This window comes from Crocuta crocuta, unplaced genomic scaffold (genome assembly GCF_008692635.1).
Source record: "Crocuta crocuta isolate KB4526 unplaced genomic scaffold, BGI_CrCroc_1.0 scaffold93, whole genome shotgun sequence".
NCBI lineage: Eukaryota > Metazoa > Chordata > Mammalia > Carnivora > Hyaenidae > Crocuta > Crocuta crocuta.
Genome location: NW_027529641.1, coordinates 8,810,188 through 8,954,366, shown reverse-complemented (window position 1 = coordinate 8,954,366; position 144,179 = coordinate 8,810,188). Strand labels below are relative to the sequence as shown.

The 144,179-nt window shown below is 41.6% G+C and overlaps 1 protein-coding gene across 1 annotated transcript; it reads left to right on the top strand.

Annotated features, from left to right (window-relative positions):
- The first annotated feature begins 32,961 nt into the window (after positions 1-32,961).
- Positions 32,962-134,639, top strand: TRPM1 (transient receptor potential cation channel subfamily M member 1). The gene is given in 29 exon segments (XM_077762354.1): positions 32,962-33,104; positions 36,675-36,745; positions 36,748-36,812; positions 60,697-60,776; positions 67,091-67,286; positions 68,560-68,773; positions 69,434-69,558; positions 70,434-70,605; positions 72,471-72,645; positions 73,087-73,210; positions 74,492-74,564; positions 75,465-75,565; positions 84,251-84,424; positions 86,186-86,320; positions 87,304-87,354; positions 90,432-90,572; positions 91,481-91,510; positions 93,531-93,823; positions 96,710-96,938; positions 101,834-101,956; positions 102,158-102,289; positions 104,302-104,430; positions 106,118-106,369; positions 107,557-107,749; positions 109,248-109,268; positions 110,021-110,165; positions 111,486-111,688; positions 112,313-112,445; positions 133,373-134,639. Coding segments are annotated over 29 exon segments (5,190 nt in total).
- Positions 134,640-144,179: the final 9,540 nt, after the last annotated feature.

The window sequence follows — 144,179 nt, the reverse complement described above, 5'->3', positions numbered from 1 at the left end:
TTCTGATCCATGAGCATGGAATGTTTTTCCATTTCTTTGTGTCTTCTTCAATTTCCTTCATAAGTTTTCTATAGTTTTCATCATACAGATCTCTTGTATCCTTGGTTAGGTTTATTCCTAGGTATTTGATGGTTTTTTGTGCAACTGTGAATGGGATCAGTTTCTTGATTTCTCTTTCTGTTGCTTCATTATTGGTGTATAAAAATACAACCGATTTCTGTACGTTGATTTTGTACCCTGCTTCTTTGCTGAGTTCTTGGATCAGTTCTAGTAGGCTTCTGGTGGAGTCTGTTGGGTTTTCTATGTAGACTATCATGTCATCTGTGAAAAGTGAAAGTTTGACTACTTCTTTGCCAATTCTGATGCCTTTTATTTCCTTTTGTTGTCTGATGGCTGATGCTAGGACTTCCAGCATTATGTTAAACAACAATGGTGAGAGTGAACATCCCTGTCATGATCCTGATCTCAGGAGGAAAGCTCTCAGTTTTTCTCCATTGAGGATGATGTTAGTCGAGGGCATCTCATAAATGGCTTTTATGATGTTTATGTAAGTTCCTTTTATTCTGACTTTCTTGAGGGTCTTTATTAAGGGATGCTGTATGTTGTCAGATGCTTTTTCTGCATCTATTGACAGGATCATATGGTTTTTAATCTTTTCTTTTGTTAATGTGATGTATCACATTGATTGATTTGTGAATATTGAACCAGTCCTATAACCCAGGAATGAATCTCACTTGATAATGGTGGATAAATCTCTTTATGTGCTGTTGCATTTGATTTGCAAGTATCTTGTTGAGGATTTTTGCATATGTATTCATCAAGGATATTGGCCTGTAGCTCTCTTTTTTTGCTGGGTCTCTGTCTGGATTGGGAATCAAGGTGATTCTGGCTTTGTAGAATGAGTCCAGAAGTTTTCCTTCCATTTCTATTTTTTGGAATAGCTTGAGAAGAATGGGTATGAACTCTGATTTAAATGTCTGGTAGAATTCCCCAGAGAAGCCATCTGGCCCAGGGCTCTTATCTTGTTGGGAGATTTTTGATAACTGATTCAATTTCTTCACTAGTTATGGGTCTGTTCAGATTTTCTATCTCTTTTTGTGTGAATTTTGGTAGTGCATGTGTTTAGGAATTTGTCAATTTCTTCTAAGTTGTCCAATTTTTTGGCATATAATTTTTCATAGTATTCTCTGATAATTGCTTGTATTTCTAAGGGATTGGTTGGAATAAATCCATTTTCATTCATGATATTGTCTATTTGGGTGCTCTCTCTTTTCTTTTGAGAAGCCTGGCTAGAGGTTTATAAATTTTGTTTATTTAAAAAAAAAAAAAAACTCTTGGTTTCATTGATCTGTTCAACTGTTTGGGTTTTTTTTTTTTTAATTCTATATTGTTTATTTCTGCACTGATGTTTATTATTTCTCTTCTTCTGCTGGGTTTGGAGTGCTCTTGTTGTTCTCCTTCTAGTTCCTTTAGGTGTACTGTTAGATAATGTTTTGTGCTTTTTCTAATTTCTTGAAGTAGGCCTGAAGTGCAATGTACTCTCCTCTTAGGACTGCCTTTGCCACATCCCATAAACTTTGGATTCTTATATTTTCATTTTCATTTGTTTCCATATATTTTTTAATTTCTTCTCTAACTGCCTGATTGGCTCATTTGTTCTTTAGTAGGGTGTTCTTTAATCTCCATGTTTTTGGAGGTTTTCCAGACTTTTTCCTGTGGTTGATTTCAAGTTTCATAGCATTGTGTTCTGAAAGTGTGCATGGTATGATCTCAATTATTTTATATTTATTGAGGGCTGCTTTATGACCCAGTATGTGATCTGTCTTGGAGAATGTGCCATGAGCACTTGAGAAGAGGGTGAATTCCATAGCCTCAAGATATAGAGTTCTAAATATATCTGTCAAATCCATCTGGTCTAATGTGTCATTCAAGTCCATTGTTTCTTTAGTGGTTTTCTGTCTAGTTGATCTATCCATTGCTGTAAGTGGAGTATTAAAGTCTCCTGCTAGTAGCACATTCTTATCCATAAGACTGTTTCTGTTTGTGATTAATTGTCTTATGTATTTGGGTGGTTCTGTATTTGGTGCATAGACATTTATAATTGTTAGCTCTTCCTGAAGGATAGACCCTGTAATTATTATATAATGCCATTCTTCATCCCTTGTTACTGCCTTTACTTTAAAGTCCAGTTTGTCTGATATAAGTATGGCTACTCCAGCTTTCTTTTGACTTCCAGTAGCATGATAGTTATTTCTACATCCCCTTACTTTCAATATGAAGGTGTCCTCAGGTCTAAAATGAGTATCTTGTCGACAGCAAATAGATGGATTTTTTTTAAATCAATTCTGCTACCCTATGTCTTTTGATTGGAGCATTTAGTCCATTTACATTCAGTGTTATTATTGAAAAATATGGGTTTAGTGATCGTGTTCTTTGTAGGATTCATGCTTGCAGTGGTGTCTCTGGTACCTTGTATTCCTTGCAACATTTCCCTCACAGAGTCCCCTTTAGGATTTCTTGTAGGGCTGGTTTCGTGGTGATGAATTCTTTCAATTTTTGTTTATTTGGGAAGACTTTTATCTCTCTTTCTATTCTGCATGACAGGTTTGCAGGATAGAGGATTCTTGGCTGCATATTTTTTCTTCTCATCACATTGAAGATTTCTTGCCATCCCTTTCCTGCCATTCCTTACTGCCAAGTTTCAGTAGATAGATCTGTAACCACTCTGATAGGTCTCCATTTGTATGTTAGAGCCCCTTTATCCCTAGCTGCTTTCAGAATTCTCTCTTTGTCCTTATATATTGCCAGTTTCACTATGATATGTTGTGCAGAAGACTGATTCAAGTTACGTCTGAGGGGTGCCTCTTGGATTTCAACGTCTGTTTCCTTCCCCAGATTGGGGAAGTTCTCTGCTATAATTTGTTCAAGGACTCCTTCAGCACTTTTCCCTCTTTCTTCCTCTTCTGGAATTCCTATGATATGGATATTGTTCCATTTTATGATGCACCTCATTTATAGCATTTTTTAATTCATCACAACTATTTTTAAGCTCCATAGTCTTTGTAGCAATGGCTTCTCTGATGTCTTCCATTCCTTTTTCAAGCCCAGCAATTAATTTTATGACTACTGTTCTAAATTCTTGTTCAGTTATGTTGTTTATATCTGTTTTGAGCAGTTCTTTAGCTGTCATTTCTTCCTGGAGTTTCTTTAGAGGAGAGTTCTTCCATTTCATCATTTTGGCTAGCTTTCTGTCTCTTGTTAGTTTTAAAAGCTTGTTATGTACTCTGTACCTGTGAGTACTGCTATATTAAGGAAGACTCGTTGACTGTCCAGAGTCTATCCATTCAGGAAGTGTTCTTTGAATGGTGTCTCTTGGTCTCTCTTGTTCAGACTTTGGTTATTTTATTTTCCTACTCATAGTGGTGTTTGGGACTCTCTACCATGTGTACTTTAGCTTGTTTCTTGAGGTAGCTCTGGAAAGGAAAGCAGACAGACAAATACACAGGGAACAAAGGCATGCAAATACACAGACAAATCCAACAAACAAGCAAACCAAAAGGGAAAAAGAAAAAGGAAAAAAAAGAAAAGAAAAAACAAAAACAAAAGACAAAGGACAGTCTAAAAGCATAAAACCAGAATTCCCAGCTACAAAAATGACGAGGGTGTATGCAGTGCTGATGGAAGAACATATACAAAGTGAGAAGTGACAGGGTGGGGAGAAAGCGAAATTGGACAATGACTAGGCGGAGAGACTAAGAGGCTTTATTCAGAGAGAGAAAGAGGAGAATATGGTAGGAGGTGAGGAGATAGAAACGAAGATAATGTTACTCAGAGAAACTATATAGTCTGATTAATCCAGAGAAAGAGATAGAAAGGCAGTGGTGGAGGTGAAGAATATACATCTAGAGAATGGATTAAATGTTACTGTTTAAGCAAACCAATGACCAGAGTGTCCAGTCCAGCAGAGGGGAGGGATATAAATGAGACAAGGGAAAATATATCTGAAAGAATTGATCTAGAATTAATCACGACAATGTATCCATGTTGGTCTTGCCCCAGGTTCCAGTTAAAAAAAAAAAAAAAAAAGAGCAACTCTCTAGAAGGGATGGGCATGGTTTGGTGTAGGCAGGTCTTAGCCTCCACTGTGGTCCCGCAGTCCGCTCCCTGAGGTCCTGCTTTGGTGGTCATGGGGAGGAAAATGATAGCACCCCATCCCCTTCTTGAACCAAGCGTTGCAAACCACTCTCTTGGGTCTGACCTCCCTGTGCCGTGGGCATAGCCAAGGTGGGCCGTGTTCTATGTCCCAAGCCACACCTCGTTTCCAGGTCTTAGTCCCTGCGCTTTATTGATACCACCCGAGATATAATCCCACAGGCTGGGCCGCTTCCTAGCCAGGGATCAAGCCGGGAGAGAAGTGGGGCAGTTTCTCCTGGCACTGCCTGGGACTGAGGCACCCAGCCCAAAGTCAACACCACAGCTAGAAATAGGATCACTCTCTGTCCTGAGCCGGGGGTGGGGGTGGGGGAGGTTCCTCTTCTCCAGGGACAGTTCTATGAGCAGATTCAGCCACTCTTTCTCTTCCCCTCGACTCTCCGACTCTCCGTGGCTCCCTGCAAAGGGGGTTCCCTCCCCTCCCTCTGTGTCTCCAGGTCTCGGCCTATTTTTATCTTCCTCAGTTCTCACTCATGCACCTATGAGGTTGTCTTCTTAGTGGACTCTGTCTCTTTTCTCCCAAACTCCTGTGGATCAGTGTCCTATGGCTTCAGGCCTTCTCTCTTTGAGATGGCGGTGAGTGAAATGTAGGGAGTTCCCTACTTCTCTGCCATCTTGCTATCAAGCACATTTAGTGCTGCTGTGTACTGGGCAGGGTTCTTGGAGCTGGGGATCTGGTGATAACAAATCAGAAAACAACACTGTCCACACCAGCAGACCTCCCAGCGGGGTCAACCAGACAGGGAGCCACTGCAAGGATAGTAACAGCAGCAGAGGGGCCAGTACATCAAGGCACGGTTGTGATTGGACTTTGGTCCCAGGCAAGGAAACATTGAGCAAAGACCTGAAGAAGGAGAGGGAGGGAGCCACTCAGGTGCTTGTGGGATGAGCTTTGTGGCAGAGGGAACAGCCAACAGAGAGGCCCTCCAGCAGGAGTGTGTCCTGTGAGTAGGAGGTGAATCGAGAGGGACAGAAGCAGGGCGGAGGGAGGGGAGAATAGAAATGAGTGGGCAGAGGGGCGCCTGGGTGGCTTAGTCAGTTAAGCGTCCGACTTTCGCTCAGGTCATGATCTCGCGGTTCGTGGGTTCGAGCCCTGCATCAGGCTCTGTGCTGACTGCCAGCTCAGAGCCTGGAGCCTGTTTCAGTCTGTGACTCCCTCTCTCTCTGACCCTCCCCTGCTCGCGCTCTCTCTCTCTCTCTCTCTCTCCTAGAAATAAATAAAACATAAAAAAAATTAAAAAAGAAAAAAGAAATGAGTGGGCAAAACCAGTTGGAAAGGGAGAAAGTGCTGCAGGCCCTCAGCTCTGTAGGCCACTGTACAAACCTTTACTGCAATTGACTTTGACCTATTATGAAGTTTATTGACTCAAATGTAAAAGGGACATTGTCCAGGAAGGCTGAGATTTGAGATTTGGAAGAGGAGGTTGAGCTAATCGTTACTGGGTTCAACTGGACTTAGCATTTCACAGGTTTGTTTGAACAATACAGTACTTCAAATGCCTTGTTATTTTATTTTATATGTTATTTATTCTTAAGTTTATTTATTTATTTTGACAGACAGAGAGAGAGCATGGGCAGGGGAGGGGCACAGAAAGAGGGAGAGAGAGGATCCCAAGCAGGATCCCACTGCAAGCATGAAGCCCCAGCATGGGGCTCGAACTCACAAAGGTGAGATCATGACCTGAGCAGAGATCAAGAGTCGGATGCTTGACTGACTGAGCCACCCAGGTGCTCAGCCTTGTCATTCTGAATGCTGCTGTAACATGTATTCCATGGTGGAAGACAGTCCCTGTGTTCAGACGGCAGGCATGACAGGGGCTGGAAGAAAAGGAAATGCACATGGAAACACAGCCAATGCTGCAGATGCAGGGCACCTCCTGCAGCGTTAGACACCCCACGGCGTCTACGTCAGCGCCTCTCTTCCAGCTCCCTGCTGCCCACTCCCTCTCAGCCCGCATCCAGAGGAAGTGCCACAAGCCCTTGGTCTCCTCCTGCCCTCCCTGAGCTAATTTATACTTCCTGCACACACAGACTGAAAAGTATGTACGTGGAGGGGGGTGGGGAAGGGTGTGGTGGCAGATTTGTCTTTACCAAAGTAGAATTACATAATTCTCATCAGTCTGCACCTTTAATGTCCCACTTACTCTTTCAGGGGTATCCCTAAAAGTCAGAAGATTTAGAGCTAACCCTAACTTGCCTTTCTGAGTATGTCATCCATAAGTATGTATGTATAATGGGCTTTTTCCTTTTCCTCCCCTCCCCTCCCCTCCCCTGCCCATTAGCTATGTGCTGTGTAATCTGCCACCATTCTCTCTGTGCTAAGTGAAGATATAGGATATGTACGCACATTTAGGGTATTTGTCAGTGTTTTCTTCTAAAGATGGGAGCATAAGTAATGTGCTCCTCTGTATTCTTGGCCATGAATGATTTTAAGATTCTTGGAACCAGCTCAATCTCTTCATTTGAGGAAACCGTGTTCCGAAAGGGTTGACCTGCTGAACTTGGCTGGGCTCACCCTGTCCAGCAAGGCCCTGCCTCATCCTCCACCCCCCATCCCTTGCACTCCAGCCACATAACAGGCCTGCTCCTATCCTCTGCTACCTGAGGGCCTTTGCACTGACCTCTCTTTCTCTCCTGGGCATGCCCTGACCAGATAGCCACAGGGCTCACTGGCGCCCTTACTGGGGACCACCCCTATTTGAGTCTGCCTCACCCACCAGTCCCCCTTCCCCCTTTACTTTTGCTCACAGCCCTTCCCAGCACTTATTATGATGGATGTGTGTGTTTGTTTATTCTCAGTCTAGAGCAACAACTCCAGGGGGCAGGATTTTGCCCACCTTGTGTCCTAGCTCAGCAAACACTACAGAATGAAGGAGTGGGTTTCCTTGGTCATCCAGGGCCCTTGTAACTGAAATGAAGCCCTCTGCGGGGTCGGCCTTTGCGTGGTACTCATTGGTGTTCTTTTCCTTCAGTTTCCCAATTGCAGCCCAATCATCAGCTTTCCAAATCCCTCCTGGTTAAGGAGACTAAGTAGCACTGAAAACCAAAATGAGCAAAATGCATCTGCACTTGAACTCACGGGCGAACTGCGAGAATCTGGGAGCCGGTCAAAGTAAAGACGACAGTGGTCTCTACCTGGAAAGGGATTCTGTAGACAGCAGCCGCCCCACACTCCTGGGCCCTCTGAGGCAAAGTGCTTTATAATATTGGTAGTGGTGGTTCATAGCAAAATGGAGCATTGGCTGGAGGTGTAGGGGTATGTATGTGGCTGGGTAGACAGTGGCCACTCCTGTACAGTATTAGTTGGGACTTACTGGATAGTAAGTCAAAGAAATCATGCCTGGCTATTTACCAGCTGCGACTTGGCTGGATTCAGCCTCTACAGACGCGCTGAATCGGCTAGCCCAGCGCACAAGGTGCCATCGGGAGTCGCCAGAGGCAGGGTTGAGAAACCCTTGCCAAGGCTGCTTGAAGCCCAGGTCCGCCCTCCAGAGGAGGCTACCCGCGGCCCTGCCTGTCTGCCCACGGAGCAGCCACCTGCTGTGGCCCTGCCTCTTCTGGGCTCATGAAGTGCGAAGTGCGCCTTCCCGCCTGTTTGGCCCTGCCCGCAGAGCCCCTGGCACGCTGCCCCTGTGGTTACCAGACTGGTTCCAGTAACTCACTGGAGTGAGCCGGGAGGTCAGGGGGGCCTGGAGAGAGCAGGGGAGGAAGAGTGTGCGTGTAGCCAGGGGACTCAGGCCAACTTGGAGCGGCCTGTACCCCTCCCCCAACCCCCGGGTCTCCATCTCCACTCAGGGGTTGTGCGATGTCCTGCAACCCAGGCACGGGGCGGGGCAGGCGCTGTCCAAGGGTAATCCCTGTAATGGCCCAGGACGTGGTGCGGCAGCTGGCCTGGCTAATGCTCCTTTAATATCTGCTTTCATGTGATTAATGGCTGTGGATAAAACCTTGAACCCTGGAAAGCAGGCCTGGCTGCTAAGCCCGGCCAAGAGCATCACTTTGGGTTCTGTTGATAGCAGGGAGTCATTTCAGCGATTAACATTTTAACACAACTGTTTGAGGCCAGCTGTCAAGCCACCATTTTAGAATGTAAGGAAAATAATAAAAGAAATAGGGAACTAAACTCATGGAAAGCCCAGACAGGAGGGCAAGAGAGAGACGGGCTGAACCTGTAGTCAGGGTGTGAAAGCGTCTGGGGGACCCAAATGTCTTCTCACTGCCCCAACCACCCGCCCATTCTTACCTCCCCTGAGCTCACGTTATCTCCCTGGCCCCCTCCTCGACCTGCCCCAGGCTACAGTAGTAATGATACTATGAGTATTCTGCTGAACTGTATAGTCTACACATCTTTTCTCTGCATTTGGTCTCATTTGCTTCTCAGCAGAGCTCTGTAAATAGTGTCAGTGCAGAGAGGTTAGATACCAGGCAGGGCACTGGGAGGTTCTAGAGGCCCCAGAAGTGCCTGGCATTAACTCTCAGTTGCCAGGTCATGGTGATGTGCCCAGGGTCCCGGGGAAGGGGCTGAGCACCCAGTGGGTACTTCCCGACCTACATGGAAGACTCCTGATATCTGGAAAGGCATCCCTGCTACCTGTGATGTGGAAGAGAAAGATGTTTTGGTGCTCAAATCACAGGTGGGAAAACCAAAGCTCAGAAAGCTATAGGACCTGTAAATGTCCAGGGCCACTGGTTTAATTATACATGTTTTCTCTCTTGCCAGGTTGGCCTGCCAGAATCTAAGGTATTGCCCCATGGTGGGGTCTGTCCCACTCCTTCTCCAGTATTCTGTGACCTCTGGGCTCCCTACACAAGTGTCATATGCCCCTACTCAGCTATCTTCACAGGAGGAGACTGCATCTCTCTTACAAGAACAGTAGGCTGCATAGGGATGACAGAGGTCTCCCCTCCCTTCGCTGGACCACCTAGCCTGTCTCTGCCCAGGGCCTGGCCCTCCTGCTTGCCCTCCCTGAGTGAACTCTGTGCACATATATAATCAATTGTACTAGATTGAACCATTTAAAAACTTCCATTTGTGTAGGTGAAAAACAGTCAAATAGCAACAGTTTCATATATATATATATNAGGAAGTTAGCAAACTAAAGCAAACTCTTCAGAGGACAGGCTGGTTCTGGAGGTGACCAGGTGGGGGCAGCAGAGAGCTGCCAGGCTCATAGGTGGGGCTGTGGACAGAGCCAGGTCCAGAAAATGGCAGGATCTTGCCGGATAACCCAAAGTGGCGAGAACCACCCGACCCGGGATCCCTTAGCTGGACAGAGCTGAAGGGGGAGCAGAAACGTAGGCACTGTGACAGTTGGCACCAGTAGCTCTTGGGATAGGCTTTCCTGCAGAGTCCAGTCTGACTACCTTCAAGGCCAAGCCTCTGGTCAGGGGACCTGCCAAGCTCCTGGGACTCTCCCTGATGGAAGTCCACAGTAGAGCGATGACCTGGCTAAAAACAACAGCACACGAAGCTGGGAAGGCTGATCTACACACCTTTCTCTGTGACTGAGGCCCATGTCAGCTTGGTTTTGGCCCATGTATCTCTTGCAGCATTGCTTTCCACTCCTGCAAGCTGCTGAGGAGGCCACACACAAGCAGCATGGGGGCCATTGGCTGGCATTGGATGCAGACTCTCTTGATTTGAAGCTGGGGGGTGGGGGTCTTTTGTCAGGTTTGCTTATGAGATTTCCTGGGTCCCATTGCAAAATTAAAATGCTGGCTGGCCCTTTGCTCAAACTTATTAAGAATTTTAAATCAGCAGGGTGCCTGCATGCCTCAGTCAATTGAGTATCTGACTCTTGATTTCTACTCAGGTCATGATCTCACAGTTCGTGGGATCCAGCCTCATGTTGGGCTCTGTACGGACAGCCCTGAACCTGCTTGGGATTCTCTCTCTCCCTCTCTCTCTGCCCCTCCTCTGCTTTCTCATGTGCACATACTCTCTCAAAATAAATAAGTAAACTTAAAAAAAAAAGTTTAACTCAGCAAAGCAGATCATAATACCAAGCACAGAGCCCCTTTGAGGGCAGGCCCCATTTTGTCAGCATGGATTTCATGCCTGTGAAGTGCCCTGGCTTTCTCCTTGAGGCTAGATCCTGTCTGGAGTGTGGTGTGAGAAGAGGGAGGTTGCCTTCTGCACATCTACCTGTGCGTATGACACTCAGGCTCCATGGCTCAGAAAGCAGAGAAACCCTGGCACAGGCCAGTCATCGTCGTCTAGCACTGCCCTGCCCCAGTTGTGAGCAGGAAGGGAGCTGAGGCATCTGGAATAAGAATGACACCAAACTTCTGAGGCTCCAAGGTGGTATAGTACACCTTCCTGGTGAAATGGGGATGTGCCACAGGTATCCATCTGTGCAGTCCAGCCAGGTGAGAATGGCCAGCATCCTTTACCATTCATCCCCAAGTAGCAAGGCTCAGACAAGAGAATTCAAAACAAAGAGAAGCAGTGCAGTTCTGCAAGAGAAAGAGGAGAGGGGTAGAAGAGGAGAGAGGCCAGATTGTAAGGTAGCTGACTGGGGAAGCCTAGGACCATGAGATGGTGGTGCACTGTTGAGTATTGATTAATTTTGATGTGGATTGTTGAATACTATAAACATCACCCCTGGATTGTGGCAGGCTTAGTCCCTCCAATGATGGATTCCATTCCCAATGGACACATTCTGGAGTTCACTGGGAAAAAGGAAGCCCTCCATCCTGTCAGCCTTGGTTGAAACAATGATCAACAGAATGGGGAGGGAAGGCACAGGTCAGGGAGTCTACAGATCAAAGACCTGGCTGATCAAGATCCTGTTTGTTTCAGTACTGGCTCTGTCATGCACCAGCTGTGTGACATGAGCCAAGTCACCACCTCCCTGGCCTGAGCTCCTCATTTGCAAGACAGAGGAAAGAATGCCACTTTTCCTTCCTCACAGGATAGAGACAGATGCCAGGCATAGACTACGCTAGCCAAGGGGCCCCAACCTCCAGCCCTCCAGACATCACTTTAACACAGACCACATTGCTTCATTTCCCATATCCAGGGAGAGCAGTGCCTGCTCCCAGATGTCTGAGAATCCCTGGCAATGTTCAGATCCCATTCCACAGTCACTGCTGACTCCTGTAAATTCCCAATGCCTACCTTTTCCGCCAGAAGCTCCTGCATTTCTTCTTGTCACCATCCTATCCCAAGCATGGATATGAACCCTTTGTAAGACATTCCCCTTTTCCAAACAATCACTTAGCCGAGGCAGTTATTTAAGGTCAAGTTGTAGTAAGGGTTGGGAACAACTGTGAGACCAAAATGGAATGTTAATATTGTCATCTCCCTGTCCTGGGCTGCCCCCCNATAGAGGTCTGTCCTCTCTCCCACCTCCCCTTGCTCATCTCCATTCACCTCCTTTCTCTTGTGGAACTGTATTGTTTGACTTTGTTCCATATTTTCCTACGTGAGCCCTCCTCTTCAGAATTCTACTTTCTACAGAAAATCAGCCAGTATGATGATTTTCTACTAAACTAAGGACCATCTGACCCCCAGGACTCATAGGCCTTTGGCAACCCTGAATTGCATCCAGATGCCAGTTGCTCACAGGAGGCCCAGGGTAGCAGAGACTCAGAAACATACCGTAATTGACTGGTCATCTAAGGAGATTCTGTGAGATATGCTTGGAAATGGCCCCTTTTCCACTATTTAAGTCAGGAATTAGCTAGAAACCCCAGGATGGGTTCCCAAGAATGGGAAAACCCAGGGATTTAGCCTTACAGCTTCACACATCTGTTAAGTGGGCAAATCATTTAACAACCTTAATTCAAGATTAATGCATTTGTAAAGTGCTTTGAAAATCAAGCCATTTCTCCTCTGGTCACCACCTGATAAAAAACGTTCCAGCAATTCATCCTGCCCACACTGCCAGCATCAATTCCCTCCTCCCAACTCCTAGCCTTACCACCTGGAACCTGGACCCACAGTAAGGAACCATAGGTATCTGTAACCGTTCCGAGGGTAGGAGAGTTCTAAAGGGAAAATGGGTAAGGAAGGGAAGAAGGGAACATCTACTGAAACCTGGGGTCCTAAGTGCACATGTGCTAATCACAGGAAGTATCTCTAAGAGAGAGTCACCCACTCCTACATGCATTTTGCAATAGGCTCCTATTATTGTTAAATGAAATCTATGAATGTCTCTTCAATCATTTTTAAAAATCACGTTGTTCAAATTTGTATCATTTTTTATTTTTGTTTGTTTTATTATCAATCCTAAGAAAGATGCGTTTAAATCTCTTACTATGATTTCTTCTTGTGATTCTGCCAATTTTTGTTTTGTGATTTTTGAAGCTATGTTATCAGGTGTATATATATTTAGAATTCTTATAACTCCCTAGTGAACTGAACCTTTTCTCATTATCTTTCTGTACCTTGGTCATTCTTTTTGACTTAACATCTGCTTTGCCTGAGATTAATTATGTTGTTTTCTATCCTTCAAGCTTGCTATATCCTTATATTTTAGGTGAGTCTCCTGCAAATGGAATATGATACATAAAACAAAGGGTCTTTGTTTTATAAAGTTCTGGTCAGCCCTCCCTTCCCTACCCCCTTGTTCCGTCTCAGGTCCTATCCTTATTGACTTGATAACTCTAGGTGCTGGGTTGTCCATTCCTGTTTGGCTTATTTCCATTGCCATATCATTCCTTGTGGGTCATCCATTTTATGGTCCACTATTTATTTTTAGTTAGGCCTTTTGTCAAATTCCTCCTAGGTGATGTCTGTTACATTTTTAAGAGGAAACTTACAACCACAGGGGTTTGCTGTGGTCAGCCATTCCCACCATTTTTCCAAAATATGTGTTTTTCCCCATCCAGTGACCTCAGGTCCTCTCTTTTTCCTCTCTGCATATTTTATCCTATCTTTTCCCTATCATAATTCTTAGAATTATGTCTTATTGGAGAATTATTCCTTTTACATTATTTAATTCCCTTCTTTATCCTTTTTAGTTTCCTTTCCCTGAAATCTCCTTTGTCTGGAATTGACATAGCTACTCCATCTTTTTCCGATTAATGTTAGTATAGTATAACTTTCTTCATATTTTTACTTTTAATCTTTCTGTGCTTTTATATTTAAAATGGGTCTCTTATAGACAGAAATGGGTATATGACATGTAGTTGGGTCCTGTTTTTATTATTCACTCTGACAATCTCTGTTTTTAATTGGTATGTTTAGACCATCCACATTTAAAGTGATCACTGATATAATTGGATTAATCTACCATATTACCAACTATTTTCAGTGCATTGCATTTTTTCTTTGTTTTCTACCTTTCCCTAGTTTTCTGCCTTGTCTGGTTTTAATTGAGCATCTTATACATTTTTTACCTCCTCTTAGCTTATCAAGTATGCTTTTAAAAAAAGTGTTGGTTGCCCTAAAGTTTACAGTATATATTTACAAGTGACCTAAGTTCACTTTTACTAATCCTATACCACTTCATGGGTAGAACAAATATCTTATAATTAAATATTTCCACTCTCTTCCTCCTATTTCTTGCAGCATTCTGTCATTAATTTCACTTATCTGTAAGCTATAATCACCCAATACATTCCTGCTATTACTAAACAGTTTTAATATTTATTAGATTGATTGATAATAAAAATAAAAGGTTTATTTTACTTTTATTTTTACTTCCTTTAACACTGTTCCTTTTTTATGTAGATCTGAACTTCTGACCCATATCTCTTCCTCTCTTGAGGAACTTCTTTTAACATTTTTTTGCAAGGCAAACCTACCAGTAACAAATTCCTTTAAATTTGCACTTTATTCTTATTTGCATAATTTCTGATAAGAATTTTGATGTAATTTTTATCCTTGTTTCTCTACAGATAAGGTGACGTTTATTCTCTTGCCTCTTTTAAGAGTTTTTTCTTTTTCTTTGGTTTGAATATGATATATGTCAGTGCTGATTTGGGGGTATTTATCCTGCATAGCATTCTCCAAGCTTCCTGGATCTTTGGCTTGATGTATGTCATTAATTTTGGAAAATACTCAGTCATTACTACTTGAAATATTTCGTATGCCCCTTTCTTTCTCCTCCTTCTGGTATTCTTATTACATATATGTTATAAATTTTCCCACAGTTCATGGATATTATGTTCCTTTTCCTTTTTCACTCCTTTTTTGCCTTACATTTCAGTTGTGGAAATTTCTATTAACATCGCCAAACTCAGATTCTTTTCTCAGCTATTTCAAGTCTACTGGTAAGCCCATTAAAGGCATTGTTCATTGCAGTTACAGTGCTTTTAATTTAATTTGATTTCGATTTTTTTTTAGAATTTCCATCTGTCTGTTTATATTACCCATCTAATTTTGCATGTTGCCCATTTTTTTTTCCATTAGAGATCTTAGTCTATCAATTATAATTATTTTAAATTCCCTGTCTGATGCTACCAGAACCTCTGTTGTATCTGAGTCTGCTCCTGTTGCTTGCTTTGTCTCTTCTGGCTTTTTTTTTTTGAAGCTACGTTTTATTTATTTTTTTTTTGTGGNTCTGCCTGACTTATTTCATTCAGCAAAACACCCTCAAGGTCCATCCATGTTGCTACACATGGCCAGATTTCATTGTTTCTCATTCTGGCTTTTTTTTTTAATTTAAAAATTTTTTTGTTTCTTTTGGCTTTGGGGTTTTGGGTTTTAGGTTTCTTTTTGTTTTTGTTTTAAATTTAGCATGATTTATAATTGTTTGGTGACAGCCAGGCATAATGTGTTGGATAGTAAGAACTGAAGTAAGTAGGACTTTATTTGAGGGTTTATATTTATCTGGCTAGGAGTTACTCTTTGTTTATGGTTTACTGTACTGTAGATGTCTGAACTTTTACTCTCTTCTAGTAACTCTTTTGTTATTGTTTCTTCCTTCTCTTTGAGATCCCTTGAAACACCTTAAATAGAGTCTTGCAGTTTTTCCAGCTGCAATCCCATGATTATATAAGAGCCATGTTGTGGCAGTGATAAGGTACTGGGGAGTAGAGAAACACTATCATACTACTATCAGGGTGCAGGATTTTAGTGAGCTTCTGCCCCTGGGCTCTGACCTTCACAAATCCTTACCAACTTCCCCCCCCTCCCCAATTACCTGAAACAGGGAAACTCAGGAAAGCTGGAATTGGGTAGTTCCCTGCTCCCACATTTATTAGGCTTTGATAAAGTAGTTTCCCATCTGAGGGCAGATGGAAAACAGAGGCTCCAGCATATTTCAAAATGGATACTTTACCCCGCATCCTGCCAGAAGCATGATGGGACTTTTCTCTGACCTTCACTGTGAGAACCTGGTTGAGCTCTTGGAGCTGGTACTCACAAAAGTGAGTCAGCCTGTCTAAGACTGGGCCTCCTGAAGTTTTTACTCTCAAGCTTGTCTACAGTCAGCATCCAGCCATTTGTCAGTTACAATTCAGCTTTTCCTACCCATTCCTGATTCTTGCAAACCGCGGTTCTTTATTTGCCTCTCTCTGCAGTTTTCTGGGTGTGAGTTCCCATGACCTCAATCCTCTGATAGATTTAAAAAGATTTCTCTGGTTGTAAGAATGGAGGTGATGAATTCCAAAATCTTCACCTGTTCAAGTGGAAACCACAAGTTATTGTCAAGTATTTAAATTTTGTATCTGCTTTAAATCCCACAAAATATTATTGCTGTTACTTTATATAGTTGGTAACCATGTATATGTATACACACATTTACTATTTTCATTTTTCTGTATTTCTTTCTATTCCATACTTCTATTCGTGATATTTTTATTTCTATATGAAGGAAGCCCTTTGTGATTCTTTTAATATGTACCTATTATAAATGCATTCTTTGTTATTGTTTGCCTGAAAGTGTCTCTTTTTTCCTTTTGTTAGTGGTGAATATTTTTGCTGGGCATAAAATTCTAGGCTGGCAATTGTTTGCTTTCAACACTCTGAATACATCATTTTATTATCTCTCTTGACTTTAGTTATTTATGTTGAGAAATCTGCTGTTTTTTTTGTAGCCATCTGGTCTCTTCAAGGTAATCTGGGTTTTTCTCTTCAAGCTCTTAAGTTTTTATTTTGTCCTTGTTTTCAGCAACATCACTATTGTATGACAAGATGTGTACTTTTTAAATTTATTCTGCTTGGAATTGATTAGGATTTTTAAATTGTGGGCTAATATCTTTCATCAGTTTGGGAAATTCTCAGCCACTATCTTTTCAGCCACAATCTTTTCAGTTGTTGTTTCTAGTCTATTTTCTCTCTACTCCTTCTGGGATTCCATACAAACAGTTAGACCTTTACTCTGAATTCTCTTTTATCCTCTCTTCTATGTTTTCTTTACTTTTCTCACTATTACCCCATTCTGAATAATTTCTTCTGATTTAGCTTCAAATTCATTCGTTCTCCTTTTAATTGGTCTTATATATTGTTAACCTAATCCACTGGATTCTTAACTTCAGTTACCAGATTTTTCAATTCTCCAGTTTCTAGTTGGCTGTTTGTAAAAGATGTTAAGATACTTTTTAAAGCTTCTTGTAAACCCTTTCAACTTTGTCTTCTATCTTCTTGGTCACATAAGTATTATTGCATTAAAGTCTGTGTCTTTTAACTCCAATATATGAAAGCCCTGGAGGTCTTCTTCTATCGCCTGTTGTTTCTGTTTGTTCTTTTTCATATTGTTTTATATCCCAAAGTGTTTGGTTATCTTTAATTGTTTACATAAATTGTATGTAAAATAAATTCTTTGTAGAAATACACTGAGGCTTAGGATGATGTTATCTTCCTCCAAAAATGATTACAACTTTTTTTTCTCTCAAGTGCCTTAAAACATTAACAATCTAGGATCACCTTAATTCAGTTGTAAGAAGTGAAATTTTCACACATATAAACCTAAGCTGAGTTACAGTTCTTGTATAAGCTGTTTATTCACTTTTCCCCCATAAAGTAGCTCTTCAAGATCCCAAGCCAAAGCAACACAGGGAATTTACCATGGTCTCAGAGTCTGGACCTGAGGATTCTGCTTAGCATTACGGAGAAAAAAAGAGGATTCATCCATTCTTCTTTCTCTAAAATTTTAATACTAAAAAAAAAAAGAAAATTTTAATACTCAACAGGAAAATTCAGTCTAAATATCTACCAAGAAAACTATGAGGAAACAGAGCAAGAGTAAATTCCAGAAGGATACTGGTATGCCCAGCAGGAGGCAGTATGGGAGATTGGCTTACAGCACAGCTCTGGGGACTGAATGCTCTAATATCTATTCTGTAGCTGCCATTTACTAGCTATGAGGCCTTAAACAAATTATTTAATCTCATAATGACTCATTGTGTCTTATGTGCAAAATGAAGATACTTATCATATCTCCCTCATAATGTTGTTTTATTATGAGTTAACTTCCACTTCACACCCATTAGTATGGCTATCACTTAAAAACAAAAAACACAAAACAACAACAGTTGGCGTGGATGTAGAGAAATTAGAACACTTGTTCATCACTGGTGTAAAAATAAAATTGGGCAGGTGCTCTGGAAAATGGTTGTTCCTCAAAAAATTTAACATAGAATCGCCATTTGGCCCATCAATTCCACTTCTGGATACATATGCAAAAGAATTGAAAGCAAGAACTCAGATTATTTGTACACACATATTCATAGCAGCATATTCACAATAACAAAAAGGTGGAAACAACCCAAATGCACATTAACAAATGAATGGATAAACAAAAGGCAATCTATATATACTATGGAATATTATTCAACCTTAAAAAGGAAGGATATTCTGACAGTTGTTACAACATGGAGGAAACTTGAGGACGTTATGCTCAGGGAAATAAGCCAGTCACAAAGGGAAAAATATTATATGATTCCATCTATATGAGGTCTCTAGAGCAGTCAGTTTCATAGACACAGAAAGTACAATGGTGGCTGCCAGGGACTTGGGTCAAGCAGGGGCATGAGTACACAGTTTCAGACTGAGATGATGAAAAAGTTCTTTTTTTTTTTTTTAATGTTTTATTTATTTCTAGGAGAGAGAGAGAGAGAGACAGGGGGAGCGGGGGGGGGTCAGAGAGAGAGGGAGACAGACTCTGAAACAGGCTCCAGGCTCTGAGCTGGCAGTCAGCACAGAGCCCGACGCGGGGCTCGAACCCACGAACCGTGAGATCATGACCTAAGCGAAAGTCGGACGCTTAACCGACTAAGCCACCCAGGCGCCCCATGATGAAAAAGTTCTGAAGATAGATGGTGGTGATGGTACACAAGAATATGAATGTGCTTAATGCCACTGAACTGTACACTTTGAAATGGTTAAAATTAGACATTTTATGTTACACATAGTTTTCCATAATAAAAATAATTTAAGGCTATTTAATTTATAGTTCTTTACAGGAATGTAAAAAAAATGTGGTTATTATTAGGTATTTTGAGATGGGGATAAAAAGGAGGGGATTTCGATTATTATAAAGGAGTCCTAGGGCTATTCGAACATATTATGGACAAGCCACCTGCTTCTCCTCATCCTTCCTCTTTTCTGTTTCCAGTTTAGAGTCTAGCTCATCTCCAACAGTTTCCAAAATCATGGGGTTGGGCAACTTCACGCTTTGATGTGCTCAAGGATGACCTGATACTAGGGCAGTGGTTTCCACAGTGGCAGCACAGACCCCTCAGAAACATTTCCACTTCTGATCCTGTGCTCATATGTGTCTGCACACACCATCTTCAGATGGGAACGAAATAAACCAAAAGAAGTGTTATCCATTTTAGAGATGTGGAAACTATAGATAGCTGTCAGGTGTGGGTGGGAGACTTCCCCATAAACCTGCTTATGCTTTTAAAATGTTTGGACCATATGGATATATGAACTATTGAAAAGTTAAATTAATTACAAATAAAAATGACTCTTATTTTCATTCTTTAAAAACAAAATAAAGACACTAATTTGATGACATTGAATCTGCAGATTGGGGCTGGTGTATTCACGTGGTCTGCGTGTCTTAGGTCACCCTGCAAGAAGAGTGAAGCAGGGGAAAGGTATTGACTCTCCAGCAGTGAGTAGGGAAAACTCCATTCCTTCCACAGTTCCCAGAAGGGGCAGAGCTGGGGACCTGGAGGCAAGTGAGGATGCCCAAGAGAGCCAAGTGACTCACAGTGGAGCAGAGGCAAGGCAGCCAGGTGTGGGTGGAAACCCCAGAAGTACAGCCAGAGCAGAGCTTCCTGGGGCCCTCCAAGATGCGCTGCAACAAATGCAGAGCTTCCTGCACACAAGATAAGAAGCCTGGAGCTGTACACCACAGCACAGAAAGGATGTTTGCCCATGAGCAGCTGTGCACATCATTTAACATACGCACATGGGGACTCCTGCATTATGATGATGCCCTGGGCATCATGGAGGTCTATGTGGCCCTATATGGCTATAGGGTTGTGCACAATTGTTTCCATGCACAGCGGCAGGTGTTAGGCAGGTGCTAGGACAGAAAGTGCTATGACAACCGAAGAAGGCAATAGTCCCCAGGCTGGGCCAGCTGGGAAGGGTTCTTGTTGGAAATGCTGCCCCCATGTGGAGCATGAGCTGGGCAGAGAAAGCAGGGTCCAATAGCTGGGAGATTCACTCCTGTCAGGAGCCATTCCCCAACCAGAGCAGACGGGCCACAATGAGTCACAGTGGGAGCTGTTTAGATACAATCCACATTGGTATATGAGCCTTCTCACCAAAGCCAACGGAGGCCTCAATAGCGACCATCAAGAACCATTCTCCAGACCTTTGAGTGGAAACTTGGGGAGGCAGTTTCCTCCAATGCAGAACAGTTATGGGCCCCTCAGATGGTTAAGTTCGTGGTTACCTGAGGTTGGGGCTTCCCAAATCCTTCTTTAGGCTCTGGAGATATTTAGAGATATTTTAGAAGAAAAGGAGGATTCCAGGGCCAATGAGTTTAGGAAATGCTGGGCTCTGTAAAAGTAAAGACATTTCTTAACTGCATAACTTCTCAGAGCCTTTAATATCTTCATATATACTATGTGACTCTCTAAGAGGAAAATAGAGTATGCAGAGCAGCCTCAATTTATTCACCTGGGTTTGTTTGTTTTTTTGTTTTTTTGTTTGTTTTTTTCAGAATGCCCAAGCTCCTAAGAGCTTAGTTTGGAAGCTTAAAGAATGCTGCTACCAGGCGGGTGCAATTCTGTAAGAGGCAGCATCCCCGAGGTAGGGACTTCTCAAAGCAGACACCACTCTTCTTCATCCCAGTGGCTTAGGAAAAAAAAAAAAGTTTAATCGCCGTCTTGAGAGGAAGGAACTGAGAAGGATGAGAAGGGAAAACCTCAGCCAAGCAGTTTTCCAGGACAATGAAAGATTTAGGAATGTAAGGCCACAAGTCTAAACGTCTAAACCAAACTGATTCCATGACAGGCTTTAAGTTTCCCCTCTGAACTAGAAGGCCTGAGTTTCAGCATTCCCGAAACTATCAGGCAGTTACACATTGCCCAAGGCAGGAGAAATCACCCTTGCAACACCCAGTCAGGGAAGTCCAGCGACCACCCTCCACATTACTAAGGGAGAGGCCTGGAGATAGAAACTGTAGATAGGACCCTGTTACCTAATGTTAAAGTTAACCTGTTAGTCGCCAAACAAGACCCTAGGCTCGCTCTGTGATTGGTTGAATTTAAAGGTACTCTAAATGTTGTAATTGGATCCCGCCAAAAGTAACGAATACTCTAGACAATGTGTATGGTCAAACCCGCTGTCAATGATGTTGAATTATTATGATTGGATCACTGTTCCCATGTCACAACTTCTGTAACTCCCCCGTCTCAAACCCCATAAAAACCCTACTCTGCCCTTGTTCGAGGCTCTCAGCACGGACCCATATGCTGGTGAAGTCTGTGAGCCCGAGCTTAAGCCCGTAATAAAGCCCTTTGCCTTTGCGTGCATGACTCGGTCTCCCTGGTGGTCTCTGGTCGGTGAGGATACTGCGATCTGGGTATAACAGGACTAATTACTAACAATCTCTTTGACCAAAGTGTTTGTTGTTTGCTTGCTTTCTGAGTCAACTGAGAAAAGAAGTACTTATCTTTAAAATGTAGAATGATTATTGGGGCGCCTGGGTGGCTTAGTCGGTTAAGCGTCCGACTTTCGCTTAGGTCATGATCTCGCGGTTCGTGGGTTCGAGCCCCGCGTCGGGCTCTGTGCTGACTGCCAGCTCAGAGCCTGGAGCCTGTTTCAGTCTGTGACTCCCTCTCTCTCTGACCCTCCCCTGCTCACGCTGTCTCTCTCTCTCTCCTACAAATAAATAAAACATTAAAAAAAAAAAAGAATGATTCAGCCATGAGACAGAAGAAAATCCTTCCATTTGCAGCAACATAGATGGATTCTGAAGGCATTGTTAAGTGAGATAAGTCAGATAGAGACAAATATTGTATGATCTCACTTTCATGTGGGATCTAAAAAAGTTTAAAAAGTTAAACTTTTTTAGACTTTCAGAGAAACAGAGCATAGAGGGGTGGTTAGCAGGGGGCTCTGGGGTAGGAGGTAATGGGGAGATGTTGGTCAAAAGGTACAAACTTCCAGTTACAAGATTAACAAGTTTGAGGATCTAATGTACAGCATGGTGGTGATAGTAATAACTCTATATCATATACTTGAATGTTGCCCAAAAAATGGATCTTAAAATTTCTCACCATAAAAAAGAAATGGTAACTATGTGCAAGGATGAGGTGGTCGCTAATACTATGGCAGTGATCATTTTTGCATCAACACGTTGTACACCTTAAACTTACAAATGTTATGTGGCAATTATATCTCAATAAAGCCGGAAAAAAATAAATGTAATATGAATCCTCTTAACAGAAGAAAGGACATTAGAAAAAAGCTAAGTTAATCTGGATATAGTCTTCACTTACTGATAATACACTGGGTCCCCTGGGTGGCTCAGTCAGTTGAACGTCCAACTCTTGATCTGAGCTCAAGTCATGATCCCAGGGTTGTAGGATTGAGCCTTGCTTCGGGTTCCACTCAGAGTGTGGAGCCTACTTGGGATTCTTTCTCTATCTCTCTCTTCTGCCCCTCTACCCTGCTCTCTCTCTCTCTCTCTCTCTAAAAGTAAAAAAGATAATATATCAATATTAGCTCATTAATTATAATATATCACAATATATATGCTACAGTAGTATTATATACCTCATACATATACTTATTTCATAGTGTGAGTACCATAATAATATAAGTATGAATACCATAATAATATAAGATGTTAATAATAGAAGAGTGTAGGATATATGGGAACTCTCTATACTATCTTCTCAATTTGTCTATAAAGGCTAAAACTATTTTAAAAAATAAAGTTTATTAAAATAAAAAAAATAGAATGCCAGAATCTCTCCTGATGTTTCTACACCCTGCAGAATTCCTTAGCAGCCTGCCATGGCCTACTTTTCAGAGTCTTTTCGAAAGATTTTTATTAAAAGATTAAAATTCAAAGTCTTTCTGCTAATTGAAACAAAGCTTTATGTAACAAGAGCATTCTATTCCCAGAACTTTTGGCTTAAAGCTTTACTGAGATTTACTGGATGCACCTAAATTTTTGTTTGGAGTGCATTTTGTCTTTATGGGTTATTGCAACCAGATTGGGTAAAATCCAAATTTTAGTAGTTATGAAGCATTACTCAAAAGAGATGAGACTTGTAGGAGATTATGCTAAAGACCATTAAGAGCTCTCCCTTTCCAGTGAGGCATGATGCATGAAATAATAAATAACTTCTGTGCCAGGTGTCAGGAGAGGGGAGTCTATAGAACCTTTACACAGTCTGAGGCAGCTTTCAGTGCTGATCTGTGAGAAGGCACAGCTGGCTTCATGAGGTTCATGCACATCTTTGTATCTCCCAGAGATCTGCTCTTCTCATGAAGTCAGCTGCTATAAACCAAGTCAGACAGAGGTGAAATAACTTCTTCCCATGGTTGCTGCCCAACTTTCTTCTTGGGAACACAGATATCTTAAAGGAAGAAAAGGTCAGAGTGACTTTCACATAACTGAACTCACATTTTGGGAGATTTTCCATTGCTCCACAGGGAAGATTTAAGAAGCATCAGCCACAATGTATGTTTGGAATTTGGAAGTGCACCATGAAGTCCCACCAGAGGGCAGAACATTACATTCAGACTTGTACAGATTTCAGTACTGTGATCCACTGGGCCTCCTTGCATGTGGTTGGTAGACTGGTGGATGAACAAGATGTCAGGAATTTTGTGAGAAGGAAAACCAGTTCAGATAATGCTCGCGCTCTCTCTCTCTCGCTCTCTCTCTCTCTCTCTCTCTCTCTGTCTTTGGAAACTTCCAGAAGTTCCAGCCATGACCAGGCTACCCTGTAGCAACTCCAAGCACACTGCCTTTCTGTGCCCAGACTGGCCAAACCAGTTCTTGACATTTATACCATTATAAGACTTTTACAAAGCTTTGAGAGAATTGGTTATTTCCACTGCAAGATCACTGGTTTTATTTTCATTGTGGAGATTATTCTGGAAACTAGAAACTATTTAATGTTTGTCAGGTTTTTCGCCCATGTGCTTGGTATCTTACCTCACATCATCTGCCAACATTGCAACAGAATCCACTGCCAAAAATAAATAAATAACAAAGAAAGGAAAAGATAAAAAATAGAAAGAAAGCTGTTATGATCAGATGGGAAGCCATTGTCCAGTTGGGATCCTCCAACTGATACCTCCATGGTAGGCTGTCCAGAGTCTATGTTCTCCATTGCAGAATGACTAGCAATGAAGGCATGTTAAGAACTCCAGCTCTCACAAGCCTGGAGCCATGTGGAATGGAGAAGGGTTGTGTGAAAAGGCTGCTGCCAATATTCAACTATTGATAAGGCCAGGACTCCTTTGGAGACTGGCCAGTATATTTTGACCAACTCAGCTCCTAAGACTCACCAGGAAGGACCTCTCTGCCTTTCAGAGAGTGGAGCTTCCACAGCCTGTGTTCCAAATGTTTGAGGATATTAACTCCTCTATGTGGGGAGGAAAAAAAAAACTACTTTGTTAGTCAGTGGAGACCTTACAGAGAAGTGGAGGCAGAGTTTATGGTGATCAAAAGCATTGATAGACTTATAGGTCTCTGCCTGATCTAGTTATTCATTGATTCATTTTTGTGATTATCTTTGATAACAACATCAAAGATTTAAAATACCTCTCTAGCGTTCACTTTGGCAGCACATATACTAAAATTATGCATTGTTTGATGAAATATGAGTTCATTTACAAAGCAAATGTGTCTTTTAATCTACCACCTCAGCTTCTTTATTTCAGAGGCCCTGCCAATTAAGTCCTTCGAAAGTCAACACTATCTTGTTTTAAAATGTGGGTAAATAATCCAGAAGTGTGGAAAATGGAAACTCAGCTCTGCAGCCAATCGCAGCACCAGTATGTTTTGTTACATGGTTATATAAGTACTACTTCAAATAAAACTTTGAGAAGCAAGGTATCTGGAACAGGATTTCCAGGTCAGGATTCACAAATCTTCTACTTGGCCATTGCTAGCCTGAGCCCTTAGCATCCCCAGGTATCTCCAGGTATCACTTTGCCCTCTATTTCTAGCCTGGTCCTCTCCCTTCTCTGCCCATCACTCATACTGGCCTGGGAACTATGCTCCAATTCACAGGTTCTGCCAGCCAGCCTGAGGTCCTGCTTATCTCCCACCCACCTCCAGCTCTTTGCCTAAAGTGCCTCTTTCCCTCAAATTTGCCACCTAGACTCCCACCCAAACATGTCTAGTTGAAACACCCCTCTTTCTCCTAATAAGTTCTCTCCCTTTATGTTTTCTTAGGACTTGGCAAGTCTGATTTGGTGCTTCCTGTGATCTGCCTTGTATTTCAAATGTGTTTGTACAGACACCATAATCTCCACTAGTCTATGAACCTTGGAAGTCATAGCTAAGTCATTCCCACACCTCTGTACAGTATAAAAAGAGTGATGTCATACCATATAAAGGGTTAGTATCCAAAATATATAAAGAATTTATACAAATAACACCCAAAAAATAAATAATCCAATTTAAAAATGAGCAGAAGATGAGGAGCCTGGGTGGCTCAGTCGGTTAAGCGGCCGACTTCAGCTTAGGTCATGATTACACAGTTTGTGAGTTTGAGCCCCGCGTCAGGCTCTGTACTGACAGCTTAGAGCCTAGAGCCTGCTTCAGATTCTGTGTCTCCATCTCTCTCTGCCCCTTCCCCATTCACACTCTGTTTGTGTCTCTCTCAAAAATAAATATTTTAAAAATGGGCAGAAGACATTTCTCAAAAGAAGACATCCAAGTGGCCAACAGACATATGAAAAGATGCTCATCATCACTTACCATCAGGAAAATGCAAATCAAAATTCCAATGAGATACCACCTCACACCTGTCAGAATGGCTAAAATCAACAACACAAGAAACAACAGATGTTGGCAAGGATGTGGATAAAAAAGAACCATCTTGCACTGTTGGTGAGAATGCAAACTGGTGAAGCCACTGTAGAAAACACTATGGAGCTTCCTCAAACTACCTAGAACTACCTTAGGATCCAGAACTACCTTAGGACCCAGCACTACTGGGTGTTTACCCAAAGAATACAGAAACATATTCAAAGGGATATGTATACTACTATTTTATAGCAGCATTATTTACAATAGCCAAGATATGGAAGCAGCCCAAGTGTCCACCAACTGATGAATGGTTTAAGAAGATTTGGTATATATATGCAATGGAATGTTATTTCACCATAAAAAAAGAATGAAATCTCACCATTTGCAATGACATGGATAGAGCTAGAGAATATAATGCTAAGCAAAATAAGTTAGAGAAAGACAAACACCATATAATTTCACTCACATGTAGAATTTAAGAAACAAAACAAAAAAGCAAAAGGAATAAAAGAGAGAGAGAGCGTGAAATCAAGGAATAGACTCTTTTTTGAAAGAGAGAGAAAGAGCATGTGTGCAAGCACGGTAGAGAGAGAGAGGGAGAGAGAGAGAGAGAGAAAGAATCTTAAGCAGGCTCCATGCCCAGTGTGGAGCCTGACTCAAAGCTTGATATCAAGAGTCTGATATTCAACCCACTGAGCCACCCAGGTGCCCCCAGACTCTTAATTATAGAGAAAAAAAACCTGATGGATGCCAGAGGGGAGGTGGAGAGGGAAGGCAGGAAATAGGTGATGGGGAATAAAGAGTGCACTTGTTGTGTTGAGCACTGGGTAATGTATAAAATGGTCGGATCACTATATTGTACACTTGAAACTAATGTAACACTGTGTCTTAACTAATTAAAATTAAAATAAAAACTTAAAAAAAGGAAGAAGTCAGGGTGCCTGGGTGGCTCAATCAGTTAAGCATCTGATGCTTGATTTTGGCTCAGGTCATAATCTCACATTGTGCGAGTTCAAGCTCCATGTTGGGCTCTGTGCTGACAGCGTGGAGCTTGCTTGGGTTTCTTTCTTCCTCTCTGTCTGTCCCTCTCCTGATTGCAATGTCTCTCTCTCTCTCTCTCTCTCTCAAAATAAATAAATATTATATTAAAAAAGTTAAGGTGATGTCAGTGGTGAAGTAAATTAATGAACTGTGACTGGCAAGGAAGCAAGAGGCCAAGACAAGTAAGTAACATTAAATGAGAAATAACAAATGACAAAATGGGGAAGAAAGATTTGCCACTTTATCACAGCCACAAGTTCACCATCTTTAATGTATATGAACAAGCTTTAAATATAAAGAAAAAGATTCTATTAAAAAATGAGTAGGAGGTGTGGAAAGTTCACAGAAATAGAAATGCAGACACACTTCCACATGAAAAGATGCCCGACTTCACTCATAGTAACATAAATGCAAATTAAAATTACATTGCCCTCTAGACATGGAACAGAACACTCCACCAAATAGCAGAATACATGTTTCTCTCAAGTTCATGTGGAACATTGTCCAGGTTAGACCATATGCTAGTCCATGAAACAAGTTTAAAAGGATTGAAATCATACTAAATATGTTCTCCAATCACAGTGGAATTAAATTTGAAATCAATAACAGAAAGAAATTTGAGAAATTCACAACTATACTCAGGCTTAAACAAACAATGGGTTAAAGAAGTCACATCAAAAATTCAGAAATTAATTTAAGATGAACAAAAATGAAAACGTAACATACCACAACTTAAGGAATTCAGCTAACGTAGTGCACAGAGGGAAATTGATAGCTTTAGATACCTACATTAATAATGAAAGACTGAAAAATCAATAATCTATATTATTATTCAACTTCTATATTATAAATCAACTATAGAAAACTAAAAAAAGAAGGGCGCCTGGGTGGTTCAATCGGTTAAACGTTTGACTTCAGCTCAGGCCATGATCTCATGGATCACGGGTTCAAGCCCCGCGTTGGGCTCTGTGCTGACAGCTAGCTCAGAACTTGGAGCCTGCTTCAGATTTTGTATCTCCCTCTTTCTCTGACCCTCCCATGCTCACGCTGTCTCTCTCTTGCTCAGAAATAAATAAATAAATAAATAAATAAATAAATAAATAAATAAATAAATCATTAAAAAAAGAAGAGCAAACTAAACTCAAACCAAGCAGAGGGAAGGAAATAAGACTGGAATAAAAATAAATAAAAAAGAGAATAGAAAAACAACACAAGAAATCAATGCAACCAAACATTGGTTCTCTGAAAAGGTCAACAAACTTGACAAATCCTTAGCTAGATTGACAGTGAGAGAGAGTAAGAGAAAGAGAGAACTCAAGTTACTAAAATCAAGAATAAAACAAGCAATACTACTATCGATCTCTAGAAAAAAAAAGATTATAAAGGAAGGCCATGCCAATAAGTAGAAAACCCAGATATAATGGACAAATCCCTGGAAAGACACAAATTATTAAAACTGACTCAAGAAGAAATAGAAAACTCTGAATAGATTGATTAAAAAGTAAAGAGATTAAACTATTAATTTTAAAGCTTCCCACAAAGAATGCCCTAAGCCCAGATGGTTTCTATGGTAAATTCTACCAAACGTGTAAAGAAGAATTAGTTTCAATCTTTCACCAACTCTTACAGACAATAGAAGAGGGAGAACATTTCCCAAATCATTTTATGAGGCCAGAGTTGCCCTGATCCAAAACCCATACAAGGGTATCTCAAGGAAAGAAACCTACAGACCAAAACTATATTGACACCACCTCTTAATAAGATTGGCAAACATCCAAAGTTTAACAATATATTCTGTAGATGAAGCTATGGGAAAACCAGAACTTTCATAAATTCTTGGTGGAAACACATAATGGTAACCTGTATGGAGGGGGATTTTGCAATATTTGCAAAATTACCTGTGCATTTACCGTTAATTCCACCAATCTCTCTTCTAGGAATCTAGACTAAAGATTACTGGCAAAAAGCAAAAGAATGTGTTGCATGGTTTTTTGTTACTATGAGACTTACAAAGACTGAAAACCACTGCATGTGCATCCAGTTAAATCAACTTACATGCATTCACCTAAGGATTTGGGCTACACAGCTACAAAAAGAAATGAGGAATGGCTAAGTAATTCCCAGAAAAAGTGGAGACATAAAGTGCTCTTCCACTTATCTGAATAAGAGGAGGAAGGATATATATGGAATTAATATTATGCACTAATAATTAAAAGTGGAAAGATTAAAAAAAATTTTCAGTTTACTTGTAGAGAGGGAAAGATGAGGGGGAGAGATAAATACAGCAGCCAGATACTTCTGGATAAATCTTGTTTGCAGCTTTTGTTTTGCAATAATATAAATGTTTTATATAATCATAAAACAAAATTAAATTGCAAAACCAATTCATAAAAATCCAACAGAAAATTAAAGAAGTGAATCAAGTTTGAAAAATAACCACCCAGAGAAGAATCATTTTAAGAGATTTTAAAACTCTAATAAGATATACCTAAGGTCAAAAAGAAGAACAAAACAATGTTTTAAACTGTGTTTAGTAATTGTGTCATTAACAGTAATATTGGCATTGTAGCTCCGAAACCACATCTAGGATAAAACAAATGTCATTAGGAATAAGATTCAACATAAGTGAAAAGAGACACAAATATAAGTAAATTAGTAATTAGTAATTAGTATTAGGGAAAAGTAAGTCAATTTGCTGTGTTTCTAAATTGGAGTTTGAACTATCAGTATGAACTCATGATGCATACTTTATATATTAAATATAATTATCATATATTGTATACAACATGTGTATGATATGCATGTGCACATACAAATATCAACATTCTGTCAACTGCAAGGACTGGAAACAATTCAATTCAGAAACTGATACTGATTGCATTTAGAAATACTCTTTGAAGAAATGGCCACATCCAGGTCTAGGGTAAGACATACACAAGGTGAGCCTGAAAACACCTTTTCATTCCAGATAGCAAAGACCCTCTCGGAGATTCCTGATGTTGTGCCAGAAGGATTCAAGAGCCAATGTGAAATTGGGACCATTTAAGCAACAGTAAGGAAATTTCCTGCTGTGAACTGAAATGCATCAAATATGTTTCCATCCATGAATTCATACTGACACTCTGGGAAAAGAAACACATTAGTCACCTTGGGATGATGCCAGGGAACCAACTCATTACTCTGAAAACCAAAACCTTTTGCCTTTCCAGTTTGGTCAGGGGAAGTTTCTCTTCCTACGTGAATTCCAACAAATAAATGAAGAAGGAATGGTAGAATTGAAGATCACCATTTTGAAAGTTCTAGTGATATAAAGGCTCTCGGCAATCATCCTCAAGATCCCCTAACCTCACAAAAAACAGACAAGCAGGCAAACAGCCACCTCCTAATGGAAGGACACATGGCACCAGTGAGTCTTGTCAAAAAACCTTTTCTGACTCTGAATAGGTCTCGGGATCTTACAACTGGTCAGGAAATGCAGGGCACAGAGCAGCACGAGAAACATTATGTGCTTGTCTCAGTCTCCTTTGAGGGGAATCCAAACCAATACCCCAGAGACAGAGTGAGAGTACTGGCTCCATGCCAGGCTCCCTCCACCTGGTTGCCACTGCCTTCTCAGGGGTCCACACAGGTGACCACACAGGTCACTGCCCCAGATACTCTCCCCAGCTGCAATCACAGGAAAGCTGCTTGTTCCCTAGGAGCTTCAGTGCCCTTATTCCTTACCCAGGATAAGAAATGCATCACCTCTGAGGCTGGATGACCAATCAAATAGGTGGCTACACAAATGGAAGGTTCTGGCACCAGCTAACTGCCCTAGATGTATTCCTCATCATTAGTATCAGTGTGATTATCAATGGTTCACATTGCTCACTAGACATGTAACAATCCTCACATGCTGACAGTGTGACTATAGTTCTCAGGCATCATTTCCTAGTGCTGGGTCCTTCCAGATGCCATGTCCAGAGGAGGAGACCACCTGGAAAGGAGAACTCTGCTCAGGATCCCCTGCCTCCCCTAGCTCTGGCTCAGCGCCAGCCAATGGAAATATAATGTGAGCCACATATATCATTTTAAAGTTTGTCGTAGTCACTTTGGGGCACCTGGGTGGCTCATTCAATTAAATGTCTGACTCTTGGTTTGAGCTCAGGTCATGATCTCAGGGTTTGTGAGTTCAAGCCCCCCTTTTGGCTCTGCACTGACACACAGAGCCTACTTGGGATTCTCTCTCTCCCTCTCTCTCTCTCTGCCCCTCCCCTGCTCTCTCTCTCTTTCTCAAAGTAAGTAAAAACATTCAAAGATTTTTTTTATAGTAAAAATAAAGTTTCTAGCAGTTACTTAAAAACTAAATAGGAATGGGTGAAAAAAATTAATGCTACATTTGATTCACCCCCAAACATCCAAACTATCATTGTAATATGCAATTAATATGAAATCATTATTGGGGTGCCTGCGTAGCTCAGTCAGTTGGGCGGCCGACTTCGGCTCAAGTCATGATCTCATGGTTCGTGGATTGGAGCCCTGCATCCGGCTCTGTGCTGACAGCTAGCTCAGAGCCTGGAGCCTGTTTCAGATTCTGTATCTCCCTCTCTCTCTAACCTTCCCCCGCTCATACTGTCTCTCTCTCTCAGAAATAAATAAAACATTAAAAAAAAATTTAATATGAAATCATTATCACTGGTCTTGGCCACCTTATGTGTTGTGTGCTCCAAGCACACTGCATTTCAGACTAGATGAATTTCAGGTTGTTGATGGGAAGCCACATGTGGCTCAGGCCACCACGTGACACATGGCAGTTCTAGGTTGCCTGCCTCAGTGTGCCAGCTCCGGGGAGGAGGTGTGCTCGCTTCTGGAAGGCTCAGAATCTCATTCTCTCATGTTATCTGACCCCAGAAAGGGCCTATTTGGCAACAATAGCGCCCATTGGCTGGAAGGCACTGACTGGCCGGCTGGGGTGGGGCTGCTCACTGCACTGAACACCAAGTTTCTCTACTTTGTAGCCACGATAGGACATGAGTATGTTGCTAGGGAAGGCGAGATACTCACCTGCACTGTGGGGCCTCCCAGTTTCTCCTAATTTGATTCTTGATGTCTCACCTGCCTCCATAATTCTGTCTCTACCTGTGTCATCCAAAAAACTGCCATTGCAGAGCCCCTCTGGCCCCTGGAGGAACTCCTGCTAAAAGCCGTGAGTCTATCTAGAGCCGACCACGAGTGTACAAGGAAAACAACCATGCCGTTGGGCCCGAGCTGCCACTGGGTGGGTGCTGCCCTCTGCCCCCAGGCCGAGTGCACCAGCAAAACATGGGCGAAGTCACACTTCACCCCTACTCTCGTGGGACATGGTTGTCCATCTCTGATGGGCACAGACCTGAGGGAAGCTGATGAAAGCAAAGGACAGACTCCCTCCACTGAAAATGCCCCAGTCTACCTGCACAGTCCAGGATCATCTCTGGAGGCCTGAGCCCCCTGGCTGTCCTCCAGGTGTGGGAGTGAGCTCCTGAAGCTTGGTGGTGGGGACATGGTCGCAGGCTCAGGCTGCACCCCAACCAGGGCTCTGTGGGGCGAACTTACATTCCTGCTCCACCTCACATGCTCACTCAGGGGCCTTAGTGTTCTCATCTATGAAATGGAAACTGCCATAACTGCTCCTGCATCCAGGCTGTCTGCATTTCTGTGCACTCTCCTGGGAGATGAGAGAGGCTCCCCTGGGAGACCCACAAATGTGTAGGGAGCCCCAATCCCCCACCTAGGGTGTCCTATGGAGGAGAATTTCAGGGTTTGGATTATCTCTTTCCTGCTAAACTGAGAAAGTTCACTGAAAGCTGGAATAACCATGCACATTCTTACAACACACCCCCCATGGTGGTTTCAGGGTGACTGCAGACATGGGTCATGCAGGCTGCTGGTAGGATGGGGACAGTGGGAGTTAGGAACACCCGGATGGGGACGAGAGTCATGCGGGACTCACACTGCATGCATACTAGAGTTCACCTCGACCTCTGGCTCAACCTCAGATGATTTGAGAAAGGATTACGGATGATTAGTGCCATGTGCTGCCTTTTCCCAGCTCCCCGGGGCCCGGGCACTGCCCGCCTGATGAGGGGCTTCTGAAAGAACGATTATGTCCAATTGTCTCAATTATGCAAACCATGCTGACATTTCTAGCAGGGGAAGGACTGGCGGTGGGGGGGAGGGTCACTTCAAAGGGAAAGTTCTGGCTCCCCCCACCTCTCTCAGATCCCAAGGCTGTTTTCATGGGCTCCCACACTGAGCAGCCTGGCAACATGGGGCCCTGGTTTCTTTTTCTGGCCTGGGAGCGAGGTCATGGGGCCATTGCCTCACCAGGATCATGAGGGGCCCGGCACGGGCGCTCACATGCTCCTCATGTGGACTTCTCCTCTTAAAGGGTGGGCCCTCATCAGCCAGCTTCCTGCCTGGCCAGAGGAGGAAGCTGGAGGCCAGGCTGGACCCTCACTGCTCCGCCACTATAGCAGGTAAACTCAGGTGGGGCCAAGCACGGCTGCAAGGAAGCTTGGGTGGGAGGCTCTGCTTCCTGGGGCCTGTTTCTCCTCTGCTGCTGAGGCTGGCTGGATAGGGGGTATCTGTGCTCAGCTGACAAGGCCTCCAGGATGATTCCCTGAGAGAAGAAGCCCTGTGTCAGCTGGCCAACACCAGGCTGCACTGAGATGAGGCTCCCTCAGAGCTGGCTTCTAAACATAGGTGCCAGGGGTCTGCAGAGAAGCCCCAGCTCCAGAGCTCAGCCTCCTTGCTGATTACTGTTACTTATCAAGTCTTACCTCTATCCCTGTGCTTCCTAGAGAGTGTGCCTCTTCCCGTAAGAACTCGCGATCACTAAAGTTCTTCCAGGGTGGGGGGCAGGGGTTATACCTATAAGCCTTCATCAGCTGATATTTCAACCATTAGTTAAAACTTCGGCGGGGGGTGGGGCCGGGGGAAGCTCAGGAAAAAGAGGTTCTACTACACAGGGCTGTGAAGGGAGGTGGGGATTCCCTCTCACTGCCAGTGGGAAGTGAGAATTGTTTTCTGGAAGGCAGTTCAGTAATATGTACCCAAGTACAATTCTACATCTAGGAATCCATTCTGAGGAAAGAATCCTGAAGGTAGGCCAAGATTTACGTGGCATTGTTTACTATAGTGAGACACAGGAATAACCTGAATGTCCAAAACAGAAGATTGGGTACATAAACCATGGTCTATCCATGGATGAAATATAATGCAGCCACTTGCAAAAGGACAGAGAAGAATGTATAATGACAATGTGCAGAATGAACATGCTTCTCGTTACATGCACACTCACACACATGTCTAATCATTTCCCAGAAAGAAAAAAAAAACCCTAAGAATACACTGAAAGTCTATCTGTTGTTATTTTAGGATGAAGGCCATATGGGAAATGTTTATTTATTTCTTGGTAGATTTGTATATTTCCTCTTCTTCTTTTACTTTAATCATTTTCTATAACAAATACATTTTCCTTTTGTTACCAGAAATTACACCTTTTTTTTAAACCTTAGAAAAAAGTAGCAGAAATAATGAGGAGCAGAGGGGGCCGGGGGTGGGGAAGAATGGAAATGTTTACAGGAGTCATTCCTGGGTTGACCAGGAATAGGAACTGAAAATGAGGGAGGGCAGAGAGGTAGGGAGGAAAAATATATGACAAATTTGCTCTGTCTGAATTTAATATTTAGGGAGGAATTAAAAAGGACACCAGCCTCTCTGGGAGCAGGCTTCATATGGGTTTGAATTTCAGAAAAGATTGTCTTTGGCAATCTTTATTAAATATCATTCTGCACACTACCTAACAGCAGTTTTAATTCATGGCATTTGCAATGGTATTTATAGCATAAATTTGCCACTATCTGCAGTGTATTTCAGGCTCCAGAAAATGCAATTGGAAACGTCAACTAATGTTGAATGTGTTTGCTGTAATTGTTTGTGTTTTGTTGATTACTTTCTAGGAGAAGTCTGGAATTTTGCTTGGTTTGGCTCTTTGCAACCCCACTTATTTGCTTTGCAAAGTTGATAAGTACATGAAACAGAATGATTTTCAGGCATTTTAAGTGGCTAGTCATCTTTGTACTCAACTAAGTGAAAACAAAACACACTTTCCATTAACTTAAAATCCTCTTACTTGGAGCATTTGATATTTTTAGAAATCTCTCTTTTGCTTTGATTGAAAATGTTTTCAAGATGTCCTCTAATTTGTGTGTGTGTGTGTGTGTGTGTGTGTGTGTGTGTACACGACAAATTCTGGACCTGGGAAAATAGAGGGCCCATCCAGGGGAATAATGGAACCCAATCCCTGATTCTCTTCCATGACCTAGAGGTTAATGAGGTTCAGCATCTTAACACCTCCATTTAAAAGGTAGTAGCCAGAGACATGCTGATATGTAAAGGGACCTAGGCAGTCAGTGGCTGCGATGCCCCTCATTTTCTAGTTCTATTAGACTCTACAATCAGTGAATGAATTACAGCATCCACTGGGAGCAACCAGGGTCCAGGAAATGGTTGGTTTATTGCCCCAGACACACATCACATACAGGAGCAATTTTCCCAGGCTCCCACAGAAAACACTTAGCACAATTTATCTTGCTGTTTTCCAGAAACCATGCCTTCAATTGCTTTCAGTGTCAGGGGTAAGAATGCATTTCCAATCCTAAGGATGGGTTAAAGAAAACAAGCTAATGACAGCTCACAGCTCACCCCTCCCCAGCTGCCAGGGTCTTCTTGTTACTGTATGCCTCCCCACTCTCCTACCCCCCACTGCTTCTGGCTCTCACCCCACCTGGTCTGCTATCCCCATGAATGTGGCAGGGAGACAGGTGTTCTGTGTTCATTCCTTAAGTGTTAGTCATGCTTGATATGGCCCAAGGTAAAATTAAAGCTGAATTGGCAGGTGGCCTCTCTCCATGGACCATGGGTCCTCCCTGGAGATAGGGTACTGGGAAGGGCAAATTTGTCAGGCATGGTGAGGTGGAAAGCACACTATCCAGGAGTCACGGCAACAGCATCCTTTCTCTGTTAATCATTGGAGAGGTAATACACAAATATATAAAGTTGTACAACCATGCAGAAGAGGCAGGTGAAGGTCCTAACACCCCCACCCCCACTGATGAACACATCTGATGGTTTGATGTATATTGTTCTAAACTAGTGCCAAACAGTCAACTGTGCCACAGACATAACTTTAAATTGTAGAGTAGCTGTGTTAAAAAAAAAAAAAAAGGAAAACCATGTTAAAATAAGTGAAACTAATTTTAGAACTTATTTAACTCAATATATCTCAACTCTTTTCATTTCAACATGTGCTAAAAAAACTTATTAATCATGTCTTTTATGTCATTTTTTTGTACTTCAAAATTCGGCCAAATACTACCCCCAACCCCCACTTTTTTTTACTCTAATGTCAGACATAAAAAATGGTAGTTTGCTGTCTCATACTTGAATTCACAGCATATCTCAGTTAAGATGGGCCAAATTTCAGGTGGTTAGTAGCTACATATAGCCAATGGCTACTAAGTTGGGCAACATAGCTGTAGACCTTTGCATATCAAGGTTTGTTCTTGTACACCTGGATCAGGCCAGAAAGATCTTACCACAACTTTTGTGTCCAACTAATAATAGATATATTTACACTTTAGAACTTAAAGTTCTACTTTAGAGTATTTGATAGTTGCACAGTCCATGACCATCATTGGTTTAATGATTTCTCAAAGGAGTTGAAAATAAAATTGGATGCTCCTAATTTTTCACTCAGTTCAAAATATACTGGAACAAACATCTATATTGCCTTTGCACATTTAAAAGTATTTCCAGATAATAAACCCCTAGAAGTGGATGAGCTGGGTTAAAGCATATGTTCGCTTGACAGATACTGCCCAGATCCCCTCCAAAAACATGCTGCCAGGAGTCTGTGAGAGGGAAGCAGATTCTTAACCAAAGAGGCCACCAGCTAGCTTGGGGTTTGGACTTTGGTTCCCTTAGATGTAAAACCGAGGAGTTGGGCTAACCCTTCCTTCTTTCTTAAATGCCTGCTTCTGTGGCTCAAATGTTGGTGGTTCCAGCCCATCTCTTTGGTGGGTAGGATGGTGCATGGGTGAGAGCTCCCTGTTCACTATCGGCAGAACAAGACCAGAGAGGCCAATGAGCAAACAAAGCTTCTCATGCACCTTGTCTGAGGTCAGCAGAAAACTCTCAATGAAGACCCAAACTCCTATTTTTTTGTAGTTACTATTACACTGCCTTTCTTTAATATGATGTTGTCTGCTAAGTGCTGTCACAGCAAATGAGCAGAGGAACAAGGAGCAGCCCCAGCAGCCTGGCTCCTGAGCTGGCTGCCTCAGGCATCATGTTGATCTACATCAGCTTCACTCCCACTGGTGTGCCACCAGTGTCCTTCCCCACCGTGGTGGCCCCAGCGACATCACAGCCCCTGAGGGATACAGTCCTTGTTTGTACACACTGTCAATGGTGTGGGGCACCTTTGCAGGTTCTGGGAGTCCTGAGAGAGGAAGTCCACCTAGAGAGTAGCAAAGGACCACTGAAAAGGAGAGGGTGCCCCCCATGGGAGCCAGGTGGGTCCTGGGAGGTCAGCCTTGGTCTTCCAATCCTCTCTCTTGTAAGCAATGGGCTGCGCCCTCCCAGACAGGGAAGACCAAACTGGGCTCTCAGGTAATGTCCCAGAGGCCCTATACACAGTGGCTTTCCAACTACCTTGCCCTCCTGAACAAGCCAGCCAGGAGGGGAGCTGCAGAGGGGGCACCTGAGACCCTTGTGGCAATCCCTTGGTTCCCAATCAGGGAGGAGCTAATGATGGGGGGAAGGGAAGATTCATCCATCCATCCCCATTCCTCCCCAGCTGTGTGGGATTGAGTCTTCCAACCAGGGGCATGCGGTGTCTTAGCATTTATCCAGACCTTCTTACCTTCCTTCGGCAATGTCTTACAGTTTTCAGTGTACAAGTCTTTCACCTCCTTGCTTAAACATTTTCCCAGGTATTTTATTCTTTTTAATGTTATTATCAACGAGATTGTTTTCTTAATTTCCTTTTTGGATTCTTCACTGCTGGTGTTTGGAAACACAACTGATTTTGGAGTAATGATCTTGTACTCCAAAACTTCACTAAGTTTACTTACTAGAGGTAGCAGGGTTTTTGTGGATTCTTTCAGAGGTTTGCTTTGTTTTATTTGGACTTTATCTGTATTCCTAAACAATATATTGTTTAGCTTTGTCTGCTTTTGAACTTTACATAAACAGACTCACACTGTGTGTCCCCTTGGGGACTTGTTTCTTTTGCTCTGTGTTATGCTTTGAGAGCCATTCATATGGTGTGGTTTGTCTGTTCCTGTTGCCATATAGTATTTCCTTGTGTGAATGTGTGGGGATGGACTTACAGGTCCCACTACAGCTGGGCAGCAGGGCTGCTGTCTGTTGGGGCTCTCGTGAATGGTGCCACGGGAACATGTGTGTGGGGTACACATGTGCATGAGCAAATTTGGGGGTAAACCTCAGCATAGAATTGATAGACTCAAGCTTGTGGCTGCTCTGCTTCCCCAAACAATACCAAAAGGCCTTCTGTCCTCCTTAAAAGGAGGAGCTCAGAAGCATCTGCCCATTCTGGAAAAAGCATTTAGAATCAGCCAGAGGAGACAGATGTGTGATGAGGGACTAGGCTGTGCATAGGAATCAAGAACAGCTGCCTGGCATGAAGCCAGCCAGGACTGGTGGCTTCACCATGACTTGGTCTCCTCTCTTGGTGCCTGTTCACCTCCCAGGGTCCCTACCAAAGCCCTAACCCCTCTACTGTCTCAGTTTCCTCATCTTTATATTTTTTAATATATTTTTTAATTTTTTTAATGTTTTATTTATTTCTAGGAGAGAGAGAGACAGCATGAGCAGGGGAGGGTCAGAGAGAGAGGGAGATACAGAATCTGAAACAGGCTCCAGGCTCTGAGCTGGCAGTCAGCACAGAGCCCGACGCGGGGCTCGAACCCACAAACCACGAGATCATGACCTAAGCAAAAGTCGGACACTTAAACGACTAAGCCACCCAGGCACCCCAGTTTCCTCATCTTTAAAACCACAGTGAGGGGAGCACATTTTCTCTGCAGGCCTCTTCCCCCCAACAACCACTGCATCTCAGTTCTATGTGGCAGTCACTGTGACCACACTCAGAAATGGGATCCGGTGCTCTGCCTTCTTCCTGGTATTTCCTCTTCCAGGAGCACTTTTCTCCTTTGCTCCTGCACCCAAATTCATCTCAGTCTTCAAGGATGAGCCAAACACACCCTCCCTGTTTTCCCCACCTCGTAAGTTCCACCCCCAAGGAAAAGTACTTGTCCCCCCACACCATGCTCAACTATACAGTGCCAGTGTGCCCACCTGGGAGCTCCCAAGGGCCGTGTGCACTCAGTACACCAGCAGAGCCTACCAGGTAAGGGGGCTTCATAAACTACTAGTGTGAAATACACAAATGCTGGCTTCCTCTCATGTCACACAAGACGCTCTGGGGCTACAGAGGTCCCACTGAACTTTTGAAGACACATTTCCTCTGACATAAGTCTCCCAAGTTTTAAATGCTGAGCTGTGTGTGGGAACACTTATCTATAAATACATGAGCAGCCCAGACACTGGCCATGAGTCATGGGTCACTACAGACCACAGTGGTCAAGATAGACCTAGAGGAACACAGTGAATGAGAACCCCATTTGGGATGCTCAGCCGTGCTCCCTCCTCCACACACAGACCCCCACCCATCTCTACACAGCTCCCACCCTAGTCCTCACTTCCCAGAGTGGTCCCTGCAGGAGTGACCATCATTGCCAGACCCCTCATGTCTTTCTCAAATTGTAACAGAACTCAAGGGGTTTGCCACTTGGGGTGCAGCAAATTGAACACAACCCAAGGAACCACTGAAAGCAAAGAACTTTTTATTATTTGTTGTGAGTGAGAAGACAGGGAGATGGCTCTCAAAGCATTGTCTTCCTGTGGAGTTAGAACAGGAAGCTTTTATTCAGTGTGTTAGGGGTCAAGGGAGGGAGCTTGCATATACATTAAGGAATGCATACATGTCCTATTACTTAAGCACTTTGGTTCAATTCTGTAAGCCTAACCTGTCAATGTGCTAGTGCGTACATTGTATGTTTGAAAAATGGTGGAAAACTCCACTCACAGGAGGAGATCTTAGTATTATATATAGCTAAAGGTAACTTCAGGACAACTCATGGGTGAGGGAGGTGCTTCTGTGCAGGTCCTCAGCTACAATCTGGCTCAAACTGGCTCATGTAAGGGGCTGTCAGGCGAGACCCATCTAGCAAGGGGCTCTCAGGTGAAACACCTGGCTGGGTGCCTCCTTGGCTGGAACTGTTGGTTTTGCAAAACAAAGCACATGGCTTCACTGCTTATTCTCCTTCCCCACCTCCCTTCTGCTAATAGCGCCCAGGCCTCTCTTATTTGAGTAACTCCCCTTTGCATCCTAGCTAACAAAATCTATCTCATCCTGGTTCTCAGTCTCCAGGAGCTGACTATTGCAAACTAGCCAATCTGCTGCACAGGCACTACTGAAATATGAGAGGTGCTTGCCAATTAATGCATGCACACTGGTCCCCAGGAACTGCAGGAAACTGACTTAGCATGGATGATAATATTATCGGCACAGAGCTGCTATGAGGACAGGGAAGGGGAATACTGGTAAAAGAAAATCTTGGAAAACCACAAACCAAGATTTGTGTCTGACATTCTTAAGGGATGATGAGTGAGCTGTGAGTTTGGAAGGGAATGATCTCTGTTTCATCAAAGTGTCCCTGATCTTGAGGATAGCTGGCCAGGCCTGGGCTTGACTCTTAGCCCCGCCATCCCATGGGCTCCCTGCTTCCTCTGCCATTGACCGCTGAATTAAGAACAATGTATTCCAATGTCTACCAACCCTACCTGACAGATCCTGGGCATTTAGATGGAAGCTGAAATCTTACCCTTGTTATACTTCATTCAGCTCGTGATTACTTAAGACACTCAAAAACTATTTACTGAATACCTATCTCTGCCAGACAATGGGCTTGAGGTTTTTCACACTAAACTGTATTTAATCCTTACAACAATCCCACCTAACCAGCAAGATAATTGAGGCTCAGGAAAGTTAAATAAATTGGCCACAGTCATAAAGATAAAAAACAGGGGCACCTGGGTGGCTCAGTTGGTTAAGCATCGCATTCTTGATTTCAGCTCAGGTCATGATCTCACAGTTCATGGGTTTAAGCCCTGTATCAGGCTCTGCACTGATAGTCCAGAGTCAGCTTAGGATTCTCTCTCTTTCCCCCTTTCTCTGCTACCCCTGCACACACACACACTCTCTCTCTCTTTCTCTCTCTCTCTCTCTCTCTAAATAAATAAATAAATAATAAACAAGCTTAAAGAAAAGAAAAGAAACAGTGAATCTGGGAGCTGACTTAAGTATGGCAAATCCAGAGTCCTTTTCTCTCCACCACATCTTTTATTATATTTTTATTTTATGGACCACCTTCAAAGCCTTAACCCAAAGAAATGACTTTAATAGTAAAACTTACAAGAACCAGCGCAAACCCACTGGGAAGATTTCAGGGTATGACTCCACAAGGAATATGGCCAGGAGGCGTTGCCTCCTGGTGGTGCCACAGGGTGGAATCCCATGCATCTGGGTAAAGCATGAGGAAGCTCTCTATACAACTGATATAGGCTGGCTGGGTCCAAGAACCCAGAGGGGGTCCCGCAGGATAGAAATCAAGTGCAAGCCTAGAGGAAGTGAGAGCAGAGTTTACTGAAGACATAGAGCAAATACAGACAGAGTGTCTGGAAGACTCAGAAAGGAAAAGGAGACTGAGTCTTAGCTTTGCTTGGGGTCTGGGCTATTTACTGAGGATGGTGATCTGGTGTGTGTCCTCTCAGGCATCCAGGGACAGACAGAGCAAGGACAAGTGCTCAGGAGCCAGCAGTCTTGACGTCAAGGTGTCTGGAGTCAGTGGTCTTGGAAAACGTATAGGACGACCTTGCAGGTCACTTCTTAGATTGCGCTGAAAGTCTCCAAGAAATCATTAACTCCTTGACCTTTACGAGGAGGACATACATTAAGTCATGTGTAGGAGGTGCAGGTGCTGGCATGAATAGAAGCAGCAGAAAGCAGGCCTTCCCAGGATCCCCTCAATTTCCCTATTTCACAAGGGCTCAGAAAGATGCCCACATACATCACTGAACTGTCATTTTTTAAAAGTTCTTTACAAGAGTATGTGTGTTGGAATAAACAGGAGGGAATGTCTGAAAGGCACGCAGCAACTGTTAGCAGGGGGCACTGCTGGAGGCTAGGGGTTGGAGGGAAGGAAAATCACTTTTCAATTTAGACACTTCTTTTTTTTTTTAATGTTTATTTACTTTTGAGAGAGAGACAGAGACAGAGTACAGACAGGGGAGGGGCAGAGAGAGAGGGAGACAAAGAATCTGAATCAGGCTCCAGGCTCTGAGCTGTCAGCACAGAGCCCGACGTGGGGCTGGAACTCAGGAACCATGAGATCATGACCTGAACTGAAGTCAGACGCTTAACCGACTGAGTCACCCAGGTGCCCCTTAATTTTAGACGTTTCTAAATCTTTGTCATTATTCCGCTGAGCATATATTAGGTTAGGGATGCTTGTGGGTTTGTTGTCGTTGTTGTTGTTCGTTTGTTTTAAATTCAAAGCAAAGGAAAAAACCACACCTCATCCCTCCCCTCCCCACCTCACCAGCCCATCCCCATCCCCACCCTGTGCTTCAGGCATGAAGCTTTTGAGGCCATCTCTAAAAGGAAAAGAATAGGAAACTGTGAGCTTCAAATCAAGATTCAGGTCTTGGAGAGGCGGGTGTGGGGCTCTACAGCTAAAACTTCTCTTGTGGTGGATCATGGCCCAAGCCAGTGACCCCCATGTCGCTTCATGTTACAGGGTGACTCCCAGGCCTGCTGCCACCCATATCCACTGTGCCCCATAGAATGTGTCTTCTCATTATGATGCCAGGTCCACTTGTAATCAGGGCGCAGGGACACAAGAGCACCTGCCTCTGGAGCTCCCACCCAGACCAGGTTTGGCTGTTCCCCACTAGCAAAGTCCAAAGGCAGAGAGGTGGGTGATGGGTGAAACAAGAAAGGAGTTTATTTCAGCGAGGCCAGCCCCGGGAAGACAGCAGACTAGAGTCTCAAAGACTGTCTCCTAAGGGCCTAAGGAGAATGTGGGACAAAGATCAGTGGGTGTATGCAAGCGGGCAGTGAAGTTCAAGTCATCATTGTCTTGGGGTCAAACATACGGGGGCTCGCTGGAGTCAGGACAGAATTTATTGCACTTCCCATCACCGGATGATTTGCCCACCGGGTCTTTTGCCTGAGTTAAGAGAGAAGCTGGAAAGAAGAACTTAATCAGTTAGAAAGTACAGGCTAAGGTCAAAATGGAGGTAGTTGAAGTCCTCTGTCACAATCCCCACAAGCCTCCTCACTGTCCCCCAGCAGCTGTGTGGGCCACCGAGGGCCAACCTGCCATGGTTACCAGTGACCTGTTGTGGGCACCATGCTGAGCCATATTGGAGTCTGTGAGAGAAGGAACAATGAGTGCCCTATATACATTTACCAAAATATCCCCTCATGTTTAAACCGTGTGGGAAAAGTAAGAACTCCACAGTCAAAAAACATGACTGTATAAAAAGCCTCACGCCACCCAACACGCTGGTATGTCACACAGTGAACCCTTGTACACCGCCCAGTGGACACATGCTGGCTGCACAGCCCAAGAGCCGTGAGCTGGTCGGAAACAACCTTCGCACAACGAGACAAGGTCATACAAGGAGCGACAACCTGTCTTTAAAATGTTGATATTGTGATCACAATGGATTCTTGGCATTGATTTATCTTTTTTTAATTTCGTATGAAATGGGGGCACCTAGGTGGCTCAGGCAGTTGAGCGTCTGACTCTTGACTTCACTTAAAGTCATGATCTCACAATTCGAGGGTTCGAGTCCCTTGTCTGGCTCTGAGCTGACAATGAGGAGCCTACTTGGGATTCTCTCTCTCTCTCTCTCTCTCTTTCAAAATAAACTTTTAAAAAACCTAATCAAAAAATAAAATTTTGAGGGCGCCTGGGTGGCTCAGTCAGTTAAGCATCCACTTGGGCTCAGGTCATGATCTTGCAGTCTGTGGGTTGAGCCCCGTGTCCGGCTCTGTGCTGACAGCTCAGAGCCTGGAGCCTGCTTCGAATTCTGTGTTTTCCTTTCTCTCTCTGCCCCTCCCCTGCTCATGCTCTGTCTCTCTCTCAAAAATAAATAAACATAAAATTTTTAAAAAATAAATAAATAAATAGAATTTTGTGTGAAATGTTATTTATCTTAGATACTGAATTGTGGCACCCTAGACCTGCCCATCACCCAAGAAAGGCAAAGGAGGCTCAGTAGTGCTTTGCCTGCTCAGCCATGTCAGAGCACTGGTTCCTTCCCTGGGTGTCCAGGTGCCAGCACTGACATCAGAGGCATCTCCTCCAACTTGTCTCCCCTACACCATGAACTTGCAGTTCCTTGAGAGGTCTCGCTTGTTAGGACCCAAATAGAGCAGCGGAAAGCTGAGGGCCACATGAGCAGTGGATCTCAAAAGTTTGTTAAAATACGGATTCTCACACCCTGATTCTGATTCCAGGGCCTGGAGTGAAACCTAGATATCTTCATTTTTTTAAAATTTATATTTAATTGTGGTAGGATATGCACAACATAAAATTTTGCATCTTAACCATTTTTAAGAGTATAATATACTGGCATTGAGTACATTGACACTGCTGGCCAGCCATCATCACCATCTCCTCTAGAATGTTTTCATTCTCCCAAACTGAAACTCTACCCATTGAATAGTAATTCCCCATTTCCCCTCGTCAACTCCTGGGTCCCATGACTCTTACTGCCTATCTTTACGAATTTGATTACTTTAAAAATATTTTAATGTTCTATTTACTTCTGAGAGAGAAAGAAAGAGAGGGAGAGAGAGATAGTGTGAGCAGGGGAGGGTCAGAGACAGAGGGAGACACAGAATCTGAAACAGGCTCCAGGCTCTGAGCTGTCAGCACAGAGCCCAATGCAGGGCTCGAACCCATGAACCGTGATATCATGACCTGAGCTGAAGTCGGCCACTTAACCAACTGAGCCACCCAGGCACCCCTGAATTTGATTAGTTTAGGTACCTGATGTAAGCATTTGTCCTTTGTGACTGGTGTATTTCACTCAGCATGCTGTCCTCAAGGTTCATTCACGTTGTAGTGGGTGTCAGGATTTCTTTCCTTTTGAAGATTGAGAATATTCCATCATATAGATAAACCACATTTTGTTGGGTTGTTTCACCTTTTGGCTATTTTGAATAATGCTGCTGTGAACACAGGTATACAAATATCTCCCTGAAGCTCTGTTTACAATTCTTTGGAGCATATGCTCCAAAGTGGAAATACTGGATCATATGGTGATTCTAAGTTTAATTTTTGAAGAATTACCATACTGTTTTCCATTGTATCTGCTTAATTTTAGTTATTTATTTTTTAAATGTTTTAATGTTTTATTTATTTTTGAGAGAGAGATAGAGACAGCGTGAGCAGAGGAGGGTCAGAGAGAGAGGAAGACACAGAATCCAAAGACAGGCTCCAGGCTCTGAGCTAGCTGTCAGCACAGAGCCCGACACAGGGCTCGAACTCACTAACCGTGAGATCATGACCTGAGCCGAAGTTGGACGTCCAACTGTCCAACTGACTGAGCCACCCAGGAGCCCCAGCTTCATTTTAAAAGGTTTATTTATTTATTTATTTTGAGAGAGAAAGGGGGGTAGAGGGGCATAGAGAGAGGAGGAGAGAGAGAATTCCAAGTAGGCTCTGTGCTGTCAGTGTAGAGCCCGATGTGGGACTCGAACTCATGAACCATGAGATCATGACCTGAATTGAAGTTAAGAGTTGGATGCCTACCTGACTGGGTCACCCAGGCACCCCTGCTCCATTTTAAAATTCCACACATAGTGCACAGTGTTCCAGTATCTCCACATCCTCACCAACACTCGTTATTTTCTTTTTTTTTCATTTTATTTATTTACTTTTTTTTTACAAATAGTTTATTGTCAAATTAGTTTCCACATAACACTCAGTGCTCATCCCCACAAGTGTCCTCCTCCATGCCCATCCCCCCCTCTCCCCCACATCCATCAGTCCTCAGTTTTTGTCAGCATTCAAGAGTCTCTCATGGTTTGCCTCTCTCCCTTTCCCCCACCATTTCCGCCCTTCTTCTCCCCCTTGTTCCTCCGTCAAGTTCCTCCTAATCCTCCTATACGTGCAAACATATATTTGTCCTTCTCTGCCTGACTTATTTCGCTCAGCATAACACCCTCAAGGTCCATCCATGTTGCTACACATGGCCAGATTTCATTCTTTCTCATTGCCATGTAGTATTCCATGGTATAGATAAACCCAAGGGATACAGAAACACTCGTTATTTTCTGTTGTGTGTGTGTGTTTTAATCGTAGCCATCCTAATGGTGTGAGGTAATATCTCACTGGTTTTGATTTACCTTCCCTAATGATTACTAATACTGAGCATCTTTTCATTTGTTTGTTGGTCATCTGTATGTCTTCTTTAGAAAATGGCTAGTCCATTCCTCTGCCCATCTTTAAATCAGGATGTTTACTGTTGTTGTCATTGTTAAGTTGTAGGAGGGTTTGGTTTTTTGTTTGGTTTTTTTTACATATTCTGTATGTTGATTCTTTATCAGATACATGATTTGCAAATATTTCCTCCTGTTCCAGAGTTGTCAGATACTTAACATTTTTAACTACTTCCCTGCACCATCTTTGAAGATCACAGGCACAGACCCTGTGGACCCTTTTCTAGAAGCAAGTTTCTGGAGGAACAGGGGTTTCTACTGAGGAACAGGGGTTGAGAGGAAAAGATAGGGAGGAGACCTGGCTCCACTCAGGACCCAGTGGCCCATTCTAGGACAGGTAGCAGCCCTTACCTGAACACCCAAAGGCATAGGTCTCTGGTACCAGGAGGATAAGAGGCATGTAGAGTGGTGCAGGCCCTCACACCCAGAAACTGTGGCCTTCCCCATCTACAGAGCAAGGCTCCTCCTTCAAAAACATGATTCTAAAAAGTATAGGGCCACCCCTGTGCCCCATTCTCTAATGAGGAAGAGAGGCCACACCTATCTGTGAAGCACAGCTTGTGTTTAGAAGTGCCCGTCTGGCCTACCTTTATGTGATCCTGTAAATGAGGAGCAGAGACATCCAACATCCAGAAGGGCATGTGATTTGCAGGAGCTCTCCCCTTAAATGGCTCTACCTGGGGCTGCGGCTAGAAGCTGACCTTGGCTATCTTCCCTTCTCTCCGTTCATTCCCCCCACACATACCCCCAGCCAACCCATTATCTTACCTGAGGATCTGATAGTTTACCCCTTTTTTTCAGGCTCAGTGGAGAGCCCTCAGCTGAGTACAAACCGCCATGTTCCTTGTGCATTGGTTCTCATTGGTGACCAGCACAGCTCTCTGGAAGGTGGGAGAATTCAATATCCCAACACATGACCTGTTTTTATTTCCTCTCCTCCTTCAAATGGTCCAAGAGAAGTGGATGTGGGAGTGGGTCCCACAGGCCTTCATTCCAGGATATCTAAATATCAGTCTGGGTCTGGGGTCTTTTGCTGCATTTGTAGGACCTGAAGGTCTTTCCTGTCAATGGTAAAAATGAGGAGCACGTATCAAAGTCTCAGTACCCTAAGCCCAGCTGCTGCCTGTGTGGCTGGCTCAGCTGCATAATTATCTGGATTGCTCTGGTGCGCTCTCCTTTTCTTCTGTTTTGCTTTGTTTTTTCCTCCTAATTCACTATTTGGACTTGCTCAGGACTAATAACCACTGCATTCCACCCAAGGTCAGCAACCCCCTCACTTCAGGTGAGGTCAGCCTGGCAGGTAGCACATGTCAGAAGTGTATCCAGCCTTTGGGCAGAACCACTTTGAATTAAGACCCATCTTATGTGGTTTGACTGCATCAAAAATGACTATTCCAAAAGCAAATGGGTGTCTGCTCACATTATAACAGGAAAACCCAGTTTTGATGAAATCCATACAGTGAATTCTGGCAAGACTTTTGTCTTTGTCCATTCAAGCTACTATAATAGAATGTCATAGACTGGGTGGCTCATAAACTTATTTCTCACAGGTCTGCAGACTAGGAAGTCCAAGTTCAAGGTACCTGCAGATTTGATGTCTGGCAAGCACTTCCTAGTTCACAGATAGCTGTCTTTTCACTGCATCCTCACATGGTGAAGGGGCAAGGGAACTCTCTGGGGTCTATTCTCTAAGGGCACTAATCCCACTCATTAGGGCTCCAACCTCCTGACCTAATCACCTCCCACAGGCCTCACCTCCTAATACCCTCACAATGGGTAGGGACTAGGATTTCAGCATATGAATTTTGGGACTAGGATTTCAGCATATGAATTTCTACAACTGTAGAAAAATACATAACCTTTTTAAATTCTGAATTAAACTACTAGTTACTTTCAAGATGTGTCCTAGGATTCCATTATTTGCAATCACAGCTTAAAATATGCATAAATCCAAGATGATGGAATGAGATCTGCTGTGTTATTGGAAGATTACAAAATTAGTGATGCTGCTGAAACATCAAAGGTATTACCATGAGGCTGGCCCCTAGGAGCCGGCTACAGTTGGGGAATCCTGGGCTTAGTCAGAGACTCTGAACACTGGCCAGGTACCATGGGCACATTCTCATTTTCTTTTTTTTCTTTTCTTTTTTGTTTTTTAACATTTACTCATTTTTGAGAGAGAGGAGAGAGACAGAGAGCAAGTGGGGAAGGGGCAGAGAGAGAGGGAGACACAGAATATGAAGCAGGCTCCAGGTTCTGAGCTGTCAGCCGTTCAAGCTCCAGCTGTTTGAGCCCAACACGGGGCTCGAACTCTCCATCCATGAGATTGTGACCTGAGCCAAAATTGGATGCTTTACTGACTGAGCCACCCAGGTGCCCCTCATATTCTTTTAAAAATCAGTTTTAGTCTTCCTTAGAAAATTAAAAACATGAACTGAACAATGAAGCAATTGAAGGAAACAATTCTGCTTCCCCTACCACAAACCCAAGCTGACAAGTTAATACATTTGCTTCTTTTTTTCCAGGCTTTATTCAGTATTCCCTCTAAAAAGAGAAATGTCTTTAGAGCAGTGCTCTTTCCAATAATCAGGGAGCAGCAACAGCCCAGATGTCCATAAGCTGATGAATTCCTGCAATGGGATATTACTGAGGCATAAAAAGGGATGAAGCCCAGACACCTGCTACAACATGGATGAACCTTGAAAAAATTCTGCTAAATTAAAGAAGCCAGCCATAAAAGGCTACGTATTGTATGATTGCATTTATGTAAAATGTTCAGAAGAGGCAAATCCACAGAGACAAAAAGCAGATTAGTGGTTGTGAGNTCAGGATGGCAAATGCTATGGGGTTAGACCGTGGTGTAGTTTCACAATCTTGGGGATATACTAAAAAAAAAACACTACACATTTTATTTATTTGTTTATTGAAGTTTATTTATTTATCTTGAGAGAGACAGAGAGAGCTCACGAGTGGGGAAAGGGCAGAGAGAGAGAGAACTCGCAAGTGGGGAAGGGGCAGAGAGAGAGGGGGATCCGAAGCAGGCTCTCCTGATTAGCAGAGAACCTGATGTGGGGCTCGAACTCATGAACCATGAGATCATGACCTTAGCCAAAGTCAGATGCTTAACCAACTGAGTAATGCATTGCACATTTTAAAAGGTGAATGTTAGGGTATGTGAATTATAGTAAAAAAGAAAGTAAAAAGGGGGCACCTGATTAGTTCAATCAGTTGAGCTCAGATCATGAGCTTAAGGGTCATGAGTTTGAGGCCTGTGTCAGGCTCTGTGCTGACAGCTCAGAGCCTAGAGCCTGCTTCAGATTCTGTGTCTCCCTCTCTCTTTTTGTCCCTCCCCCGCTAGTGCACTCACGTGATCTCTTTCTCTCAAAAATAATTAACATTTAAAAAATAATAAATTTAAAAAAAAAGGAAAAGAAAGGAAAAAGGAAAAGGTCACTTCCTGTGGCTGAAAAACCCAGCTCTTCTCCCGGGCTCTAGACCAGAGGATCATGTTACATTGTCCCAGGAAGGGCCCCCAGAACGAAGAGCATTGGAGATCTGAGGAAGAGGGAACCCTGGCCCAGGAGAGGCAGGGCCTCTAATGATCCCCAACGTTTCCTCCAGGCCAGCCCTGTCACCTCCAGGGGATGGTGATGATAAAGCACAGGAAATCAGATCTCGAAGCTCTCCCAAGCACTATCACTCAAGTCTCATGTTATCATCCCCACCCTACAGATGTGAAAACTGAGGCCCAGCACCTGAGGGGCAGCCTTAGCGTGGGCCCTTACCTGGGGCTCCTACTGGTTCTCTTTGCTGTAAGGGGCCGTGAGGCTAGGTCTGTCTGGCCCAAGAGTCTCCCTGAAGGGCCCGAGCAGGATCATCAGCCAAGCCACTCAGAGGTGGCCTGTTGGACGGGGCCCAAGACCTCCTTCCTGGTGGGGTGAGAGTGTAGCAGGTAGAGTCGGAGCAATTGTGGAGTTTTAATCCTTGTGCACACGAGGATCGGTGGCCTGTGCCACTGCCTTGGCAGGGAGATTGTCTGATTCTCTGGGATGGAGTTTCCAGGCACGCAGGTGCGGCCCCAGGTGGGGCCTGCAGGTGCTCCTGGCAGCCAGGCAAGGGCAGGTGGGGCCCTGTGTGGGTACCCAGCAGCCACCTGCATCTGTGTGGGGTTGGTTGGTTTTCCACCAGCGTTCCCACACCAGGCCACTCCAGAGAAGCCAGAAGTCCAGATTTTCACATGCAATCCCCCTCTGGGTTAATAACAGCAGAGAATTCTTTTTGTACACGGGTCAAATCAAGTCCACGTGTGGGTCACATGCAGCCCTGGGATGAGCATTTTGAGGTGTTGGCTCTAAATACACACAGGAGACAGACAGCTTGTTTTGGCTAAATGGGTCCAAAAAGCAGTCATTTCACTGTGGGGTTTACTGTTAATTTTGGCCCAAGAAACAGGGTCATTGAGTAAACAGAGACTCGCCTGACAGTAAATCAGCTCTTATGTTTGGAAGCCACTTGCCAGGATTGGTCACAGCTGCCCAGGCCAAAAGCCACTTTCTGCAGTCCTGGCCCTGCCTCCTGCCTCCCCCGTCACCCTGCCCCTCCCTTTCCNCCTCACCCTCCCCATCCCCAGTCCCCATCACCCCACCCCAGCCCCAGGGTGTCCCCCTGCAGACTCCTCCTTCCTCCTGCACATCTCCTAGAGGGTCATCCCCACTGTGTGAGCCACACTCCTGTCTTCCTACTGGTGCACTGCCTCCCCTTTGCTCCCCTATAATCCAGCCCCATAAATTCATGCTACCCCTCTGCCCACCAATTACTGTGGCCTAAAGTCACTGCAGAACATGCCTCTCCAGTTCCAAAGTCCTCCACATACTCAATCCATGCTCCTCAGCAACCACCCGCAGCTCTGTCTGCCACAGGGCCTTTGCGCATGCTGTTCCATCACCCTAGAATTCCCTTCTGGTCTTTCATGTCTCAGTTTAAATGTGTAGCCTGTTTAGCCAAGACTTCCCAATCTAACAAGCCTCCCACTCCACCCCACATGCACACCACATACTCTATCACACTCTCTTCTTTATTCCCTTCATGTTCTTACCACAATCAGCAATGCTCTGGTTTATCTGCTGCCTTGCTTGTTTGCTGCTCTTTGTTACTTGACCACAATGGAAGCCCACTGAGGGTAGGGCCATGACTACCTGGCTCACCTCCACCCCCAGCCCAGAGCCCTGAACCCAGTCAGCCCCACACTGGCCAAATGGTGGCACTCACAAAACACCTGGAACACGAAGATGTGGCAGCCTACTTTCTGCCTTCACTTCGCTACCACGAGAAACCCTCACTAAACACTCATCTCCTGGTGGAGGGGCCCATTCCCATCTCACTGAGGTGGGAAACCCCCCCACCCCTCCATTTCCTCATCCACCTGCTGCTCAGAACCACCTCTTGCCCTCAACCACCCTGTTCCCCTCCCTCCCCTCTCACTCTCCACATGCATCCTCACTCCCTGTGCACACACTGTTGCACCCACCCCCCCCATTCCTTGGCCCCAAATATCTTCAGCCCACCTGTTCAAATCTTGCCCATACTATGAAACTTCCTCTTGTATTTACCCACTCTGAACTCCAGGCACCTGGTGGTTTTTGAACCAACAGGTAAAGCCTTGATAGTGTACCGCCTCTTTTCCCGTCATGCATCTTACTATCCTGTGATAAAAATAATGGCCAAGATTTCCATTTAAATCTAGTACCTTCCAGATCCTGTACAAGTGTTATCCCAGCTGAGGCTGAACTATGCAAAGCAGTTTCCATTTCAGAGAAGAAGTGGCTGGGCTGCATGTGACCCACACATGGACTTGGGCAGCTCAGAGGACTTGGGGGGCATAATGGTGGCACCACCTCTGTGTCTCCTTGCTGGGTCTCACGGACAGATTTCCCAGAGAGCGATCACTCCTGCAGGTGGGATTTTAATCCCCAGTGCTAGCGTTCCTCTTATCTGGCCCTAAAGTGTTTAAAATAACCAGTTGAGGGGCATCTTGGTGGCTCAGTTGGTTGTGTCTGACTTTGGCTCAGGTCATGATCTCTCAGTTCGTGGGTTCAAACCCCACGTTGGGCTCTGTGCTGACAGCTCAGAGCCTGGAGCCTGCTTCAGATTCTGTCTCCCTCTCTCTATACCCCTCCCCTGCTTACACTCTGTCTCTCTTGATCTCAAAAAATAAATATTAAAAAAAGAATAATAACCATTGTGGTGGGCAGGAATATTTTGAATGAATGGGCAATATCTCTAACCCAACAGGGGGATTTGAAGAGTTTATAAATGAACCACAGGAGGCTCTGCCCTTCTTTCATTTCACAAGGACGCCCTTTGTAAGATTCCATGACTCTTTGCTGTTACCTTGGCGGTACTCAGCCCTGGTAGCAGAGGCTGGAGGACAAGGAGGAATGTTTGACTTAGGGGTCCTCCACCCATTGCCTTTCACCTGCATCAGTGACTTGCAGCCATTCGGGAGGTTGAGCCCCTCCCCACGGTGAGCAGAGAGTCCCCTCAGGTGACCTGGGTTACCTCCCTTGTGCTCCCTTGTGCGTCCCACTGAGGGTGTGTGGGCCCAGATGGCCAGACTGTGGTAAGCCGGGTTGATAAGATCTAGGCAGCCTCGGCAATGCTCTGCCCAAGGGATTTATTGATTTCTTCAGTCATTACAGGGTAATGAGCACCTCCTCTCTGCCCGGTGCTCTTGAAGGCACTGGGGATAGAGCAGAGAACTGAACAGGGCTTTGGCTTCCATGGATCTTGTAGGAGGAGAGGGGGAAGGGAAGAGAGGGAAGAGGTTAGTGGGGTGGAATGTATGAAAGAGAACAGAGGGTGGGGGTGTGATGGGGAGCCAGAGAGCCTCCCTGAAGTGCAGACATTTGAGCAGACGGAAACACTATGAGAGGCTGCAGGCAAAGAGTGGCTCTTGTACCTTTTGTTTATCCTCAGAAGATTCTAGAATATTTCTGGAGACAGCAGTAACTTGGAATTTTGAACTGAGGTTGTTTTTCAGAATTAAATTTTTTTAAAAACCAGTAGTTGATACTTAAAGCAAATCACTTTTCCCCCCAGGGAAAGTATGTTAGTCACATGCTAGCATATTCATTAGGGAAAAAAAAGATTTTTGGTGAAGCAGAGAAAATGGGGCCATGTTGTGGATACCAGCTGCTGCTCTTGCCCAGGGCTCCAAGCAAGGGCTGAGGTTTGGCACTCTGAAAAGGCCCCTTCCAAGTTTGGGGATAAGGTGAGGGCCAATATTCCCTCAGGGTCACAGATGCCCTGCACCTGCATGTAAAGGAGATGGGGTGGGGGGCACTCCGTGATGGAAGCATTTAAATGCTGCCTGAGACAGAGCAGACATTAATAAAAACAAAAGCCACATCTTTGCTTTCCAAGTTCTTCATCCACCTCAGCATATTAAATCCTGTAAGGCAGTGGTGTTTCCCCCGTTTGATGATGTGGGACCTGAGTCTAGTTGTTCAGGAGCTGGACATTGGTGTCCAGATTGCCCACGCTGCGTTGCCCTAGGGTTTCTTAGGAATTGCCAGTGGGGCTGAGAGGGAGAGCGTATGGTTTGGGGGGCAGGGGAGGGGAGCGGGCTAGCAAGAACAGGGGGCGGGGCCTAGAGATGGAGCGGAGGGAGGAGCTGAGAGGCAGAAGGGTGAGANGGCTGAGCAGGCAGAGCCTAGCAGGGGCAAGGGGCGGGGCCTAGCAGGGGCAGGGGGCGGGGCCTAGAGATGGAGCGGAGGGAGGAGCTGAGAGGGAGAAGGGTGAGAGGGCAGTGCCTAGAGATGGAAGGGCATTTCGTGGTTGTGTCTTTCCACACCGGCTGGAACCATTCACCCGTCATCCCTGGTCTTTCATGGCCTTGACATTTTTGCAGAGTACGGGTCGGTTATTTTGTAGGACGCCACTCAGTTTGGGTTGTCTGAAGTCGCCTCCTGATTAGATTCAGGTTACGCATTTTTGGCATTTTTATCCCTCGTGCATTTTATTGGGAGGCTCATGGTGAATCTTTGCTCCGTTGCTGGTGATGCTCACTTGGCTTTAGGCGGTGTTGCCCAGATTTGTTCACTGTCAAGACAGCCACTAATTTCCTCCCTGTGATTAGTAAATACCTATGGGAGATACTATGAGATTATGTAAGTGTACTGTTACTCTTCAAACTTTTACCCACCACTTTTAGCCTTCATAAAACATGCATGATAGTTGCCACATGGAGATTTTCTACTCCCATCATTCCTTCTGTATTTATTAAAGGACTTACTACTGGAGGAAAAAGTGTTACCATCACCTATATGTATTGAATTACATGTGGATTTATACCAATGTGGGTCCATGTGTTCTTATTTCAGTCAAAAGGTTATACTTCTTTATTGTAAGTATTTATTCTCATGCTCAAATTATTCCAGATAAAGCCAGTGAGAGCCCCTTCAAAGTGGCTCCAGTGTTCTTTTGACAAGTTCCCAAGTCAAAAGTAAACACTTCCTGACTCAACAAGATGTTCCAGGTCGTTTTTTTACTCTCCTTGCTTGAGTCCTGGATTCAGCTGCTTCTCCAAGAAGCCCCAGTTCGCTTCACTGGAGAACAATATTTATATTTGAGCACTAAGTATACTCATTACTGGTATGCCTCTATCCAGAGGCAGGTCTTATGACCACAAGAAAACTAGCAGGAAACGGAGGAACAAGATTTATTACTCCCAAGCCTGGAGCATACATGGCATACCCAAGGGCCACATAGTGAGGACACGGGTAGAGATAGAGGTAGCAGATCTAGAACTCTGACTTTATTAGAGTCCAATGGTGTGTCTGAGGTTTTGAGGGTTCACTCTCTATGGTGAATTTCAAGTATGAGAGCAGGAATTAGGGCACAGGAAGGGCAATGGTTAGTTCTCTAGGTTAACTAACCTTTTATTTTTTTTTAATACATTTTTTTATTTTTATTTATTTCTAGGAGAGAGAGAGAGGGAGAGCGTGAGCAGGGGAAGGTCAGAGAGAGAGGAAGATACAGACTCTGAAATAGGCTCCAGGCTCTGAGCTGGCAGTCAGCACAGAGCCCGACGCGGGGCTCGAACCCACGAACCGTGAGATCATGACCTAAGCGAAAGTCGGACGCTTAACTGACTAAGCCACCCAGGCGCCCCAACTAACCTTTTCTTAAAGAGGGAGCTTAGTGAGTGGGGGAAGCCTCATTCTTTAGTTGGTTGTTTTGCTGGTAGCTGTATCCTACACTTGGCAATATATTTATTTGAGATGGATGTCTTTGACATGAATGCCTTAGCAATCAAAAGCTGAATGTCAGGTACTCACATGATGAGAGAAAAAGCTTAATGTCCACTTACACTACAGTAACTCTGTCCACCTGATTGTGAGCAGCAGGACTGGGTGACTCTCTTGTAACGCATGGAATGCAGCTACAGAGATATCACTTCAGATATGCGGTTATAAAGAGACCGCGGCTTCTGTCTTGTGTGACTCTTGCACTCCCCACTCTGATAGAGGTCACCGCCATGTTGTGAAGTGCTTGTGGAGAGGCTCACATGGCAAGGAACTGACTGAGGTGCTGGGCCCAAAACCCTTGAGAGGAAACAGATCTTGGCAATAGCAACATGAGGGAGCTGGGAATGGGTCCCCCCCAGTGGGTTTCCTTCAGATGAGACCATGGCCCCCATCCACAGCTTGTTCGAATCCCTAAGAGAGACAGAGTCAGAAGCACCCAGATTAGCCACATTCAATTCCTGGTCCACAGAAACTGTGAGGTAGTAAATGTTATTGTTTTAAGCCACCAAGTTTGGGGACAATTTGTTATGTTAAGTAATAGATAACTAATACAATGTGTTATATATACTCAGTGTGTGTGTGTGTATGTGTGTGTGTGTGTGTGTGTGTGTAGAGAGAGAGAGAAAGTGGGGGGGGAGGGACCACACCTGCCTTTATCTGGTCTCATATCTATCTCTATACGTGTTACAAACCAGTTACAAACCGTGGGCTCACACTGATCATTTCCATTTCAGTCCACTGCTACAGGGATTTGTTCTCACCTTCCCCACTCTCCACGCTTGTAACCCTTCTCCAACAGTGAGAAACCTAGCCCCCATTAACCACAATATATTGATTTCTTTGTTCCGTCCTAGAGTACACAGAAAGTAATTTCAGAATCGCTATCCTATGTCTCTGTGAAAAACTAGCCTACTCACGGGAGTTCAATATTTGTTATTGCTCTTATTGTCTTTAATTGAAGGCATATAGTCCAAACACTGTGAACTCTATCTTAAAAGGGGGGGAGCAGTTATGCTCTCCCAGCTTCTCTGGGAAGTGAGGAGTGACATGCAAAAGGGGAAGCATATTTTCTTTCCAGACAGCAAATGCTCTGCTTGGCTATTTTGCACTGGATTGTTCTAACACTCCACATGAGAAGGACTGGGGCCCATGCTTCGGGGGCTTGCCACTCTGAAGTCTCTCCTCTGGGCAGATGCAACCACTTTGCTTTTGTTAGTGATGTGGTTTTCAAGCAGTCATTAAATTACTTGGAGACAAAGGTGTACAGTGTTGCTTTCTGAAGGCCCCTAGGGAAGGTTCTGAGTTATAATCATTCCTGTTATTCAAAAAGAAGTCAAGTGACCAGCTGACTGTTAATATCTTCCCAGAAAGACTCGGGGACCCATAAGTCCTTCCAGAAAGATGAAAGCCCTGATCAGACTGTCTCCGCATGACTAAGACCGGAGCCAGGACCATCTGTGAAGCAACAGAAGTGGCATTGGGTCCTTGACATGACCTCATTTGAGAAGGGCGTCTGTGACATGTGGTCACTGCCGCCCCTCTCTGAGGAGGCAGCATCCATGGACACAAAAGAACCCTTAAATCGGAATTGCTGCCCAGGTGGGTGTGTGCCACGAGACCCTCAGGTCACAGGTCACAGGTCACACTGTGACTCACTGTGACAGGTCACACAGGCTTACTCTAGAGACTGTGGGAGAGTGGCCATGAACATGAGGCTCTGCCCCCCGCAGTTCCTCCAAGATCTGATTCAGGGTTCTCCAGGTTTCACATGCTAGGCTGCTCCATTTCCCTGTGCCTGCCAACCCACCCTCAGAGATACCCACACGTTATATACGCACATTTTACACGGCACACATGCCACATGCATGGCACACAGTACACATATTACACACATCACACATACAGTCATACCCACTCACATGCACACCCTCACACATGTGTGCACATCACACCACACACACACACCACACATACATTGTACACATGCACAAATACATCACACAAGCATGTATGTCACACATACACAAATATCACAATGTACGTGGAGTCAGGCCTGAAGGACACACAGGGAAGGATGCAGTCTCCCTGGTAAGGTGGACAGGTTTCCTTCCTGCCTTGCTCGGCTCCACAAAGCCACCCTGTGCTGCCGACCTCCTTCAGCGTGAGTGCAGGCATCACATCCTCTGACACTTCCAAGGGGTGGTGATCCAGCTTGCTCTGGAAGTCCCCAAGCACCCCAAGCACTCAGCACAGCACTTTGCACAAAACACACCTTCAGCAAATGGATGCAGGTGAAAGAGAGGTCAGCAAATGAAAAATGACAGCACCTAATTATTAGAGGGGCAGAGGGGTTTTTCCATTTTTTAAAACTTGTTTTATTTACATTTTCATTTAAGACACACTTTTTATATTTTTAAATAGGTAATATCTTTAGATAACTCAAAATTTTAAAGGGAAGAAAAAACCCAAAATTTTAATTTGTTAAAATGTTTATTTATTTTTGAGAAAGAGAGAGATGGAGACAGAGTGCGAGCAGAGGAAGACAGAGAGAAAGGGAGATACAGAATCCGAAGCAGGCTCCAGGCTCTGAGCTGTCAGCACAGAGCCCAACGTGGGGCTTGAACTCACGAACTATGAGATCATGACCCGAGCTGAAGTCAGACGCTTAACCGATGAGTTACCCAGGTGCCCCGATAACACAAAATTTTAAAGGAAAGAAACAAGTCCTGTACATGCATTTATTGCATCTTTATTCATGTTTGTCAAAAGTCAGAAGCCACCAACTTCAACGGGTGAATGGATAAATGAACTGTGGCTCAGTCAGACAATGAAATATTACTCAGTAGGGGTGCCTGGGTGGCTCAGTCAGTTGAGCGTCTGACTTCAGCTCAGATCATGATCTCACTGTTCATGGGTTCAAGCCTCACGTGGGGCTCTGTGCTGACAGCTAGCTTGGAGCCTGGAGCCTGTTTCGGATTCTGTGTGTCTCTCTCTCCCTCTCTGACTCTCCCCTGCTCACACTGTCTGTCTCTCCCTCAGAAATAAATAAAAAACATTAAGAAAAAAGAAATATGACTCAGCAGTAAAAAGAAATGAGCTATTGGGTCATGGAAAGGCATAGAGGAATCTTGAGTGCATATTAGTAAAGGAAAGAAGCCAGTCTGAAAAGGCTAAACACATATGATTCCAACTATAGGACATTCTGGAAAGGGCAAAACTATGGAGACAATAAAAAGATGAGTGGTTACCAGGGGGTGGAGGAAGATAGGGATAAATAGGCAGAGCACAGAGGATTTTGAGAACAATGAAACTGTTCTGCATGATACTAGAGTGGTGGATACACGTCATCATGCCTTTGTCAAATCCCTAAAATATTCAATACTAAGAGTGAACCCTAAGAAAACTATGGACTTTGGGTGATTATGAAGAGTCAGTATAGGTTCAACTGGGGTAAAAAAGGTAAAAGGTACCACTTTGGTAGACAAAGCTGATAATGATGGAGGCTGGGCATGTGTATATGAGAACTCTCTCTACCTCCTTTTCAATTTTGTTATAAACTAAAACTGGTCTTAAAAAATAAAGTCTTTCTCGGGGCGCCTGGGTGGCTCAGTCAGTAGGGCGTCTGACTTCAGCTCAGGTCATGATCTCATGGCTCGTGAGTTTGAGCTCCATGTCAGGCTCTGTACTGACAGCTCACAGCCTGGAGTCTGCTTCAGATTCTGTGTCTCCCTCTCTCTCTGCCCCTCCTCCACTTGCACTCTGTCTCTTTGTCAAAAATAGATAAGCATAAAAAATTTTTTTAAATAAAGCCTTTTTGAAGAATTTAAAAAAGCACCCAGCCTATGGGTGTGTCCTCTTCACCCATCACCCATGTTCCCCAGGCCTCCAGATCCCCTCTCTTGGGGGGAACCATGTTAGCTGCTCCTTGTGAGCCCTTCCCAGTATATTGTGTCTATTTTCAGGCAAATGTGTTTTCATATTAATAATTCTTCCCTGTATCAGAATGACAAAACCCTAGAGATTATTCCATGTCTTGCTTTATCACTTACTACAGCTTGTTGATCTTTCCATATGAATACAGAGAGAAAGTCTTATTTTTTAAACAGCCACAGAGAATTCTATTGATGATTGTTTCATAATACAGGTAACAATACCCTACTGATAGACAGTAGGTGATGTCCAGTCTTTTGATGTCATGAACAGTGAATGCAATAAATAAATGAATATTGTAATTTTGCATGTGTTCAGGGATATTGATAGAGTAAAATACTAAATTGTCGAAAGATATATGCTTGTAATTTTGATATTATTGCCAAATTTCCCTTGATACAAATTGTACCAACTTCTCACTCCAACCACCATTTTATATGAGTACCTATTTCCTCACAACCTTCAATATTATTAATTATAAAAATAACATTCAGTGAATCTGAGCACCAGTTAGAGTCCCCTTTGAAATTACTATGGTGTGTGGGTGCCTAGAAGTCCAGAGAAGACTAGATTCTTGACAGCAGACAAAGTCCTAATAGGAGACTTGCAGACTTTGTTGGCTTTTCCAGTAACTCACATTTATACCAGGGCTTGTCTGGGCACTGACTTGCTTACTCCAGGGTGGCATAATGACCCCTTTGCAGCCTCTGACTTGCATGCAAAAGCTAGGTTTTGTATCCTTATGGAAACCATGAATACCTACTTCCAAACCATTTCTCCGAAAAAGATCTTTTAAGAATTGCATCCACCATTATTGAAGGTGTCTATTCAGATGTTTTGGGCAAACTTCCTGTTAACGATTTTTAAAATTTTTTAATGTTTATTTTTGAGAGAGAGACAGACAGACAGAATGGAAACAGGGGAGGGGTGGAGAAAGAGGGTGACACAGAATCTGGAGCACACTCCAGGCTCTGAGCTGTCAGCATAGAACCAGACGCAGGGCTCAAACTTACAAACCATGAGATCATGACCTGAGCTGAAGTCGGACACCTAACCAACCAAGCCACCCAGGCGCCCCAATAATTTTTCTTTAAGTAAAACAATGAACTCAGATGATAGTGTTGCAATATATTGGTTTAATTTTCATTTCTTTCTCTTCCAGGGACAGAAAACTTGGATAGAAAAAACGTTTTGCAAACGAGAATGTATCTTTGTAATTCCCAGCACTAAAGACCCTAACAGGTAAATTGGAAGTCACCTCTAAGACCAAACTGGCACTTGTTCACCATTTGCCAGCAACTATTCTTGTATTTGTTGGAGGGGGAAGAGGAGGCAAGAAGAATGGCCAGAATCCATTCCCTATGGAAGGCATTAACCAGGGAATATTTCAGTTAAGAAACTTCTCTGTCAGGGGGCACCTGGGTGGCTCAGTCGGTTGGGCGTTTGACTTCGGCTCAGGTCATGATCTCGCGGTTCGTGGGTTTGGGCCCTGTGTCAGACTTCTCAGAGCCTGGAGGCTGTTTCGGATTCTGTGTCTCCCTCTCTCTCTCTGACCCTCCCCTGCTCATGCTGTCTCTCTCTCTCTCAGAAATAAATAAAACATTAAAAATTTTTTTAAAAAAAAAGGAAGAAGCTTCTCTGACAGGATGCAGGAAAGATTCTTGTCTACACTCATCCTAATCTTTTTATTTCTTAAATAGTTTATTGTCAAGTTGGTTTCCATATAACACCGAGTGCTCATCCCAACAAGTGCCCTCCTCCATGCCCATCACCCCCCTTCCCTTCTCCCTCACCCCCATCAGTCCTCAGTTTGTTCTCAGCATTCAAGAGTCTCTCATGGTTTGCCTCCCTCCCTCTCCCCAACTACTTTTCCCTTCTTCTCCCTCATGGTCCTCCGTTGGCTTCCTCCTAATCCACCTATATGTGCAAACATACGGTATCTGTCCTTCTCTGCCTGACTTATTTCGCTTAGCATAACACCCTCAAGTTCCATCCATGTTGCTACACGTGGCCAGATTTCATTCTTTCTCATTGCCATGTAGTATTCCATTGTATAAATATACCACATCTTCTTGATCCATTCATCCGTTGATGGACACTTAGGGTCTTTCCATGTTTTGGCTATTGTTGAGACTGCTGCTATGAACATTGGGGTACATGTGCCCTATCACTCCTGTATCCCTTGGGGAAATTTCTAGCAGTGCTATTGCTGGGTCATAGGGGAGTTCTATTATTAATTTTTTGAGGAACCTCCATACTGTTTTCCAGAGGGGTTGCACCAGCTTACATTCCCACCAACAGTGTAGGAGGAGCCCATTTGCCCACATCCTGGCCAGCATCTGGAGTCTCCTGATTTGTTCACTTTAGCCACTCTGACCAGCATGAAGTGGTATCTCAGTGTGGTTTTGATTTGTATTTCCTTGATGATGAGGGATGCTGAGCATCGTTTCATGTGTCTGTTGGCCCTCTGGATGTCCTCTTTGGAGAAGTGTCTGTTCATGTCTTCTGCCCATTTCTTTGCTGGATTGTTTGTTTCTCAGGTGTGGAGTTTCATGAGTTCCTTATAGATTTTGGATGTTAACCCTTTATCTGATATGTCATTTGCAACTATCTTTTCCGATTCTGTCAGTTACCTATTAGTTTTATTGATTGTTTCCTTTGCCATGCAGAAGCTTTGTATCTTGATGAGGTCACAGTAGTTCATTTTTGCTCTTGATTCCCTTGCCTTTAGGGATGTGTCAAGTAAGAAATTGCTGCAGTTGAGGTCAAGGAGGTTTTTTCCTGATTTCTCTTCTAGGGTTTTGATGGTTTCCTGTCTCACATTCAGGACCTTTATCCATTTTGAGTTTATCTTGGTGTATGGTGTGAGAAAATGATCTAGTTTCATTCTTCTGCATGTTTTTGTCCAATTCTCCTAGCACCATCTGTTAAAGAGGCTATCTTTTTTTCCATTGTATAATCTAATATGAACTCTCATAACCAGATGGGCCCACAGTTCTCTTCCTAGTCTTAGGGAGATCAAGATTTCCAGGGTAGCTTCATGGCTTCTTGTTAGTGTTTCATAATGCTATTTAGATAAACAGGTACCTCCACCACGGTTAGGATCTGAATGGTTAAGTGAACTAGATGTAACTCTATGAAAAGGTGTACTTTGTACACAAAATGTCAATTTCATTCACCTACATAAAAATGAATCTGTTGGAGTGCTTAAGTGGCTCAGTCAGTCGAGTGTCTGACTCTGATTTCAGCTCAGGTCATGATCGCAGGGTCATGGGATGGGGCCCTGCGATGGACTCCATGTTGAACTGAGCATGGAGCTTGCTTAAGATTCTCTCTCTCTCTCTGCCCCTCTCCTGCTCCTGTGCCTCTCCCCCCACCCCCCACCCGTATCTCTCTCTCTCTCTGAAATTAAAAACAATTAGGGGTGCCTGGGAGGCTCAGTTGGTTGAGAGTCTGACTTCGGCTCAGGTCGTGATCTCATGGTTGGTGAGTTCGAGCCATGTGTTGGGCTCTGTGCTGACAGCTCAGAGCCTGGAACCTGCTTCAGATTCTGTGTCTCCCCCTCTCTGCCCCTCCCTCACTTGTGCTCTTTCTCTCTCTCAAAAATAAACATTAAAAATTATTTTTAAAAATTAAAATAAAAAATTTTAAAGAAAATGAATCTGTTATAAACTAAACAGAAGGTCTTCTCAAGCCATGAAAGTGATCAGAAATGAATTTAGCTAAACTTTCTCATCTCTGAGGACAACAGCTATGAGCTGAGTTTGGAGAGCCACTGAGAGGATTCACTCAATATGAAATCCATGCAGATAGGATCACTGACAGAGTACACAGACTCTCAGACATCACCTAGGCTGAATATGACACATGCAACCTCAGCCCCACCGTGTCTGCATGTTGGACCCCTCCACCACCACCACCCCCACCCCCGTAGATTCCTCTCCCGGCTTAAATGCCAGTGATTATCCCCCAAGGCAAGAAATATGCATTAGGAGATAATGTCAAAGATCACAAAAGTTGTCCTTTTGTTGCACCTAAATGTCCCTCCTTATTTCAGTGGCGCCTAGACCCTCCTTGATAGAGACTAACTATGCCCGCCCTCCTTAGCATCTGCTGCACTGTAGTCCCACCACACAGCCAAGTGGCTAGGCAGCAGAAGGAGCAGAAAGAGCTTCAGAGACTCACACATGAGATTCTTCTGAGAGTTGCATACATTCTCTAGCATGGGGTAAAAAAAAAAAAAAAAAATCCTGGAATGAAAAAGTAACCATTTAAAGTCCCTGGAAATGATCCCAAGGGCCAGTAGGAAATAAAGAAATGTCTATTCATAAACACCTACAAAAATTCAGTAGAAAGGCTAGAATCTGTGGTATTTGAGCCGAGAGAGCTCTGTCCCTTCCCCTTCCTGGTTCAGTAAGATCAAACTACACCTTAAGGAAGCAGAAGGAAATAATAAATAAAATGGAAGTTAATAAAATAGAAAAATTTGAAGCAATAGAGAAAAATCAATGAAACCAAAAGCTACTTCTTGAAAAAGATCAACAAAATTGACAGACCTTTAGGTAGACCGATGAAGAATTCAAATTACTAGAAAAATTACTAGAATTCAAAAATAGAAGGGCATTATTACCAATCTTACAAAACTGCAAATGAATAGAAAAGAATACTATGATTAATATACTAATGACAAGAAATTAAATAACTTAGATGAAATGGAGAAATTCCTAGAAAGACACAAATTACTAGACTGATTCAAGGAGAAATACATCACCTGAGTAGACCTATAAGAAATGAAGACATAGGATTAATATCACAAATGACCCACAAAGAAAAGCTTAGGTCCAGATAGCTTTACTGCTGAATTGTACCAAATATATTTTTTTAAATCTCCAGGAGTCAATTCTTTTTTTTTTTAATGTTTTATTTATTTCTGAGAGAGAGAGACAGCGTGAGCAGGGGAGGGTCAGAGAGAGAGGGAGACACAGAATCGGAAGCAGGCTGCAGACTCTGAGCTAGTGGTCAGCACAGAGCCCGATGCGGGGCTCGAACCCACGAACCGTGTGATCATGACCTGAGCCGAAGTCGGATGCTCAACCGACTGAGCCACCCAGGTGCCCCTGCACCAAATATTTTTAAAAGAATTACACCAATAATTACAAAAATGTTCAAAAAATAAAAGATGAGAAAACATTCCTCAACTCAGTTCCCAGTTTCATGAGGCCAGTACTACATGGATATTAAAATCAGACAAAGACACCACAAAAAAGGAAAACTACATAACAATATCTTTCGTGAGTGTGGATGCAGAAATCCTGAGCAAATACTATCAAACCAAATATAGCAACATATAAAAACAAAATTAATGGGATTTATCCCAGCGATGCAAAGTTTGTTTCACATTAGAAAATCAACTAATGTACCCCAATGTTCATAGCAGCACTCTCCACAATAGCTAAAACATGGAAAGAGCCTAAGTGTCCATCAACAGATGAATGGATCAAGAAGATGTGGTTTATCTATACCATGGAATACTACATGGCAATGAGAAACAATGAAATCTGGCCATGTGTAGCAACATGGATGGACCTTGAGGGTGTTATGCTGAGCGAAATAAGTCAGGCAGAGAAGGACAAATATCATATGTTTGCACGTATAGGAGGATTAGGAGGAACTTAACGGAGGACCATGGGGGAGAAGAAGGGGGGAAATGGTGGGGGAAAGGGAGAGAGGCAAACCATGAGAGACTCTTGAATGCTGAGAAACAAACTGAGGACTGATGGATGTGGGGGGAAGGGGGGAGATGGGCATGGAGGAGGGCACTTGTGGGGATGAGCACTGGGTGTTATATGGAAACCAATTTGACAATAAACTATTTGTAAAAAAAAATCAACTATTGCAATATCAATAGAATAAAAATAAAAATCACATGATCATCTCAACTGACAGAAAAGCATTTGGTAAAATTCAACACCTTATATGATTTTTTAAAAGTTAGAAAATAGGAATAGAAGGGAGTTTCTTCAACCTAAAAAGGACATGTGTGAAAATCCACAGTTAACATCATTCTTAATGGTGAATGATTGGATGCTTTACCCCTAATATCAGAGACAAGGATGTCCACTCTCACCACTACTATTCAAAATTGTACTAGAGGTCTTAGTCAAGAAAATTAGGAAAAAGAAATAAAAGGCATCCATAATGGAAAATAAAAAGTATCTATCTTTATTGGCAGATGACATAATCTTGTATATAGAAAATCTTAAGGAATCACTAAAAACCTCTTGCTTATTAACTAATAAGCAAGTTCAGCAAAGTTGAAGTGTAAAAGAAATCAGTAAACAAAAATTACATTTATTTCTATCTACTTGCAATGAACAATGAAATATAATGAAACTTACAAAAGAATTCCATATACAATATCATCAAAAAGAATAAGATACTTCAGAATAAACTTAGAAAAGAAGTGCAAACCTATACTCCAAAACGTGCATAACACTGCTGAAAGAAATGAACAAAGATCTAAATAACAGGAAAAACAGCCCATGTTCATGGATCAGAAGAGTTAACATTGTTAACAATACTAACAAAATGATCTACAGATTCAATGCAGTCCATAACAGAATCTCCGCTTGCTTCTTTCCAAAAATTGGCAAGCAAACTGAAGTGGATTTGCAAAAGATACAGAATAGCCAAAGCAATCTCAACAACGACAACAAAAAAGAACAAAGTAGGACTCACACACTACTTGGTTTCAAAACTTACTACAAAGCTACAGTCATCAAAGTAATGTAGTACTGGCATAAGGATAGACATATAGACTGATGGTATAGAATCAAAAGTCCAGAAATATACATACATCTGTAGACAATTGATGTTTCATCAATGTTGCCAAAACAAATGGAGAAAGAATAGTCTCTTCATCAAATGGCATGGAAACAAATGTGTATCATGATGCAAAAAAATGTGTTTAGACCCCCACCTCACACCATATATAAAAATTAGCTAAAAATGTATCCAAAACCCAGGGCACCTGGGTAGCTCAGTCTGTTAAGCATCTGACTCTTGATTTCAGCTCAGGTCATGATTTCAGTCTTGGGATCAAGGCTCACATTGGGCTTGGCCCTGGGAATGGAGCCTGCTTAAGATTCTCTCCCTCCCCCTCTGTCCCTCCCTGGATCAAGCTCTCTCTCTAAAATTAAAAAAAAAACTATCAAAAACCTAAATGTAGGGGCTAAAACTATAAAACTCTTAGACAAGAACATAGGAGCAAATCTTCATGACTTTGGATTTAGCAAAAGAGTTAAATGTGACAATAAAAAAGAGTTACAATACATTCGGTACAGAAAGGCAACTATCCAATTTGTTTTAAATGGACTGGTATGTAAAGAGATTTAAGTTGGTTACCTGGAAAAGACCATCATAAGGAACATTTCTATCCCTAACAAAGCCATATAAGGAAGGTGTTAGTCTGCCCCTGTTCAGGTGCTACCCTCCTGTTTAGTTTAACCCCTCTTGAGGAAAATGTTATAGAAAGACTGTTTTGCCCTTGTTTTCAGGTGTTGTTGTGGCCAGCTCACCAACCAGCATATCCCCCCCCTTCCGAGTGTAACATCCAGCAAAAATGAAGAGGAAAATAAACAAGTGGAGACTCAGCCCGAAAAATGGTCTGTCAGCAAACACACCCAGAGCTACCCAACAGATTCCTATGGAACTCTTGAGTTCCAAGGTGGTGGATACTCCAATAAGGCCATGGTAAGACAGGACTTAGAAAGGGCCAGGAGAAAGGGCCTGCACTGAGCCCAGTCTCCATCAGAGGCCCAGCCTCCCAGACCCCTAGACTGCAGACACCTGGGTCTTCTTTCAGGGGTGTGGCTCAGTCTTCCTAGGTATTTCATTGCAAAGGCAAGAAATATAACTGCACACTCAACTTTTTAGCCATAAGATTTGGCTACTGAGCACTTTATAAAGAACACATAGTATCATTAAATTCATATCAGAATTATGAATCCACAAATCATGCAACCATACTCATCACTGAGTGACAAGTGAGAAATTACACTATTTGTTTTTTGAGGTTGTTTGGGGTTTGCTTTTGTTTTTTATAACTGTGGACCTTCCACTCCCCCTTGAATGGGTTAGGAGTGTCTGGAAATATTTCCTTCTGAAGTCCATCCACAGCCTCCCTGGGCCTGCATTCAGCTGGCCCAAGAAGACTAAGGTCTTTCACATTTTCATGTAAACAAGGAGTGCCCTCTGCCTTTTGGATGAGCCCTGCCAGAGAGGGGAGGCGTCAGCACTGTGATCCCTTTCAGCTAATTCTGAATAATACTCCCACATGTCCAGTCAGATCGTTTTTTCAATTTCATTTTATTCCACTGGCTCAACGTCACTGTTCAAATAAAATTCAGTTGTGTTCCAAATAGCACAACATACAGTCTTCTGGAATGGCACCCTGCATATCGACATGGACACAAAGAGGCAGTTCATAAGGGTCAAGGCATCTGACCATTCATCTCTTCTTCACCTTGAGGGGAAGGTCAAGTCCATAGGTTAGCACAGGATCCCCATTCTCAGCACCCACATAATGTGGTCAATGGACCACTCCCTCAACAATGCCCTGGCTAACCTCTGGAGATGTGGTTCTAGCTGGGCCAGTTTTTGAATTGATTTTTTCAAGATTGAGGGTTGCCAGGTAAAACACAGGAGGCCCAGGTATATTTGAATTTCAGATAAACAATAGAGAATTTTTTAGTATAAGCACATCCCAAATACTGCATAGGTCATACTTATGATAAAACATTTTTCAATGTTCACATAAAATTCAAATTTAACTGGGTGTCCTATATTTTTATTTGCTAAATCTGGCAACTCTTCCAAAGTTCCTTTCCCTCACTTAGCCACAGACTCACACAGAGGGACAGAAAGCCAAAACCACTTTTGTTTGGGCAAGAACAGTAGCCCTGTTCCCCTGTGATATGAGAGGAAAACCAAGAACAGGTACTGAGCATCACATACTCTTTTGCAGTACATCCGAGTGTCCTATGACACCAAGCCAGATTCACTGCTTCATCTCATGGTGAAAGACTGGCAGCTGGAACTCCCCAAGCTCTTAATATCTGTGCATGGAGGCATCCAGAACTTTGAGATGCAGCCCAAGCTGAAACAGGTCTTTGGGAAAGGTCTGATCAAAGCCGCCATGACCACTGGGGCCTGGATCTTCACTGGGGGCGTCAGTACCGGTAAGAGAGGCTCCTTCCCTTGCTATAAATATACAAACCCAGAACTCATTATAGTTCCCAAAGAGTTTTTGAATAATTAAGATAAAAAATAAAAACATATTGCAACCTGACAATATTTATGACAGAAGTGAAATCTTTGTCCAGTAGCTTGTTTTTTTTTTATTTTGATATGATTTTGATAATGGTCAACATTTCTGGCACACACGATGTGCCATTCCTTGAATTGAGCCCTGTACGAGCCTCGTTTTCATTGAGGCCCTTGGCAATCTTTTTTGCTATCCTATGGGAGAGGATACAGAGGAAGGGAGAGGTTAGGGGCATGCGAAGCAGTCTGACTCTCAACTTTGGCTGAATGTAGCCAAGGACTGCCAAGGCTCCCCACTCACTTCCATCTTTAGGTCTTAGAAATTTGTAAAGGAAATACCTGTACCATTGCTTTGATTTTTTGTCTTTGTTTTCCCTTTTCTAGGAGCTAATGCAGGGTAACCAGTTATCATGAGCTCAGACTTCTGGTGTATTTTCTTTTAATGATGAAGATCATTACACTTCAATCCTATTCCATAGGAAATGGAGTGGTTCAGAGAAGGGGTCCCTAAAGTTCATAAATAATGGTATGATGGGAGGAAAGGGCCTAAAAATATGATCCATGGCTGTTTACAGGTGTTATCAGCCACGTAGGGGATGCCTTAAAAGACCATTCCTCCAAATCCAGAGGTCGGGTTTGTGCTATAGGAATTGCTCCATGGGGCATCGTGGAAAACAAGGAAGACCTGGTTGGAAAGGATGTAAGTGTTTTCTTCCCAGATATTGGCAATTTCTTCAAATCAAAGTCTTTATTTTGAGATAATTGTGGATTCCCCTGCAGTTGTAAGAAATAATAAAGAGAGGTACCATATGCCCTTCCTGCTTTCTCCAATGGTAACATCTTGCAAAACTGTGGTATCACAACCAGGATATTCATATCAATATAGTCAAGATGCAGAACATTTCCATTACCACTAGGATCACTCATGTTGTCCTTTAATTTACATACCTAATTCCCTCTCACCTCTACCACCTCTTTAACTCCTGGCAGCCACTAATCTGCCCCATATCTCTATAATTTTATTATTTCAAGAATGTCCCATAAATAGTACCATGCACTATATAACCTTGAGGATTCCCTTTATGTGATTTTTTTTGGTTGTTGTTGTTTTATTCCACATTCCTAGAGAACCATCCAGGTCGTCGTGTGTATCAATAGTTCATTCCCTCTTATTGCTGAGTGGTTTCCCACAATATAGGTGTATACTGCAGTTTGTTTACCTGTGTATCTGTTGAAGTGAATCTGAGTTGTTTCCAGTTTGGTGATCACAAATGAAGCTACCATAGATGGTCAGGATTTTATGTGTTATTGTCAGTTTTCCTTTCTCTGTAGTAAATGCCCAGAAATGTGATTGCTGGGATGTCATTATCTAAAATGATTTATTTATTTTTTCTAATTTAATATAGGAATTTGCAAACACAAATTCTTCCATAGAGAGGACAGGGAAGCAAGAGTAGGTTTAAGTGCACAATTAGATGAAGTTGCCACTACATAATGTATGTATTCTGCCTGCTTCCCCTGGTAGTCTTAATGTCTAAGTTCTGCAGTGCTGATCTGTGTCATGCATTTTGCCAGGTAACAAGAGTGTACCAGACTATGTCCAACCCCCTAAGCAAGCTCTCATTGCTCAACAACTCACACACTCACTTCATCCTGGCCGACAATGGCACCCTGGGCAAATACGGTGCCGAGGTGAAGCTGCGGAGGCAGCTGGAGAAGCACATCTCTCTGCAGAAAATTAACACAAGTAAGTTCTGGCAAAGGTAATGGCTATGGGCTGCCATTCCTGCCATGAAACCCAGGCTTAAAAGGAAACTTCCCAAGTGTGTTTAGAGTTTCTACTTTGATTCTCGTCAGATCCACAGAAAAACAGATCAACAGACTTGTCTAGAGCTGTTAGCCTGGCCAAGTACCAAATCACACTGAACTGTGTGGTAATACTCTGCTCCAGGCTCACAGAGAGGGGCCATGTGAGAAACAGCCCTACAGCAGTTGTCATGGTGATGGCATTGCCCACCATGTTGCCCAATGTAATTGCTGTAGTTATTTTTGTAATGTTTGAACAGGAATAAAGTTACTCACTCAAAGACATAGTAGGATATCTCCTGTTAACTAAGTGTTAGTTGATCATTAAATTAAATAGCTCTGTAGCTCTGGGTCTCTCACCCACACTAAGGTGGGCTGGGCTGGGTGGGGAGTTCTGTGGAAACAGATGCAGGGACTACCTGCTCCCCATGGCCCCACCTATGCTGGTCCAGGTAGCACAGCCCTACAGCAGAGCTGCTCCCTGGGAGGAAAGTGGTGAGGTCAAGCTCAAGAGAAAGGAAAAACCCACAACCAGATGAAATGATAATGACCAATTAGGAAGAAAATAGCTGCTGTCATCTCTTGAAATGTGCTCCGCTCCAGTAATACTTATTGCCAAAATATTATTAAAAGATTTTAAAGACTATTTTGTTTTTACTCTCCCTGATAAGGTTTTTGTGAAAGCCAGTCTAAGTCCTGGAAATGGTCATTGTCAAGCCCAGTTAAGGACCCGTGAGATGGCACAAGTGGTTAGAATGGTTGCCTGCTAAGGGGACTGTGGATTTCCAGGAATCAAATCTCGATTGATAAACTGCTTGGTGACTCACTTTTTGTTCTCACATTTTTAATTGTCTTGGACTCATAAATTTTCACACTGCCCAACTTCATCTGATCATGTGACTTGTGGGCTTCCCTTTGTCATCCTTTGCCTAGGGCTCTGAGTGGGGCAGGGACAGCAAAGGGGCGCTCAGTCGTCACCTCTCACAGCTTGGAGCTTTGGGGAATCCAGCCTACACCAAGAAGAACCAATTTTACCCGGTTTCTAGAAAATGAAGTGATTTGACCACCATATTCCTGAAGATCTAGAATGCCAAGCCTTGCTTAGCTTGGCCATCTCAAAAACAGGGTCCACCTCATATTGATCCATTTTTCCGGTATCTGTTGTCCAGGCCTGGCACAAAGCAGACCCTCTGTGCATATTCACTGAAATGAACTTCACTGAGATTATTCTGGTAGGAGAAGAGAAAGTAGGAGAAGAGAAACTCGTTCAAAATTTTTAAGAGTTCCTAACTATAGAAATGCATCATGGAAGCAAACCAGAAACTTTGAATTCAGCCACTTGAAATGTTTAGATTTCTTCCTAACATACACTAACAGATTTTATCTGAAGGCCTTCAGAACTATAAGACAAAGGACAGTTCTCCTACTTGCCATTTGTTGATGTTGATCAAGTAACTCTCATCACAACTAATGGACACCTCAGGAAACATGCTCAGAATATAACTTGTCCTGGCCAGTCTGGGGTAAAATTGTCAAGTAGACGAATTTGTCTCTGCAGCTCCTCCACTCCCAAGGTCCTTCCTCTCCAGAATCTCAGGCTCTTGGACTCTTCCTGCTTTCTCCTGCTTCTCAGAGTTCATCCTGCTGATTTTGCCTCCAGAAGCTAGCCTGTCACTACCACATTCCCCAAGAGTCCTATTATCTGATGGAGACAGAGGGAGGATTCAGGGAACAAGTTATTAACTGATGGGCTAATAATTTGTGCTGTGTTGTTGGTCTGTGTAATGAATGTGTCCTATGTTGCAGGACTGGGGCAAGGTGTGCCTGTCGTGGGCCTAGTGGTGGAAGGAGGCCCTAATGTAGTTTCCATTGTCTTGGAATATCTCCGAGAAGACCCTCCAGTCCCGGTGGTGATTTGTGACGGCAGTGGGCGAGCCTCGGACATTCTGTCTTTCGCACACAAGTACTGTGAAGAAGGAGGGTAGGATTTCTGACATGTTACAAAGGATGGGTTTTTAACTGCCTTCTTGTTAGGCCAAGAAGAAAACTCTAACTGATACATTTAGCCATTCCAAAAATGCTAAATGATGAAGATTTACTAGATCTCTCCCATTTTCTGAGGTCAGCATGTGAGGGAGCTGTCAACAGCATGATGTTTCTTACAGAATTCTTTCTCTGGGGGACTATACTCTCTTCCAACTTCATTTTCCCTTATAAGGTTTTCAACCAGCCTGGAATTTAGGACACGTGTGAATGCAGTTTTTTACTGTGGTCCCTTTCTGTCTCCTAGCCTGGGATACCCTCCAATGGTAAAGTTTCAAATCAAAATCAAACACACCAGACGGACATAGAGTTGTCTGATTTATTCATGTACAGATTTAACTCATATTGTTTCCTTCTCTTTTGTGTTTCCTTTGAACAGGATAATAAATGAATCCCTCAAGGATCAGCTTCTAGTTACCATTCAGAAAACATTTAATTACAACAAGACACAATCTCATCAGCTGTTTGCAATTATAATGGAGTGCATGAAAAAGAAAGAACTCGTAAGTGTCTTGAGTTTATTTCCAAACCAGCTCCTCAGAGAGAATTATGTTTCCTTTCTAATTCTGCCCATATGTGCATGATGGACTTGTTCATATTTTAGTTTCAGACTTTTCCAAGGGGCAGTTTACAAATCCTTACCAAACTGGCTGTTATGTGCACGTGATAGAAACAGAATAAACATGCACAGGGAAGGGACCCAAGTGCTTTCAGAGCTTAGCACATGTTAGGTGACACTGTGGCACATCATACCAATTCTGAGGTTTAGGATATAAATTACATCAAGCCTTTAACCATAAAGGCTTGAGGAGTGACAGACACACTCTTTTAGGTGCACTTATAAAATTATATCACTTCTCTCTCCAAATACAGTAATTATTTCCCACTCCTTGCCTCCCTAATTATGCTTGTTAGGAAAACACACATAAGACAGCCCTTTCAAAATTCTACATCTACAGAGGCTCCTGGGTGTCTCAGTTGGTTGAGCGTCCAACTTCAGCTCAAGTCATGGCCTCATGGTTCATGGGTTCAAGCCCTGCATCTGGCTCTGTACTGACAGCTCAGAGCCTGGAACCTGGAGCCTGCCTTGGATTCTGTGTCTCCCTCTCTCTCTCTCTCTCTCTGCCCCCCCCCAACTGATGTTCTGTCTCTGTCTCTCAAAAATGAATAAACGTGGGGTGCCTTGGTGACTCAGTTGGTTGGGCATCCGACTTTGGCTCAGGTCATGATCTCGCGATTCGTGGGTTCAAGCCCTGCATCGGGTTCTATGCTGGCAGCTCAGAGCCTGGAGCCTGTTTCAGATTCTGTGTCTCCCTCTCTCTCTGCCCCACCCCCACTCATTTCTGTCTCTCTCTGTCTCAAAAATAAATAAATTATTTAAAAAATTTTTTTTAATTGAATAAACATTAAAAGATTTTTTAAATTCTAAATCTACAAATCTCCTACAACTGTAGCAGTTTTCTGAATAAAAATGATTTTGTCATCTTGGTAGTGATTTAGATATTGGAGTATGTAGATCATGCATGGGCTCTTTACTCTTGAGAGTGTTGGAGCACATTGGGTAAATAATAAAATAGGGATCTAGGCAAGGACTCAGAGTCAGGACAAGCAATGCTATCACTTGTGGAAATGAAAGATACCTGGCTTAAAATCATTCCACTTCCGGAACCATTGAATCGCATGTCAGTCTCTATGGTCCTTTAAAAAAAAAAAAAACCCTCCAATTCTCCCTTTCATTTTCAACTTTGCTTTACCTAGTCTTTTCATGATTAACCTGTTTTCAGGTCACCGTGTTTAGAATGGGTTCCGAGGGCCAGCAAGACATCGAGATGGCAATTTTAACTGCCCTGTTGAAAGGTGAGCTCTCAGGAAACAGCGACGCCTGGCTTCTCAGTGCTGGGCTTGCCCAGGGCTTTGTTCATGGCCAGAAACCACACTCCCTCTTCTCCTGCCAGGAACCATGTCTACTGGTGATCGAATCCAGAGCCAGCCAGACTGTCTAGAGTTATCTCACTATGAAGCCATGGTAGAACACCAAAGCTCACAATGGGTGTATGGGGAAGGGGTGTTTTCTGTGGGTGCCAATGGACCATGGTGGGCTGAAGTCAGATGAGTTTCTATTTGTAACTAGTTCATTAAGTGTTTCCTTATGGAGGAAGAACACGGGCAATTTTTCATTTGCTATCACTGCAGTGATTTGTACAATTTTCCCATCCTGCTCCTAACGACAGGCTATGACCTGGCCACTCACAGGGTCACTCCAGGATACACATTTATTACCTGTCTCTTGGCTACTCTAGGACAATGAAAGGGCAGGGATGAGAGAGGAGAGTGTCACAGTCAGGCCAGCTGCCTGGCAGTGCTGGTCTCCCCGCAGCTGGGGGCTTGTGCTCTTGGCCTGTGCTCACCTTTGGCCTGAAGGGACTGTATCTGTAGGGCTGATGTCAAGGTGGTCTCAGGGCTCCTGCCCTCCTGCGGATGAGGTTCCTGGAATCACCAGGTCCCTCCCAGGGAGACCATGCCAAGCAGACATGGAAAGAGGTGGCCTCCAACCTCCTCCCAGGCAGCTCTTTGAGAATATGGAGTTCTTAGCTTTAGGGCCTGAATAGTCACTCAGGGGCAAGAGAAAAGGCAGGAGTGCTTAGTTCCAGGCTGGTGTGAGCCAGTCCAGGGAAGCCAGTATTCACCTCCCAGCACCTGCCAAACTGGAGCAATCCAGGCATGCAGTGAGAAAACCCTCATTTCTTGCTTTTCCAGGGACAAATGCATCAGCCCCAGACCAGCTGAGCTTGGCACTGGCTTGGAACCGCGTCGACATAGCACGAAGCCAGATCTTTGTCTTTGGGCCCCACTGGCCGGTGAAACTAAGTGTTTTTCATTTCATACCATTTATCATGAACTTGTATAGATGATATATTAGTATGTTCTCCCTCATTACACAGATCTTAAGAAATTATCTGGGTATTAATGGTATTAATCCATTAATTGGTTGGTATTAATCCAACGTTTAATGCATTACGATCATTAGAACCAGAATCATAAGAACCAGAAAAGAGAGCTATTAGCACTAATTTATAGATTCAAAACAGTACTCTTGAAGAAATAACCACTAAATATTTTCTCTTTTCTGATGAAAGTGAGGTTTACCCTTTTAAAGAAAAAAAAAGAAAGAAAATTACCCATTAAAATCAAATATAATGATTGTATTGAGAGCATTGTCTTTTTAAATTATGTTCTGTGGTAGACTGGAGGCCTGGCGAATTCAAGGGTGGGGGATCTTTGGGGTGTGGTATGTATGCGTCTGTGTGTAGCATGTGTGTGGTGTATGTTATGTGTGTGGTGTGGTGTGTGATGCCTGTGAATGGTTTAGTGGGTGTGTGTGGTATATATCTGCGGTATCTGTGTGTTTATAATAATGGTTAATGTGTGAGAGGATGTTCATGTGTGTGATACTGTTGTGTGTGCAGGTGGTGTGTGTGTGTGTGTGTGTGTGTGCGCAGATTGAGCATGTGTGGTAATCACCTCTAGGCTTTCTTATTTTCTGATGGTTCCATTTTCATGCCAGGCTGTTTTCATCTCATGAATGCCATACCTGAGGATACAAGTTGGATTTTTTAAAGTCTTCTTCTGTTCCCTTAATTATCTCTATTTTTCTCCCTGGTCAGCTGCTCCCGTCTGTTCACTTTAACTTTTTCTGTTGAAGATCCTGACTTGTCCATCCCCATTCCTGAGTGAAGGATGGGATCAATGAATTAGTATAGGAAGCCTACTTTCCCACCAAACAGCTCTGCTTTGCCGTGTGCAGATTGGAACAGACTAGTGAGGCTCTGGACCTTTCTAGGCAGGTCCCACCAATGCTTGAGTGGCCATTCTTCCAGTTTCTGCTTGGGGGTGAAGCCCAGGAATGCAGTTACTCTGCACCTGCCCAGGGGGGTGCTGTCAGGGCACACAAGAAAGGATGGGGGGTGAACAGCCTCCTGCTCTGTAGACAGCCCTTCCCCTGATCAACAGGCTTTCTACCTACCATTAACTCCTATTCTTTGAAAATCTAGTCCTGCCTCTACTGCTACCTCCACATTACTCCTTCTGGTTTACTCCTTCATGGTTTTAACTGCCCGTTAGTATTTCCAAAATTTGTTAACAGTTCTTGTCTGCCCCTTCTCCTTGAAATAGATTTTTCTTTATCATAATCTTCTGCTGTCATTTCCATGGAGAAGGAGGGCAAACAGGACACATATGATCAAGACAGCAACCTAGAACCAAAATCCTCCTCGGTCTCCCCACAATGCAGTATATGGTCTCCAAAATATTCCTTTAATGGTTGAAGCACACAATTAACTATATGGCTGTGAATCTATAGTCTTTCTAGAATTCTTGACATAATAGAGAACTTGTGGTAGGGAGGATTTGATAATTACTACATGACAAATCAGTCCTAGATCTGATTGGTTATATTTTACTAGTCAATATTCTTCTATTTTTATATTAAGAACAAAAATAAAAACTGTCCCAACAAAACTCTTTGTTAAAGGTTTTGTTAAAAACATAACAACAACTGAAGCACCTGGGTGGCTCAATCCGTTTAGTGTCTGACTCTTGGTTTCGACTCAGGTCATGATCTTGCTGTTCATGAGTTTGAGTCTCACACAGGGTTCTATGCTGACAGTGTGGAGCCTTCTTGGGATTCTCCCTCCCTCTCTGTCTGCCCTTCCTGATGAGCTCTCTCTCTCTCTCTCTCTCAAAGCAAAATAAATAAGGGTGCCTGGGTGTCTCAGTAAGTTAAGCGTCCAACTTCAGCTCAGGTCATGGTCTCGCAGTTCATGAATTTGAGCCTCGTGTCAGGCTCTGTGCTGACAGCTCAGAGCCTGAAGCCTGCTTCTAATTCTGTGTGTGTCTCTCTCTCCCTCCTCCTCCACCATTCATGCTCTGTATCTCTCTATCTCTCAAAAATAAATAAAAGTTTAAAAAAAACAAAATAAATAAACTTTAAAACAACAATAACAACAGAAAGGTAATAGTGTTTGATATATACATAAAACAAAGCAATTTATTTATATTGAGTCATAAAAACTTGGACTAACAATTTTTAAGGGAATATGCTAAACTCAGTCTGTACATGTAAGAGTGAGGTTTGGGGACCTCTAGACCACTGCCTATTTTAAAGACCAAAATCTATAACCTTGGCCAGCTTTACTAAGGTTTCTGAAACAGAAAGAAATATCTGCTTATTTTTCATGATGAGAACTATTTATTTGGCTTCCATCTATGGGCAAGAGCTTATCCTTTGGTAAAACCATGAACTAGAATCTTAAATTCAAAGTAGAAAATGGTAATAATGCCTGATGTTTGGGTTACACCCTGTGCTTTACCCCATGTGTTCACAAACATGAGCATTAATATTACTTTTACATACTGTTACTATTACTATCAGCCTTCACAACTCTGAAATAGATCTGATTGCCCTCATTTTATAGTTTGGAAAAAAATTGATATCCCCAAGAGGTTAAACAATTTTTCCCAAGTTTACTCATGACACTTCTAAATAGTATATAGATCAAAGAATTCTCAAGAGAAATTTTAAAATATTTTCAATCAAGTGAAAATAAAACTTAAAATTTGTGGAATACATCAAAAGCAGTGCCTAGAGAGAAACTTCTAGCATTGAATGCATATATTAGAATAAAAATTAAAGCACAAATAAATAACATTGAAAATAGGAAATCAACAGAGAAAATCAACAGAAACCAAAATCTAATTCTTTGGAAAGATCAATAAAATCAATAAGCCTTTAACCAAGCTAACCACGAATACTAATATCAGAAATGAAAGAGAAAACAGTACTACAGAACTCATGGACTGTATAAAATTTTAAAAATGTATAATAAAAGAATATTATGAACTTCATCCCCAGCAAGCTATTGTTTAACCCACATTTGAGGTCAGAAACAGAAATTTCCTCTCTCCAGATGTGGAGCATACCATCCCTTACCCTTTTAAAAGAGCAGTGCCCACAAATTAACACCGTGTGCAGCCATGAATGGGATTGTCATCTGCCTTGGGCTGGAGTTACACATCTAGCAATATGACAAATAAGATCTTTCACTCATATTAAGTTTCCATCTGCAGCAATTCCCAAGGGTTTTGTCATGCCCACACCTGATAAACCACATCTTGCAGTTCTGAGGTTAGCTGATCTGGGGCCCAGGTGGACCCAGGTGGAAGACATCATTCCTTGTTACATGTCACCTTGCAAGATTCAGTCTATCAGGGTCAGCCTATCAAAATTTTTTAAATTCCAATTATGTCACCCAATATACTTACCATCTCACTTTCCTCTCAGCCTACTCAAATGCTACAAGTACCCAACCCTCTCTCCAGCCTGTCACACCTCTCTTATTATTTGTGATTCCTCCAGAATAGTTATCTCCAAGGTATTTTAGTTGGAAGAGCCATTTCTACACATGACATCTTGAGTAGAGCAGCAACATGCAAAGCAAATAAGAGCTGAGCCCACCCCATTGGCCATCTTTCCTCAGGCAGCCCCAGAAGCCCCTCCTCAGAGTAAAGGGCTCTAGTAGCCCTGGCTAAAAGCTACCACTCTAAGATTACCAACCATCCTATTAGAATCCTAAGGTGTGACCCTTGAAGAAAGAATGGGTGAGCTTGTTTGAACATCTAGGAATTTTCTTATGATGTCTGACTACATCTACTTCATCATTAATTCTCTTCAATGACAAAGACAGAAGTTAAAAGAGGAGGGGTTCTACTCTTTCTCATTCACTCAGCAGCAACAAATGGTGGAACTCATCTCTTCTTTGGCTTTCTTAAACCAAACTGTTTTTTTAAAAATCCGTGTTTCTACTCACCCATTCACTTAACAAATGTTGGTCAGCTACTTCCTGTGATAGGTTCTGGGACAGAGGGGTGACTAAAACAGACCTTCCACAACCCTTTCAGAACTCTCTGTGTAGTGTTGGTGTGGACATGGTGTGAGAGGGTGGGCAGGAAAAAGGAGACAGACAAGAAACAAATAATCAGGTTAATAAATATCAGATTGTAAGTTGTAGTAATTGTTAAGAAGGAAAAATGCACATTTCCATGAGACAGAATGTGAAGGGTGGGTAGACTACTTTTTATTGAGGCACCAGGGAAGACCTTGCTGAAAAAAATGGAACTGACTCTGAGACCTAACAGGTGCATATACGCGGGCTGGTGAAGACTGAAGGGAAAGCACCTTCCATGCAAAGATAAGAGCATGTAAGGAGCCTGAGGCAAGAAAGAACTGGACATTTTCAAATAACTTACTGAAGAGGAAAAAAAGGCCATTGTGGCTAGAATGCAGAGAAGGGAGTGACTCAGGAGGAGGTTGCAGGACAAACAGAGGCTATGCATTTATGAGAACTGCAGACCTGGTATAGGACAAAAGTCCAAGAGTTTGGGGAACCACTTAAGGACTTTTCTTATTCTGAGCAACAATAAATATTATCTCACATAGTGTCTGTGGGTCAGGAATTTGGGAGTGGTTCGGCTGGGCAGTTCATGCTCAGGTGCTTCCTTAAGATTGTAGTTAAGCCATAGGCTTGGGCTGCAGTCATTTGAAGGCTTGACTGGGGCTGGATGATCCACTTCATGATGATTCACTAAATAGTTGGCAGGTTGGTACTGGTTGTTGGCCTCAGTTTCTCCCCACATGAATGCTCCATAGGGCTGCTTGAAGCTCTTCACAATAAGATGGTTGGCAATTTTTGCTGTTCCTTCAGGTTTTTCCCCTTTTGTTTCCTCAACTGTTGTATAATCTTATTTTTACTTTTTTCCCCAATTTTTAAAAAGTTTTATTTATTTACTTTGAGAGAGGCAGAGACAGCACAAGTGGGTGAAGGGCAATGAGAGAGAGAGACAGAGAATCCCAAGCAGGCTCTGCACTGCCAGCATGGAGCCCGACATGGGGCTTGAACTCACGAAACCATGAGATCATGACCTAAGCCACAACGAAGAATTGGATGCTTAACCGACTGAGTCACCCAGGTACCCCATCCCCAATTTTTTTTATTGTAGTAAAAGATGGTTAAGTAAAATTTACCAGGATGCCTGGATAGGTCAGTCAATTAAGCAACCGACTCTTTTTTTTTTTTTTTTAAATTTCTAGGAGAGAGAGAGAGCATGAGCAGGGGAGGGTCAGAGAGAGAGGGAGTCACAGACTGAAACAGGCTCCAGGCTCTGTGCTGGCAGTCAGCACAAGCCCGACGCGGAGCCCGAACCCACGAACCGCGAGATCATGACCTAAGCAAAAGTCGGACGCTTAACTGACTAAGCCACCCAGGCGCCCCTAAGCAATCGACTCTTGATTTTGGCCCAGGTCATGATCTCATGGTTCATGAATTAGAGCCCCACATCTGGCTCCATGCTGACAGTGCAGAGCCTGGTTGGGATTTTCTCTCTCCTTCTCTCTCTCTCTCTCAAAATAAGTAAATGTTAAAAATAGAAAGGAAGAAAGAAAGAAAGGAAGGAAGAAGGAAGGAAGGAAGGAAATATACCATCTTAAACATTTTTAGGAGTATAGTTCAGTAGAATTAAGTACCTTCACATTGTAGTGCAACTATCACTACCATCCATCCACAGGACTCTTCATCCCATAAAACTAAATTCCATTTCCATGAAACAATAACTCCCTATTTCCTACTGCCCCCAGCCCCTGGCACCCCCATTTTACTTTCTGTCACTATGAATTTGACCACTTTAAATACCTCATACAAATGAAACCATGCAGTATTTATCCTGTGATTGGCTTATTTCAAGTAACATAATGTACTCAAGGTTCATTTCTGTTGTGGCATGCATTAGAATTTCCTTTCTTTTTAAGGCTTAATCATATTCTGTTGTATGTATAGACCACATTTTCTTATCCATTCATCCATAAATGGACACTTGGGTTGCTTCCACCTTTTGGCTATTTTGAGTAATGCTGCTATGAATATAAGTGTTGAAGTACCTACTTGAGACCCTGTTTTCAATTATTTTGGATATATACCCCAAAATTGAATTGCTGGATTATAAAGTAATTCTATTTTTAATTTTTTGAGGAGCTGCCAAATATTTCCATGGCAGCTGCACCATTTTACATTTCCTCCAATAGTGCATGAGGTTTCCAATTTCTCCATTCTTGCCAACACTTGTTTTTGATATGGGTCACCTCACTGTGGTTTTGATTTGCATTGATGATTAATGATGTTGAGCATCTTTTCATGTACTTGGACATTTGCAGATCTTCTTTTGAGAAATACCTATTCAAGTTCTTTGCTTGTTTTTGAGTTATTTTGTTTTTTGTTGTTGAGCTTGAGCTTTAGGAGTACTCTATAAATTCTGGACATTAATCTCATCAGATATGTGATTTGCAAATATTTTCTTCATTAGGTGTGCTGTTGCTTTTACTCTATTAATACTGTCTTTTCATGTACAAGTTTTAAATTTTTGATAAAGTCCCACTTGTCTATTTTTTCTTTTGTTGCCTGTGTTTTTGGTGACATATCAACTAAGTTATTGCCAAATCCAATGTCATGCCTTGAATCTCTTGATATTCTTTTGATGCACAAGTTTTTAATTTTTGATGAAGTCCCAATTGCCTATTTTTTCTTTTGTTGCTTGTGATTTTGGTGACATGTTCAAGAAGTCGTTGCCAAGTCCAATGTCACGAAGATTTGACCTAGGTTTTCTTCCACAAGTTTTATTGTTTTAGCTTTTACATTTAGGTTTTTGATTCATTTTGTGTAAATTTTGTATATGATGTTAGATAAAGGTCCAACTTCCTTCTTTTGCATGTTAATATCCAGTTTTCCCAGCACTAGTTGTTGAATGCTGTGTCAATTTTTCACTGAGAATCATAATTGTCTTATCTACATGAGAAGTCAGTCAGGACAGTTTCATCCATATCTCTGCATAGAGCAGGAACCACAAACACTCATGGTGCCCTCAGTCAGATCTCTACCTTGTCCCACTTAAGAATTTTAAGCAGGAGAGTTACATGTTTTCATTTACATATTTAGGATCATTCTGGATTTTACATGGAAAATGCAGGTGTGAAGAATCCTGTTAAAAGGTTATTAAAGTAATTCATGGGAGAGACATCACCTGGGGCTAGAGCAGAAGCAGAGGAGAAGCCAAGAATTGGATATAATAAAGCAATATTTAGCATTAAACATGATTGCACCTCAAGACGGATTAATCATGGAAGAGAGCAGTGCAAGGAGCAAGATGTCAGCAATCTCCCCCAGTTCTCTGGCTTGCCACTGAGTTCAGGAACACTGGAAGAGGAAAGGTTTCAGGGAGTGGTTTTGAATGTGGTTTTGGGCATCATGAGCCATAAAAGGCTTTGAGATGTCCAAGTAAAGGTGCCAGGTTGGGAACAGGAGCTCTAAGGAGAGACACGGACTGTGCTAGAAAGGACACGTCAAATGCAAATACATGGGGACTGGCAGTATGGGCCTCAATACGGTTGCTCAGGAAGAGTAAAGAAGGAAGGAAGGGGCGGTGGATAGAGCCCCAATGATCCTCAACATTTACAGCCAGTGCTGAGAAGCAATGGCCAGATAGGAAAACCAGTGCGTGCATTACGAGAGAAGCAGGAAGAGGCTTGAGGAGGAAGCAGGCAGCAGTCAAATGCACTAAGAGCCCAGCATGAGAAGGACTGGAAAATGCCCATGAGGTGGTAGCAGAACACTCATCTCTTACCACAGTCAGAGCCATGGACAGATGGGAAGAAGCAGCATGGAATACATGGACCAGGGTGTGGGAAGGGAGGGGATGGATATTGTGCATGCAAACAGTTCACCAGAAGAGTTTGGCCAGAGGACAGGGCAAGTCTGGCAAGATAGGACAACAGCTTGAGGGGTCAACTTTGTTTCAACATTGGTGTCACTGTGTCTGCACCAGGGCCGTATCCCCCCGTGCTCTCCATGTGACTGGAAGACAGACTCAGTGGCCAGGCCCCACTTCTGCACTGCCTCCTGTTCTCTGAGTGGAGCACATTCTTCCCCAGATGCATTCAGTCTGTCACCACATGGCATGCACCTTGGTGACAGCCAACAGGCCTTCTCCAGCTACCAATAAGCTCAGTCACGGTTCTATCCAAACAGGGATCTGTGGGTATACGGGTGTACCCTTTGTCTCTGACCCCTTCATGATCATTTTCTCCTTTCTGCATTGGTAACTATTGGCACTTCCCTTTGGTGCCTCTTAGCAGCCCTCCTTTTGGGGAAAAACACATCAATCAAAATGTCAGCCTCTTTAAGCACACAAGTAGCAGTCGTTCATGGTATCAGGGCCTCCTCCAATAGGCAGTAGGCCTGCAATGATTGTGTTCACATGTGTGTGTGTGTGCATGTGCATGTGTGTGAATGCTAGTGTGTTGGTGTCTATGTGATTACATGCGCACGCATGTGTGTGTGCACATGTGTGTGCATGTGGAGGTGAAGGGGATCCGTGGATCTGTCTCAGGACAAGGGGCAGCTTTAACCCCTTTTCCTAACTCTATTTGCTGTGGACTGCAGCCCCTGGGAAGCCTGGCGCCCCCCACTGATAGCAAGGTCACAGAGAAGGAAAAGAAGCCGCCTACAGCAACCACCAAGGGGGGAAGAGGGAAAGGAAAAGGCAAGAAGAAGGGAAAAGTGAAAGAGGAGGTGGAGGAAGAAACTGACCCCCGGAAGATAGAGCTGCTGAACTGGGTATGTGCAGAGTCTTCACCCTTCTTTCCCAGGATCATGAATTGGTCACCCTCTTTCTCCAGGGGAAGGGGCAGCTGTTGTCTTTGCTTCAGCCCCACCTGGATCCTGAGTCCCAGGAGGCAGTGGCAGAGCACCCATGGGATAGTGCCAGTATTTCAAAAGGCAACAGCAGTCTTCACAAACACCAGACATTTGGGCTTTGTGGGAGAATGAGGCCACTCAGAGTTTGCCCAACAGTGGCTGTCTCTACCTGGCACACACATAGACACTCGGTGCCTGAAAATATGGGAAACAAAACAATTATCACGAAATAAACACAGTTCAGGGAACAGAAGGAACCTGTGATGGGGATGGACAGGTAACAGCACTCATCTGGGCTGGGAGTCTAAGCCACATGCCACATGGTGTTCCTGGCCTTGCTCCTCTGAGGACACAGGCAAGGAGGGCGTTGAGCCTCTACGGTGATGTGTGACTGGCATCATCATGGCTGCTACCCCTAGTGGTATGCTGTGCACCCACAAGTTCCACCTTGCTACCACATGGTCATCCTCAGTAAAGAACACAAACTCTCCCCAGCTGCTGTCTCCAGAAGGCTTCACACTATACTGAGTGCTGAGATTCCATCATTTTTAAAGGATCAAAGCACAAATAATAGATAATAGCATATAAAATATTATAATCCATCACCTCAAAGCACATTGCTTACAGAGTCTGGAGCTTGGAGATTGAAGTACTGATGATAGTAGTTATAAGAATGCTACAGCTAGGAGGGGGGAGATGGGCATGGAGAAGGGCACTTGTGGGGATGAGCACTGGATGTTATATGGAAACCAACTTGACAATAAACTATTTGTAAAAAAAATAATAATAAAAATAAAAATAAATAAAAACCAAAAGAACAAAAAAAATAATGCTACAGCTAATGTGGTTTTTCTTTCCCATCTTTATATTAAAAGAAAAGCAAATAAGGGCAGCTGAGTGGCTCAGTCATTTAAGTGACCAACTTTGCCTCAGGTCATGATTTCATGGTTCATGGGGTCAAGCCCCACATTGGGCTCAGGGCCTGGAGCCTGCTTCAGATTCTGTGTCTCTGTCTCCCTCTCTCTCTCTCTGTTCCTTCCCTGATTGTGCACTCTCTCTCAAAAATAAATAAATAAACATTAACAAATAAAAATTAAAAGAAAGAAAAGCTAATAAGCTCAATTTTAATTGAAACTGGAAAAAACAACACTAATTTGGCTCTTATTTTGAATCCTCTTCAACTTGTTTTAAAAAGGAGAAGGGTGCCTGCTTGGCTCAGTCGGTTAAGTGTCCAACTTTGGCTCAGGAAATGATCTCACAGTTTGTGAGTTCAAGCCCCACATCAGGCTCTGTGCTGATAGCTCTGAGCTGCTTTGAATTCTGGAGGCTGCTTTGGATTCTGTGTCTCCCTCTCTCTCTACCCCTTCCCCACTTGCACTCTGCCTCTTTTTCTCTCTCTTTCTCTATCTCAAGAATAAATAAACATTTTTTTTTTAAGGACAGAAGTATCTATTTCTCTCCTTCTATCAAGCTTTGATACTTTGACAGGACAGGTAGGGGCTGAATTGAGAAAAAGGATAAGAGATGGTGTGTGTTTACTTAAGACAAAGAGCAAAGAACGAGGTTCAGCTGGCTCTAGGGTCTGGGGCATCAGAATGCACTTTCCCAGATACTTCTGGTCTGCCTCTCACCTGGCACCCCTCTGAGAGACTACTCACGGCTGGGTGTTGGTTCTCACAGGTGAACGCCCTGGAACAAGCCATGCTGGATGCTTTAGTCTTAGATCGGGTGGACTTCGTGAAGCTCTTGATTGAAAATGGAGTAAACATGCAACACTTTCTCACCATTCCGAGGCTGGAAGAGCTTTACAACACAGTGAGTGTTCTAGAAGTGGGGAGGGCAGAGGGGAGCTAGCCGTCTGAATATGTTTATCACTGGTGCATATTTTGCATAAATGCTCTTAGATGAGCATTAGATGGAACACTGGTTTTAGCTGGGAGGCCCCTTGTTTATCCATGCAGGTCACTGCATATGTTCATGTTCTTACAAACTACTGCCATGTCTAGCCAGACAGCTGCAGTATGAACTCAGGTGTTGTATATGAAGACTAGTCTATACAAAGCAAGAATCTAGCTTCCTAAATCATTACAGTGAGAAGTTGCCAGGGTGAGCAGTCATTTGTTTCTTGGGGCCTCCACTTTTTTCAATGTTTTAAATTGTTTTTATGTGTATTTTTGAGAGAGAGAGAGAGAGAGAGAGAGAGAGAAACAGAATCTGAAGCAGGCTACAGATTCTGAGCTGTCAGGACAGAGCCTGAAGCCAGCTCAAACTCACAAACCGTGAGATCATGACCTGAGCTGAAGTCAGATGCTCAACGGACTAAGCCACTTAGGCGCCCTGGGACCTCCACTTTTTTTAGGCCACTTCAGTGAAAAATGTAGAACTAAGCTTTCCCGGCAAAGAGCTCCATTATCCAAGAATGAAAGCGTATGGGTGAAATCCTCTTGGCGCAAATTATTACAATGTGCATTTTGAGATTTTACATTCCCTTTCCCCATTCTAAAATTTTAAATAGCAAAAATGGTCCTCAGCAGTTGTTTGGTCCTTGGTGAATTTTTCACACAATATTGCATACCATAAGCTGCTCTTTAAAATAATTCAATAGAAAGTACTAACATATTTTTTAATGTGTTGGATACTTCTTAACCACAACCAGTCCTGTCTTGTAAATGAAATAGGCTAATAGTGAGTTACATTCCAGCTCTCATAATTCATTAATTCTATGGAGTAGGGTAGGATTTAGCTTTGAGAGTTCAAGAGAAAAACATACTTAATATGGCTGAATGCTTCTCTTTCAGAGGCTGGGTCCACCAAACACACTTCATTTGCTGGTGAGGGATGTAAAAAAGGTCAGTCTGCCATTTTGTAATTCTTACCCATTGGCATCTTTCAATAGAGATTTTGTATGAAATTTTTTAAATTTCTAAAATGTGTTGTATTATTAGAGGCATAAGAAAGAATGGATTCCTTTCTCCATAAAAGAGTTTATTAGAGTGTATTATGCTAAGCAAAATAAATCAGTCAGAGAAAGATAAATATCATATGATTTCATGCATATGTGGAATTTAAGAAACACAACAGATGAACATAGGGGAAGGGAAGGAAAAATAAGATAAAAACTGAGAGGGAGGCAAACCATGAGAGACTCTTAAATACAAAGAACAAACTGAGGGCTGCTGGAGGGGGGCTGGGGGGTTGGGCTAAATGGGTGATGGGCATTAAGGAGGGCACTTGTTGGGATGAGCACTGGCTATCATATGTAAATGATGAATCACTGGTTTCTGCTCATGAAACCAATACTGCACTGTATGCTAACTTGAATTTAAATAAATAAATTTTTTAAAAGTGTTAAAACTAAAAAGAAAGTATCATTTTTAAGTCTCATGTTCATCCCTACACATGCTAGGCTCATGTTGAATGACTGATTATGGCACCTTGGCACCATTACCAAGGCCTGGGGCAACAGCCAGGGAGGTGTCATCTTACCACTGACCTGAGCCTCCATCTGTCATTGGAACCCCATGTTCTGTATCTACTTTAAGATTTGCTGCTCACTCCTTCACTGAGCCAGTTTCCAGAAGGAACTTGCCTCATATCATTGTATGGGTTCTGTGAACTGTTCTCTCATTAGTGAGTGATAGATGTTTTCACCCCTTTCCACTGCTGCTAACTACTTACAGTCTGTGTTCTTGTAGGATCTCGTTTATTCACTGTTCTGTCATGTTGCCACAGGCTAGAGAATTAGATTGGGTTAATGTGTGAGTGATTCATTTTGCTAGGATGCAGTCCCTGGCTTGCCAAGTGTGGAATGTGTATTCATATTCTGAGCAAGAGAAAATGACTCAAATGAGAGAATAGAGTTTTCAGTCAGAGTCCCAGATAGTTTGGCCATCCTTTACACAAATGTCTCCTAATAATACAATAACTCAGCTTCTATAGACACTTATTGGACAGCATAGGATCCATGGATCCAGGAACCAAGAGCGACCAGCAACCTTGCTTCTCCCATAAGGAATCCGATTTCCCGGAATTCTTAAATTAGGAAGTATAAACATTCAAAAGCCACAGCTACCTAAGTTCAGACCCGACCATTTCTCACCTAAATGGCATCAAGAAGCCTCTTCCCACCTCCAGTCCCATGCCCCCTGACTATCCCAGTCACAGGAATCCCGGACTTAAAATCCTCCAAAGTCTCATGAAGTTCAAGGTCCTTCCAAGAAACTTGTACCTCTGGGCATAGTAGGGTCAACATCCCCTATTCTCTTTCATCACATCCCCACCATGGGGTACACACATGCCAGGCTCTCTTGCTCATGACTACTGTTCCCTTCCTCTTGTCCCTTAAAGTTTCTGCTCTGCCTGCTCCTAGCTACCTTGAGTGTGCCTTCTGCAGGAAGGCATTACTTACCCTCCCACCTCTTCACCCAGGCAGAGTTCAGGAGTTCAGGGCCAAACTCACTGTCTGTAGTTTTACCACCTCCTCCAAAACAGTGAGCTCCCTAAGGGTAGGGCTATATCTCCTTATCTTAGCATATGGAATCCTAGATGAGGTCGAGGATCAGGAAAGAGGCTGAACAAACTCATTGATGCCTGAGTGAAGGGTCTGGTAAATGTGGCCAGTTCTAATGTAAAGGGAGGACATTTGGGGGGCACTTGGGTGGCTCAGTCGGTTAAGCATTCAACTCTTGATTTTAGCTCAGGTCAGGGTCTCATGGCTCATGTGATGGAGCCCCATGTCAGTCTCCACACTGGACATAGAGCCTGCTTGGGATTCTCTCTCTCCCTCTCTTTCTGCCCCTCCTCCACTCATGCTCTGTCTCTAAATAAATAAATAAATAAATAAATGTTTTAAAAAATAATAAAGGGAGCACATTTGGGATGTGTAATTTCCATACAATAAACCCAGGTTCCCATCATCATTTCAGCCATGTGAAATTAAACAAGAAATACATGGCACTTAGCAAAAAAAAAAAACAAAAATCTTTATAATCAACTGGTTATCTCTGCCTCCTAGATGAGTTAGCTGTCCAAGGACTTGAATGACTGGCCATTCTGGTCTCAACATACCCCATTGTATTTTGTTGCAACACTCTGCCCCTTCACCAACTCCCAGTCACACCAGATACTTTATGGGGCTTATATTCTTTTCTTTAAGTTTATTTATTTATTTTGAGATAAAAAGGGAGTGAGCAGGGGAGTGGCAGAGAGAGAGGAAGAGAGAGAATCCCAAGTAGGCTCCTCACTGTCAGCTCAGAGCCCCACATGGGGCTTGTACTCACAAACCATGAGATCATGACCTAAGCCAAAACCAAGAGTGGGACATTTAACTGTGGGTGCTACCCAAGCACCTGTCAGGCTTATGTTCTTACTGATATCTGAGGGGTCCCTCAGAAAGTCACAAGGCACTGTGTAGAGTTTCTCTAAGAAATTCCCAGCCCCAGGGATACTCTACCATCCCGCTGCCTCCCCATGAGGCCTTGTTCCAATCACATGGGTCACTTCCTTCTTCAGCAGGAAATCTGGACTCCAGGCCCCTGAAGCCAGCTTCTCCCTTGTAAGCATCTAGCAAAGCTCTTCTCAACACAGTTCATCTGCTCTCACAAAGGAGGTCCCACCACGGCTACACCATATCTCCCCTACATCTGCATGTGGACACTGCAGGCCATTTTGAGTCAGCCCATGGACAAGCCTAGGGTTGTCTTACAACCCTGCAGTCTTGTGGGTTTCTAACTCTTCTCACTGGGAAAGGTTAACACATTTTCTCCCTCAGTCATATGAAAATAGATTGAATATTGTTTATTGCCCCATTCCGCACATCAACACCTAAGTTGTGGGCAGGGATGGCCACCTACGCCCAAGGTGTATGATGAAGACCACACATGGAGAGCATTCTGAAAGGCCTGAGACACAGCTTCTTTTCTTCCAGGGCAACCTGCCACCTGATTACCACATCAGCCTCATCGACATAGGCCTTGTGCTGGAATACCTCATGGGCGGGGCTTACCGCTGCAACTATACTCGGAAGAGCTTTCGGACCCTTTACAACAACTTGTTTGGACCTAAGAGGGTAGAACTAAGTGAACATGTGGTGTTCTGTGGTTCCTAGAGTCACATGTTATCCCTTGCTGTCCTTGGCAATATAACAGCCTGTTCAAAGCCAAGTTCATTACTTCATCCCCAAGCACACTTGCCCTTCCTCCTGTAGCAATTTCAGGTATGAGGCTGCATGGTCCCTGGAGATGCCCAGGTTTCACTTGGAGCCTTTAGCAAGGCAGACCCTCAGCCCATCAATTACATCTGCCCTCTGTCCTTTATCTACAATAGCCTTTTCCCCAGGCCCCCTTGTTTCTGCCCCCTCCAATCCATCCTACCGCTATAGCAACCTTTATCTTCCAAAGCAAGGGACGTGACCGTGCATTCCCTGCTCAAATATTTCCAGTGTTCCCCACCACCTGAGGAATCACCACCAAGCTCATTATCACATCATCCAAGGCTCTCTGACAGTCTGAGAACTGTCCCACACTGTCATGGGGGAACCACAAACCTCCACCAAAATAAAATTGTACTACTATACCAGCCATGTCTTTCCTCTAATCAAAATTCCACACACACATATCACAAGCCCAACTCAAATGTCAGATCTTCCAGGAAGCCCTCCTCTCACCCCTCCTCCACCCCCCCATATAGAGCTCCATGTCTGCATTTCTATTAGTGAACTTCTCTGGTTCTACCTGGAGTAAGGGTCATGTGTTATCTGCACATCTTTCTCCTTAACTGATTTGGCTGTCAGAAGTTGTTTCTATACTAAAGGTGTTCTTTTTCTTGAGTATTATGCTTAATTGTTAATGATACAAAGTATTTTTTAACCTCAGATTATGTCCCCTACTAGCCACACTACTAATGTACTACTAATATCACTGCTACTAACATTTGTTATCTGATTAAATGGATGTTTTTTCCTCTTCTATTATGCAGCCTAAAGCTCTTAAACTTCTAGGAATGGAAGTAAGTAAGATTTGTTTTCATTGATTTTATATCTTTCTCAAATATATGTAGGTGTCTTTGTGTTATATTTATTTAACATAAAATTGAGTTTGCTTTCAATGGATCAATCCACCACCACCCCGCACACCAACATTTATTTAGATAGTATAGTCAAATAATAGAAAAAGATAATAGACATTCCAAAAAAAGGTAAAAACTACTTAATTCATTTTATAGAGTTAGTAAAACCATAATTTCAAAAGTAGACAGAGAGTAAACAAACAAAAGAGGCCCACACAATCATAAATAATAGTGAAAGAAATTCAGTGGCATATTTTAAAAGTTCTAAACAAGTAATTAAAGTTTTCTAAGAATGCAAGTATAATTTAATGTTAGTAAATTTTTAAGACTATTACATCACATCAAGAAGTCAAAGAAGGAAAACAGTAAAATAGCATTTTTATTTTTTTATTATTTTTTAATTTTTTTATGTTTTATATTTTATATTTGAAAGAGAGAGAGTGCACTAGCAGGGATGGGACAGAGAGATGGAGACTGAATCTGAAGCAGGCTCCAAGCTCCAAGATGTCAGCACAGAGCCTGATATGGAGCTCAAACTCAGGAGCAGTGAAATCATGACCTGAGCCATCCAGGCACCCCTAGCATTTTCCAATAGACACAAGAGAGGAACTGAAAAAAAAGTAAAACAAATCCCTTAACTTTCTTAAAAAGTTTACTAGAAAGAAAATGATAAAATAAAAATACCCTCTGATGTGATTAAAATACATGTATACTTTATAGTAAAAGGAATCTATTACTAAACAGTGGTGGCCTGGAGTCATTTTTATTAAAATCAAGAACAAGACAAGCATGCCCATTATCGTTGGCATTGTAATGAACCCAATTAGTTTTTTAAAGTCTTCTAGAAATTCTACCACATGAAAAAATAAATGTCAAAGAAAGAATGTAAAAAAGGGAAAATATAATGACTTTTTTAAAAACTTGAAAGAGGGAGAAAATGATTAGGGCAAAAAATGTTATTTTGTATCTAGAAAATCTAGGAAAATGAACTAAAGTTCTCTCACAATAGTGCAAAAGTACCCAGAAACCAACTTAACAAGGAACCTTAAGAACAAAGCACTAGACATAAAAATACGTGCACATGAATGGAAGAAACACAGCATATTAGGACTACTGTAAATATTCCTCTCAAATAAATTCATGAGTTAAATAGCACCCAATTTCTGTATGGATTCAGGGTAGAAGGTGTCAATTCTATGTTCACCATGAGGACTGATCATTAGCATCATCACATCCTTGTTGATGGGCTTGTAGTCCAATCAGGGCTGTGATATGGGGCTTTCCCTAATTTCCTATTCTTTCAAGTTCTTTATGTCATGTAGGGTTTGTCTGTTGGGTGAAGGTTCATCTTTAAAATAGTCTGACTCCTATTCTTAGAGGTATACCTTTTACCACCTTTATAATTTTATGAGTCCATTCAGGCTTTCTATTTTCTAGAGTCAACTTTTGTCATTTAGATTTCCCTAGAAAATAGTTAATTTCATCTAGACTTTCAAGTTCATTGTCATAAACCTTTACATTGTATTCTAATTATTTCAACCTCCTCAATATCTTAGCTGGGTACCCTTCTGATTTAAAAAAAAAAAAAACTTTTAACGTTTATTTATTTTCTGAGAGAAAGAGAGACAGAGCACTAGTGGGGGAGGGGAAGAGAAGAGGGAGACACAGAATCCCAATCAGGCTCATTTCTGTCAGCACAGAGCCTGACCTGGGCCTTGAACCCATGAACCGTGAGATCATGACCTGAGCTAAAATCAAGAGTCATATGCTTAACCTAAGCCACCCTGGCACCCCTGTACATCTTTTCCAAAGAATTAATATACTGAGTGAAAACCACAGATGTATTTATGGAATCTCTTTTTTACCACAGACAGAGGGGTTTTCCTTTTTCCAGTAATCTTGAAATCTTTTGTTGCACACTTAAGGCAGAACCGGGAAAAATGTGCTTGTCTCCCCTCAGGATGATGAGCCTCCAACCAAAGGGAAGAAAAAGAAAAAGAAGAAGAAGGAGGAAGAGATCGACATCGATGTGGACGATCCTGCTGTGAGTCGATTCCAGTACCCCTTCCACGAGCTGATGGTGTGGGCCGTGCTGATGAAACGCCAGAAAATGGCGATCTTCCTCTGGCAGCGAGGCGAAGAGTGTATGGCCAAGGCCCTGGTAGCCTGTAAGCTCTACAAGTCCATGGCCCACGAGTCCTCCGAGAGTGAGCTGGTGGATGACATCTCCCAGGATTTGGACAACAATTCAAAGTTAGTGTCTCAAGGGAATTTAAGAAGCAGGAGAGGGGTGCTGGGGTGGCTTAGTTGGTTAAGCGTCCAACTTCAGCTCAGGTCATGATCTCACTGTTTGTGGGTTTGAGCCCTGCATCGGGCTCTGGACTGACAGCTCAGAGGCTGGAGCCTGCTTTGGATTCTGTGTCTCCCTCTCTCTCTGACCTTCCCCTGCTCATGCTCTGTCTCTCTCTCAAAAATAAACAAACATTGAAAAAAAAAGAACCAGGAGAGATTATTGTCCTGAGTACTTGTCCCTTTGGGGAAAGGTTGGCAAATATAATTTTCACTTAAGTACAATTATCCTTTTAAAAAATTTTTTTAATGTTTATTTTTGAGAGAGAGAGAAACAGAGTGTGAGTGGGGGAGGGACAGAGTGAAGGAGAGACACAGAATCTGAAGCAGGCTCCAGGCTCTGAGCTGTCAGCACAGAGCATGACACGGGCCTCGAACCCACAACTTGCGAGATGATCATGACCTAAGCCAAAGTCAGATACTTAATCAACTGAGGGACTCAGGTGTCCCACATACAATTTTCTTTAAAGCTTGTTCATAAATCATTTTGTCCATCATGTCATTATTCTTTTTCTCTCTGTGGCATTTATAGGCTGTCTTTTTTTAAATACTGCCCTCTCATGTGAACTATGAAACATAATTGTAGGGACAACTGGCTGGCTTGATTGGTTAGGCATCCGACTTTGGCTCAGGTCATGATCTCATTCATGGTCCGTGGGTTGGAGCCCCACGTTGGACTCTGTGCTGACAGCTGGGAACCTGGAGCCTACTTCAGATTCTGTGTCTCCCTCTCTCTCTGTCCCTCCCCCAACTCTCTCTCTCAAAAAAAAATAAACATTAAAAAATTTTTAAAAGAAATGTAATTTTAATGCAAAGACCATGAAACAGATTTCCATACAGAAACACACAGAAGGGTACAACTCTGGTGAGCAAGTGCCCCTGGACTTGACCTTTCCAAGTGCATCTCAGTTTTTCTCCTGCTTAGGTGGGACAGGACAACGAGAGGGGCCTGCAGTTGGGAACCTCCCTTTTCCCAGGCCATTAGGCTATGATAATACCCCATAGGGTAGGCTCTGGCTAACTGGGTTTTCCTTCAGTCGGGCATTGTTAAGGAGACCAGAGTAAGCCAACATATTTCAGAATGGTTCCTTTTCCCCTCCCTGTGCTGGCAGCATGAGGGGATTTTTCTCTCATCTTCTCTATGAGAACTTGATGGAGCTCTTGGAGGTAAAACTCACAAAAATGTGAGCACACTTCNTTTTTTTCTTTTTTCTTCTGCTATTCATTGTGAGAACCTGGTAGACCTTCAGGAAGTGAAACTCACAAAAGCATGGGCCCCTTCTCCTGGAGTTATTAAGTCTCAGACTTGTCCTCAAGGAGCCTCCAACAATTTATCAGTTACAATTTGGGTTTTCCTGCTCTAGCTCTGGTTCCAGAGGTTTCTGATTTGGTACATGAGTCTCTATATCTGCTGGTCTGTCCCCTATAGTTTGGAGAGCAGCAGTTTGCCCTGTGACCTCAATTCTCTGATGAATTTAGAAGAGTTGTTGATTTTGTTTGTCCAGCTTTGTACTTAATGTTAGTGCAGAGTGGTGACTTCCAAGCCCCTTACATGCAGAACTAAAAACCAGAAGTCCCAATACAACTTTATAGACTCACGAACTTGGGGCCTAACCAAGCAACTCTGCCAATATCCAACATCTTCGTTTTCTGAAGCACACTGCTTTTATTTTGGACTCAATGATTTCTAAAGTCACTAGTTGATTTCTAAATATTGGGAATTCAAGGCTATCTATAAAAGGGGGGATGCTCCCATCTCAGTGGGTTGGTAAATACCATGCCTCTCCTTCCTGGAGGATTGTCATGGTAATGTGTCACCTCATAGCTGTGGAACCTGAGACCAGAGAGTATTCCTCTTCAGGGAACAGACAAGGCTATTCCTCCACACGGAATTCCTCCCTTCTTCATCCTTCAGCTCATAACTGGAATAAAATCTTACGGAAAATGGAGAAACAAAAACAGAACAGGGTGATCACTCTGGGACTTCATCTTAACCACATTCCATGAAAAATGCTGAAGGTACAGGGAAGGTACAGGGACAGTCATTGAATATTTCAATGAGGGTCGTGTAGAAAATGGGATAAAGTTTATGTTTACAATTCAACTTGTCATCCTCTCCTCCTCTGCCTCCACTTGGCTCCCATTACTTCCCCCTCCTCCAACCACTGGCCCTCACTGCTCTAGGCCCCCATGACAACTAGAACTTGTCTCTATTATAGTCCTGAGAGCATTGAATTCTCTTGTGAATTCTCTTCTGTTATTGAAGGATGGCACACAGGCGAGGAGAGGCACATGGACAAATGTATGGCTTAATGACTGTTCACAAACAGAACAAACCAGGATGACCAGCCCCTAGATCAAGAAACGGGACCTTACCCAGATTTGCCAGCACTCCTGGTGTCCCCTCTCTGTATCCTCCACAAAGGTAGTCATTATTCTGACTTCCATTGCCATAGAGCTTCACTGCCCTTTATGTCTGCATTCCTGTTCTGTGAAGACTTGAGGGAAGGGACTTTGTCTTCTCATCTCTGAGCGCCTGAGACCTGAGGGGCATATTTGGGGTCAATCTAAACTCCATTTGCAGCAAGAGCAGTCATCCCCCCAACACGACTGAGCCCCGGCCCCAGCCATTCCCATCTGGCAACATACCCCAGGAGCTTCCTGAGTGCAGAGGATTGGAAATCAAGGATTCTGTGTCCTGTGGCTCCATGATGTGCCTGTGGATATGTCTTTCTCACAATGTGTGTGGCCACTGCAACCTCAGCTCTGACTGTGTTCTTTTCCATCCAGAGACTTCGGCCAGCTTGCCGTGGAGTTGTTAGACCAGTCCTATAAGCATGATGAGCAGATTGCCATGAAACTGCTAACCTATGAGCTGAAGAACTGGAGCAACTCCACATGCCTCAAGCTGGCGGTGGCGGCCAAACACCGGGACTTCATCGCTCACACCTGCAGCCAGATGCTGCTAACAGACATGTGGATGGGAAGGCTGCGAATGAGGAAAAACCCGGGCCTAAAAGTATGTATGGCTTATTGTCACAATGGTAACAAGTGACACTTGTGAGCTCTTACTCTGCAACTTGCAGACCCAGGCACTTCCTGTGGATTATTTTGTTTATTCCTCTGAACAGCCTCATGAGGGAGATGCTTGTCTTACAGATGAAAAACCAGAAGCTTCAAGATTAAGTGACTTGCCTAAGATCTGAGCTGGTAAGGCATGAGTCCAGGACCTGAACCCAGGTGTTCTAATGCCAGACCTAACTGGTGTGCCTGACTCAGAGATTGGAGCCCACCTTAACTAACCACACCCCAGGACAGGCCCTCTTCCTGCCATTAAATCAGGCACCTGAACTCTGTTTCTATAGGTCCCCTTACAACTCTGAAACTGTGTGATTATTTTTTTAATGTTTATTTTTATTTTTGAGAGAGACAGAACATTAGTGGTGGAGGGACAGAGAGAGACGGAGACAGAATCTGAAGCAGGCTCCAGGCTCCAAGCTGTCTTCATAGAGCCCAACGCGGGGCTCGAACTCACGAACCATGAGAGCATGACTTGAGCCAAAGTTGGACACTTAACTGACTGAGCCACCCAGGAGCCCCTGAAATTGTGTGATATTACTTTAATTGGCAATGTTTCATTATATGGGGTTTTTAAGAGAATATGAAGTTGTAATAGGGTTTGAAAGGATGTAATGGGTACAAATTGTATTGTGATCAAATCTTGGCTCTGCTGTTTATTACTGTTAACTACTAGGTTATCTTAAGAAACCCAGCTTCTTCATGGCAATATTATGCCAATCTCATGGGATTGCCATGAGAGTAAAGAGAAGACATCATATGGTACACTGTGCAGTGTGGTTCTGGCAAATAGAAGGCATTTCATTTCTTAAAAATATGAATGTTATGCCTTACCCCATATTAAAACTGAGCAGTGGAATTAAAAGTCTGTCAGATTAAATGAGTATAAGGAGTCAGTGAGATCCAAGAAGGAGGTGCTCAAGAAGAACAGAAATAGGTCCAATAAATAGATGGAATGACCAAAAAGCTACAAGTATCAGGGATAAAGTTTAAGGAAATAACAACAGCTTCTTAACAAGAAAATCCTCAATGAGAAAGTAGAAGGGGGATCAAATTTCAAGTAAAACAAAAAATGCACACAAAAGTTAAGCCTCAGTTATTTCCAAATTAAAGTTTAATTTAATTAAAATTAAAATTTGGAATGATTTTGAGCAACTGGTAGTGTGTAAAAAAGACCATTTGACCTCTAATACAAAGAACATGAGCCTTTAGTGGCACCAGAATTTTACATTAAAATTGCCATATGGCCACACAATAAAAAATATTTATATAGTAATAAAAAATGGAAATGCTTTTTATGGGTTTTCAGTTTTTGGAATAGTCCCATAGACAAAGCACTGAAGATTCCAATATGATTCCTAAACAGAATACAAATGCCCCAAGTATGAAAATACAAAAAGCAGACACCTGGGTGGCTCAGGTCATGATCTCATGGTTTGTGGGATGGAGCCCCACATCAGGCTCTGAACTGACAGTGCAGAGCCTGCTTGGGAATCCCTCTCCCTCTCTTTGCCCCTCCCCCACTTGCTCGCTTTCAAAATAAATAAATAAACATTAAAAAAAAGAAAATACAAAAAGCAAAGGCACAGATGGGAAAAATTGGATGGTAGAAGGAGAGGAGGAAGGGAGGATGATGAGAAGGATAATATCCCATATTATACCGTGGGGAATCAAAACTATCAAAAGTTGTTGAAACAAGAGATAAGGATTTCAGTTCATGCTATAAAGTTACAAAGGTAAATTTGTACGAACTGAAAACATTCATGTGGCTGCTAAAAATGGGAGCAGAGTAATAGATGAAACAAGATCAAGTCTTGTCTAAAATAATAGGATGCCAGGGCACCTGTGTGGCTCAGTCAGTTAAGCATCCAATTTGGGCTCAGGTGATGATCTCACAGTTCACAAGTTCGAGCCCCACACTGGGATCTCTGCTATCAGAGTGGAAGCGCTTCAAATCCTCTGTCCCCCTCTCTGTCTGCCCCTCCCCTGCTTGTGTACTCTCCTCTCTCAAAAATAAATAAACATTAAAAAGATAGGATGTCAATAGGTAGTACTTAAACTAACAAAGAAATAACAATAAAAAATGTCACTCATGTTGTTAAAAATATGAAATTATTAATAAGAACTAAAACCAGAAGTAGTTAAAAGTGATTATCTCAAAATATAATTCAAAAATCTTTCTTGAAGACAAATGATATGAAATTATATATTGAAAAAACACATTCTAAACCTGAGTGTATCAACCTAGAACAACCAACATCAACCCACATTTTTATTTATTTATTTTTTACAAATAGTTTATTGTCAAGTTGGTTTCCATATAACACCCAGTGCTCATCCCCACAAGTGCCCTCCTCCATGCCCATCTCCCCCCTCCCCCCCACACCCATGAGTCCTCAATTTGTTCTCAGCATTCAAGAGTCTCTCATGGTTTGCCTCTCTCCCTTTCCCCCACCATTTCCCCCCTTCTTCTCCTCCATGGTCCTCCATTAAGTTCCTCCTAATCCTCCTATAAGTCAACACACATTTTTAAATTACTGGATCTTAATGAAAAAGAAAAAACTCTCTGGACATCCAGGCAAAACACAACAACAACCAAAGCAAAAATGACTTATAAGGGAAAGAAAATTAGATTATCATCAGACTTTCAGCAGCAACCACTTATGTCAGGGAAAAAAATTGGATTTATCATATAAAGATGCTCCCAGAAGGAAAATGACAGACCAGGATTTTATATCCAACAAAAGTGACTGTTAAACAAAAAAGATACACAGAAACCATTACCAACAGGCAAGAACCCCAGGAAATATTGTTCCTATGAGCCCTTTCTGAAGACTCTCTTAGGGAATGAGATTCCAAGAACCAAAATAACCAGAGAGGCATCAGTATAAGGACTAATGGTAAGCTAAGGACTAATGGTAAGCCTCAGGTATATATTTACACATATTGCTGAGACTAGGGGAGGGTTAAGAGGGAGAGAGTATAGTATGCAATGGCTATATATTCTGATAATATAGATACAATACAACCTTTTTAAAAAGGAGGAGAGAGGGGGAGATGGGCATGGAGGGGGCCACTTGTGGGGATGAGCACTGGGTGTTATATGGAAACGAACTTGACAATAAACTATTTGTAAAAATAAATAAAAAAATAAATAAATAAAAACAAAAAAAAGGAGGAATCAGAGCACCTATGCAAAAAAAAAGAAAGGGTAACTTTTCAGTAATCATAATCAATAGTAGTAGTATTGATATCGTTATTCTGAAACTGTAAAGTTAAAACAACTGAACAGGGATATTTTAATTCTATCATGTCTTTCTTGGAGAACTAGGACTCAGTGTGTAACAAAAAGAAACACAGCTATACTCCTTCTATAGTATGAAGATCATCAGTATGAACTCATTCTATCTCTGATCACTGAAAAGCCTAGATACAATGACCTACTGAAAAGCAATGAACATCTCCAATGCCCAGTTTGTGGTCTTGCAATACCGTTTTCCACTAACTGGAGCCAGAACTTCTTGGAGAAATGGTTCATTCCAGGTCTGGAGCAAGAAAATTCCAAGATAAGCCTGGAACATCTTGACATACCAGATGGCAAAGAAGCCATCAAAGATCATTAGGGTAAGAACAGGGGGACAGAGGAGCCCACTTGAAGAGGCTACCACTGGCCAAAATGGACATTCTGTTCTATTTCTTTGATCTAATTGTGCACTTATACCCTACTATCTTAATTATTGATTTTTATAATGTAATTTTTAATGGATGGTAGATGTAGCCCTTTTGTGATATCCTTAATAACAGATCACTGAGGGGGCGCCTGGGTGGCTCAGTTAAGCATTTGACTTCAGCTCAGGTCATGACCTCGCAGTTAATGGGTTCAAGACCCACATTGGGCTCTGTGCTGACAAGCTCAGAGCCTGGAGTCTGCTTCAAATTCTGTGTCTCCCTCTCTCTCTGTCCCCACCCCCCCTTGCTCATGCTCTATCTCTCTCTCTTAAAAATAAACACTTAAGGGGCGCCTGGGTGGCTTAGTCAGTTAAGCGTCCGACTTTCGCTTAGGTCATGATCTCGCGGTTCGTGGGTTCGAGCCCCGCGTCGGGCTCTGTGCTGACAAGCTCAGAGCCTGGAGCCTGTTTCAGTCTGTGACTCCCTCTCTCTCTGTCCCCACCCCCCCTTGCTCATGCTCTATCTCTCTCTCTTAAAAATAAACACTTAAAATAATAATAATTTATTAATTTATACAATATAATATATTAATGTATACATATTTAATAAATAATGTATAATATAATAATAGTTTATTATTTAATATTACAACATTCTAATGTTTTATTATTTGATAATACAATAATATGTTTATTATTTAATAATATTATTTCATTATTTAATAATATTTTATTATTTAATAAGAATATTGGAGACACACATCACAGTTATTTCTATATAACATATTTTTTATCTACTTCACTATCAGTATTACTATATTTTATTTATTTGTTCTCATTTATTATATTTTAATTTAAATATTTACCTGCTTTGAAACTCAATGTAAGCTCTTTGTTTTAAGATATAATTCTACACAATACTGCTTGCTGTCTATCTAAAATAATTTGATGAAAGTTCTTAAAGTTTTCAGTCTGCAACTCTGTGTATCAAACCAAATAAGCCACAGAACACCAGAGCAGAGATAAACCTGTTTTAGGACAACTCAGTTTGTTGAGTAATGCCAAAGGTCATAATTTAAAATTTTTATATATACTAGGAAAATTTTCTAGAATTGCCATAGCTTAAAAATATAAAAATAAAAAATAATTTTTTTCTCATCCTACATAGGTTATAATGGGGATTCTTCTCCCCCCTACCATCTTGTTTTTGGAATTTCGCACCTATGATGACTTCTCATATCAGACATCCAAAGAAAATGAAGATGGCAAGGAAAAAGAAGAGGAAAATGTGGTCAGTGATACCCTTGATCATTATAATGTCACTTGACTTTCATTCTCAAAATTGTTGAGATTTCTCTTACCATGAATTTAGAAACCACAGTAATTGGGGAAGTGTGTATATTTCTTTATTTTTAAAGGTGCCTATCTGTTAAAACACTGTGCGTTTCCCATTTAGCAACCTGCTTGCTGTGTGCTGTTCTCTGTTTTCCAGGATGCTAATGCAGACGCTGGTTCAAGAAAGGGTGATGAGGAGAATGAGCACAAAAAGCAAAGAAGTATTCCCATTGGAACAAAGATCTGTGAATTCTATAATGCTCCCATTGTTAAGTTCTGGTTTTACACAGTAAGGCCTCCTCCTTCTCATTGGCCATTGAGCATGTTTTGAATATGCAAGATTGTTAGAATCAAGAAACATGTCAGAGGCTTTTAAAAATGTTTTAAAATTCACTGAATTAAAATGAGTTATGAAAACAAAACTGGGACTAATTCAGATCTTCACCTAAAATTGTATTTGGATATCTTGTCCTATATCTTACATGCATGTAGGAATGGGGCCATCCTAGTCCCAAATACACCATTTCATAAAGCAAAATAGTCCTGTTTGCTTAAGATGAAGGATTTTTTTAACGCCTTCAGTAATATAAGCTTAGGGAACTATAGCTTTATTTTTAAATAAACACAGATGACTTGTGATTTAAAGAGCAGACTCACAATGCCATTTTTTTTTTTCCATAAAACTAGTGGGGTCACTAAAAGAATGTGGTTGAACCCAGGTCATAAATTCCTAGAAAAGGGGAGCAAATCAAGGCCTCTTCATTCTGAAATGCACACCGAATTGACTGCTGTTTGGCTGCATACTCTCCTTTAGCTGCCTTTGATGACCACTGTCTTGACATCCCCAATAGTGCAGTGCATCTATAACCAGAGAAGCCCCAGCCTTCCACATGCATGCTGGTACATCTGCAGATGGGCAGATGGGAAGGCTCTGGGGGAACCTGCCCCAGCTGTGGGAGGTCTCAGCAGGCACACAAAGGCTCCCACAACCCTTGCAGTCTGGGGAGGTCGAGACAAGACTACTCATGAAATCCCAAGCACCAAGCTTCAGTCTCTGCCAGGCAGGCCCTGGCACTGTGTTTCCATTTGAGACTAGGCAGGACAGGCGATGGGAATTGAGAAGCTAGATCCAAGGCTGTGAATGAGGCAGTGGGGTAGGCAGTGGGCAAGAGGAAGGCTACATGTGCACCCAAATCAACCATGCACCTGGACACCCAACCCTTTGGTAGCCACACCTGGTGTGGCAAAGTCACTGCTACCCACCTGCTCTAGTCAGAACCAGCTGAGCACCAGTCTGGCCTTCAGGAGAGCTCAGCATAAGGTGGGGCGACACAGCAGAGGCCCCCCAGTGTCACCCTGCCCCTCAGACTGCTAACTCTGGCCTATGGGAAGGTGTGACATGTTTTATAACTTCCCAGGGGATTCTGACCCAGCCCAATTTGGAGAACTCTGATTCTAACTACTCCTCTAAGGAATAAATCATGGATTCAAATAAATCTGTATTACTGGTAAAGTTTATACAATTAGGAGGGGTGAGGGGTGAATCTTAAAAAAAACTGTCAAATCACAAATGAGCAATTGCTAGAACACCCCCTCCACTCCCAAAACTCCTGAGGAGGTTTATGCCAGTGAGAGGCTCTGGAGGTGAAGATTCATCAGCTCCACAGTGAATCAACCTCAGACAGTCCACTTCAGACCACCTCCTTCCAACCTGATACCTCACTCCCATTTACCTCCAAACTCAACATCTTTTCTTGCCACAAAGGTAGGAAGCTTCCCATGGCCACAGCAAACTACAGTTATGTGAGTCCTACCTGGGGGGACTCAGGGCAGCTCTGTGCACCGGGGCAGACAGCTCTCACCCCCTCCCTTCTAATCTCCCACATCCACTAACAGTGAAAAGATTCAAGAGGGAAATTTGTAATGCAGGGAGAAAAAGTGACATTTTCCAATTTCCAAGAATGTAGAAGGCACATCAGTGAAATATTAAAGGTTTCCTGTTTCTCATAATTTTTGTGCAGCTCTATAATTCCCCCATGAGGGTGATAGTAGCCACAAATACATCTTCACTTAGAAGATGAAATTTCAGTGCCCATATGATCCTAAGTATAAAATGCCTCCCAACTTACATCAAAGTTTATCTGCACTAGTGATACAGAAAGTTTCCTCTAAGTGAGTCAGTCCAGCTGGAAACGAAAATTTGTTCTTGAAGAACTGTTGACCTGAAAACAGGATTTCAAAAGTGTGTTTCCAGCACATGTTATCTCCCCAAACACTACTAACAGTTGTTCTGCCCTTTAGATATCATACTTGGGTTACCTCCTGCTATTCAACTATGTCATCCTGGTGCGGATGGACCGCTGGCCTTGTCTCCAGGAGTGGATTGTCATCTCCTACATTGTGAGCCTGGCATTAGAGAAAATACGAGAGGTGATTACTCCAAAGGCCCTTCCCAGCCCCACTAACTGATAACTTTAATTCATATATAGCTTCTTATTGTAAAAACACTTCATGCAAATCACGAGTACAATGGGACCTTTTTCTCTTTTGAAGTATCCCAATCCCAATGTATTCTATTCCTTTGCATAAGATTTCTATGTCTTCTGCTTCCAACTCAATTTGAATTTGCAAATCAAAACACAAGGCAAAATAAATGTTCAGTAGCAAAAAAAAAAAAAAAATACTCTTAGTGCCTATAAAAGCAACAGTAAATGCTACCAGATACCTAAGATAAACCAGTTTCTACAACTGGTGCTTTCTGGGAACTGAACCTAGAAACAGAGACACAAGATGACATTTTTCCTACAACTTAGGACTCAGAATCATGCCTGGGATCCCTCTACTACCTGCAATGGGATTCTTCCTTCTTATTAAGAAAGGGCTCTCAGGAGACTCTGAGGGCCAGGTACTTTTCTAACATCATCCACAAGTTTTAATTCACTACACTAACTTGTAATGGGGAAAGCTGATATCCAAGAAAATATGGATTTGAACTGCAAAAGGACAGAGGATTTCACCTTTTTTCCCACCTGACATAAAACCAGTACTATTGTTTTGCAATTACTAACCATTTCTCTGAACTGAAAAAAATATTACTGGCAACTTCACCCCAACAGAGTTTGATGCTGTCAGTCTAACAAGAGCCTGAGAAAGAAAAGAAGTGCCAAATCCAATATTTTACAGCCCATCTCCTTTGCTACTATGCTTTCTTTTCTAGTTGAGCTTCGTTAGACTCTGAAGATGTTACAAGTGGGGTTTCCCAAATGGCCTGCCATACCATCCCTAATGCCACCATGATCTAGCTGAGTATTAGCCGCCTGCTAAGATTTCCTCCAGTTACACACCCCCTTGGGTAGCCCTCAGCCAATATGAACAAGTTGTTAAACTAGTGAATCCCTTCTGTGTTGGCCAAAAAATGGCCACCACCCCATCCCATTCATGGGGTCCCCAGGACCTACCCAGTCTCCATAACTAAAGGGGTACCACGTAACACAGCCACCACACCCACCCCAACTGCAGAGTCCATGGGGCATACTCCATGTGTACCTGTGCATGCTGGTTTTTCAATATTTTCAGTTTTACTCTGAAAATAGTGAATTTTAATCAGGGGTGATTTTTAAAGGGTAATATCTCAAGTAGGAAAATCATTTAATTTTTTCTCAACTTCTCCTATCTATGTTGCAAAGGAATTGTGGCAAACAAACATCTCCTAGCCCAATTCTGCCATCTACACCAGGTGGATTACCCTTTTGTGAGCCCACATGGGTCTATCTCCCCTCTAGACTTTTCCTCCTGGACTAACTCAGGAACATGGACTGACGGGCACGTATCAGAGTATTAAAAAGAAATCAAGAGGCAGCTGCTTTAATTACACCCAGAAGGACATAATTTAGAAGGCATTTCCTGAGAGTTTGTGAAACATTGCATCTAGGAATATAAAGGATTCCATGGAATTTCCCTTTCGAGATATCATTATCTGCCTCAGAAGATTAGTGTGTAGAGGTCTTCAGCAGGAAATGGGACTAGATGCCCTGGAATGTTCCACTAGTCTATCTTTCCAAGATTCTGACATGAGGCTTCCAACACAGCATTCCCTGTCATTGTTCTTTGTTTTCAGATCCTCATGTCAGAACCAGGCAAACTCAGCCAGAAAATAAAAGTTTGGCTTCAGGAGTACTGGAACATCACAGATCTCGTGGCCATTTCCATGTTCATGATTGGAGCAATCCTTCGCCTGCAAAAGCAGCCATACATGGGCTATGGCCGAGTGATCTACTGTGTGGATATTATCTTCTGGTACATCCGTGTCCTGGACATCTTTGGTGTCAACAAATATCTGGGGCCCTATGTGATGATGATCGGAAAGATGGTTAGTACTGACACCCTGTTTGGAACTAGAGACGCTGTGGTTGTGGTTAGAACCTGAGACTAAGCCTTGAGTGTGGCTTTGTCAGATTTCATTTGCTCTTTCCTTTGCAGTTAGTTTCTTCCAGGAAATGTTTTTTGTTTTAAGATACATAGTTTTCCTACATGTTAATTCAGTATATATACATAGTACATACTACTTTATACAGATATATATATATATACACACACACACTGTATATATGTACATACTAATACTGTATGTGTATGCAATAATCTGATTGATAACATGTGGTAAAAGCCAGAGACAAATAGGGTCCAGGGTCACTCCCTGACCTGTATTCCAATCTTCAGCCCATGTACTCTGGCCTGAAGTGAACACAGATAATTCATGTGATTAGGTCAAGTTCATTGAGCTAAGACAACATTTCTTCCAGAACAGGCCATATAATGAAAGAAAGAAAGAAAGAAAGAAAGAAAGAAAGAAAGAAAGAAAGAAAGAAAGAAAGAAAGAAAGGAAGAAAGAAAGGAAGAAGAAAGTCAGTATATCATCCTTACATCACCTAAAACAGCTTCAGTGTTAGGACTGGATCCAGAAGAAAAGAAGTCTCTTAAATTTAGGAATAACTCTTTATAGTGCAAGTGGCTTTGAGTAAAGGGATATATGACTTAGCTTATCCTGACAAGGGCCCTCATCTTCAGAGATGACCAAAATTAGGAATTACACCAGTTCAGTATCCACAGTAATCAGAGCACTGCTCATTGTAACCGCTCAACACTTGTGTAATGAATGAATAAATACATTCTATAGTCTCAATTCATTATCTTGTTCCTTTCTTAGATATCTCCTCCTCTTACTCCTTAGTTTCCCTTACAAATTCCCATGTTTCCCCCATAATTCTTCCCTTTCTCCATTTGCACTTGTAGTTATGAGAGGACTATTTATTTATGGGCAACAATAGAGGAAAAGAAAGAGTAAGAGCAATAGAGGGAGTCAGTGTTTTAGAATAAGATGTTATGTATTGTATGGCCTATAAAAACTAGGAACCCATGTGTAGGATGCCAAGAAGGGAAAGAGGCTCTTTTCTTCCTAATTAAGCACTCATGAAGTCTTCAGGGAGAGCATTACAATGAACCAGGTGAATCTGGCCCATGAGTCAAGACAGTAAGAGACATATTTTCTCTACTCAGATGATTGACATGCTGTATTTTGTGGTCATCATGCTGGTTGTGCTGATGAGTTTTGGAGTAGCCCGTCAAGCCATTTTGCACCCAGATGAGGAGCCTTCTTGGAGACTGGCCCGAAACATCTTCTACATGCCCTACTGGATGATCTATGGAGAGGTGTTTGCAGACCAGATTGACCGTAAGAATAGAATTGATAGTAAGATTCTCTTCCCTGCTTCTGAGGCAGATGATCAGTTCCAAATTAATGGAAGAGCATGTGTTAATTTGGAAATAAATTACTTTTTATTCTGCCATAAGCATCAAATCATTTTATGAAGGAGTAAGTGCAAAATATGAAATGTAGGTTTTTGAGACACCAGTCATCTCTTCTATTCTAAAGACCAGTAACCAGAATTTTGATTCTAACATCTCTTTAACTGGACCTGGTGAACATCTTATCACATAAATGCAGTCCCAGTGCCAATATCCTAATACTTCTTCAACCTCAATTTCTTTCTACCCCAAGGCAGAGCTGGTAGTCTTGTTCTAAGAGAATGAGATAGTGAACATGATAGAGTGACTAGTGTCTTGTGTCATCCTCTTCTTCAAACCTCTTCTCCAAAGGCCGTTTTTCATGTGGCTATCAATTTCCTCTTCACTTATGTAGTGCAAAATTTATTATTATGATTAAAAATAATCAGGATGTTAGCAGAGGAAATGATCTATAATCGTGTATGGATTTCTAGGTGGTGCAGGCCCCAGCTCCTCCCCAGGCTGAGCTGATAGGTCATAGCATCTCTTGTGTGGTAGTTTCTTCAGATCTGTTCTTGTGTCTGGCCCCAGATTTTCATTTGCATGCTGTACTCTGCTACAAAGCAGCAGCCTGCTATTTCCCATGTTCTGCTTCTTATGGATAGAAGGTTTTGAATATTCTCCACTTGTATGAAACACATAGTCGTCAAAACATCTTCTGCCACTGGGTTAGACTGATAACTAGTTCATACAATGTGTTCTATCTAGCTTTTAGAACATGACTCTGAACACATGATCACAAGTATCTCAAAGTCAGCGTGAGTTATTGAATGTGTTTGTAGCTTGGTAAACCAGAATGTAAAAATCTAATTTGGTTTCCAAAGAATATTTACTTAGGTAAACATATGATCTAGACATGAATTGTAATATTTTTAATTTTGTATTATTAAGTTGGCTAATGAGAAAATAAAGAGGCAAATGAGTCTGAGTCTATTTTCAGTAACACCATTAAGTGTAGGATTTTGGTTCTTGATCTGATTATTGCATAATGATTTTGCATTTCTTTGTGCTTATGATGTGAATTGGGATATAGAGAATGCCTGATTGGTTAACCAGTTGGTTAAAATGATCATCTGCCAGTAGCCTCATATCTTTTTCACAGTATTTTTTAACTAGTGAGCTTTTTAATGCTTTATGACATATGGTAAAATCAATATTCATGAAATACATATATATTTCCTCGTATTAATAATGTGTACAATTTCATCTAAATAGACCACTGTTCCCAAGCATGAATCTATAATTCCCAAGCTTGAATACTTTGCATTTCTTGATGCCAAAACTGTTCTTATGTTGCTAATCATGTGTTTTACTTTTCTCTCAACTGTCATCTCATTTTCTTTCCTCCCTTCCTATCACAACTAAAAAAATAAATAAAATCCTGCTTTCCAATTGCTATATAGTCTACGCCATGGAAATTAATCGTAAGTTTACACAGAATTGATGACTCTAATTTATGAAATGTGTGTATTAATCAGTCTCTTCCTAAGCTAATTACTGATAGCCTTACACTGGTTTTAAATATTTCTCTTGTTTTCTGATGTTAATAGTCTTTTAAACTGTAAGTTAAAAAGTAGGTAGACTATAAATTTATGGCAATTACTTCACTGATCACTGTTGCGATCATTCTATTTTTTAGTTCAGGACATAGGCCCTGTAGGATCAAAGTGGCATTTTGAATGAACAGAGAGGAAAAAAGATTCTTTTCCAAAATGATACCAGAACTGTTGATCAACAAATTTGAGGGTAGAGGGCATTCCTACCTCCTTCCTCATAACAAAATTATTTCCAAAGTTCATGTACAAGTGAAACCAAGGAGACAGCATAAGCTGATCTTAAATAATCAGAAGACACAATAACTTTTCAATGGATAACAGTACAGAAAAAATATAGATTTATCTGCATAGAAATTAAGAGCTTCTGTATATGAAAAACACCAAGAAAGAAATGGGAAAATGTCTACAAATATGACAAGTCAAGAATGACTATCTACGAGTGTAGAAATGACTTTCTTTTTTTCTTTGTATGAGATATTTTTCACATGGAAAATTATTGCTTATGAAATCAGGGGAAAATCTTATTTAAAAAGAAATAGATCATTTAATGGCATAAGTAAGTTATTTACTCCATTCCTTCTATGTAAAAAGCAAGTTCAATAAGACAAATTTTGTTACAGCTCCTTGTGGTGAGAACCAGTATGATGAGGAAGGCAAGCGACTCCCTCCCTGTATCCCGGGTGCCTGGCTCACACCGGCCATCATGGCGTGCTACCTACTGGTGGCCAACATCCTGCTGGTGAACTTGCTCATTGCAGTCTTCAAGTATGTGTCATGGCTAGTGACCGGGTGCCTGTTAGTTATTACAGTACACATTTCCAGTTTGATCTAGGGACTCTTTCATGGGTCCACAGATTTACACAGAACTTCAGGAGGGCTTTTAAATGTGTAGAATCTTTGCAATCACTTTAGTTCAAACTTAAGCAGCTTTAATGTATTCATGAATCAAAAGTTGACACTTAAATACACTAAATTTTTCTTGATGGTTCAATATTTTTTATTGAAGTATAATTAACATACAGTGTTTTATCAGTTTCAGGTGTACAATATAATGATTCAACAATCCTATATGTTACTCAGTGCTCATCATGATAAGTGTACTCTTAATCCACTTTGCCAGTTTCACCCATCCCCCCCATCCACCTCCCCTCTGGCAACCACTAGTTTGTTCTTTGTATTTAAGAGTCTGTTTTTTGTTTTGTCTCATTTTTCTTCATTTGTTTGTTTTGTTTCTTAAATTCCATATATGAATGAAATCATATGGTATTTGCCTCTCTTTTAGATACATTTAAATTTAATTTTGTTTAGTATTTTAACACTTCAACATGTATTTTAATCTAATGAAAATATTTCCTTAGATAAAAAGTTTCCTGAGGTAGGGAAGACCTTATCAAGGTGTGCCTTTATTTCATCATCAGAGGCACAGAAGGCAATGTTAATTTCATAAGCTATGACAATTACTGTAATATTATATAAAACACTTTCCTTACCATTTACAGAATAGAAGACAAAAATGGCCTAGGAAAGAAATGGCTTATAGTATCAAGTTTCTTATAAGACTTACCCATTTGGGCATGATGTATTGTGCATGTGACTGTGCTTAACACATGTTAAAAAATATATTCTAGCTCTAAGATGAAAAATATGAGGGGAAAATCCTTCACAGAAATATAGAATCTTAGAGTTGACCAGGGCTTTGGAAAGAATCTGATTCAAACTCTGTTTCAACTATATTAAAGGTTTAAATACTTCAAAATGCTTAGTTGAATAGCTCCTACCTTTAAAAATAAAAAATAAAAATTTCCTCAGTGTATGAGTCCATAGACTGTAGTGTGTTTTAAGAGGGTAGTAGGTAGCAATTTCAATACACATGATTCTTAATTATTTATAAGGGTAAAACATCCTCGAGTGTAGATAACCCACACTGATGGTTAAACCAAAACACAGGGTAATCTAGGAGTCAGTACTAGCAGGCACTAAAAGGCCATTTCAATGTTTATTTTCATTCTAATGTGAGCAACTGATTGCCCTGGGAAATCAAAATGAAAAGGAAAATAACTAACTAAATATTTATTCTTTTTAAAGCAATACCTTCTTTGAGGTAAAGTCAATATCCAACCAGGTGTGGAAATTCCAGCGATATCAGCTGATAATGACATTTCATGACCGGCCAGTCCTACCTCCACCAATGATCATTTTAAGCCACATCTATATTATCATTATGCGTCTTAGTGGTCGCTGTAGGAAGAAAAGAGAAGGAGATCAAGATGAACAGGATCGTGGATTGAGTATGTACAGGACTCTCTCATTTCTATCTTGGGCTAATTTCAAGGATATTCCAACTGGACACTATATACTACTTAAATTGTGTGATAACATAACACTCTAGTCCGACTGTTGTTCTTTGTAGAATCCTTCCCATTTTATGTTGGTTTTATTCCATTCTGTTAGTTTATGAGTAATTAGTGTTACTGAAAGCCTGCTCAAGAAAGAGATGAGAAATTGAGAGAGCTCTTGAAAATTACTCTTCTATATAAATTCAATGTTCCTTTCAGATGGTTTTAATTTGTGGCATCTAAAGAGGATGGGAAAATAATGCTATCGACCTGACTCTATCCATAAAATACAAGCAAAATGTTCTCCAGAAAATAATACTTGGTTTCATTCTGCAAATAGCTTTAATCGTGGTGTTTTGTGTTAAAAAGTGAGCCATTTTGCTCTAGGGGAAGAATGATTGCTGCATATGACAACCTGTTTGTGTAGCAATCAGAGGAGTCAGAGACTTGCCTGCAAGTGAAGGACAAGGGCACTTAATTCAGGTTGAGCTGTGAAATTCGTAATGATACAACTAAATTGATTCTTTACACACCGGGCTCATTTCTCACTCAGCAAACGCTTCTCCCTTTCCACAGAGCTATTTCTCAGCGATGAGGAGCTGAAGAGGCTGCACGAGTTCGAGGAGCAGTGTGTTCAGGAGCACTTCCAGGAGAAGGAAGATGAGCAGCAGTCGTCCAGTGATGAGCGCATCCGTGTCACATGCGAGAGGTGCGCCCATCGTGGGGCCAACGGGCTGAGGGTCAAGGGTTTGCGGGCTCCTCCACCCTCTTCTAAGGGGGATGCAGACATTCATTTAAACGTTCACTCGGAGTTCCCTTGCTTGCTCAGACTTCGGGTTCTTTATGTGTTTGTCCCTGAAATAGTGTGAAAATCTCTAGCTGTGAAATGGTAATTGTAAATTCTTTATAGAAAAGAATGATGACAGGGGCGCCTTGGTGGCTCAGTCGGTTGAGCGTCCGACTTACGGTCAGGTCATTGATCTCATGGTTTGTGTGTTCGAGCCAGTGTGGGACTCTGTGCTGACAGCTCTGGAACCTGGAGCCTGCTTGGGATTCTGAGTCTCCTTTCTCTGCCTCTTCCCTGCTCGTGTTCTGTCTCTCTCAAAAACAAATGAACATTAAAAAAAATTTTTTTTAAAGAAGTGAATGGTGACAAGTATGTCAAATATACCAGGCCCAAACTAAATCAAACCAAAACAAAAAAGCTCTGACAGTTCTTGCCCACTCCCAAAGAGGGAGCTTTTAATGCAATACCCTGCATCAATGGAGACAACAATTAGGTGCAGGGCTGTGTAAATGCTAGGGAAGCCATTTTTTCTCCCTGCCCTTTACTTGTCCTTGACTTTATCAAGAATGGTATTCCCCTAGGGACTGACCTCCTCATCCTGCCTTAATGCTTTGGTTGCTCCTTGCCCAACCTGGCAGAGGAGAGGTAAAGACTCCCTCCTCTGTTCTTCTATGAGACTGGGAACCAAGGGAGGGGCAGCAGAGTCTGTCCCCCATAAGGGTGGAAGCCTCTAAAATAGCGCAGGGTGTGTTTCACATCTGGGTCCCAACAGTATCAGCATCATCCATATGTTAGTGCTTAATAAATGCAGAATGAATGAATGCTTGTGTGCACAAATCAATGAATGAGCAAATGATGTCAGGTCAGGGAAAACCAGAAAGGTGACATTTTCCAAACTTTACAGTATTTCTCTTTCTGAATCTGGGAAAGAGTAACCAGCAAAGGGTAGACAGGAACTATAAATGTCACTATCTATATTTGTGTAATCATATAATTTTTAAGAACATTTATCATTTAATAAAAGCAACTTACTCTTTTAAGCTCTTTTACTATTATTTAAAGATTGTGATCATTGGCAANGTCACTATCTATATTTGTGTAATCATATAATTTTTAAGAACATTTATCATTTAATAAAAGCAACTTAAGCTCTTTTACTATTATTTAAAGATTGTGATCATTGGCAGAACATTGGTGCAAAGTGTTTAACCAACAATGAAGGTAGAAGGATGATGCCTAAGGTGATTCTAGCTTATCATTCCATCCTTCAGTACTCAAAATTAAAGTTTCCTGGTATAATTACGTGTGTGTATCAGCCGACTATCCAGGGGAGGGCCTCAACAATTAGGACAGAATTTATAAAACACCTTGAAGTCTTGCAGTGCACGTTCAAGGCCAGTGACTCTGCCTCAGCCCACAGGAAAGACAATGCCCCTGGCAGCTGCAGGTCTCTGACCACTCTCCCCTCCTAGACCTAATCACCTTGTAATCCAGCCTGCCAAATTCGAGGGTTATCTGCACCAACTTTTGGCCTTAATAAGGTACATTTTCAATACAACTTTTAAATACTCCTATACTGTTTTAATGGTAATGATTAAGTATTCAATTTCTTCCTGAGAAAGATAAAGTACCCGCATCTTAAGAATCTAAAATTTCCACTTTCTAGTTAGACATTAACTTGGATTTAATCACAGCCTGTAATTTACAATGGAAATTGTGTTTTGTTTCACTCTGTTTCTTCACCTTCTCCCCTCCCCCAACATTGTTTGGATTTTTACCATTCTTGGAGCAAGCCTCTAAGAATGTGGCTATCAGGTCACTACCAAACTGCATTTTCCTCTTGGGGCTCTGTGCACACGTAATAGGAATGAAAGTGTGCTGGGCAGTAAAAACATCTACTTCCCGTTTCCCTTGGCTGAGACCTGCAAGGGTGATGGAAATGCATTCCTGCCCCTCTGGTTCCCTTGTTGACCCTTTCTAAGCTGAATCACAGCTGAATATCAGAGACAAAGGGAGGAGGAAGAGGTTTGGGGAGAAGGCACCTTTCCCTCACTCTTAACCAGGACAGCTGAGGAGCGAGGAAGAAGGTGGAAGAATGGAAGTAAAATTTGTTATTTTTACCCAAATTTGACACCAGTGATTACTTTTAAAAATCAAATTTTTGAGCACCCAGATGTCTCTGCCATTTTAAACAATCTTCATGTATCAGATTGTTTTTATTTTCTGCATCACCGTTTGCCATTTGATGATTCTCCAGGTCTTCTCTCAGCTGTCATCCCAGCTCCATTTGATCTGCAAGATCCAATTAGAAGTGAGCTTCCGTGGAAGGTGCTGTTGGCATCAGTCCCTTCCTGACCTCCCTGTTGTCTGGTATCTTTCACAACTTGGGCCAGCAATTTGCATGACTCAGTCTTACAAACGTGTTCACACGGGAAGTCTACACACTTGTGCTCCTCCATGCAGGGTGTTTTGAGGGCTTATGTGCAGAAACCAAATGCCTGGCTTTCCCTTATTGTTTGGAAAGTTACATGTAAAGTTCTAACAAGTTCATCATTTTGTAAGATCCAACATTTAGTCCCTCAATCAGAGATTTACAATATGATTCGGTTTTTAGTTAGCACAACACTGCAGCAGAGTATTTAACCAAAGCCCCACCCAGCATGCACACTTTGCTGACTTAGGGCACTGTACTCATGGTTTTCGTCTCAAACTTGGACATCCTTTCTGTGCTCTGGGCTCTGACAGTGGCACCACTAGCCACCTTATTCAGCAAGACAGACACTGTCAAATCATCAAAGTCTGTCTTCTTCCCCTTGTGAATGAATCATGGTCCCCCCCCCCACTTCTTTCCTTCTCTACCAGCAGCACTCTAGTATAAGCTACTATCATCATTTTTCACTTGGATTCCTGCAGTTGCTCTGAAGGATTTGAGCTCTGAAAGCATCTAAGTTCTCCATAATCATTCCTGCTCTTCCAATTCATTTTGCACTCACTAGACCCTAATCCAGTTGTACCCCTCCCCACCAGCTCTCTTTAAAAGCCTTTCAGTGGCTCCCATTCAGGTCCAGCCTCACCCTGGAATGTCCTCCCTTCATGCTGGATACTCCAGTCTTGCTGGCCTTTCTTCATTTCCTCAAAGCTACCACTCCCTTCCTGCCACAGGGGCTTTGCACATGTTGTTCCCTCGGACTACTCACCCTTTGGATCTCTGCCTAAATGCCAATTCCTTATGGAAAACTTCCCTGACCACCTCATACCTTAGACGAGGTCAAGAAGCCTGCATGTCTCCACATAGCAGGAGCTTGGTTTTTTTTGAATAAATGGATGACTAAAAATTTTGTCTCCTGACATGAATGCAAGTTTCTACCCTATCTTCAATGAATATCAAACACAGTATCAACTATACTCCCTCTGTGTTCAAAACTTTGATTTTGCTATTGGCAACTAGGAAGTCTAAATATACAAATGTTTCTGCTACCCATAATTGTCAGAAAAGACCTCTAACATAAGTAACACCAAAACAACTGTCAATGTTAGCAGGTGCTGTTTCTTTGCTTGAAGGGATAGATAATGTCAGATAAAGAAGAGGGCTATTAGAAGAATATTTTATAAATAACTTCTACCAGTACAACCATAGTGGAACTTGTCAACCAAGATGTTCTATCTCATCATACTGGGTTAATACCTAGTAACATGTATCTTTATCGATTGGAATGTGAAGGCCATCTCTGCGTCTCTTGGAAATCTGCTCTTGAACACATCATTCCTTTTGTGGTTTGGCATCCCATGGTGGACAGGCTCCAAAGCAATTGAGTAGGAAAGCATCTTTTCTGAAAAAACTTTGTCAGAGTTTCAGCTTCCTTTTCTTGAACAATGAGAATTATGTAATCCAGTTTGTTTCCCTTTTTACTATAGCTTCAGGGAAGCTTAGCACCAAACTTAATTATAACAAGTATATTATTATAGGTTTGCGAATACGTAGTGTATAATGCCTCCTTATTAACTCTTCTTTACTCTTTCATATCTTCTACTTACATAAATTTTATTTTGCATGTCTGATATTTTCAAATATGCAGGCTGTAATTCATAAATTATACATTTTAAAAGCTACTCGTCTTGTACTTAAGCATCAATAGGTCTTAGACTAGCTAACCCTATAATAAAAGATTTGGATTCCCCCAAAATCTCTGGGTCAAGTGGTTTCTTGTCATATTTGTGGATCTGGGCTAAGGTGTTGGATTTCCTCTAAGCTTGGTTAGGAAAGATCTCAAATCTCAATTTCTGGATTTGAGATCTTATTTAGCATCCTCTTCCCAAGTGATCAGGAAGAGAAGATGCTGATAACAGAGACTCTAACAAGACAGACAAGAAGGAGAGAAATGAGATAGTAAGTAGAAGATGACATGAAAGAGAGAGGAGTCTTAGAAAGGAGGTGGGTGATTCCTCTGATGTAGACAAGGTCATAGAAGGACAAACATGCAGTGATGGGAGAGAAGTTTGGGGAAGATTCCACCCGAATGTCTTAATCTTATAAATTAATAGGAGTGAAAGTTGCTTGGATTATGGGGAAGAGGTGGCATTAAATGTCAGAGTTTTGATGTGTCTAGTAAATGACAATTTTGTTCCTTACCTGACTTAAAGCCAGTTCAGGGAGGGATGCAGATAAAGATAAAAATAGTATCAGCTTTATCAGTAATACATGTTGTGCTAGAGGATGTGGTTCAGTTCTTGCCAAATACACAGAATTAGCCATACCTACTCAGTCATAGGCACCTGCAAGCTTCCCTTCTCACAGGCAGACTCAGCTTTCCCCACTAAGCTTACCTTACGAACAACAACGACAAAAAAAACCATCCAGAACCGATGCTCCATGCAGGCAGCTGGCTCCCAAAAAGAGAGAGAGAAAAAGCAAGCTGGTGTCTTAGTCCCCAAACACCAACCAGAAAATTAGTCCTCCTCAAGAATAAATAGAAGACTGGAGAGAGGCCAAGAGTTTTACACTAATGGCAAGTCCAGACACATAGGAAAAAAATGATAAGGATGGGGAAAGTGTACCCCCTAGCAATATTACAGACTTGAAGTCACTAGGGAGGACTGAGTTCACCTATAGGGGAAATATGACAGGAAAGGAGCTAGCCAAGCGATTACTCAGCAGGAGTATTGAGGACCTAAATGAAATTAGCCAATATGACTTTGTATTGGGCCAAGTCCAAGGTGACTTCCATGACCTACATCAATGTCTCTCTACAGCCCAAGGGCAAGGATGCAGTTAGTGAATGAAGCATGGGGTGAAGCAAAAGGGAGGTTAAAAGGGACCTCTGCTCCCAAGAACAAGCCAGTGAGGATATCACAATGATGTTAGTGTTTGCAAATGGTATCATAAACATATTACACTGCCTCCATTTATCTCTGCCCAACTGTAGAGTCCTAGTGGCAATAGAGGAAGGGATTGAGTTGACACTGTTATGTTGGAAGTAAGGGAGAGAGAGCCTAGGACATTAGTAAGAGCTTCCATGAATGTCTGACCAGAGTCTTGCTTCAACAGAAAGTGGAATATAGACAGAAAAGGCTAAGGATTTAGATGGCTTGAATTCTAGAAACCAAGGAGGTCTGAAGTGTGGCCATGTTGGTATATATAAGTGATGTGATCTAGAGCTAAAATCCTAGTGACCTTAATATTCTTTTGGTAAGTCTTCAGTATTTTGCTTATTAAAAAAGAATGAGAAAGCCAGAAGATTTAAGACTTAAGTATTGTTCTTTGTTTAGTCTTTCACACAAAATAAAACTCTATAAGTAAAGCACAATCAGGTTCTACCCTGGGTGTTCTCACTATAATTATGAAACTTAAAAGGCAGCCTCATATGAAGAAGTAGATGGAAATTAAAATAGCTGGATGTAAGTTTTGGACTGGAATAGACAAGTTTATGATCTGCAGACCTGGAATAAAATTACAGGGTAAGAATCATCTTAGAACTCAATATAGAATACCATGGAACCTTGAAACACAGGTTTCTTCAAGTATAAACTGGACCTTGATGTTCCACTAACATTATGTTTTAGGTTAACATTGAACTCTATCATTAAGGAAATGTTCCCATATAATTTATAAGTTGCCTTGCAGGTGAAGGGTAATGGTTGCATACAAAAAGATGAATGCACATAAAACAAGTTCCAGTAACTAGCTTCCTACAGAACTCCAAATGTCTAACTTCTGTCCATAGGAAACACACATAACTCTTACTCTGAGAACATAAGTTTGGACCTTATATTTATTAGATAAGAGTCAATGAAACTCCAAGAAAGTTATGTCATCTATGGGTATTCTCTCAGAGGTTACTACAAAAGTGCCACAAATTCATATATTGTTGTACCTATCATTTGAATGAAATGAAAAACATTATTTACAAGGCCTAAACAACAACAAAAAATGTGTTTTAATTAAGATGATTTCAGGTTTAGTAGCATAATGTCCAAACCAAATATCCTAGATAATAGATATACTAAGATACAGACGAAAGCATCTGGAGATTTATAGTCACATCTACTGAACATAGTCACATTATTTTACACTTGCATAGCATTTATAGCTCACAGAGTACTTTCATTTACACAATGTCACTTAATTCTCACAACATTATCATGCTACTACTGTTGTTCTTATCACTGTTCTTGCTGATTTTGTTTCTTGTCACTGGTGACAGATGCATAATAAAGACAGAGCTGATGGAGCCCTTCATCCTTAGCATAAATATGGGCACATCTGAAAGAGAATCCTGAAGCTGGCAAAGAGTTAATCATAAAGAGTCTTTCTTTTCTTTTTTTTCTTGAAAACAAACTAAAACAAGAAGAGTCATGATATGCAATGCCAGTTGCTATTTTGGTAACATTATCTCTCACTTTTTAAGTTTACAGAACAAGAAGAATTATATTTATACATATAAATAAATATAAACATATGTGTATATATACATATATAAACAAATAGAATTTGAGAATTATTAGGTCATTAGGATGTGGCCTTTTAACAGAGAACCCTGTAGACCAATCTATACTAATCTAATACATGTGAGAGGGACAAACACAGCTATTATTAACTAGGACTGATAAATTAGGTTCTGAGCTCCCAGCGATTTTAGTAGAAGATACACATAAAGTAGTAAAAGGAAGGGTTGTATTGTCATAAATCAAGTACAGCTTAAATTCTGTTCAAAGACAGGAGAATGATTACTTGGGCCCAGCCAGTTTATAGATTTCACTTGGTTCTAGTTTCCTCTGATATAAAAGGCTAGCCCTCAGGAATTGTTCTTCTGGCCTACCAGTTGAAACTCATATATAAGAAGAATGGCCTCAGTGCTCTTTTCAAGTGTCCTAAATGGAAGAACTTTTGCTGTGAAGTAAATGCTACCACAATGTGTGAAATAAAAACGTAGTGAAGCCACTTAAGTGATCTATAAGTAAATCCAAACACAGAAATAATTACAGAAGCCATGAATTCAAACTGGTGAAAATGGATATAAATAGAGCTGATAAATTAATATTTCAGTCTAAGAAAGTGTATTTGTATCACAAAAGTATTTAACCATCCAAAGAAATAGTTCCTTTGAGCCAAATACAAATCACACCTAGAATAACACTCATAAGTGATTTGACTCAATGATTTGAAATACTAGAAAAAAATATTGACATATAATATTGACATTATTATTTTGAAAAATAATAAACAATGAAGCCATATTATTCTAATTAAATAATACTCAAATCCAGAATAGCAACATATTGGTATATACAATGGCTGGGGTCCCTGTCATCACCAAGGCAGCTTTCATTCATCTGGTTCTACAAACATCAGAGGTAGAAAGTTTCTAGAACAAATTTTCTCAAACTGAGGTTATCACATGCCCTGGAATTTGGAGTTGTCAAGTTCTAGGAGATTTTATTTTTCCATTTTGATGATGCTAGAATGTTTGTGAAGTAAGTTTGAGGATGAAGAAGAGGCAGAAAGGGAGGATAGGGACCAGATTCTGAAAAACTTCGAATATATATAAGTTACAGAAATCTTTTAGGAGGAGGTTAAGGTTTGCTGTTGAATTAGAAGGGAAAACCTGCAGCCACATTTACATGGCTCTTTACATAATACTGAGAAAGTGCCAACTGTTTATATTATAGAAACATTACCAATGGAGATTATAAGGTTTCCTTTTAACACACTCCTTGGTACATAACATTGCAATAAAATTTGGCTTTTAAATGTTATGAGAAGCTAGTACCATTTTTAAGCAAGAAGTGACATGATTGTGTACTGTGTTATTGTTTTATTGTTTTGGATTGGAGGGAGAAGACATTGGAGGCAAAGAGGTTATTCCCAGCAAATAACACTTTTTGCTCTATCGGTGTGGGGTATAAAATGAAGTTGTGTATCTTTTAATATTAGAGGAAATTATTCTGAGACCTCATCCTGCTTATTCCAAGAGTGCCTTCTTTCCCTTCCTATTATTCCCCTGAGTCAGTTGTAGGAGATCCAGTAGTCCAGGGAAATCCCTACCTATAGCATCAAGAACCAAGAAGATGGGGCCAATTGTTGCATTTTACTCTCTAGCCTCGTGCTACTTGACCCTGGAAGTAGGCATAGTTGTGGAAGTGCAGGGTAGAGTGGATTAATTAAGCCCCAGATTTCTGATTGGAGGTTGGAAAGGGGGAGCTCCAGGGTCCTGGAAATATCAAGGAGATTGTGGAGATGGGGGAACTTGGGCAAGTAACCCCATGAAGTTGCTAATGAACTTTAGAGCTCACTTCCAAACTCTGTGTGTGTGTCTGTGTGTCTGTGTGTGTGTGTGTGGTTCTACTCCTTATTAGCACACCAAAAGTATTGAGGGAGACAAAGTTCACAAAAAAATGATAGCGTAAGGAACTGTGGGAATCCGTCTCTCCATAAAACAACAAAACTGGCAACGCATTCAGAATCAACCTTTTTAGAAAGAGGGAAATGAACCAATGGCTTGCAACAATCTGTGGAGTGCTTATTCAAGAAACACGACTGAATCTTTTTGTAAGTGAGATTTGTGGCATTTCAAGTTACCCAGTCCCATCCCCCACTCCTCAGTTCAGAGGCAGCCATGAAAATAACAGCTTGAATTCCTGGTACCAGTGGAAGCATAAAGGACCTCATCCACAAAGAATTGTAATTATCTGTTTTGACCTGTTTGTTGGCTTCCTGAAAGACTGGCTCAAAAGACCTCTCTTAATTTTACCTGACTTGGAACTACCTCAGGGCTAAAACTGCTAGCCAGAGATGGGGATAGGGAGAGAGCATTTGTCAAAAATATTTACAGACAAATATTTTAGTCCCCAAGGTGATAAGTAACAGAGCTGAGGCAAATGAGCCTAACCAAAAATTTCCAGAGAAAAGACTGGGAAATGAGATGTCCATAGGGCTTTCAAAAGCTCTGAGGTATTCCTGGGAATCTAGAAGACCACGTATATGTATAGGGCTATGCACATGCTCAGAAAATACCTGAGAAGGCAGAAAGATTCCAATTCTAGCTGATCTAAAGGCTCTGTGCAAACAAAAAGTTAAGGCTAAGAGAAAAACGTAAACTCTGTCTGGGTGTTGAAGTTGTACATGCATAGAGCACATCTATGTGCTGGGACAAAGACTGGGATATCTTTTTATTCCAGAATCTAAGGAAATTTCTGTTCAATCATTAGCTGACCACTGAGCTAACAGGAGAGGATTTCAGTGGCCACATGCAACAAAGAATATAAGTTTTGCAGAATCATTTCAGAAAAATCATTAAATAAGCAACAACTACTACAATATGAAGCAACAATAACAAACTCTGGGGAGGAGAGAGAATCTGAATTCCAAAGCTGCTACACTATATTACTCAAAATTCCCAGTTTTAAATAGACATGCAACAAAACAAGAAAGTATGGTCCACACCTAGGGAAAAGGCAATCAGAGAAACTGAACTTAAGGAATCCCAGATGTTGGATTTTCTAACAAAGACTTTAAATCAGTTATTGTAAACATATTCAAAGAGCTGAAGAAAAACATTACTAAAGATCTACAGGAAAGTATGAGAATGATGTCTCACCACATGCAGAATATGAATAAAGTGATAGAAATTATATTTAAGAAGAAGAAGAACCAAACAGAAATTCTGGACTTATAAAGTACAATAACTGAAATGAAAATTGTACTCAAAATCAGATTTGAGCAGGCAGAAGAAAGAATCAGCCAACTTGAAGATAAGTCAATTGAGACTACCTATTTCAAGGAACAGAAATATATAAGAATGAACAATCTCAGAAATCTGTGGAAGGCCATCAGCATAACAGCATACACACAATGAGAGTCGCAGGAGACAAAAAGGAAAGTGGCAGAAAATATCTGAAGAAATAAAGGTCAAAAACGTCCCAAATTTAATGAAAAATATGAATCTACACCTCCATGAAGTTCAATGAATTCCAAGTAAAATAAGCTCAAAAACAACTACATTTATTCAAATCAAAGTCAAATTTCATAAGCCAAAGGAAAACAATCCTGAAATCATCAAGAGAGAAACAACTCATCATGCACAAAGCATGCTCAATAAAGTAAAAGGTGGACCTCTCGTCAGAAATCAGGGAGCCAGTGGGCAGTGGGATGACAGATGCAAAAGTGCTGAAAGAAAAAGACTATCAACCAAGAATACTGCATCCAACAAAACAGTCTTTCAAAAAATGGAGAAATTAATATACTCCCAGAGAGCAAAAACTGAAAGAATTTGTTACTAATAGACCTGTGCTGAGAGAAATACTAAAGAAGTCCTTTGGCAGAAATGAAAGGACACCAGACGGTAACTAAAATCTACATGAAGAAATAAATGGTACCAGTAAAGGTAAGTACATTTATAAGTATAAAAGGAATTATAAATGTATTTTTGTTTGTAACTACTTTTGTTTTCTATATAATTTAAAAGATAACTGCATAAAGCAATAATTACAAGTCTGTGTTGATGGGCACACAACATATATAGACGTAAATCTGTCACAACAGCATAAAGTAGAGGAGGAAGGAATGAACTTTGAAAAAGGAAATTTTTATAGAATATTGAAATTAAATTGATCTTCATCTGAATTAGATTGTCATAAATTAAGATGTTCATTATAATGTCTAGGACAACCACTAGAAAATAACTGAAAAATATGTAATAAAAGAAATGACAAGGGAATTAAAATGGTACACTAGAACATGTCTATTTAATACAAAGGTAGTAATGAAGGAATTGAGGAACAACAACAAAAAGAAGACATGTAGAAAACAAATAGTCAAATGTAGAGGTAAATTCTTCCTTATCAGTAACCATATTAAATATAAATAGATTAAACTCTCCAATTAAAACACAAAGACCATCAGACTGTATATTCTAAAACATGATCTAACTGCATTCTCTGTTCAGAGATTCACTTCAGATTAAAGACACTAAGAGTTTAGAAGTAAAAAGATGGGAAAAGATACTCCACATGAACAATAATCAAAAGAAAATTGTGGTGGCTATACTAATATCAGAGAAAATATATTTTAGGACAAAAATTGTTGTTAGAGGCATGTGTAGGTGGCTCAGCCAATAAGCGTCTGACTCTTGATTTTGGCTCAGGTCAGGATCTCAGTGTTGTGGAATCAAGTCCCAGGCCAGGCTTTGTGCTGACAGCATGGAGTCTTCTTGGGATTCTCTCTTTCTTTCTCTGTCTGCTCTTCCCCTACTTACACTCTCTCTCAAAATAAATAAACAAACATTTTTAAAAAATTTTTTATAGTTTATTTGAGACAGAGAGAGACAGAACATGAGTGGGGGAGAGGCAGAGAGAGAGGGAGACACAGAATCTGAGCTGCCAGCACAGAACCTGATGCAAGGCTCGAACCCACGAACCATAAGATCATGACCTGAACCGAAGTCAGATGCTTAACCGACTGACGCCCCTAAACAAACATTTTTTAAAAATTGTCATTAGAAGGGCACCTAGGTGGCTCAGCCGGTTAAGCATCCAACTTCAGCTCAGGTCATGAACTCATGGTTTGTGGTTTCGAGCCCCACATCTGGCTCTGTGCTGTCAGCTAGCTCATTGGCCTGGAGCCTGCTTCAGATTCTGTGTCTCCCTCTCTCCCTGACCCTCCCCTGCTCATGCTGCCTCTCTCTCTCTCTCTCAGAAATAAATAAAACATTTTTAAAAATCTAATTTAAAAAATTGTCATTAGAGAAAAAGGACATTAAATTATGATAAAATGGTCCATCTATCATAATTACAAACATTTATGCATGTAATAGAGCCTCATAATATATGAAGCAAAAACTTACAGAATTGAAGGGAGAAGTAGGTAGTTCCACAAAAATAGTTATGACTCTAATATCTCACTTACGTTAACAATAGGACAACTAGACAGAAGATATCAAAAAATAAAAGACATGAATAATACTATATGCCAACTCAACCTAACAGAGCACTTCACTCAACAACAAGAAGATACACTTTCCTCTAACAGAGCACTTCACTCAACAACAAGAAGATACACTTTCCTCTCAAGAGCATACGGAACATTATGCAGGATAGACCATATGTTAGGCCAAATAACAAATCTCAACAAATTTTTTAAAAATTGAAATTATACAAAGTATGTTCTCTGACCACAATGAAGTAAAATGATAAATTAATAACGAAAGGAAAGTCAGAAATATGTGAAATATGTGAAAATTAAGCAATACATTCTTAAATGACCAGTAAGTCAGAGAAGAAATTACAAGAGAAATTAGAAAGTATTCTGAGGATGCACAACAGTGTGAGTGTACTAAATGCCACCAAACTACAGCCCTAAAAATGATTAAGATGGTAAAATTTACATTATATTTATTTTATCACAATTTAAAAATGTTTTAAAAAGAAAGAATATACTTCAAAGTGAATAAAAATGAACACACAACATAACCAAAACTTACAGGATGCAGCAAAAGTGNAAGGAGGGTGATGGGCACGGAGGAAGGCATTTGTTGGGACGAGCACTGGGTGTTATATGGAAACCAACTTGACAATAAACCATTTAAGAAAAAATAATTTTAAAAAAAAGAAGAAGAAAGATCTCAAAGACATTGAGTAATGAATAGACCACTACAAAGGTCCCAAACTGATCACTGGGCTGCACACACACAGTATAGATTCCAAAAGCACTGAAAAATCTTTGCAAATTGAACTGAAATTGGAATCACAGCCCACAAAAAATCACGTCGGAACTTGTAGCTTAAGCCTAACAAGGTCCGTCATTTACTAAAAGAAAAATATGAACACTGCATGGGATTTAAACAGCTCTGCCGCATAATGTAGTATTCAACATGTCCACTGGGGGCGCCTGGGTGGCTCAGTCCGTTAAGTGACCGACTTGTGCTCTCGTCATGATCTCACCCTTCATGAGTTCCAGCCCCACATCTGCTCTCTACTATTAGTGCAGAGCCGTCTTCAGATCGTCTGTCTCTCAATTCTCACTGCTTCTCCCACCCCTCAAAAAATATTAAAATTTTAAAAATGTTCACAGTATCATCTAAAATAATTTAGAGTATGAAGGAATATAAGGGGAAAAAAATCAATAAATGTCAAGGCCAAGGGACATTTGACATACTTTAAACCAACTATTATAAAAACACTCAAACAAAATTGCAAAAGTAAGTTGAAACTAAAAAAATAGAAAGTCTTAGAAAATATAAAGAAGAACCAATGAAAAGTTTAGAACTGGGGCACCTGGGTGGCACAGTCAGTTAAGCCTCTGATTTTGGCTCAGGTCATGTTCTCATGGTTCACAAATCGAGCCCAGCATCGGGCTCTGTGCTGACAGCTGAGAGCCTGCAGCCTGCATCTCAGATTCTGTGTCTTCCACTCTCTCTCTCTCTGCCCTTCCCCTGTTCATGCTCTGTCTCTCTCTCTCTCTCTCAAAAATAAATAAACATTAAAATTTGAAAAAAAGAACTGAAAAATATGATCAGTGAAATTAAAATTTCACTGGATAGCCTCAATAGCATAACAGAGATACACAGGAAGGAATCTGTAAACTTGAAGATATATACTGGTAGAAATTACCTAATTTGAGCAACAGTGAGAAAATAAAATAGAGGGGAAAATAATGAACCCCATGGACCTGTGGGACAATAACAGAATGTGTAACACTGTGACATCAGAACCTGCATAAGAGAAAAAATGTAATGCAGAAAGCAATATTTAAAGAAATATTAACTGAAAAAATTCCCAAATTGGGTGAAAGACATAAATCTACAGATTAAAGAAATTTAGCAAACACCAAACAAGAATAACTTAAAGAAATCCACACCCAGATACATGTTAGAAACTACTGAAAACAAAAGACAAAAAAATTTTTTTTACAGCAATCAGAGAAAAATGACACATTGCTTATAGGGGAACAGCTATTTAAATAACAGCAGATTTCTCACAAGAAACCAAGAAGGCCAGGAGAAAGTATCATGTTTTTAAAGCTGACAAAAATAATGGTCAACTCCCAAATTCTATATCAAACAAAAATTCTTCAGGAATGAATATGAACATCTCTAAGATGTTCTTAGAGAATTCATTGTTAGCAGGTGGGCTCTAAAAAAATTACTGCAAGAAACTCTTCAGAGGGGTGCCTGGTGGCTCAGTCAGTTAAGTGTCCAACTTCAGCCTAGGTCAGGATCTCACGGTTCATGAGTTCAAGCCCTGCATTGGGCTCTGTGCTGACAGCTTGGAGCCTGGAACTTGTTTCAGATTCTGTGTCTGCCTCTCTCTCTCTCTGCCCTTCCCCCAACCATACTTTGTCTCTCACAAAAATAAATAAACATTAAAACATTTTTAATAAAAAAATAAAATAATAATCTTTAAAAACCTCATACAGAAGAACATATACCAGAAGTAAACTTGGAACATCTGGAATGAAGGAATGTTGGGTTTTTCAATATATGTCTGTGTAATATCTAAGACAACCAAAGCATAAAGAGGTAGACAGAAAATGGACCTACATTGTGGTAATGGTTTTACAGTCCAATGAAGTGGTAAAATATTGATGCTAAGTAGACTGTAAAATGTTACTTTCTACTTTGTAGTCCCTAAAACAACCACTATAAAATCTATAGTAAATGATACAGACATTTCCCAACTTATTTCTGCAGCACAACCCTGATACAAAAATCAATGCAGAACCAAAAAAGAAAACTATAGGTCAATAGCCCTTATGATTATAGAAACAAAACTTCACAACAAATATTAGCAAGTTGAGTCTAGTCACAAGCAAATAAAGTTTGTCCTAGGAATGATAAGCTGTTCAACATTTGAAAATCCATATAATCTACTCTACTCACAGTTTAAAGAAAACATATGATAATATCAACTGGTGAAGAAAAAAACATTTCCACAAAATTCAACATCCATTCACAATTTTTTTAAAAAAGAAAGAAAAAAGGAATAAAATAAAATTTTAAAAAAGGAAAACCTCTCAGCAAACTAAGAACAGAGGGGAACTTCCTCAATCTAATAAATGGCATTTACCAAAACAACAACAACAAAAACCACAGCTGACATGTTGGAAGACTGAATGATTTCTCCTTAAAATTGAGAGCAAAGGATGTCCACTCTACCACTGCTATTGAACAACATACTGAGAAGTCTTAAACTTCTGCAACTTCAACTCAATAATATGGGAGAAAGTGACCCAATTATTAAAATGGGCAAAAAATGAGAATAGATATAGCAGAGAGGACTTAAGTTTGGCGGATAACTGCATAAAAAGATGCTCAATATTATTATCTATTAGTGAAATGCAAATTAAATGAGGGGTTATGTTGAGGAGTAGTGCCTGGGTGGTTCAGTCGGTTTGAGCATATGACTCCTGATTTTGGCTCAGGTCATGATCCCAGGGTCATGGGATCAAGCCCTGAGTTGGGCTCTGAACAGAGAGTGAAGCCTATTTAAGATTCTCTCTCTCTCTCTCTCTCTCTGCCCCTCTCCCCAACTGACAACACCAAGTGCTAGCAAAGACACTGAGCTTCTGGAGCTCTCTTACACTGCTCCTGGGACTATAAAATGGTGCAGCCACTCTGAACAATGGTTTGGCAGCGTCTTATAAAGTTAAACATACACTCACTGTATGAACCAACAATTCCACTCCTAGGTATTTATCCTAAAGAAATGAAAACTTATTGGTACAGCCACTATGAAAAACAATATGGAAGCTCCTCAAAAATTTTAAAATAGAACTACCAGATGACCCAGGAATTCTATTCCTGGGTATATATTCAAAGGAAATGAAAACAGAGGATGCAAGAGATACATGCACTTCTGTGTTCATTGCAGCATTATTTGAAATATCCAAGATATGGAAACCCAAGTATCCCCCAACAGATGAATGGACAAAGAAGACATGGTTTACACACACAATAGAATATTATTTAGCCATGCGAAAGGAAACCCTGACATTTGTGACAACATGAATGGACCTTGAGGGCATTATATTTACATGCAATAAGTCAGACAGAGATAGAGAAATGCTGTATGATCTCATGTATGTGGCATCTGAAAAAGCCAAACTTGCAAGAACAGAAAGTAGAATAGTAGCTGCCAGGGGCTACCGCAGGAATTGAGGACATGTTGAATAAGGGTACAAACTTCCAACTAGTAGATAAATAAATTCTTGAGATCTAATGTACCACATAGTGGTTATAGTCAACAATACTGTTATATAAATGTACGCATTGCAAACAAAAAAAATACACACACAGTGTGTATTATGTGACATGAGAAAGGTGTTGACTAACACTACAGTGGCAATCATGTTGTCATATGTAAATGTATCAAAACACATTTTACATCCCAAAGTCACATAACGGGTGATTCACACAACTGAACACCAAAAGAAAAAAATTGTTGAGTACCAAAAGAAAAAAATAGTTTACTATCTGAAAATTTTTAAAAGAAAAATATTTTTAAATATGAAATTAGAAATATGGCAGGCAAGAAATATGTCTTTAAGAGCAAATCATGGGTGCCTGGGTGGCTCAGTTGATTTGGTTTGGTCTCAGGTCACGATCTTTGGGTTTTGCAAGTTGGAGCTGCACATGGGACTCTGCGCTGGCAGTACCAAGCCTGCTTGGGAGCCTCGCTCTCGCTCTCACTCTCGCTCTCCCTCACTCGGTCCCTCCCACTCTCACTCTCTCGCTCTCACTTGCTTGCTCGCTCCCCCTCTGCCCCTCCCCCACTTGCACGGTCTCTGTCTCTCTCAAAATAAATAAATAAACTTAAAAAAAAAAGAGGAAATCACTTAGCCTCAGAATAACTTTGTATTCTGTGCTGTGCTAAGAAATATTTCACTCTGACTCTTGAATGCCAGAACAAACTGAGGGCAGATGGGGTGGGGGGAGAGGAATGGGGATGATGGGCATGGAGGAGGGCACTTGTGGGGATGAGCACTGGGTGTTATATGGAAACCAATTTGACAATAAACTATTAAAAAAATATTTCACTCTGTGCTGAAATAAAAGCAGAATCAAAACTTGAGAGAGAGAGAAAGTTCATATCTTGCTATGAGCTCTGTCAGAAAAGACAGACTTCTCTGGTTTGTTTTCCTGCCACTCAGCATGTCAACAGATATGAGACTTTTGTCAAAGTGTTTTCTAGCTGGCCGGTCTTTCGCCATTTGAAATGGAAATCATTCCTTATAGGGATGCCAAGGTCTGGGAAAATCTAAGTGACTGTGGGAAGTCACAAAGTACGGCTAACACAGGAGATAGTTTATTATCCACCCTTTTTGTTAATCATTTCAGATACAAGTGAACCTAAACTCATTTCTTTCTTTCTCCTTTCAGACATGCTATAAAATCTCAAGACAGCACCCCTTGATTTGGTATGGCCACCCCTTGATGTGGGAGAGCTGTTTAAACTATTGTCTCCAAACCGCTGCAGTTGTTTACAGGCTTGAAATAAGCATCTGATCATTTTTCCTTAATCTGAGCCACATTGTGAAACATTGTTTCTTCCACAGTTTGAACTAAGTGGTGGCAGTAGGAATGCCAGGAGAGTTAGAGATACCTGCAGGGGAGTCCAGCTGCAGAGCTTGGTAACTGAATCATTGCAGGGGGCACTGGGTTAGAGAAGCAGGGCGGAGTTACTGTGAGGGAGACTAAATAATCAGAGGTCTCTTTCATGTTTTTTTATTGACGTGTAGTTGACACACAATGTTCGGTGCACCCTGGTGATTTGACAACTCTGTAGCTCACCACAGTGTAGCTACCATCTGTCCTTAACACAGCACTAACATAATACCACTGAGTATATTCCTATGCAGTACCTTTCATCTCCTTGATTCATTCATTCTTTACCTCCTACTCTCCTTCGCCAGTTTTGCACATCCTCCCTCCTCCTCCCCTCTGGTAACACCAGTTTGTCCTCTGTATGTAGGGGTCTGTTTCTGTATTATTATTTGTTCACGTGTTTTGTTTTTAGATTCTACATGTAAGTGAAATCATATGGTATTTGTCCTTCTCTGTCAGACTTACTTCATTTAGCATAATACCTTCTAGGTCCATCCATGACATTGCAAACAGCAAGTTTCCCTGTTACGTATGAGCGGATGGCAATGCTCTTATCTGAATTAGGTAACACAGGCAAAACACAGGCAGAGAATTATAAAAGATGTGAGAGGAAAGATACATATCTGTATGTTACCAGTGTGTTTATTTTTCAAGGTTTGCGCAGCTGCATTATCTCTTAGTGTAGTATTTGTTAAAGGATCTCAAGGCTGACTTTACAGAGGAGATGGTGGATTTCAACAAAAAGGATTCAATGGTAACAGATTTGAAGCAAGCAAGGAGACATTACCTTTAACAGAGACAACCGAGTCTTACTGGAAGTAATGTAAATTAATAGTGAAAGTTCTGTCAGTCCCCAAAATGCAAGAGGAGCAAGAACCCGTAGAACCTGTCGTGTCTATGGTACAAGAGTCAGGACTTCTCATACACGGTGAATTTGGTCTTCCTAGTGGCAAATTTCCAGGAAGCCAGACCCTTCCTGCTCAAATGATGTGGTTTCCTAGGGGACATATAAATAGTCTTTTCCCCCCACAAAAAGAGGTTAAGAATAGAAGCCAAGGACCCTCCCACACATCAGAGCACAGCTGTCACAGTGGCCAACAGAAGCACAGCGTTAACAAAAGAAGTGCTAGAAAAATGTAGGGGAGGGTAACTGCAGAGGTAGCAGGGAGAGAGGAAAGCACAGGAGGTATAGTCAGAGAGCAGAAACTCAGTGCAGAGAACAGCAGGCGCTCAGCAAGTGGGTAAGAGGAAAGTAAGGAGACCAGGCGAGAGGGTTTATAAGGATATGTACAGAAGGCAGCAAGGTCCTGCGAGAAACAGACTCAGTGCAAACTCCGTGACCCTAGAGACTGCCTATGCATTTCTAAGAAAAGATCAGAGGGAGGGGGAAAAACCAAAACGTGACAGAATCAGACTGAAGTGTTGGTCTCCACTCAGGGATGAACTTGCTGGAACAGATCACCATATTGCTGGTTCAGAGGGCCTAGAGGCTTCCAACTAGGAGCCACGATCCCTACTGCCCACCCTCACCGTGTCCTGGGGGGGCAAATTCAACTTTTAGAAGGCAGTGCTAGGTCTTGTGGATGACCCGCTGCCCTTAGAGTTAATCTCATGAACAGTTGAAAATATCCATACTGGTTTAAGTTTTTATTTGTTTTGAGAGAGCGAGAGAGAGAGAGCGAGAGAGCACAACTACACAAGTGGGGAGGGGCAGAGAGAGAGGGAGAGAAAATCTCAAGCATGCTCCAAGCTGTCAGCACAGAGCCCGATGTGGAGCTTGAACTCACAAACTGTGAGATCATGACCTGAGATGAAATCAAGAGTCAGATGCTTAGCCAACTGAGTCACCCAGCTGTGCCCATAATGTACATATTCTTGAAATATAAAACATAGTCTATACCAGCAGGTTTTAGTTCAGACAACATTACGGTTTCATAAGTTGTTGCCTGATCTATGAGTTAAAAATCTAGCAGCAGGTATTTGTAATCTACCACGGTCTTTTTTTTTTTTCAAACCCATTAAGGAAACACTAATTATTAAATATAATGAGCAATTTAAAGGCAGTGGTATTCTTCAGATAATTAAATGACCTCTTGTCCCTTGAGTAAACCATCTGATAATCTGTACCTAATTACTAACAGTTCATCTTCTGAATCCCCTGAACTTCAAATGAGGATTTTAATTAATTTTATCAACATAACCATCAATTGCTGAGAGTTATAATTAAACCTCAAAAACCTAAGTGCTAGCATCTTCTTTTAATCTTGGAGGCAATGTGGTGTGCCAGCTAAGAGACCAAAGCTGGAGCAGATGCTAGAGATACACTGGGTGCATTCAAATCTACGCAGCTCCATGGCTCACCTTGGGCAAATTATTTACATTATGACTTGATTTCCTCATTTGTAAAATGGGGATGCTGATAATAGTGCCTATCTCAGACTATTGTGAGGATTAAACCAGCCTAGAATAGCACTTCAGAAGTACTTATTAATGAACATGTAAGACACTTAGAGCCATGAATGATTAATAGTATATACACACTATGTGTTAACTGTATTTCTATTACTATGTGATGCTCTCACAGTCATTTTTAGTAGTTTGAAGCATGAGGTACTATGAAGTTTGAAAATATGCCCAATAAGACCCATAATTCACAAAAGACTGTAAAATCATATAACACTAATTACATTGTATTTTTCTTTTTAATTTTTAGTTAGTCTAAGCTTAATAAACCTATCCCTTTGTGTTCACCAGAGTTGAAAATATGTCAATCAGATTGGAAGAAATCAACGAAAGAGAAAATTTTATGAAAACTTCCCTACAGACTGTTGACCTTCGACTCTCTCAACTGGAGGAACTGTCGAACAGAATGGTGAATGCTCTCGAAAATCTTGCAGGAATTGACAAATCTGACCTAATCCAGACACGGTCCCGAGCTTCTTCTGAATGTGATGCAACTTATCTTCTAAGACAAAGCAGTATCAATAGTGCCGATGGCTACAGCATGTATAGATACCATTTTAACGGAGAGGAGTTGCTGTATGAGGATTTTTCCATGCCACCAGGGACAGGATTCAGGAAGAAAGCCTGTTCCTTCCGAATGAAGGAAGACAAGGAGTCGAAAATGCATCTGGTACCAGAGCGTCAGGGGAGCCCTCACCTTTTATCCAACACAAGCCTGCCAGCAACACCTGACTGCAGTCAACTTGCATTAGACAACGAAAAGAACTCTTCAGAGCTGAAATTAGGTCCAGATATTGGGATCTCAGCTGAAGACGATGGAAGGCAGGCCAACTCTAAAAATGAAGAAACTATTTCCCCAAATGTAAATCAAACGGATGTTATGCATGGACAGAACAAATCAGATTTTCAAAACCGTCAGCTAACAGTGGAGACAACACAGATAGAGGGCACAATTTCCTGTCCCCTAGAAGAAGCAAAATTGACCCGCTATCACCCTGATGAAACGTTCAGTGCTTGTAAAACAATGAAGTCCAGAAGCTTTGTATATTCCCGTGGACGAAAACTAGTCAGCGGGGTTAACAACAGGAGTACAGAATACAGTTCAATCATGGACCCAACAGGCCCCTCTACAGTTCAACACTGGACGACAGAATGGAAATATCAAGTTCAAAAGATCACACGTTCTCGGAGTACAGACATCCCTTACATTGTGTCAGAAGCTGCAATGCAAGCTGAGCATAAAGAGCAATTTATAGACACTGAAGATGAAAACTGTGTTTCTGAAATAGTCCCTCAAATCTCTCGTTTATCTCTAACTGTAACTGACAGAACTGAAAAGGAAAATTTACTGTCTGTGAAACCAGACCAAACTATGGGATTCCCATCTTTAAGGTCAAAAAGTTTACACGGCCATCCCAGGAAAGCTAAAGCTGTTCAGGGCACACTAGACAGATCTGGACACGCCAGCAGTGTAAGTAACTTAGTGGTTGTGTCTGGAATTAAAACGGAAGAACAGAAGGCCAAGCAAGAGAAAATTTCCACAGAAACTCAATGCTAACACGTTCTGTTTCTTTGATTTTTAAATCAAAACCACTGATGAATACCACCTTGGTCATCTAAACATCATCAATTCCTGAAAATGTTTTAATTAAAAATGTTTGGCAGTTTGGACTTAAGATTTAAAATTTAAGGCACTAAATGTAAAGTAATATTTGGCTAGCATACGTTAGTAAACTTATGTTGTTTTTATTTGATGTAGCATCAGAGGAAAGTGACAATATTCCAGTTGAGATAAATTGCTTAATCAGTAAAAGATTCTTCAATCTCTTTTGTTTCTGAGGGCCACCAAGTTGTCTAAGAAATGCCTTTGTGTGCCACCAATAGGTTACTAAAGCAGTAAGCAGTTATGTAAGAAAGAGAAATGAAAACAAAGAGAAAAAACAAACATAAAAAAATGAGTGGGAGTGAGGGAGAAGAAAAAAGTTGTGAGGTTCAAGAAGTGGAAAGGAGGCATTAGCATCATATTTTTATGGGTTTTTGTATTCTGTTTTAATGTTTTATGTTTTACAGTAACACAGTGCAAAAAGTACACAACTATATCAAAGATCACATTGTAATAGTTCAGGGTGACCAAGAGTTTTGTTAATATATGAAAATAAAGTATCCAACATGCATTTTCCTGTTGTCATAGAGTCCTTAAGAGCAAACACAAATAACCTGTACCTCTGTCTATTCAACAGTTTGTGCAAAGCTGTGTCTAACATCTGAAAAATACATTATCAAGGTGGGAATTGTTGAGAACCAAGGAGACCATTCAGGGCTGAGAATATAAGGTGATGTGCTTCAACTTGTAAGTTCAAAGACCCACCACACTGCTGGGCTCCCCGTGGTTAGGTCAGGAGCCACTCCCTAGAAACCCTCAAGTCTACCCTATCACCACTACTCTTGATTCAACAGAGGCAGAGAGAAACAGAAAGGAATATTCTCTGGCTAGTACAGAGGCCACCAATATTCACAGAAGTTAGAGTTGGATGCTGGGCCCTCACCATCTTGTAGCAGATCTCTTGGGAGGTGTCAGGGAGTTTTTGGAGCAGGCCAGCCTCATACCTGGAGTTCTATGCCTACTGTTACTTTAGTGAAGTGCCTCATGGGGAAGGTGAGTCAGACAGAAATGGGGACAATCACAAAATTACCACTACGTCCATTCTCATATAAGACTCAGACTGTCACATGGTCATAAATCAGGAAAGGAAGAGAGAGAGAGATTCACTAGTTATGCAAAGGTAAGGATCAGAGATAATTAACACCTAAATGAAACTGAAATTGTAATAATCAGATCAGAATCCCTGAACTAGGCTGAATTTATCAAAAAAGTACTAGTGTACCATTGCATGGATGATAGGGCTTTGAAATAAAGAAATGATAACAATTAAATAGAGCCACATTAAGACTATTTAATCGATCCTGCTACATGTGTTACTTGACCCAATGCTTAACCCATTACAATATACCTCATTCCTAAACTTTATTTGTGTGTGTGTGTGTGTGTGTGTGTGTGTGTGTGTCCCAAGAAACTTTCAGCCCTTTGCCACATTCTAGAAAAAAATGTCTTCTCAGAGTAAGCTGGAGAACCTATGACAGCTAAGTAGAGTAGGTCTGAAGAAGGCAAAGCTTATTTTTGGAATTCTCCACCTCTCCATTCATTAGAAACCCCCACTTCCGCCTTTTCTGAGGTCTCTCCTACCTTGCCTCAGGCATGGGGCCAAGTTCAGTCCCATAAATCTCATAGATGACACCCTACTCCCATAGAGGTGTTGGTTGAAAGGGACTGATATTTGTCATTAAATATTTGTCTTACAGACCCAAGGAAGTAAATTCTAATGGTGAAATTTCAGAACCTGTGACAGGAACCTTTCTCAAACACCTGAAATCATACCATATTGCTATTTACATAGTCTACAAACTCAGTACAGCTCAAATATTGAAGGCCCTTTATGTAGGGCAAGGTGCCAGCCTGTTTATTATATTATTATTACCCGGTCATTCTAATTTTGCTAAATATGGTGAACTGAATGTTAAGAACTAATTTCTAGTCTGTTCAAATTTAGCAATATCTAAGGCAATTAAAATAGGAACATATGTACGTTCAAAGGGTTTAATATAAAACCGTCTTAGTAAATACATTACAAGTGTATTTCTGCTCTATGTAAAACACAGTAAGAAATGTACTAAGAAGGCTTTATTTTTAAATCCTATAAATTCTGGTACACTCATAAATGTTATAATATGATATTTGTAGAAGCTTAAAGTAAGCTCATTTTTTAATTTGATCAAGAGGAATTAAGAATTGAACTCATTATAAGTGGCTCTCTCTTTTGAGACTGTACAATTGTTTATTTTCTGAATATATCTTGCATTACCATGAGGCTCCTATAAGTTTACACAATTTAGTTTCAAAATTTTAAAATTTAACTCTTAACATTGTTTTAGAGTTATTCCATATCAAAAATGCATCTTGGGGTTGTCTGGCTGGCTCAGTCAATAGAGGATGTGACTCTTGATCCCAGGATCAGGAATTCAAGTCCCATGTTGAACATAGAGCTTACACTAAAAAATAAAATGTTTCAAAAACTTAGAAAAATGCATTTTGCTGAATATATATTGGAAATAAAAACAAATGAAGTCATCACTCCACTATCTCCAACATAAAAAGGACTATTTTATAGAAATTTTTATTATAAAATAATAGATACAGAAAATCACACAAAACAAATATATGACTTAATTATTTTAAGATGAACATCTTTATAATCACCACCCATAGTAATAGAATTTCCAACTGCTCCAAAAGCTTCAGAAGTTCTGACCTCAACCACCTTCTTCCCCACAAAAGTGACCACTCTATTTATAGTAGTCACTTCCTTGTAAAAGAAAAAAAAAAAGACTGAAACTAGATGGCTTAAAACACCTGTTTTATTATCCACATTGATGCTGCAGGTCAGGAATTCAGATAAAGCACAGATGAATGCTCCGATTTTTAGTATTTGGTCACTTCTGTGGGGAAAATACTCCTACCATGACTAATTTCAAGCTACCCATGTGACATCACTGAATGTGGAGTGGGGAAAAGGAGCTAACAATTGGCTCCTGCAAGCCAGTACAAGTGGGCTACAGCATTTCACTGTTTCTATTTCACGGTGTTTGAGCTGGGAAGACTCAGTGCCCAGAGATGATTCAAGTTCTCAAGGCTGACATCACCTAGAAGCATCTTCCCTCATGTGTCTGGGAGTGGATCCTGTTTGTCAGCTGGGATCTGAAGCTCAGCTTGAACTATCTACCAGAAGACCTATGCATGGCTTCTCCATTTAGCCTGAGCTTCCTCACAGCCTGGTAGCCTAATAGAAATCACATTTTTTACATAGTAGATCAGGGCTCAAAAATTGAGTGTCCCCATGAGCAAGGAGGAAATGTCATTTTTATAACCTAGCCTCAGAAGTAATGCAGAGTCACTTCCATTGTATTCTCTTGCTTATAGGTGAGTCACTAAGGCCAGTCCAGATTCAAAGGGAGGACTCCCATACAGAAGGAGTATTTAAAATTTTGTAGGCATGTTTTAAAATCACCACACTTGCCTTTCACTATAGCTTCATCACCTGAATGTCCTTTAGCGATATAGTTGAGTTTTGCTCTCTCTTTTTTTTTTTCACTTGCCAAATCTCCCCATCCCTTTCTCTTCCTTACAATCTACCTTACAATCTACCTGTTGAAGAACATAGGCCATTTGTCTTGCAAAGTTTCCCACAATCTGAATTTTACTTGTTGAATATTCATGTGCAGTTTGATATGTTTCACTGCTTCTGCAAGTTGGCAGAAATTAGAAGCTTACTCAGGCTCAGGTTCAATTCTTTTAGCAAGACTATTTGGGTGGTATTGCTTCCTTCCTCATGAGGTACATATGTCTATTTGTCTCTCTTTTGGGGATGTCTGTGGCTGTTGATACTGCCTAGATCCCTTAATTCATAGCAGGTTGAAAATCATGATAATCTACCCTATGATTTCATTTTCTTTGATTAGTTAGAATACTTCATGAACAAATGATTCCTTTTACCTGCTATTTGGTTTCATGGTAGTATGGTCCATATCATACAGCAAGGACAATGATTGATTTTTTCCATTTATTTGCCAGTTTTTAGGATATTAAATTGGTTCCCTATCATCCTCTAATGGTGAGCAGTAGATTGAAATATGTGTATATATATGTGTGTGTGCATAACAGCATCATTACCTCATGGATTTTAACATATTCATGTGCTTCAATCCCTTGTAATTATCATATTCTCACATTTTCTTTCCTTGAGCATATTAAATATGTTGCTCTATTTTCTTCTGGAATAAAGCACTGTTGCCAAAAAGTCTGAGGATAACCTAATTCTCTATCATCTAAAAGTCACTTGCTCTTTTTGTCTAGAAATTTGCCAAAAGAAATTTGCATTATTTTTTCTTTAAAGTCCACTAGTTTTACAAGAACATGTCTTAGTGTTGATAATTCTAAGTCAATTTTCTCAGGTGCAGTGTGTTCTCTCAATGCATAGTTTCAAATATATTTTCAATATATATATTTTTTTTATTTCACGGAGGTTTTCTTGAAGTCTAGTTTATAGTATTTGTTCTCTTTCCTTATCCCTGCCTCCTTTTTTCCCCCAGGGACTCCAATTACCTGTCTGCTGGAACTCCTTTGCTTATCTTCAATGTTTGTCACTTTATCTCTGATCTTTTTAAATTCCATCTTCATTAATTTTTAAAATCTTTCTCCTGGGGCGCCTGGGTGACTCCATTGGTTAAGCATCCAACTCTTGATTTTGGCTCAGGTCATGATCTCACAGTTCGTGAGATAGGGCCACCACCTGGGGCTTTGTGCTGACAGTGCAGAGCCTGCTTGGGGTTTTCTCTGTCTCTCTCTTTCTCTCTCTCTGCCCCCTCTGCTGCTCATATGCACATGCTATCTCTTTCTCTCTCTCTCTCTCTCTCTCTCTGTCTCAAAATAAACACTTGAAAAATAAAATCTTTCTCCATTTCATCTTCCACTTCTCTTAAAGCATAATCAAATGTATTTACTAACTTTTGGGTGTCTTTTAGTTTAGTCTTCATAGCTGAAGTAATTTTTTTCTTATTTCAAATTCTATTCTGAGTTTGTTCATTTCATTTTGATTGTTTCTAACTCCAATTTATATAGTTCATTAATGTCTCATATCACTTTTTTAGTGTCTTTTAAGTGGTGGGTGTTAGGTTTGATCTGCTCTGTGGGTATGTCTTTCTGGTGTGCTTTTATTGTCGATAGAAGTGCTATTCTGTTCTTATTCTCTTTTTCACTACAGTAGTCTTCTATAGAATTTGACTTTCCTTACTTTCCTGTTTATTTTCTTTCTTTTTTTTTTGAGGGATTCATGTGATTTTATTTACTTATTTATTTTCTTAAATAGTTTACTGTCAAGTTGGTATAACACCCAGTGCTCATCCCAACAAGTGCCCTCTCCATGCCCATCACCCCCCTTCCCCTCTCCCCCACCCCCATTCCTGTTCCTTATTTTCATGTGAAATGGGTTTTCTTGAACTTTTTGAAGGAGGTGATTTCCAGGATAGCTTTTCTCACTTCACAGAGTATCTTTTCTATTTTCACAGTGTGGTCTTAAAATTTTTAAAGTCAGCTTACTTTTGGAGACTTTCTGGTCCTCCATTTTTTTCTGGACCTTCTCTTCCCTTGGTCTCTATCTGGTTCAGTTTTGTTTCCACGCCCAGCAGTCTGTCCTCAATGTGGGCCCCTTTCCTAAGGAAGTACCAGTAAGTCAGTTTCAAGAGTTCCTACAGCTATATTGTTCCAATCTCTTCAGACCTTACCATGAGCCCCCTGCACTCGCATGATGTTGGAGAGAACAAACACCCCTTCTTACTTCAGCTACCATTCTCGACTTGATGGGATGGGCCTTCCAGTGAATGAATACCTTTAAGCTATTTTGGAATTCTCCAGAGACCTCACTGATTCCCTTTGCTGATACCACAAAGATCTTGTGACTGCTATTGCTTTACTCTCACTTACCTGTATACTGGAGATCATGGGAATCCTGTTTCACTTAGATTGTTTATAGGTGTCATTCATTGGTTCTGTTTTTGTTTTAGAGTTGCTTTGTCTTTTTTTATGTGGAGATCAAGCAATAATGCTGCAGCTATCATTTCCCCCAGAATCTCCCCCCAAGAAACAGATCTTTTAAGCTACTAAATAGTTATCTTAAAGGCCCACATACCCAGGCAATGGGCAGAGTTTTGTAGACATTATGCATAAGCATGTCTTCCCTTCTTCACTGCTACCACCATCACCTTCTTTTATCTGGACTATTCTAGTAGCTCCCAACTAGTCTTTTCAGTTTCTACCATGCTGTGCCCCTGCAGCAATGGGAGTGATTATTTTTAAAAAATTTTTAATGTTTTTTAAATTTATTTCTGAGAGAGAGAGAGAGAGAGAGAGAGAGAGAGAGAGAGAGAGAGAGAGCGTGAGCAGGGGAAGGTCAGAGACAGAGGGAGACACAGAATCTGAAACAGGCTCCAGGCTCTGAGCTAGCTGTCAGCATAGAACTCGAAGCGGGGCTCGAACTGATGAACCGTGAAATCATGACCTGAGCTGAAGTCGGCCGCTTAACTGACTGAGCCACCCAGGCACCCCTGGGAGTGATTATTTTTAAAATGTCAGCCAGAATCATGTCACTCTTAGCTTAAAATATTGCAAAAGCTTTTCTCAGCTTTCAGGCCCTATGAGATCTGGCCTGTTCTTTCTAACTTCCTCTCCGAGTGGAGTAGGGCTGTATCAGCTGCACTAGCCTCAAACACACACCAGACATGCTTTTACCTCAGGACATTTGCACTGCTATCCTCTCTGTCCCCCAGCTCTTCCTCCTGATTTCCACTTGGCTTACTCCTTCACTTCTTTGGTCTCTCTCTGCTCAAGTGTCATCTTATCCATGACCACACCTCACCCCCATTATAAACTAGAACTCTCATCCTCTTCCCATGTTTTATTTTTCCTCATGCCTCTTATTACCATCAGATATTATTTATTCATATATATGTATATATATGAATATATATACATATCTTTCTATTCCTAATGCCATGAAAGTAGGGACTTTGTTTTCTTGGTGAACTGAATGGTTGTTTTGTTTTAGCACAAAGGTAACAGTCATACAAATTTGGTAACTGAATGAATATATAAAATTCCTAGCACCTAATAGGTATTTAAGAAATGTTAGCTTTTCTCTCTCTCTCTTCAGAGGGGAAAGGAAATGATCTGTAGAAATACCACTATCCCCCATGATAGAACCAATCATGGAAACAGTCATAAAAATAGGAGGGCAAAAGAGTGGCATTAGAGCCAAAAGAAGGTTGTAGTCAAAGTATCAAGGAGGTCAGGGCTGAATAGAGGCTATAAGACTAGTGTTATGGACTGCACTGTATCCTCCCAAAATTCATGTTGAAGCCCTGATCCCCAAATGTGACTACACTTGGAGATAGGGGCTGCAGGAGGTAATTAAGTTTAATGAGACCATAAAGGGTTGAATCCTGATCCAACAGGATCAGTGCCCTTAAAGGAAGAGACACCAGAGTGCACATTCTTGCTCTCTCTCTCTCTTCTTTCTTTCCTTTTCTCCACCTTGGGCATATGAAAATACAAACACTGTTGGCAAACAAGTCAAAGAACCCTTAGGAGAAACCAATCTTGTCTATGCCTTGATCTTGGACTCCCTCCCACCCCCAGAATTGTGAGAAATAAATTTCTGTTTCAGCATACAGTCTGTAATATTTTATTACCTGTGCCCAAGCAGACCAATATAATTAGGTATCTTAAAATGTCATAAAATTTAGGGATAGGTCAATAACAAATCTAGAAATCAAAGATTTTTCTATTTTTCTATTGTAGGGTCATATATTAGAGTCGTAGTTTTTAAAAAAACAATATGGCAAAACCCAAATCACAGAGTAAGTCACTAAGTATAAGGAAAAACTCACATATTACTTGGAGAATATTTGTGGGGAAAAATTCCATTCCCCCCCTTCCAAGATTTTATTTAAATATAAGTTAGTTAACATATGGAGTAGTATTGGTTTCAAGGGCAGAATTTAGCGATTCATCACTTACATATAACACCTGGTGCTTATCACAAGTGCCCTGCTTAATATCCATCAACTATTTAGCCCATTTCCCTACCCACCTCCCCTACAGCCACTCTCAGATTGTTCTCTATATTTAAGAGTCTCTTATGGTTTATCTTCTTCTCTGCTTTTATCTTATTTTACCTTTCCTTCCTTTCCCCTAAGTTCATTGCTTTGTTTCTTAAATTCCACGAGTGAGATCATATATTTGTCTTTCTCTTACTGACTTATTTCACTTAGCATAATACACTCTAGTTCCATCCACATCATGGCAAATAGCAAGATTTCATTCTTTTTGATGACTGAGTAATATTCTATTATACATATATATTTCTTTTCATAATCTGGCTATTGTTGATAGTGCTGCTATAAAATTGAGATGCATGTGCCCCTTTTAATCAGTATTTTTGTATCTTTTGGATGAATGCCTAGTAGTGCAATTGCTGGGTTGTAGGGCAGTGATATTTTTAACTTCTTGAGGAAACTCCATACTGTTTTCCAGAGTGGCTGCACCAGTTTGTTCTAGTATTGAAATATAATTGACATACAAGTTAAAGGCGTATAGCATAATGGTTTGACTTACATATATTGTGAAGTGATTACTGCATTAAGTTTAGGTAGCATTTCATCATCTCACACAGACACAGTAAACAGAAAGCAAACAAAAAAAAAATATTTTTCTTGTGATGAGAACTCATAGGATTTACTATCTTAACAGCTTTCCTATATATCATACAGCTGTATTAACTGCAATCATCATGCTATACATTACATCCTTGTACTTATTTATCTTGTAACTGGAAGTTCGTACCTTTTGACCACCTTTCTTCAATTCCCCCTCCTCTATCCCACGTCTATGGTAACCCCAAATCTGATCTTTTTTTGCAAGGGTTTTTTTTTTTAATCCATTTAAGGTAGAAAAATCAGACTATTCATAAGAATTTTTAAATGTATATGCACAAGTGTTTTTAACACCCATAATAACCCAATGAATTTAACATTTTAAAGTACAATTGTGGCTCCTGAGCAAATGAAATCATGTGTTACCCAAACAAGTTAACAACAACAACAACAAAAATTAGTAGGGTTCTAAATCCAGGATAAATTATTTTCAGAGAAAAAAGCAGAGTTTTGAATCTCAAAATTTTTTTTAATGTTTCAATTAGCAACACTTGTCAGTATGATCATGATTCATATGACCCTATTGGAGCTCCTTGTGACATTAGTTATAAAATGCTGGATTAGGGGTTTATTCGTCAAAGCAAAAGAAGGATCAAGTCTTAACTAACAGATTCACCAAAGTGATATGTCACTAGACCCCTTCCACCAAAGGCTGCTCCAGTTCAGAAATACGTTTCGAGTTAGGAAATGTCCTGTGCTCAATATGATGAAATTCATC